We start from the raw sequence: 109,806 nt of genomic DNA on the forward strand, positions 1-109,806 counted from the left end.
GCACCCTGATTCTAGTTTGTGAGCTAGGCAGGCTACTGCCTGGGAAGGTCTCCCACTCAGAAGTATGAGATGGGGAGGGGGGCGGGGGTAGATTGACCTCAGGTCTCCCCACTGGAATCCCGAGGTAGGGGGAGCAGGTGAATCTATCAAATAGCGCCCAGGGAGCCATACAAGCTAGTGCCAAATGTTGCATATTCAAGTCCAGCAATTTTAAGATTTTTTGTTTGAAGTCTATCCCAAACCATTCAGACTTAATACCTAAGCTTAAGATTTCAGAGTTAATGCCTAAACTTTACCTCAAACACTTTGAAATTTGGAACAACCTCGAAATTTGAAATTTTGAGAAACATGGATGAATGTCTAAATCTGACGTAAGACTATGAGAGACTGTTGTGTTCATATATGCCGTCATGTAAGTACAGCCCTACTGACAACAATAAGAAAGATACAGAGGCCTAACAGTTACAAATTGCAGACAATTTCTGACTACTCAGGGTGTTCCTTCCCAAGATAAAATGATGACAAACTATTTAAAGGTGCAAAATTGGATATCCCTCAGAAAGGAGAGGGGAAAATAACAGTAGTTGTGATTCTGAGAACGGATGCTCGGTCTTGGAGAAAGTGTTCCATCTCACATTTAGGCCAGGGCCAAGTTGAAACTCAATCACTCTCTGGAATGGGAGAAGTTTCACAGAAAGAAAAGAAGGAGAAAAGGGGGTGAAAAGTTTCGGTGTACTGAATCAAGTGTACTGTCGGCGTTTTTGTGCAGACCTGTGAACAAAGATGAACCTATGTGACATAGTAAAAAAACATATACACGTATACATTTCTTGTGCTCTAATTAGTTTTGCCTTATGACATTCCACCAAAAAAAGCTACATTCAGTAGATTGAATGTGATAAACATGTCCATAAACATACAGTACTGAACACCATCACATGGTTCAGTTTTTTCTCACAGACACACTTTATTCTGTTCCTAATGCGGTAGCTGCATCATGTTGGCATTGACCTGTGGTCAACTTAGTGTTTTGTGATTGATTTTCTATTTTGCTTTTCTGTCACACAATGGCTGTTAAAGTATACTGCCGTTCACGGTCGAATCATGTGCAATTCACCCACATTTTGACCTTATCTTTGTAGGTCGACCGGAGCGCACTGTTTCTATACAGAATGCATTGCTCAATGAAAGGCTTTCAGTATCTGACGTGATATTGAAGAGTATTTACAACCAACTAAAAGGGATTTTGTTGCCTTCATTCAGTAGCCAATTCAATAACTCTGATTTTTACTTCAAGCATTAGATGCCCATTCTGGTCTGTCTATAAACCCCTTTCACTTTACTCATATTATAAACAAAATAAAAATCATTACTTTAAATACATAATTTAGCCTGTGATTGATTTAACAGGTTTTTCAGAATGTATTTTCTAGGCTTTGCCTTTTGAAGATGAACTCATGAACATCAAATAGAAATGCCACTAAATGATGCATAACTTAAACCTCAAGTCTTTTTGCAAGCGTCTGTCCTCACTGTGGCATTTGGCCTAATCAAATATTCATATTTTGTTCCAAAAATAAAAACAGGATCCATTACAAAACTCCGAAGATTAAAGGTTCGGCATCTCAAGTCCTGGGACAAAAATATGTTGGAACAGTTTGTCGTCTAAATATCTTAGTTGCTTAGGCTCGACAACATTACACGGATACACGTCATTGAAACACTGTGCTCCGTCTTAAGTGAAGTCAGTAGCTGCGTTCATTCCTCATTCTGATATGACACAGGACCATGCGTTTACCCTGACCGTGTGACCTCACTAGGAAATACAATCGGAACCCTAGTTCTATCCTAGTACACAAGAGGATGACACCGGTTTAGATTTCTAGCACTTTGAACCTAACTTACACTGACTGCATACAGGGTGGTTCAACAAAGGACACACTAAGAGGTTTGATTTAAAGTGCTTAAGCATATTTACCATTTAAAAATGCACAACTGCTTTATTATTCTGTCAATTACACAGCTGCCTCATTTTGTCTTCTGATGTCTTTCTATTTATACACCGGCACATTAGAGACAGGCTTATCCTCCTCGGGTCCTCGCTGTAGTATAGCTTGTAATCCAATTGGTATGTGTGTGTGTCTTAGCTTCTGCTCACTTTTCCTATTTCTGCAATACAGGATAAGTCCCTGTATGGGGACATGCTCCCATAATAGGTTTAAGATGACTTCCTTAGATTTGAATCAGATCAAGTGACCATATTCATCCATTTCATCTGTTTCAAAGAAGACAAGAACATGATAGTAAGGTTAGCAAGAAGCACCTTTGGTGAAACGTATATAAGTACTTCACCTCTGAACATCTTTGTCCTTCAGTTTAGGTTGTCTTCAGAGAACAGTATTTTAGAATCAAGTTATAAACAGAAGAGCGGCACTAATCAGATAACTGATTGTGTTGTAGCTACATCCCTCCGGCTACATCCCTCCGGCTACATCCCTCCGGCTACATCCCTCTGGCGAGGCCTCATCTGAAATAGCATTATCATTTAGTAACTCTTTAAAGTATCCAGTTCATAACTTTTCCTGCTTTGCATTGTCTGAAATAATGGAAATTGATAGAGGCTCAGGAGTTTTGCATCTTGACTATGTTGACAATCTTATGACAAAGCCAAAGCATTCTTAGAGTACACGTGCTGTCAATTTGTTAAACTTTTTTTTTTATGGCTCTGCCAATGGGATTGAACTCTGTTATTAGTATAAAAGAGTTTAGGCAGAGAGCATATTTTATTGAAAGATTTCTGGCAGTGAGACATTATTGGCTTTGAAAGGTTGGGCCAGCTGCATTTACACTTGTCTTCAACTCAAGGTCATGTTTAAGCAGCATGTTAATAAGGCTTTTATCTGAGGCTCGTCAACAGAGCAGAGAGAAATCACTGTATGTGTCCCAAATGGCAATTGAGCTGGTAACCCTATGGGCCCTGGTCAAAAGTAGTGCACTATATAGGGAATAGGGTGCCATTTGGGATGCAGCCTCTCTACCAACCCAGTCTAACGTAAGAGCACAACATTCAGCAACTTGACTATTGGTAAAAGGTGTTATTAAGTCATGGCCATGTTTAATTGGTCCTTGTAACGGTCTTTTATAAGGAATACCATTTGGCTTTTCAAGATTTTCTCTGACCATGAGTCTACTACAGCAGAAACGCTGATAAGAGGCATTTTGTCAAATGGAGCTCTTACCTCTTCTCTGCATAGAAGTGTTTGTATGGCTTCATGTGTGTGTGTACACACGTGTGCTCTCACACATCTGTGTGTGTGTGTGTGTGTGTGTGTGTGTGTGTGTGTTTCCTGCGATATATCCTCCGGTTGATTCCAGAGAGGCTGCTGAGATGGAAGTGTGGACAGAGTCAGTACCCATCTCTAACATGTGGGGGGGCAGTAGCTCCGTCCGCAGTACTGTGTGTGTGCTTTGGCATTGGTGCATTTTTTAATATGCAGCTCCCCTACAATATATAACCCAAAGAACCTTGGACTGCTCTGAAGTAGATGTGATTTGCTCCCTTCAACTGGTGTAATATAATCACTTATGTGAGAGATGCTACAGATATCCATCTCAGCTCTTAAGGTGATTTCGCAGTGAACGTAAAACATTCGCAAATCTCAGTTATTGATCTCTCTCTCCATGACAGAATATTTTGCTAGTGTTTTATAAAAGGGAAAACGGTTTGTAAAGGCACTAGGTTTTAGAGCCCGGTTGGTTGGTTCATCAAACTTCTAACACAGTCTAATATTGTCAGTTAATAGGAAGCCCTCTCTGTGACCGATCATTTTAGTGTTAAAGTTTCAGCGTCATTTGTAACCCAAGGTAGACTATATCACTTTTTTAAAAATGTTTTATTTAACCATTATTTAACTAGGCAAGTCAGTTAAGAATAAACTCTTATTTACAATGACGGCCTACCGGGGAACAGAACCCCTTGTTCAGGGGCAGAACGACAGATTTTTACCTTGTCAGCTCGGGGATTCGATCGAGCAACCTTTCGGTTACTGGCCCAACGCTCTAACCACTAGGCTACCTGCCGCCCATCACATGCAAGGGCTCGTTTTACAGTGTGCATGAGGGAAGAGGCCTAATACATTTCTTACATGTTTTTCCCATCCAATTACCAGTGACAAAGGTTACGTCCCAAATGGCACCCTATTCCCAGACAAAGTGTCACAGGATTTTATCGATGCCACTGCACACAGCGCAGAGGAGTTATCCCGTTCTCCACAGGACAGAGAGCAATTGTAATATGCCACTGGTCAATTGGAGTTAAGTGGTTTAGCGAAAGGCAAACTGCACGCTACATGGGTAGGGGTGTGTGTTTGGGAGGGAGAGAGACAAGTTTACTGTGTCCGCATTTGGTTCTACAGTATCCACAGCATCTTTCTCCTGTTGTGGTCTAGGAACCCAAATCACAACCAATGTGGACTATAATATGTATCCCTTGTTTAGACAGAGAAGAAGAAGAGTCTAAATCAAACTGTATTGGTCACATACACATGATTAGCAGATGTTATTGTGGGTGTAGCAAAATGCTTGTGCTTCTAGTTCCGACAGTGCAGCAATATCTAACAAGTAATAGCTAACAATTTCACAACAAATACCTAATAGACACAAATCTAAGTAAAGGAATTAAGAATATACAAATAAATGGGTGAGCAATGTCAGAGCGTAGACTTAGATACCCTAGATAGTGTAGAATACAGTATATACGTATGAGAAGAGTAATGCAAGATATGTAAACATTATTAAAGTGACTAGTGTTTCATTTATTAAAGTGACCAATGATTTCAAGTTTGTGATTGTAGGCAGCAGCCTCTCTGTGCTAGTGATGGCTGTTTAACAGTCTGATGGCCTTGAGATGGAGACTGAAAAACAGGTTCTGTCCAAGCTTCGCTGTACCTGTACTGACCTCACCTTCTGGATGATAGCGGAGTGAACAGGCAGTGGATCGGGTGGTTGTCCTTGATCTTTTTGGCCTTCCCGTGACATTGGGTGCTGTAGGTGTCCTGGAGGGCAGGTAGTTTGCCCCCGGTGATGTGCTGTGCAGACCGCACCACCCTCTGGAGAGCCCTGTGGTTGCGGGCGATGCAGTTGCCATACCAGACAGTGATGCAGCCTGACAGGATGCTCTCAATTGTGTATCTGTAAAAGTGTGTGAGGGTTTTAGGTGACAAGCCAAATTTCTTCAGCCTCCTGAAGTTGAAGACGCGCTGTTGCGCCTTCTTCACCACACTGTCTGTGTGGGTGGACCATTTCAGTTTGTCAGTGATATGTCCCCCGAGGAACTTAACTTTCCACCTTCTCCGCTGCTGTCCCTTCGATGTGGATGAGGGAGTGCTCCCTCAGGTGTTTCCTGAAGTCCATGATTATCTCCTTTGTTTTTTGATGTTGTGTAAGGTTATTTTCCTGACACCACACTCCGAGACCTCACCTCTTCCCCGTAGGCCTTCTCGTCATTGTTGCTAATCAAGCCTACTACTGTTGTGTCATTTGCAAACTTGATGATTGAGTTGGAGGCATGCATGGCCACGCAGTCATGGGTGAACAGGGAGTACAGGAGGAGGCTGAGCACGCACCCTTGTGGGGCCCCAGTGTTGAGGATCAGCGATGTGGAGATATTTCCTACCTTCACCAGCTACGGGCGGCCCATCAGGAAGTCCAGGACCCAATTGCACATGGCGGTGTTCAGACCCAGGGCCTCGAGCTTCATGATGAGCTTGGAGGGTACTACGGTGTTGAATGCTGAGCTATAGTCAATGAACAGCATTCTTACATAGGTATTCCTCTTGTCCAGATGGGATAGGGCAGTGTGCAGTGTGATGGCGATTGCATAGTCTGTGGACCTATTGGGGCGATAAGCAAATGGAAGTGGGTCTAGGGTGACAGGTAAGGTGGAGTCGATATGATCCTTGACTAGTCTCTCAAAGCACTTCATGATGACAGAAGTCAGTTCTACGGGGTAATAGTCATTTGGTTGAGTTACCTTTGCTTTCTTGGGTACAGGAACAATGGTGGCCCTTTTGAAGCATGTGGGGACAGCAGACTGGGATAGGGAGAGATGTAATATGTCCGTAAACACACAAGCCAGCTAGTCTGCACATGCTATGAGGACGCGGCTAGGGATGCTGTCTGGGCCGGCAACCTTGCGAGGGTTAACACGTTTAACTGTCTTACTAATGTCGGCAATGGAGAAGGAGAGCCCACAGTCCTTGGTAGCTGACCGCGTCGGTGGCACTGTGTTATCCTCAAAGCGAGCAGAGAATACGCTTAACTTGTCCGTAAGCAAGAAGTCGGTGTGCACGACGTGGATGGTTTTCCTTTTGTAGTCCTTGATTGTCTGTAGACCCTGTCACATACAGTACGTCTTGTGTCTGAGCCGTTGAATTGCAACTCCACTTTGTCTCTATACTGATATTTTGCTTGTTTGATTGCTTAGCGGAGGGAATGACTACTCTGTTTGTATTTTGCCATATTCCGAGTCACATTGCCATGGTTAAATGTGATGGTTTGCACTTTCAGTTTTGCACGAATGCTGCCATCTATCCACAGTTTTTGGTTAGGGTAGGTCTTAATAGTCACAGTGGGTGCAACATTTCCTATACACTTCTTGATGAAATCACTAACTGTGTCAGTGTAGACGTCAATATTATTCTCGGAAGCTACCTGGAACATATCACATTCAGTGTGATCAAAACAATCTTGAAGCGTCGATTCCGAATTGGTCAGACCAGCGTTGAATAGTCCTTAGCACGGGTACCTCCTGTTTGAGTTTCTGCCTATAGGAAGGGAGGAGCAAAATGGAGTTGTGGTCAGATTTGCTGAAAGGAGGCTGGGGGAGGGCCTTGTATGCATCCCGGAAGTTGGAATAGCAATGGTTGAGTGTTTTTCCAGCGAGAGTACTACAGTCAATATGCTGATAGAAGTTAGGTAGGCTTTTCCTTAAATTTGCTTTGTTAAAATCCCAAGTTCCTTGAGGGCCGTCGTGGTATCGTCTTGAGTTTGTTACAATCCCTGATGTCTCTCTGGAAAGAAACCCTTGCCCTGATCTCGTCAACTTTGTTATCCAGGGACTGAACATTAGCAAGTAATATACTCGAAAGTGGTGGGTGGTGCGCGTGCCCCCTCTGTCTGACTAGAAGACCACTACAAATTCCTCTTCTACGCTGGTATTGTTTTGGGTTGGCCTCTGGAATCAGTTCAATTGCCCTGGTGGTGCGAACAAAGGTTTCGCTTCGGGGAAGTCGGATTCCTGGTCATAATGCTGGTAGTGCTGGTGAGTTACTGTCGCTCTGATATCCAATAGTTCTTCCCGGCTGTATGTAATAACACATAACATTTTCTGGGCTTACAATGTAAGAAATAATACATAAAAAATGAAATACTGCAAAGTTTCCTAAGAACTAGAAGCGAGGCAGCCCTCTGTTGTCGCCATCTTGAACCATCTATGGTGAGCAGAGAAAGGTTACTGTATATCCCTTGTTTAGATGGAGAAGAAGAAGAGTCTATAGCGAGCAGAGAAAGGTAATTCTACATACTGTACTCTTTATATTTTGTGGTCTTAATGTTAAAACCCGTGTTTAGTGAGGATGAGCAGAAGAAGAGGAGTCTATGTACTCTCCTACATTCACTTCCTCGTTGTGATCAAGCCCCTATTACATGCGTCTTGATTGGATGTTTGTTCTCATAAGTATCAGCTTCTCAGTAGTTGGATAGGTGTAATGAACACGAGGGGAGACAGAGAGTTGGTTTGAAGCGCAGGGCGCAGCAGGTGTTTATTGCAAGGGACCACAGGAGGAGGCAGGTAGCTGGGTCCAGGGACAGGCAGAAGGTCATACACAGGGGGTCCGAAATGGCAAAAGTATAGGCAGGGAAAAGGCTAGTAACGTAGTCCGGGAGATCAGGCAATAGGTAGATAACAGGAAATCCGATAGGCTAAAGTACAGACAGGGAATAGGCAAAAGGAATCGTTAGTGAGGCAGGCAAAAACTATCATCCACGGGAGGAGAAAGTGAGCTGCAATTCAGGGGATCTAGGTGTTTGAGGGTGTGATTTGGAAGCAGATGTTACAATAGGGTTGTTTAAATGAGGCAGGCAGCTCTAAATATGCAGCCTCTCTACCTCTGAGGAGGCCTCGTCCTCCCTACCTGCATGGCTGCAAATGGTGGACTGGGGAACTGACTATACTACCACAGCACCTTCAGATATCTTATAGTATTATGCTATACAGTTGTAAAGTGTACTTCATTAGTAACACCTTATCTAATGATTTAATGCTACCCTTTTCTCCCTGTCTCTGTTTCTGACTCTGACTCTAACTCTGACTCTAACTCTAACTCTAACTCTAACCCTGACTCTGTCTCTGTCTCTGTCTCTGTCTCTCTCTCTCTCTCTCTCTCTCTCTCTCTCTCTCTCTCTCTCTCTCTCTCTCTCTCTCTTTCACAAACAAACAAACAAACGCACACACACACACACACACACACACACACACACACACACACACACACACACACACACACACACACACACACACACACACACACACACACACACACACACGCACACACGCACGCACGCACGCACGCACGCACGCACGCACGCACACGCACGCACACGCACACACACACTTATGAGTGCTGCATGATGAATTTGTTTTAGAAATAACCATTTATAATCCTGATAAATAGAATGGAAAATAAACATTAATTTGAATGTTTAATTTTCTCGTGGAAAGGTCTGGTGCAATTGCATCAGATTAATATTTGACCAAGCAGTGTTTTGATCTCAATCTATCCCGCTTCCATTAGAATATAATTACGTCTGTGTATGGTGATTAAAACATCACTTGATTTACAAAACATATGGTAATTAGAGACAGGATACATTTGAAAAATAGACACCTCTCTCTGTACAATCTAACTGTAACAACAAAAATGGTAACTCAACCTAGGGTTGCTAAATGTTTTAAATGTGTCTAAGTTCTACGGTTGAAAATGATCTTTCCTCTAAAGAATTTATCTTCCAATTCTACGGTAATATTTTATCATCATAGGCCTGATCCACGTATGTGTCCCAAATGGCAGCCTTTTCCCAATGAAGTGCACTACTTTTGACCAGATCCTCATATGGGCCCTGGACAAAAGCAGTGCACTATCAAGGGAATAGGACGCCATTTGAGAGGCAACCAATGTCTGCAGAATCCCTGGAAGGCTGGATTGATTGTGTATCGTCTGACGGTGATATTTAGAAAACATTGTCAGCTCTTTCGCAATGCATCTCCAATCCCGTCCGGCACGCTGCTTTGTTCTATCTCCCTTTTCATCTGCCTGAACTCTTAAAATGCACTTTTCTGTCTGTCTCTCTGTCTGTCTAGAGGAACGCACCAGTGTGTGTGTACGTGGGTGTATGTGGCGAGCGAGACCCACCAATGTGTGTGTGTGTGTGTAATGGCGAATGAGTCCCATCAGTGTGTGTGTGTGTGTGTGTGTGTGTGTGTGTGTGTGTGTGTGTGTGTGTGTGTGTGTGTGTGTGTGTGTGTGTGTGTGTGTGTGTGTGTGTGTGTGTGCCCACCATTAAAACACCGCAGTCAGGGCTGAATGTGTCCCGAAGAAGAAAAGGTCAAATCCCTGGAGCGTTTAGCCTCAGGCAGCCCTCATGCTCTCTCACATTTTTTAATCATTGATCACATCTTGATCATGAAAAGGAAAAGCTGCAGGGATGTGTCTCCGCCTGCGTGCCAAACGGCCTCCTATTCCCTGTATAGTGCACTGCTTTTGACCAGCGCCCAAAGGGCTCTTGTCAAAAGCAGTGCAATATATAGGGAATAGGGTTTCATTTGCGATGCAGACTTGGTAACGCTGACATGCTACAATTGTGATGGATGACCCAGCTAGACATAACTGTATTTCAAATTTCTAGTTTTTGTTGTCAGGTGCAAAAAGTACAGTGAATGTCTTTCTTGCAAGCTCTTTGCCAAAAATGCAGTAATCACTATCAGTAGTACTATAAAACGCTATTTTAAATGCATCAGATGACAGGCATAATTATTAACAACATTTTGTGTGGTAAACATGACAAAAGGAATTCATGTTTTTTTCTTTAGGATTATTTACCATGGTGAAATACCACTTCCATTCTTGTTACTGTATGCCTATAAACTACACTTCTAACTCCACATAAGTAAAGAATATCTTTCCTGTGCAGTTGGATTCGTTTCAGAGACATCAGATACCTAACAGAATAACAAAAATATCACCTGCTGATCCTAAACTCAGCAAAAAAAGAAACGTCCACTCACTGTCAACTGCGTTTATTTTCAGCAAACTTAACATGTGCAAATATTTGTATGAACATAACAAGATTCAACAACGGAGACATAAACTGAACAAGTTCCACAGACATGTGACTAACAGAAATGGAATAATGTGTCCCTGAACAAAGGTGGGGTCTAAATCAAAAGTAACAGTCAGTGTCTGGTGTGGCCACCAGCTGCATTAAGTACTGCAGTGCATCTCCTCCTCATGGACTGCACCAGATTTGCCAGTTCTTGCTGTGACATGTTTCCCCACTCTTCCACCAAGGCACCTGCAAGTTTCTGGACATTTCTTGGGGGAATGGCCCTAGCCCTCAGCCTCCGATCCAACAGGTCTCAGACGTGCTTAATGGGATTGAGATCCGGGCTCTTCGCTGGCCATGGCAGAACACTGACATTCCTGTCTCGCAGGAAATCACGCACAGAACGAGCAGTATGGCTGGTGGCATTGTCATGCTGGAGGGTCATGTCAGGATGAGCCTGCAGGAAGGGTACCGCATGAGGAAGGAGGATGTCTTCCTTGTAACGATCACAGCATCGAGATTGCCTGCAATGAGAACAAGCTCAGTACGATGATGCTGTGACACACTGCCCCAGACCATGACGGACTCTCCACCTCCAAATCGATCCCGCTCCAGAGTACAGGCCTCGGTGTAATGCTCATTCCTTCAACGATAAACGTGAATCCGACCATCACCCCTGGTGAGACAAAACTGAGGTTCATCAGTGAAGAGCACTTTTTGCCTGTCTTGCCTGGTCCAGCGATGGTGGGTTTGTGCCCATAGGCGACGTTGTTGCTGGTGATGTCTGGTGAGGACCTGCCTTACAACAGGCCTACAAGCCCTCGGTCCAGCCTCTCTCAGCCTATTGCGGACAGTCTGAGCACTGATGGAGGGATTGTGCGTTCCTTGTGTAACTCGTGCAGTTGTTGTTGCCATCCTGTACCTGTCCCACAGGTGTGATGTTCAGCTGTACCGATCCTGTGCAGGTGTTGTTACACGTAGTCTGCCACTGCGAGGACGATCAGCTGTCCGTCCTGTCTCCCTGTAGCACTGTCTTAGGCATCTCACAGTAGACCCTTTACAATGATCTGTGAACTTATTTGGATTTTTACAAATTATCTTTGAAAGACAGGGTTCAAAAGACAGGTTTCTTTTTTTGCTGAAATTATCTTGGAGGAAGAACTGTCTGCATATAGAACATAATAGAATAAAGCCATTAAATATACTGTATCCTTATCCTTATCCATATCCTTAATAATAATCTAATCAGTGATTTCGAGTCGTAGGCCAACCCCACCGATACTATTTCTACCTATCAGCCAACAGCCCATTACTGTAACTACAGGAATGTTTCTAACAACATCATGGGATTCTATTGGACTCAGGAGCTAAATCAATGATTTTGTAACAACAGCTTTGCCAATGCCACATCAGGCTCCTGTATTTCAAATCTCCAGTATTGTCACACTCTCTCTCCCTCTCTCCCTCTCTCTCCCTCTCTCTTCCTCTCTCTCTCTCACCTCCTCTCCCCATGCTGATTTTAATTTCCTTTAGATTGGTCTGGCCTATAGGGAGGAAGTGTGAACCACCATGATATAAAATAGCTCTGCAGCTCTAATGAAGGAATGGACAGTTAAAGGCTCTGTCTTTGAGATGGCTGGCATTTCGGTTGATTGTCTTTCCACCTCCTCTTTCCAACCAAAAGTAATTTCTCTGAGCCATTACCCCTTCCTCTCCCTTATGTCTTGGTGGAATGGTAGACTTGATGTCTGGGGCTGCATCCCACAAATGGAGCCCTATTTCCTTCATAGTGCACTACCTCTGACATTTGGGACTCTGTTTGGGCCTGGCAGTGTAGTGTAGTGTAGTGTGGAGCTTAATCTGCTGGATGTGAGACATTAACTCTCGCAGCATCCCTCGGGACTAGAGCTCCTCTCCCCTGACCAACGAAGTGAACCCAGTGGCACTGCCCGCTGCCCACCAACCAACGCTACACACACGCTCCATCAACCACCCCAGGGCAATGTTTGTGTATGTGTATGTGTGTGTGTGTGTGTGTGTGTGTGTGTGTGTGTGTGTGTGTGTGTGTGTGTGTGTGTGTGTGTGTGTGTGTGTGTGTGTGTGTGTGTGTGTGTGTGTGTGTTTGCATATACCTGCATACGGGTGTGGGTTAAAGTGCTCTCCTGACGTGGTGTGTGTTTGGATGGGAGGTAGGTCGGGAGGTAGGCAGGGAGGGATTCCTCTGTTAAACCATGGACATATACTTCCCGTTACGGAGGGCGATTGCAGCCGACAGCTGCCTGCAGCTATGTGTTAACAGAGTGAAGGAAGAAAAAGGAGAGAAAAATGGACTTTGGAGTTTTGCACTAAGAGGTGGCATGGCCTTGGGTTGAGAACTGGAGAACTCCAAGTCAGACCATGAAAGAAGTAACAATAGATGGACTTCATCCCATTGATTCTTCTGTATCCAATTGGCAGCATCGGCAAGTCCTCACTCCCTTCGTTTTCTCTACAGGACAAAGACGGCATCGATGATGATGATGGCATTTCCCTGTGTTTTGATATGTCTCTCTCTCTCTCTCTCTCTCTCTCTCTCTCTCCCTCTCTCTCTTTCTCTCCCTCTCTCTTTCTCTCTCCATCTCTCTGTCTCCCTGTCTCTCCCTCTCTCTCTCCTCTCCCCCCTTCTCTCTCAGTCTCTCTCTCCATCTTTCTGTCTCTCTGTCTCCCTCTCTCTCCCTCTCGCTCTCCTCTCCCCCCTTCTCTCTCAGTCTCTCTCTCTCTCTCTCGCTCTCTCTCTCAGTTAAATATTTGATCAGTCATTACAGCCTGATGTTGGGGCTGTTTTGCTATGGGGCTTACTAGACCATTTTCTACACCTGATCTGTAGGAAAGCCTTCAGGTGGAAAAGAGAAGCGTTCACATGGAATTCAAATGACAGCATATTTCCTCCATAATGCAGGCTCATAGAGGTCTGGTCAAAAGTATTGCACTTTATAGTGGAAAGGGTGCCATTTGGGACGTACAAAGAGTCTGCTACACCTTTCATGCAAGACAGACAAATGAGTGATAGCATGGACTTTAGAGGTACCCCGACTAACCTTGACTGACTGTTTTGAGTTCCGTTCTGATGGTTTATTAACTCTATTTCGTTCATGACAATGACAACCAATTTATTTGGAGTTAATTTCTCTATTTGTTATCACTCCTCTCTATTTGCCTGTGGCCCCGAATTGACTGTCAGAATGAAAATAAACAGAGGCACTGAACTGTCCGTGGTGCTAAAAAGAGGAAGTGGGTTTGGTTTGTAGTGAACACAGCTACTAAAGGTGGCAACACATTGGTTGCGTCCCAAATGACACCCTATTCACTATATAGAGCACTACTTATGACCAGAGCCCTGGTCAAAAGTAGTGCATATGTAGGGAATAGAGTGCCATTTGGGACGCAGACTGAGTGATGAATGTTGAACTACTGAGGCTAAAACCGGGTAGGTTTATTGGTGGGTTTGACCTTCGGGTCGAAGCATTGCTTTCAATTAAACTTTCAATTAAACATATTTCTTTCATAGGTTGTAATATCCCTCATGTATACAGTGGTGTTTTTGGACATTTAGAGCCTAAACTAAAACAAAATAGCTTTATATGCTTAGAGAATATCAGAATTCCTGTCATACATGAGTCTTCTTATGCAGGGGGGAGTTTTGGCACAGCCTAAGAAACCATGGAATAATGTTCAAGTTATCAGTTTCCCTTGGCGGCAAAGAAATCAAAATGTCATGAGAGGCTTTTGTAAGGTTCCGTATTTCTTTTCTTAGTCAACCTTGTGTTCTGTTTCGTTGTGTTCTGGAACGTAGCCTTGCCTTTAATTTTTGTTCATTGTTTTCACCTGTGTTAGTTACTCACCTGGTCTCATCAGCTCCTTGTTTAGTTCAGTTCATTCTGTTTGTGCCTTTGTGAGGTATTGTTCCTTTTGACTCTACTAAGTCTTTTCCTATCTCGTTTGTGAGAACCAGTTATAGCCTTCAGTCCTAGTTTGATTCACCTGCCTGTTTGCCTACCTGTGTATGACCATTGCCTGCATGTGACCACGATACCTGCCTTCTGTGAAGGTGAAATAAACACCTGCCGCGCTCTGTGTGTAATCTACACATTTTTCTCCCTGAGTATTCATTACAGCTTTGGAGGCATGTAGTCCTTCATTCTAGGCAGCTGTCTTCAGTCCCCCCTGCTTATGCCCCCACTGCTTCCCATGATGACAGCATGATGTGGCAATAATATCCAATGACCTTTCACATTATATTTGTGCCTTCCACACCCCCACCAACACACCACCTCACTACCCCATATCATTGCTCTGCACAGCAATAAAAAAATCTATGCTTCATGGATCATGTATAGGCTACTAATCACAATGGTAATGTTAAGTTGGATGTTTTATTCACTGGCTGTGACTTTAAGCCCTGTATTAATGAACCTGATTCATGCAAACCAATTATTTTCAATATACTGTGTAAATGTGTATGTCCCAAATGGTGCCCTATTCCCTATATAGTGCACTACCTTTGACCACGGCTCATAGGGCTCCTTAGGGAATACGGTGCCATTTAGGAAGTATCCTACATAAATAAAGGTTCTTAAATGGTTCTTCCTCAGTTCTTAAGGCTCCTTGGAGAATTCTTGCCCGATAAAGAACCTTTGAGTTAAGTGTGGGGTTCTTGATGGGGCATCTACGGTTCTTAAGAATTCTAAAAGGTTCTTGAAATGTATGGAAGTCTGCGATTTTTCATAGCACACAGCAAATTGGCCAGTGTTAACTAGTGTTGATTTTCCAGCGTAACCTTTCTAGTATTGATTCAGGAGTTAAATTCAATCTGTAAAGAGATAAATGAACAATCAGTGGTGTAAAAGAACCCCAGGAACCCCAGTGTTGGTGTTAATAACCAGTGTTGAACCAAAACCACTCCCATCATTATCATATTTCCCAGCATACTCTATAGCAGGTTGATGTTAAGATGTTTCAGGTACTCTCGCATCTTAGTCTTCCCAACCCTTTGCAGTCATTCTAAATGCAGGTTGCAGGCAATTTTTTTCCTCCAAATGTTGGATATCCCCACTTTGGCTGGATTCCAATACAAATTACATATCAATTTGCAAGCCAGCATAATGTGATTTGCAGGCAGGGCCTGTGTCACGACTCCCGCCGAAGTCGGCTCCTCTCCTTGTTCGGGCGGCGTTCGGCGGTAGACGTCACCGGTCTTCTAGCCATCGCCGCTCCACCTTTCATTTTCCATTTGTTTTGTCTTGTTTTTCCGCACACCTGTTTTACATCCCCTCATCACTCTACGTGTATATTATCCTCTGTTCCCCCCCCCCATGTCTGTGTGTGTAATTGTTCGTTACGTGTCATGTGTGACGCTTCATGCTGGTTTTTCGCCGGGTCTTGTTTGGAACTCGTGGTATTGTATGCTGTACATTATTTGTGTGACGAGTGCGCTATTCGCTTTTGCCTTTGGCGGGAGTGTCGTTACGCAGTTGCGTCCGACTGTTTTCCTTCTGCCAAATAAAGTGTGCCTGTTCACTCATCTCTGCTCTGCTGCACCTGACTTCAGTTAACCAGTTGCCCACACTGTTGACAGCCTGATTAATGCAGGGGCTTACCGGGGCTGAAGCCCTTGGGCCCAGGCCTGTGGGGGGCCCAAGAGCAGCAAAAAAGAAAAAGGAAGTATATACAGTATACAAAACAAAACATTAGGATTACCTGCTCTTTCCATGACATAGATTGACCAGGTAAATCCAGGTGAAAGCCATGATCCCTTATTGATTACACTTGTTAAATCCACGTAAATCAGTGTAAATGAAGGGGAGGAGACCGGTTTAAGCCTTGAGACAATTGAGACATGGATTGTGTATGTGTGCCATTCAGCGAGTGAATGGGCAAGAAAAAAGATTTAAGGGCCTTTAAACAGGGTATGGTAGTAGGTCCCAGGTGCACCGGTTAGTGTGTCTAGAACTGCAATGCTGCTGGGTTTTTCACGCTCAACAGTATCCATGTCTATCAAGAATGGTCCACCAACCAAAGGACATCCAGCCAACTTGACAGATCTGTGGGAAACATTGCAGTCAACATGGGCCAGCATCCCTGTGGAACGACACCTTGTAGAGTCCATGCCCCGATGAATTGAGGCTGTTCCGAGGGCAAAAAAGGGCCTAGGAGCCAACCACTCCCATGCTCAGGAGCTCGCTCTCAATGAGCGTAGACAGCCTGCTCCTGCCACTCTGCTAATCATCAGATGGGGGGAGAAGAGGAGGTAGGGGGACCAGGTGGGTAACGTGGGGGGCCCTGCCTTGATTGGATAACTGATTAATACAACAATTTAAATAAACTGTATAATAAATAAATGTGACTGGTCAATAATGTGAGTCATGTGTCATTTATAATCCAATCAGAAAGCTGTTATCAAATATGGCATATAACATGTACGGGCTGTAACATGGTTACAAAAATATTGCTGGCTAGCCTGCCTACTGAAAATGGTGGGAAAAAGTGAACATGTCCTGAGTGGAGCACAGAAAATACAATTACTGAAAATAAAACAACAGCAGGAGCAAGAATTTAAACGGAAAATACCCAAACTGACTGGTTATTTTTATGCGTAACACAAAGATACAAAGTACAAGGACAACTAAAGACCTGCAATCGCGCATACGAGAGATCAACGCATTGATAGAGTGGGTGCCTTGTGCAGCATATATTCTGAATTTGGTTGAGGTAAAAACTGTGAACTGCTGCCTTGGGACAAATGAATTTTTCACGTTTGTGCAGTCAGCATTTAACTTTTGCTCCAATACACTTGGCGATGGCAAACTGTTACGTCAGGTTTACAACCAAATGAATACAGTCGAATTGAAACCCTCAAATCTCAATTATGCCAATGTTAGTCAGTCTCTTCTATTTTCACGCTCAAGGAAATATCTTTTGAGGACGAAAATCAAACTCTGGCCAATCATAATAAGGCTCTAACACTTTATACCCGATGGATAAACTTGAGATTGCTTTTCTCTGTAACTTGTGGAAAACAATACTCCAACATTTTCAGAATGGAAGCACTTTAGGCAGTCCAACTGGACCTGTCTAACGCTGTTCGTTTGCTGGCCTCCTTGAAAGATTTTATGGCTGGGCTCCGGGCTCAGTTTGATAGCTTTGAGGCAAAAGGAAAGGGCATGTCACCAAAGCGTTGAGTTGTCTGAGGCAGAGCCTGACTGTCGTTTATCATTGGAAGGTCAGCAGAAATCTGCCATCGGTGTGTTCACTGTTGTGATTGACACGCTTATTGCCGAGTTGAATAGGAGGTATGAGTCATACAAAGAGCTAAGCAACTCCTCTGCACTCAACCTTCAGAGGAAATAGCAATCTGACTTGCAACTTGATTTTTCAGGTGAAATCGTCCAGTTTAAAGAATTTATAAGTGAGAAAAACACATCTGCAACGGCACTGATTCACGTGTTAAGAGAAGAATCTACAAGCAGTGTTTCCCAATGTTGACATTGCCGTGCAAATATTCTTGACTTTACCTGTAACCAATGCACCAGAGAAAGGGTCCTTTTCAAAGCTGGCTCTTGTCAAACACAGACTGAGATCAACGATGGGACAGGAAAGACTGAACCATTTGACTCTTATGGCTCTGGGCACTTGATTTCAAGGAAATACTGTATATACTGTATCAGTCAAAAGTTTGGACACACCTACTCATTCCAGGATTTTTCTTTATGTGTAAAATTTTCTACATTGTAGAATAATAGTGATGACATCAAAACTTTGAAATAACACATATGGAATTATGTAGTAACCAAAAAATTGTTAAACAAATCAAAATGTATTTTATTTGTGAGATTCTTCAAAGTAGCCACCCTTTGCCTTGATGACAGCTTAGTCACCTGGAATGCTAACTATTAGTATCACATAAATCAGGTAAATATGTCATTTTTCTATCACAAAAGATATGAAAAACAATTAGCTCTTATAGCTTCTCAAATCACATCCCTCTCTTAACAAAAACACTTTCATCATTTTCCATATTACATGCACAACGCATAGTATGGCAACTTCAGATATGTAGTGGGTATACTTTCCAAGTTACAGTATTTTCTTTATATCATTTTTAATGACATAACAAAATAACTAACAAAATGACTTTAGTGTTCTATAGATGGCCTCTGACCATTCCCCACGTTCCATGTTAGAAATATTGTTCCAGTAGTTGCTTTGAACGTTTTAGAGTTTCAGCGGGAAAAATGTATGTTGAGACAAAGCACATTCCTTTGGTGAATTTGGAGAGGGAGAGCCTGGATCTTCTCCCTTGATTTACAACAGGACGTGAGTTGTTAATCCCCACTAGTTCTTTCCTTCCCCCTCTAAGGGTGAAAGGGGGTCTGATTGAAGTTATTCATTGCACACCTGATCTGACCTATTTTAATTCTCATGCACAGTAATCACAATGGCTACCACAGCGTTTTGCAGCGATATGCCAACCCATCTGATTTGCGCTCAGTGTGATTCTCATTTGTTTTTCAACATGACAATGACCCAACACACCTCCAGGCTGTGTAAGAGCTATTTGACCAAGAAGGAGAGTGATGGAGTGCTGCATCAGATGACCTGGCCTCCACAATCATTCGACTTCAGACAAATTGATGAGTTGGACTACTGAGTGAAGGAAAAGCAGCCAACAAATGCTCAGCATATGTGGGAACTCCAACACTGTTGGAAAAGCATTTCAGGTGAAGCTGGTTGAGAGAATGCCAAGAGTGTGCAAATCTGTCATCAAGGCAAAGGGTGGCTACTTTGAAGAATCTCAAATATAAAATACATTTTGATCCCTGAAAGGGACAACGAATCCAGTTGTTTGTGTCGTTCATTTCGGGAAAGTACAGTGGTTCCTCCTTTAAAAGTTGCGAGCTTACGCCGCGGGACTTAGAGGTACCCAGCATCACGGCTTCGTTGCTCCAGACCACCACAAGGGGAAGTTAGAGCACTCATTATCCATTTGGGTCCCAAGGTTTTTTTATGACCAATCATATCGAGTGGATCCAATGACGAATTTGACGCAAGCCACCCGTCCCTGGTGACTTTCTTCAGCAAAGATGGCTGACAAAATATAGTGGTGGAAGCAAATGTAAGTAATTTTAACGTCATAACGAGTTAAGCAAAAAATATACAATTGAGAGAAATATGTTAGTTAATGTAGAGACAAACAATTGTGCATATTCTTTTGTCATAAAGTTAATTTACGAAAATCGCTATTTAGCAAGTTAGCTGACTAGCTAACATTATCCAACGCTAGCTAGCTGGTGTTATGACATGAGTATGACATTGTAATTCATGATGTTTAATGTTTTAGGGATTCCTGATAAAACCAGCAAACCAGGCTGTCGTCTTATGAAACAGTGGATGTAAAGAATCTAGCTAGCTAAAGCATTTACTGCAAATTGAATGCACAATTGTGTAAGCTAGCCTTGCCGTGCAATGCAGCTGAAGTAACATAGCTAGCTAACTATTTACTTGCTTATTGTGTAGTGGAGGATAAAAATAACTGTATGCCTATGGATGTGTAGCTAGCTACAGCATGTAGCTGATCTGTGTATGGACCATAAAACATTAGGTTCTGAACTAATATTCATACCAATCTATGAACCTCAGCTATCATAGTTGTATCAACTTCAAGTCTGAATGGCATTAACCTGATGAGGACAGAGGGCGCTGTTTTCACTTTGGGGGAAAAACGTGCCCAATTTAAACGGCCTTGTACTCAATTATTGCTTGTACAATATGCATATTATTATTACTATTGGATAGAAAACACTCTCTAGTTTCTAAAACCGTTTGAATTTTATCTGTGAGTAAAACAGAACTCATTTGGCAGCACACTTTCTGACCAGGAAGTGGAAAGTCTGAAAATGATGCTCCGTTCAAGGGCCTGCCTATAAATGGGCATGATACGTATGAGTATACACCTTCCCCTAGATGTCAAGAGGAAGTGAGAGAAGAAATGACGTGCTTATCTTGGTCTGAGGTGGAATTAATCCTCTTGGCACGACGAGTCATCCATTTCCTGTTTTCTGGAAAGCGCGAAGATGGACCTGGAATTGCCTTCTGAAAACTGTCGTTCTGAAAACTGACTACTATCTCCGGCTTTGATTTTATTTGATACATGTCACAATATCATCGTAAACTATGTTTTTTCAATATAGTTTTATTAGATTATTGAAATTTTTTCGGGACGTTAGGCGTGTTGCGTTGTCTGTGTGTGTTGACGATGGAAAGCTTCGCGCCACTTGGCCAGTGTGCTTGCTAATTCAAGAGGGGAAAACGATGTTCTAAATCCAAACAACGACTGTTCTGGACAAAGGACCCCTTGTCCAACATTCTGATGGAAGATCACCAAAAGTAGGACCCATTTTGTGATGCTATTTCATATATCTGTTGAACTGTGTACTAGTAGTTTTGCGCCCAGGTTTTGGCCACTCTCTTGCTATAACATAAGCCTTATGTCGTAATGAAGATATTTTTTGAATTCTAACACTGCGATTGCATTAAGAACTAGTGTATCTATCATTTCCTATACAACATGTATTTTTTGTAATGTTTATGAATAGCTATTTGGTCAGAATAGGTGAGAGTCTAATAGAAATATCCGCACATTCTGGGAAAAAGAAGCTACGTTAGCATAATGGATAACCACTGATTTCAGCTCTAAATATGCACATTTTCGAACAAAACATAAGTGTATGTATAACCTGATGTTATAGGACTGTCATCTGAGGAAGGTTTATGAAGGTTAGTGAAAATTAATATATCTTGCTGGTTTATTCGCTAACGCTAACGTGCCTATTGCTATCGCTAACGTGCCTTGATGAATGAATGTGGTTGTGTGGTAGGCTATTGTAGTAAGCTAATATAATGCTATATTGTGTTTTCGCTGTAAAACACTTGAAAAATCTGAAATATTGGCTGGATTCACAAGATGCTTGTCTTTCATTTGCTGTACACGATGCATTTTTCAGAAATGTTTTATGATGAGTATTTAGGTATTCCACGTTGGTCTCTATAATTACTCTGGCTGCTTCGGTGCTATTTTTGACGGTAGCTGTGATGGTAGCTGCAATGTAAAACTGATTTATACCTCAAATATGCAAATTTTTCGACCAAAACATAGATTTATTGTATAACATGTTATAAGACTGTCATCTGATGAAGCTGTTTCTTGGTTAGTTTGGTTGGTTCTTGGTTAGTTAGGTTGGCTTTGTGCATGCTACCTGTGCTGTGAAAAATGTCTGTCCTTCTTTGTATTTGGTGGTGAGCTAACATAAATATACATGCTATTTTCGCTGTAAAACATTTTAAAAATCGGACATGTTGGCTGGATTCACAAGATGTGTACCTTTCATTTGCTGTATTGGACTTGTTAATGTGTGAAAGTTAAATATTTCAAAAAAATATATTTTGAATTTCGCGCTCTGCCTTTTCAGTGGAATGTGGGAGGAGTTCCACTGGCGGAACGCCAGAGCGGTAAAGGTTAATGAAGCCTATGAATAGAGTAGAATATAATAACTTTATTGTGCCAAGGATGCAAGTTCTACATACATGTACTGTAGTTGTTACCACGCATGAGATCCCCACATTGTAGCCTGTACATTGAATAAATTCTCTGATCATGTACTCTTCCTTGGCAAATAAAGGTGTGGTTCAGGTATGAACCTCTGTGAGACATTCTTTTTCAGTCATATCCAATACCAGGTGTATCAAACTCCATTCTTTGAATGATGCTGTGTCTGCATGTATGTATTACAAATTATACACTTCAACAGTGTTCACCACTCCTGCCCCTGGGACATCAATGATTACATGTTGAAACTATGCAATAGACGAGAAACATGATTTAAGTAAAGTCTGATTTGCAGTTCATATATACAGAAAAAAAACGATGCATATCTAACTCCTTTCATCTGCATTAATCTGAGGATACAGAATAGTATTTCAATGAGATACTTAATTTCAACCATTGGAGAATGTGAAACGCTTTAATTAATGAAAGAAGTTCATTATCAAGGTGTCATAAATACATAATACATGCATTATAATTATGATAATTGTAATATTATATTATAAATACAAGTTCAATCTATACTTCAATGCACATATGGTGTGCATTATAAAACGAGGAAGAAAGATGAGGTGTCGAGAGAGGTGTAGAAGACAGAAAGGGAAAGAGGTAAGAACAGAGACAGACAGCATATGATTAATGAATTACAGTGCTACCCTAATATTCCCTCAGTTCATCACAATTACAGTGTTCTAGCGGTGTCTCCTAACCATCCTTGGGCCCTCAGTTGGCCCGAAGGTTATCTTCAGAGCGGGTGAGGTGGCGATGACGGGACTGGCTTCCTCTCTCACATCAAAACATACCTATAGGCGAGAGACAGATGGATAGAGAGAACATGATTAAGCCTTGTTTTTTGTATTCTAACACGGTCAGTCATCATAATCATCAGGAGGTGAAATGCAAAACTGACCTTGGATCATTAACTCTGGGACTACTACATCTCTATCTGTATTTCAATGTAAAGCATCTCTTTAATAATACTTCATGTTTACCTGACCAAGTGACCTCACACCTATGATCATGCTGTGCCCTCTGTGTCAGCCAGTTCAGATGCGGGAGGGGTTCACCAACACAGCTGATATAACCTAGAGGATTTAGGGAGAAGGAGGAGAGGGATGAAGTGAAGAAGAGAGACTGGTATTGTGTGTGTGTGTGGTCTCACCTGGTGTCCACCGTAAGTGGCTACAGAGTACTTTATGCTGAAAAACAGACAGACGGGGACAAACGATAGAAGATCGTGTCATTATGTCATTATTAGACAAAAATACCACTTGATGACTTGATCATTTGAATCAGCTGTGTAGTGCTAAGGCAAAAACAAAAATGTGCACAGATGTTTGGAGCATTCCGATATGCCACAGCTGGTGAGGTGTCAGGTTCGCCTCTGTACTTAAAGGGTGATTATTCCAACTCTCTGTGAAATGCTGCAGATCTGCCCGCAGACGAGGTAGGAACACATATCCCCACACAGAAGAGGTGGATAGAATTTGACAGGTCAAGGTATCCTTCTTCCTCCAAACTGTGCAGCAAGTTGTAGTACTGACATGTCACAGCACTCCAAACATCTCTCCATAAGCGTTCCACTCTAACAGAGAGAAATAAAGGGTTTTGTGGGTGGGGGACCTAGTCTCTGTGGTCCTGTGGTCTTCCTCCATGAATAGTGAACACTGAGGTGGGTCCGAGGTTATAGAAATGCAAGTTGTGTGTGCCTCTGTGAGTGGTTACAGACTGCATGTGACGCAGACACCTATCGGAGTGTACCTGAAACATTTAAATATAGAGGGCTATGTGTCTCACCACTTAGTTATTGCAAGGCTAACCCCCAGGGAAATCATGACTAGCAGCAACAGATAGTCCAGTGAAAATACCTGAGTGTTAATGTGGTGTAAACCTGAAAATTAGCAGCTGACATCTGAAGGGTTTTTTAATTAATGCATGTGAGACAGGTTCCATGTACAACAAGACAGGCAGAGATGAAGAGAGAAAAAGAACACAGAACAGTTTAATTACCTCTGGTTATGAGCACTTTTGCCAGCAATGCTTTATTCCACGGCCTGTTCCTCAGACAGTGAACATCTGGCAAGATCTACATTTTCGACCCCTTGATCAGCTCGCACTCTGAAAGTAAAGAAAATAGCTTTTTTTGTAGATATGAAAACAATAGCTGAGATACGACCGTTCAATCTAAAGCAGCAGATGTCATTTTCAGAATACGTCAATAGAGCACAGAAAGCTCAACACCAGACTGGTATTGTGGTTGTTCATTAGGTGATGGGAAATATGCAATATGTATCCAAAATAATATGTTTACCTTCCTTGAAAATCCATCTATACCGCCAAAGATGACAATGTTGTATCTTGAAAAAAAGCATTTCAATTAAAAGGGAAATGTTTAACCCATTAACCTGCTTCATTATTTATGTATTACCAGTTGGTGAAAAACTCAAATTCATCTTAGTACCTTATCAATTTATGATTTGTGTCAATGTGGACGAGAGACAGGGAAGCAGGAACATGGTATTTTTGCCGAGCAAGGCAACGAAGCTGGATCATTCTGACAATGATACCTGCACCATCTACACGCTGCAAAGACTCCCTAACTCTTCGCCATTGTACATGATGGCCCATTGCTATTATACTTAATTTGACCACTCTAAAGCCCGCATGGGGCATCCTTGCCTTAATGGCGCTGAATGTCTTGTCTAACTCTTCATGTGATATATCAGAGAAGCATTCCATGACAGACATGATGTGTTATTTCATCCTTCTGTAAAAAAAAAAGCTACCCGTTACACTGTCATGAAATATGATTTTATATCGACTATGAAACAAATAGGACATGGCCTGCTTATGAGTTGCCATGAAAGAAAGTTAGATTAATTCAACTGAAAATGGCAAGAACAGGCGTTCGTAGCTAAATGCTTTTGGTTAGCTTGAGAAAAATAATTGCATGATTTATCATTCTACAGTATGTACAGTTGAAGTCGGAAGTTTACATACACCTTAGCCAAATACATTTAAACGTTTTTCACAATTCCTGACATTTGATCCTAGTAAAAATACCCTGTCTTAGGTCATTTAGGATCACAACTTTATTTTAAGAATGTGAAATGTCAGAAATGTCAGCCTTCCACAAACAAATCCTATATCGACATAACCTGAAAAGCCACTCAGCAAGTAAGAAGCCACTGCTCTAAAACCGCCATAAAAAAAGCCAGACTATGGTTTGCAACTGCACATGATGACAAAGATCGTACTTTTTGGAGAAATGTCCTCTGGTCTGATGAAACAAAACTAGAAATGTTTGGCTATAATGACCATCGTTATGTTTGGAGGAAAAATGGGGAAGCTTGCAAGCCGAAGAACACCATCCCAACCGTGAAGCACGGGGGTGGCAGCATCATGTTGTGGGGGGTTGCTTTGCTGCAGGAGGGACTGGTGCACTTCACAAAATAGATGGCATGTGAAAATTATGTGGATATATTGAAGCAACATCTCAAGACATCAGTCAGGAAGTTAAAGCTTGGTCGCAAATGGGTCTTCCAAATGGACAATGACCCCAAGCATACTTCCAAAGTTGTGGCAAAATGGCTTAAGGACGACAAAGTCAAGGTAATGGAGTAGCCATCACAAAGCCCTTACCTCAATCCTATAGAAAATGTGTGGGCAGAACTGAAAAAGTGTGTGCAAGCAAGGAGGCCTACAAACCTGACTCAGTTACACCAGCTCTGTCAGGAGGAATGGGCCAAAATTCACCCAACTTATTGTGGGAAGATTGTGGAAGGCTACCTGAAACGTTTGACCCAAATTAAACAATTTAAAGGCAATGCTACGAAATACTAATTGAGTGTATGTAAACTTCTGACCCACTGGGAATGTGATGAAAGAAATAAAAGCTGAAATAAATAATTCTCTCTACTATTATTCGGACATTTCACATTCTTAAAATAAAGTGGTGATCCTAACTGACCTAAGACAGGGAATTCTTACTAGGACAAAATGTCAGGAATTGTGAAAAACTGAGTTTAACCTGTTAGGCTGGCTGGCCCGACATCGGCACACTTATGACAACATCCAGCTCAATTGCAGGGCGCGAAATTCAAAATCTATTTTTTTTAAATATTTAACTTTCACACATTAACAAGTCCAATACAGCATTTGAAAGATAAACATCTTGTGAATCCAGCCAACGTGTCCGATTTTTAAAATGTTTTACAGCAAAAACACCACGTATATTTATGTTAGTTCACCACCAAATACAAAAGAGGACAGACATTTTTCACAGCACAGGTAGCATGCACAAAGCCAACCTAACTAACCAAGATCCAACCAAACAAACCTAGAAACAACTTCCTCAGATGACAGTCCTATAACATGTTACACAATAAATCTATGTTTTGTTCGAAAAATGTGCATATTTGAGCTATAAATCAGTTTTACATTGATGCTACCATCATAGCTACAGTCAGAAATAGCACGGGAGTAGCCAGAGTAAATACAGACACCAACGTCAACTACCTAGTTACTCATCATAAAACATTTCAGAAAAATACATGGTGTATAGCAAAATGAAAGACAAAGATCTTGTGAATACAGACAATATTTCCGATTTTTTAAGTGTTTTACAGCGAAAACACAATATATCGTTATATTAGCTTACTGCAATAGCTAACACACAACAGCATTGATTCCAAGTAATCGGTAGCGATAGCACAGTTCGACATATATATGAAATAGCATCCCAAATTGGGTCCTTATCTTTGTTGATCTTCCATCAGAATGTTGTAAAGGGGTCCATTGTCCAGAACCGTCTTTGTTTGGATCCAGAACGAACTATTTCCCTCTTGAATTAGCAAGCACACTGGCCGTGCGGCGCTAACCTCTCCTTCTTGAACAAATTCTTCCAACGCATCACGTCTAAAGTCCCGAATAAATTTCAATAATATAATTAAACTATATTGAAAAAACATACTTTAGGATGATATTGTGACATGTATCAAATAAAATCGAAGCCGGAGATCATATTCACCTATAACGACGGTTTTTCAGGAGGCAATTCCAGGTCCAACTTCGCGCCTTAGAAAAAAGGAATTTCGGCGGACCTCTCACTCCAAGAGGATGTTTTCAATCCCAGAACGAGATATTCAAGTCATTCCTGCTCTCACCTCCGCATGACACCCAAGGGAAGGTGTATGACGTGTTTCTATAGTCCCAAGTGACATGCCCTTTTATAGACAAGCTCTTGAAAAAAGACCTCGCTTTTGGAAATCTCACTTCCGGATAGGAAATGGGCTGCAGAAAGAGTTCTGGTTCACTTAGAGAAATAATTCAAACGGTTTAAGAAACTAGAGAGTGTTTTCTATCCAATAGTAATGATAATATGCATATTGTACGAGCAAGAATTGAGTAGGAGGCCGTTTGAAATGGCCACCTCTTTCCAGGTTACTCAATACTGCCCCTTGCAGCCATAAGAAGTTAAATGTATTTGGCTAAGGTCTATGTAAACGTCAGACTTCAACTGTACGTAATATAGTAGAATGTTATGAACCGACACTAAATTGTAGTTGTTAACTACCAGCTATGTAAAATTTGGACTGAAGAACGCCCAGTGCTGCTTACCTGATATGCCATCATCACACAGTCCTTCTTCGTAGGTGTCTGCTATGACTTTGTGTCGGGAATAAGTTGTTTTCAAAACAATTATTATTGATAATAAAAAAGTTTTGCTCTCTACAAAAAGACACAAATGCATCTCCATAGCATATAACAATTTGCCTGTGAGTAACAAGACCGTTATACCAACTTGCTCTGCAGAATTCTTGACGCACAACCCAAGTTGTTGCCATATCCTGCCAGCACACCCACAAGCGAGCCACTCAGGCGCAGAATGACAGGTGGAAGAGGGCGAGGAACGAGATGTGAGTAACAACAAATTGTTGCAAGTTGGGGAGGGGGGCTAATAGCTGAACAATAGACTATTCAACCTTTACTAAAGAATAGTCTAATAGCCGAGCTAGGTGTGAACCCCCCCCTATCACAGACCAAGGGGTAGCTTGCTACTCAATGTAATAAAGTAATGACTTTTCAAGTAAGTTACCTTACACGTTATGTTGGCTGACAATTTGTTAGCTACGCTGTCCTTACGAACCACATAACATATCATTTACAGCAGCATGTACCGGTATGTTAGCTAGCTACCTAACGTTAGTAGTTATACATCAAATTTGCCAGTATATTAACTATAGGCTATCTAACTACCCAACATTTATTGACTTGATTATTCCCGTCATTCTTAGCTTAGCTAAATGGAATAGTCATTGTGTGTTGTCAATGGACATACGGTGGCTTTCGTAAATTCGCTCTGGCTATCTACACCGATTTCAGAGCACTCTCGTCTGAGTGTACCAGAGCGTCGGCAAAAAAAGCATAATTCAATGTTTCCAGCAACACAGTTAGTCCCCAACGCTCTGGTTAAGATGAAAACTGCCTAAACAGCTCTGCTAGGGTGAGTAAAATGGTCAGAGTGGTCTTATTTCTGTATGGAAGTAGCTAGCAAGCTAGCCAACCTTAGCTTGGGTGCTTGACTGCCGTTGTAAGACCAGAATGCTCAAATCAACCCTACTCCTCGACCCGAACGTCCTGTGTGCGCTCCCAGAGCAAAACGGTCTAAATTTACAAACTGACAATCTGACAACGCTCTGAATATATGAGCGCAGGCACTCCAGATTGAATTTAAGAACACACCCAAAATTGAAAAATGTCAAACTAGTCATTTGTTATGCTAGCAAGAGGTTGCATACAGTAGCAACAGCATCAACTTCTTGTAAAGAAAGCAAAGAGCTAGTACCTCAACTGAAAGTTTGGTTACACTACAATTAGGGTGTGGAAATGTTATGCCCCTTAGATATTCATTTAGAATGTTCCATTCCACTTATGGTGTAGCCTACTCCCGACCGTCACGTCACACATCACATGTACAGCGCCATATCTGGACACACCTACTCATTCCAGGAGTTTTCTTAAAACTTCTCACGAGTCACAAACCCGGATCCGGGATCCCCCCATCAAAAAAGCTGACTAGCATAGCCTAGCCTAACGCGACAGGGATATCATATAATATAATTTTCATGAAATCACAAGTCCAAGACACCAAATGAAAGATAAACATCTTGTGAATCCAGCCATCATTTCCGATTTTTAAAATGTTTTATAGCGAAAACACATTATGTATTTCTATTAGCTAACCACAATAGCAAAAGACTCAACCGCATATTTTCACAATTTTTTTACCGCATACGTAGCTATCACAAATTCGACCAAATAAAGATATAATTAGTCACTAACCAAGAAACAACTTCATCAGATGACAGTCTTATAACATGTTATACAATAAATCTATGTTTTGTTCGAAAAATGTGCATATTTCAGGTATAAATCATAGTTTTACATTGTAGCTACAATCACAAATATCACCAAAGCAGCTAGAATAACTACAGAGAGCAACGTGAAATACCTAAATACTCATCATAAAACATTTATGAAAAATACATGACGAACAGCAAATGAAAGACAAACATCTTGTGAATCCAGCCAATATTTCAGATTTTTTAAGTGTTTTACACAATATAGCATTATATTAGCTTACTACAATAGCCAACCACACAACCGCATTCATTCACCGCAGAGGTAGCGATAGCGAAAAAAACAGCAAAAGATATACATTTATTCACTAACTTTGACAAACTTCATCAGATGACAGTCCTATAACATCATATTACACAATACATATATGGTTTGTTCGAAAATGTGCATATTTAGCGGTACAAATCGTGGTTTTACAATGTGAATACGTCGTCAAAATGCACAAAATTGTCCGGAGAAATCTTGGAGAGTCACCTAATCTAATCAAATAACTCATCATAAACTTTACTAAAAAATACATGTTGTACAGCAAATGAAAGATACACTAGTTCTTAATGCAACCGCTATGTTAGATTTTTTTAAATAACTTTAGTATGACATACAGCTTACGTTATAGCGAGACAGCACCCAAAATAAGGGCGGAAAATATGACTAAACATTTTCAACAGAAATACGAAATAACATCATAAATGGTTCCTACTTTTGATGAGCTTCCATCAGAATGTTGTACAAGTTGTCCTTTGTCCAGAATAATCCTTGTTTGGTTAGCAACAAAAGCTAGCCATGTGGCGCAAACGTGCCCAACGTCGCATAACGCAAAGAAAAGAAAATTCCGAAAATGGCAATAAACGTTCAATAAACTGATATAACTTGGTTTAACCTGTTTGGCGTGCAAGCCCGACGTCGGTACACTTATGACAACAGCCACTTCAAGTGCAGGGCACGAAATTCAAAAGATTTCTTTTTTTTTATATTTAACTTTTACACATTAACAAGTCCAATACAGCATATGAAAGGTACACATCTCGTGAATCCAGCCAACATGTCCGATTTTTAAAATGTTTTACAGGGAAGACAAAATATGTAAATCTATTAGCTAACCACGTTAGCAAAAGACTCCACATTTATTACTCCATCAGTTTTTGACTCCATCAGTAGCTATCACAAATTCGGCCAAATAAAGATATAAATAGCCGATAACCAAGAAACAACCTCAGCCGATGACAGTTTGATAACATGTTTATTGTATAGCACATGTTTTTTTAGAAAAATTTGCATATTTCAGGTATAAATCATAGTTTACATTGCAGCTACATTCAGAAATTGCACCGAAAGCAGCCATAATATTTACAGACACCAACGTCAAATACCTAATTACTCATCATAAAACATTTCTGAAAAATACATAGTGTACAGCAAATGAAAGACAGGCATCTTGTGATGCCAGACAATATTTCCGATTTATTAAGTGTTTTACAGCGAAAACAAAATGTAGCGTTATATTAGCTTAGCACATAGCCAGAAACACTTGGGCGCCGGCGACTACGACAGATATATGAAATAACATCATAAATTGGGTCTTACTTTTGCTGATCTTTCATCAGAATGTTGAACAAGGTGTCCTTTGTCCAGATGAGTCGTTGTTTGGATTCAGAATGGCAACTTTCTCTCTCCATTTAGCAATCGCGCTAGCCGGGTTGCACGGATCTCTCCATGTAAACAAACGGAAGAGAACGGAACACGGCAAAACTCCCAAAAATATTCAATAATCTGATGAAACTATATTGAAAAAACATACTTTACGATGATATGGTGACATGTATCAAATAAAATCAAAGCCGGAAATAATAGCCGGAAATAATAATCGCCTATAACGTCAGCAAAACAAAAGGCAACCCCACTGTCCAAATCGCGTTCTTCAGAGTACCGGAAATGGGGTACACGTCATTCCAAGAGGATTTATTCCATCCCAGATCGAGATAATCACCTCATTTCTTCTCTCACAGCCTTCTTGACACCCAGAGGAAGGTGTATGACGTGCATGTATACTAATAGCTCTTGTGCCCATTTATAGGCAGGAAGAGGAAGAGAGCATCGATTTCAGACTTTGAACTTCCGGGTCGGTTTTAGAAACTAGAGAGTGTTTTCTATCCAATAGTAATAATAATATGCATATTGTACGAGCAAGAATTGAGTACGAGGCCGTTTGAAATGGACACATTTTATCAGGCTACTCAATACTGCCCCTTGCAGCCATAAGAAGTGAAAATAACTACTTTATGATGTTTTTATCACATATATCAAATAAAATCAGAGCCGGAGATATCTAACGTCTATACGAAAGCTTTTCAGAACGCAATCTGGGGTCCCTTCTCGCGCCTTCCAAGGCAATGAAAATTCCAGACACGTCATTCCAAAAGCTCTTGTTCGGCCTCAGATCAAGCTAGACACCCCCATTCCACCTCTCACTGCCTGTTGACATCTAGTGGAAGGTGTATGCAGTGCATGTAGAGCCATAGATTTCAGGCAAATTAATAGGAAGGCCCTGGAACAGAGCCTCGATTTCAGATTTTTCACTTCCTGACAGGAAGTTTGCTGCAAAATGAGTTCTGTTTTACTCACAGATATAATTCAAACGGTTTTAGAAACTAGAGAGGGTTTTCTATCCAATAGTAATAATAATATGCATATTGTACGAGCAAGAATTGAGTACGAGGCAGTTTAATTTGGGCACGATTTTTTACAAAGTGAAAATAGCGCCCCCCTATTGACAAAAGTTTTTTTTACTATTTTCGACATTGTAGAATAATAGTGAAGACATCACAACTATGAAATAACACATATGGAATCAGTTAAAAACAAATTCCGTGTGCCCTCCCCGTCTCTAGTAATGCCAATATGGAAGACTATCGAACACTTCTCAAAGATGCCAGAGTGGTGGTCAAATTAGCACTAACTTGCATTAACAGAATAAATGGCTGAGAATTCAATTACGTGCCACAGAACGCTGAGGCAGCCCACAAGGTGTGCCGCAGTATGACGCAAGGGGAAAAGGGGAAAGGGGAAAGCACTGTACCTGCATTATTGCGCACCCAGCTCACTCAGGTGCTTCGCTACATCACATTTGACATTGTCCGTAAGCTTGAGTTCATTTGAACACAAAAAAATCATACAATGATGGAAAGACCTCTGTGTTGTCCTTGTTAATGCAGACAGAAAAGAGCTCCAACTTCTTAGTCATAGCCTCAATTTTGTCAGCTGTAAAAGGAAATAAGCAAACAGGAAACCACTCACCCAGAGGCGGCATTCCTAGTGGCCGGAGACTTTAATGCAGGGAAACTTGAATCAGTTCTACCAAATTTCCATCAACATGTTAAATGTGTAACCAGAGGGGAAAAAATTCTAGATCACTTGTACTCCACACACAGAGATGCGTATCAAGCTCTCCCTCGCCATCCATTTGGTAAATCCGACCACAACTCTATCCTCCTGATTCCTGCTTACAAGCAAAAATTAAAGCAGGAAGCACCAGTGACTCGGTCTATAAAAAAGTGGTCAGATGAAGCAGATGCTAAACTTCAGGACTGTTTTGCTATCACAGAATGGAATATCTTCCAGGATTCTTCCGATGGCATTGAAGAGTACACCACATCAGTCACTGGCTTTATCAATAAGTGCATCGAGGACGTTGTCTCCACAGTGACTGTACGTACATACCTCAACCAGAAGCCATGGATTACAGGAAACATTCGCACTGAGCTAAAGGGTAGAGCTGCCGCTTTCAAGGTGCGGGACTCTAACCCGGAAGCTTACAAGAAATCCTGCTATGCCCTGCGACGAACCATCAAACAGGCAAAGCGTCAATACAGGGCTAAGATTGAATCATACTACACCGGCTACCACGCTCGTCTTATGTGGCAGGGCTTGCAAACTATTACAGACTACAAAGGGAAGCCCAGGCGTGAGCTGCCCAGTGACACGAGCCTACCAGACGAGCTAAATCACTTCTATGCTCGCTCCGAGGCAAGCAACACTGAGGCATGCATGAGAGCATCAGCTGTTCCGGACGACTGTGTGATCACACTCTTCGTAGCCGACGTGAGTAAGACCTTTAAACGGGTCAACATAGACAAGGCTTCGGGGCCAGACGGATTACCAGGATGTGTGCTCCGGGCATGTGCTGACCAACTGGCAGGTGTCTTCACTGACAATTTCAACAAGTCCCTGATTAAGTCTGTAATACCAACATGTTTCAAGCAGACCACCATAGTCCCTGTGCCCAAGAACACAAAGGCAACTATATTCCCTCTCAGGAAACTAAAAAGATTTGGCATGGGTCCTGAGATCCTGAAAAGGTTCTACAGCTGCAACATCGAGAGCATCCTGACTGGTTGCATCACTCCCTGGTATGGCAATTGCTCGGCCTCTGACCACTGGGGCTAAGCTGCCTGCCATCCAGGACCTCTACACCAGGCGGTGTCAGAGGAAGGCCCTAAAAATAGTCAAAGACCCCAGCCACCCCAGTCATAGACTGTTCTCTCTACTACCGCATGGCAAGTGGTACCGGAGTGCAAAGTCTAGGACAAAAAGGCTTCTCAACAGTTTTTACACCCAAGCCATGACTCCTGAACCAATCAAATGGCTACCCGGACTATTTGCATTGTGTGCCCTCCCCCAACCCCTCTTTTTACGCTGCTGCTACTCTCTGTTTATCATATATGCATAGTCACTTTAACCATATCTACATGTACATACTACCTCAATCAGCCTGACTTACCGGTGTCTGTATGTGGCCTCGCTACTTTTATAGCATCGCTACTGTATATAGCCTGTCTTTTAACTATTGTTTTATTTCTTTACCTACCTATTGTTCACCTAATACCTATTTTGCACTATTGGTTAGAGCCTGTAAGTAAGCATTTCACTGTACGGTCTACACCTGTTGTGTTCAGAGCACGTGACAAATAAAATTTGATTTGATTTGAATTTTGTCCCCCACATTGAATATAGTTGCGGAGAGTCCCTGTAAACCTAGATTCAGATCATTCAGGCGAGAAAACACATCACCCAGATAGGCCAGTCGTGTGAGAAACTTGTCATCATGCAAGCGGTCAGACAAGTTTCAATTTAAAAAAAACGTGTTAATACTTTGCCCCTTGATAACCAGCGCACTTCTGTATGTTGTAAAAGCGTTACATGGTCGCTGCCCGTATAATGCAGAAAATACACGAGAGTTCAGGGGCCATGCTTTAACAAAGTTAACCAGTTTCACTATAGTGTTAAAAATGTCTTTCAAGCTGTCAGGCATTCCCTTGGTAGCAAGAGCCTCTCGGTGAATGCTGCAGTGTACCCAAGTGGCATCGGGAGCAACTGCTTGCACGCGCGTTACCACTCCAACATGAGCAGCTGCTATGTTTGGCTACATACGGACCGTTAGTGGAATTCCCGTGAGAGAGTAACGCTTAATGTGATTGGGTGTTAATTATTTAATTAGTCTACCTGTATTTGACATTGTGTTGTTATTTTGCTGAACACTAGATGGTTGAATTTCATTTTTGGCAGTGAAACGAGGCTACTCAGGCGAGAAAAAAACCTCACCCAAATGTATCGCCCCATGGGAAAATATAAATGGACTCTGTTTGAAAATGTTTAATTTTTATATATATATATATATATATTTTTTTTTTATATATATATTTTTTTATTTATATATATATATATATATATATATATATATATATATATATATATATATATATATATATATATATGAGAATCACATTTTTCAGTTTGGGAATAGCTGTCTTAAAGAATTGAATGGCAACATACTCACTTTGGATCTCACTTGGGGAAGGCCAAAGAAATAAAATTAATTTATGCAGCAACCATTTCTCTGTCACTAGCAAACACAGTCATGGGTGGTACTGTTAACTCTAAAATTCACTCGAAAGGCACCCTGGGAAATATGCAAATACGGCTTAAAACCCTACAGCAGGTCTATACATTTCCCTTTCTGGATGGCCAAAACATTTCTGTTTTACAATTTATGTCTGGTTCTTCAAAGAACCATCACATTTATGGTTCTTCAGAGACCCTAAAATAGTTCCCCATATGGCATCGCTCTCAAGAACCTATTCGGTTCCAACTTGGACCTTTTTTTTAAGAGTGTATGTACATTTTCTGACGCTCTGCCAACAGTAGAGTTCAACTTGAGAGTAAAGCAGTTGTAATAATTTCATTTATTTAGATTGTTGTGGTTTGGACTGCATGACATTCTTTGTAAAGGAAAAGTGAGAGACTGTTGGGAGGACATATTCACACATGCCTGTGATAGTGTCGTGATATCTTGTAGCAGGAGCTGCAGTCTCAATAAGCTCTCTCTCTCACTCTCTCTCTCTCTCTCTCTCTATCTTTCTCTCAGTCTCTATCTGTCTCTCTCTCTGTCACACTCTCTCTCCCCCCCAATCTCACTCACTCTTTATCGCTGTGCTTTAGGGTTTATTCATCTTCATTAGAAGAGAACAACTTAACAGTGGAAGCCTGTAAGTGCTGTTATTGTGAAGGGGAAATGTTTAGGAGCAACAACGGCTCAGCCGCGAAGTGGTAGGCCACAAAAGCTCACAGAACGGGCCCACCGATTGCTGAAGCGCATAAAAATAGTCTGTCCTCGGTCGCAACATTCACTACCAAGTTCCAAACTGCCTCTGGAGCAACGTCAGCACAAGAACTGTTCATCAGGTGGTTCATGAAATGGGTTTCCATGGCCGAAGAGTGGTAGTGGTGTAAAGCTCGACGCCATTGGACTCTGGAGCAATGGAAATGCGTTCTCTGGAGTGACAAATCACGCTTCACCCTCTGGCAGTCTGACGGACCAATCGCTTCCTGCCCCAATGCATAGCTTCCAACTTTGTGGCAACAGTTTGGGGAAGGCCCTTTCCTGTTTCAGCAGATCGGTGTGAAAGATCTTGACTGGCCTGCACAGAGCCCTGACCTCAACCCCATCGAACAACTTTAGGATGAATTGGATGGCAACTGCGAGCCAGGCCTAATCGCCCAACATCAGTGCCCGACGTCACTAATGCTCATGGCTGAATGGAAGCAGGTCCAACATCTAGCAGCATTGGGGGGGACCAAATCCATATTAATGCCCATGATTTTAGACTATCAGGTGTCCACATACTTTTGGTCATGTAGTGTGTGTGTGTGTGTGTAGAAGAAAGACACATAATATACATTTAGTGAATGTCTTGAGTGTATACAGTGAATGGATAGTCCAGTTATGTAATGTTTTATAGTGCATCTGTGTCCAAGCTGTTAATTGGACTGGCTGGATTTGCTCTCCATACAGCACTCATCATTATCTCCGTTACACAAACAGATAGCATGAGGGTTCTGCACAATCTTTTCATCTATATTTGGATAGGCTCCCCTGACATTAACAGGCATCTATTTAAATGGAGCTTTTGATTATATTTTTAAAACCATCCCTTTAAATCCAGGAATATATTGAACATTTAAACACAACATATGTTCCTCAACAAATGTTGCATGAAACGTTTGAAAGGCTTCTGAAAGACATAGGGTGATTTGAGGAAATGATATGCACTACGCTCTTCATATTTGCTTGTTTCTAACCTAGGATACTGATCTCTGCTAGAAATTGAGGTTTTAGCCTAGCTGAAGGCATGTATATTCTTAGGTACTAAAATCAAATCTAGGAATTAGGTAGTGCTGGGAATGAACGAAGCATGGGTTTCACAGAAATATTAGATTTAGAAAAGGCATGCATATTTCATGTACAGTCCATCAGCAGGATATCAATCTCGGCTACATGACATGCACAGTTGGGAATATTGAATCCTGAAGTTGCATTTCTCATCTCACCAATGTATCATGGGCCTTGTGTTTGTTTAGTAACTATTTTGGAGTCCACATAGAATTGTATTTGTGGTTCTGGAGACCAAAAAAACACCATGAATAATTGGGTGGATATATTTTACTGTGATATGGTGCCTTGCCCCTTTCTCCCTCAATCGCTCTCGTTTTCTCTCTCTAGCTCTCTCTGTCTGTCTCTCACACTGACTGAACAGATGACATATTCACACAGGCTGAGATAGTGATATTATTGAGCAGGACCTGCAGTCTCACTAATATCTCTATTTCTCTTCCTCTCTCTCTCTCTATCTGTTGAAGTCGGAAGTTTACATACACTTAGGTTGGAGTCATTAAAACTCGTTTTTCAACCACTCCACAAATTTCTTGTTAACAAACTATAGTTTTGGGTGAGTCCTGTATCGACGTAACCTAAAAGGCTGCTCAGCAAGGAAGAAAACACTGCAAATGCACATTTGCACTACCTGAGCCACTTGTGTGTGTTGTAGACTCCGTCTCATGCTACCACTAGAGTGAGAGCACCGCCAGCATTCAAAAGTGACCAAAACATCAGCCAGGAAGCATAGGAACTGAGAAGTGGTCTGTGGTCACCACCTGCAGAATCACTCCTGTTTTGGGGGGTGTCTTGCTAATTGCCTATAATTTCCACCTTTTGTCTATTCCATTTGCACAACAGCATGTGAAATTTATTGTCAATCAGTGTTGCTTCCTAAGTGGACAGTTTGATTTCACAGAAGTGTGATTGACTTGGAGTTACATTGTGTTATTTAAGTGTTCCCTTTATTTTTTTGAGCAGTGTATGTATGTATGTATGTATGTATGTATGTATATATGTATGTATGTATGTATGTATGTATCTAGGTATGTATGTAGGTATGTATGTAGGTACGTATGTACGTATACAGACCATGTTGTGCAGCATACCAAGCCCTGGGCCTTCTGTCAGAGTGACTTCAGTCAGGTCTCGTCCGAGAGCACTCCAGAGCTGCATGCCATGCCATTGTCAGCGGCACCATGTAATCCCTGTTCAGTCATGTTCAACACAATGCTCATCGCACAATCACAAACATGGAGGCTCTGACAGAAATATCTCAAGTAGGAGAGTGAGAGACAGGATGGGAATACAGATAAAACTACAGTAAAGCAAAGTCTCAAAGAAACCCTGCACAAAGTGAAAGCATTTTCTTTGTATTACGCAATACTTATACTTTATGGACATATTTACTGCCACAATACTTCACTTAGCAGATGCTTTTATCCAAAGCGATTTACATTACAGCAAGTGCCTACATTTCTTTCATCATTTGGAATAGAAATGTTCTACTCTCAGTGTTTGTGTGTGTGTGTAGGCCTATGTGATAAATGTGGGAATTGAACCCACAACCTTTGTGTTGTAAGCACCATACTCTTACTCTAGCATCTGAGTCCCACAGGACCACTTCAGTTCAGTGTTATGTTTGTTGTAGTATTAATGCCTTCAGCTATCCGAGTCAGAACTCTGGCATTAAGACACACTGGCCTCTCCAAGGGCAGTATGTCATCAAATTACCTCAGATGTCAGTCAAAGCTGAAGGGCAGACTGTCTCCCTGCATTAATATAAACAAATGATTTCATGCATAATACCACCAATAATTTAAAAAAAACATCTTAATATAATTTGAAAATGACTTCAATTTTTTCCTGTATATTAGTATTTTCTGTATGTATATTTTTGTTTTTTTCAACAAACACATTTCTTCTCTGGCAATCTTTTAGTTTTAGTTCAGACAATACTGTTAATCTAGTATTGGGAAGTGGCTCGCTATTGCTTGATTCTTAATCTCAGCCGTTGAGTCTGGGGTCCTTTGAGGACACTATGGTCTCTATTTTCAGTTGGCGTTAAAGCAGTGCTGTTGTCAAACACACTCTAGTTTGCAATTTAAAAACAAATAAAAAAATAGGCGCTCTTTAAAAAAAAAAATTGAACCCTTGCACCAGAGTTGGGAATTTACCTGTTTAACATCAGCTCGCTTGCACTAAGGTGGGAGGTGTGGAAATATTTATGGGGAGTCCTTAAAAATGTGCGCCAAATTGCTAATTTCAGGCCGCGCAACTGGAGATATTTAGGTAACACTTTACTTGAAAACCAGCATCATAACACATTATGATATTTTTTATTTTTTATTTATTATTATTATTTTTTTTTCACCTTTATTTAACCAGGTAGGCTAGTTGAGAACAAGTTCTCATTTGCAACTGCGACCTGGCCAAGATAAAGCGTAGCAGTGTGAACAGACAACAACACAGAGTTACACATGGAGTAAACAATAAACAAGTCAATAACATGGTAGAAAAAAAGAGTGCAAAAGGCATGAGGTAGGCAATAAATCGAATAATTACAATTTAGCAGATTAACACTGGAGTGATAAATCATCAGATGATCATGTGCAAGAAGAGATACTGGTGTGCAAAAGAGCAGAAAATTAAATAAATAAAAGCAGTATGGGGGTGAGGTAGGTAAATTGGGTGGGTAGTTTACAGATGGACTATGTACAGCTGCAGCGATCGGTTAGCTGCTCGGATAGCAGATTTTTAAAGTTGTTGGTCATAACCATGTCATAATATGTCATGACAGCTGAAATAACGTGCCATGACCTTTCATAATATGGTAACAACACTGTCATGACCCATATATTTATACCTATTCTGACATATACTGCGTTATTTTATGGCTGGTTATGACACCTATATAAGAGTGTCAGAACTCACATTTATTCAAATGTTTTTTTTTCTTTCCAAGAAGTTTCCATTCATTTGAAAGTTTGTTTCTTAAGTGCTTTGTTGTTGTAATTAATTCCTGACCGTCATGTTTTTTTTTATCATACAGTATTTTAAAAATGAATTGCAGAAACACACTGACACTCTCATGAAGCATTATGACCATCCTGTGTCACTTTACTTGTACTAGGAAAATGCACTTTATGACACTGTCAAGAAGCATTATGACCATCATAATAATATAAGCCAGATAGGCCTATCACGTACATGACCTTCTGTCAGTCATCAGCCAAAAAGAGGATGTCTTTTCCTGCTCCTGAAATCTGCTCAGAGCATTGGGGTAGATGCATGTCTGACATCAATGTGTGAGCAATTACGATCATAATTTAACGGTGTCAATTTCAGAAACTGTTATATAACATAAACATACCGTTGACAAGTAGACTGAGGTGTAATGGAATGTTTTGCCTTGTGTGGTAGGTTTTTGTGGGTCTTAACACTCTTATGTAGGTGTCATAGCCATAAGATAATACATTATGCAGTATGTAACAACAGGTCTAAATATATGTGTCATGGCAGTGTTATGCCCATGTTATGACATACTGCATTATGACATGGTTATGACCATGTCATAACGTGTTTCGACGCTGGGTGTCAAGTAAAGTTTTACCGATATTTAAGACCAACCAAAATCTGGTCAAAATCAGATTTTACCAGCGTAGGCGAACATTAGCCTAATCAGTAGCCTATCCTCAATGTTTTACTAGAAACATCATCTTTGGGAGCAGCACATCAGTCAACAGACATGACCTTATAGTCATTTTTTAACATTATTTTTGTCCAACTTTATGAGCGCTCCCCATTGAATGAAAAATGTAAGTGACTGTAGGAAGCCTGATTAGAAACATGAAGTTGCTATAAAGACTGTTTATTGTTATCTTCCACATTCTTCTTTTGGACCTTAAGGTCAAATCGCAGGAATTCCGATGGCTGTCCAGTGTGGGATCCGCTGTTTGTTTGTTTACCTCAACAATTCTTCACGTGTCAAAGTCACTACATGGCCTTATTAACGGTGAGGTAGGCAAAACATTTTTTTAACGTTTGATAGAAAACATCCATGGCTCAGACATGCAATGCCATTTTGAAATGCGAATGCAATTGGGCTAATTCCACGTTGAAGCCAATTACTTTTTTAATGTAAACCACAGGATAGGCTACATGTTTGTTATAACTAGGAATTTTATAGGGGGACTGTGTAGACTACTGTTTAAAGATAAACATCCATGACCTCCTGTGGAATTTGAGTTTATGACAACTAAACATCAGACACCGTAAATACACATATTTAAGCAACTACATAATTAGCTTCGGAGCAGGTTTTTATTGGCCAGTGAGTGGTCAAGCCCTCATCACACCTCCAACGAATTAATTCATAGAAAGCCTGCCTCTTTATGCTAACGCCAGCTGGTGTGCCAAATAATTCCCATTGTGAAAATAGCAACAGTATTTATGACACTTCCCTTGACCTATGCCGTTACCACCAGTGCTAGGATTTACCATTGAGTTAGGTTTGTTAGTAGAGTCCTATATTTGATTCCTTTATTCAATGTAATCCCTTAAATATATTCCAAATATATGTAAACAGTTTGTTTAATATGGCTATATCTGTCAGCAGAGACGTACTAGGGGTTCCAGGCTGAGGCTTAATTGAGCTAGCTAATTCTTCCCCCTCTGATGTAAACATTGTCCCTTCCTTTCTAACACCCTTATTTGTGCATCACAACAAGGCGGCTTGCATAAAACAAAGAGATAAGAATCCACACTGATAACGAACGACCAATAACATGCATAATCAATCTGTTTTACCCAGCATTACAAGTAGGTGCCTAGTACCCGCAGACCAGCCCAGCCGAGCCCAGACTTCACTTTATGATACCGGAATAATTAGTGGTGTGAGATAAGGCTGGAGGAATCTATCATCATACCCCTCGGCACTGGGATTTCCAGGTAGTAATGGGAAAATGGATGCTCCTCTGCTCTAGGAAGACGATCCATCATTTAACATGCTAACTAGGCAAGCGATTTTAACATGGAGATAATACAGGTGCATCTTTATCACATGGCCTCTGAGACTTCAGTGTGGTAGTATGGGGTTTCGTCTCTCATTATCTCTGGCCTGAGGTATAGTGAACTTGTTCCTTTTTGAGAAAGTAGTAGTAGTATGCGCAGTGGCGTGCATTCGTGGATGCTACGGGAAGCCAGGCTTCCCCAAGAAATTGACCAGGAAAAAAAGAAAAACAGGCTGAATGTATCTCACCGGTTAAAGCATCCGAACAAACAAAACAGCACCCCTCTGTCTCAGTATGTGTAGTGTATCGTTGAGGCTGTCTGGTCAGAAAGAGTATGACATTGTTGTCACCCGTAGCATTGAATGCAAGGGAAGCCAGTAAGCATTTGGCCTCCATAAAACAAATATAAAATAATAGCCAATCAGCATTGAGCTAAACTGAGTGAGCCTGTTCCTCTGTGGGAAAGCAGTAGTAGTATATGTCCCCCAATAAATGGTTGAACACCTCAGAGTTAGGCGACTGTTAGTCAACTTGATTCACATGCAGAGGTGAAATTGAAAGATGTTTTGGTGGGTAATAGTTGAATGCGCATGCTTGAGTCCTACGCACCCTGGGCTTTTTTCTACCAGTGGTTTTAACAAAATATAGATTACCTGTAGATATGGAATCACCTTTTTGTGCTTCTGCATAGAACACACACAAAAAAGGAATTGGTCCATCACCTGTGTATCTGATGTGCATCCCACAAGTCTCTCAAGACATCAGTCAACTACTATTTGTTTTTATTACTGACGAATCATTAGATCTGAATGAAATGGGCAAACCTTGAGAGCTGAACATTACAAACACATTGGTGTCATTCAGCGATACTAGGGAGAGAACAAGAGAAAGAGGTGACCCTTACTCTTTTACCAGATAGTATTCCAAGGACATTGGTTATATTTTGAGTACTGTAGCTATTCACTTAGTGCTATTCAGTTTCATTCTTCCTGGCTTGTGATTTCAGAAGCACCTATAGATAGCCTACTAATACTTCAGTCTGGACCAAGTATCCCAAAAAGTCTGCCTGCGTCTATGGTAAAGATACCCTGCATCTCTTTCTTTCTCCATGTTACTCTCCTAAGGACAGAGAGAGCAGCACAGCTGGTACCACACAGTTGGCAACCTGAGCTATATTCTGTAAAGCTTCTGTACTATATAAAGAAAGTGACAGGGCCTTTGTAAGTCTACCCTTCCCCAATAACTTCCTCGTCTTAAAATCATGCCTCGAGAGAAGTGGTGTGAAAGGTGAACAAAGCCTTTCCAAAATCCTCAGTCCTTGCCAAACATCGTCACTCAAAGAAGGTTCCTGCTGTGCCGTTCTATCCTTCCCCTATTTCTATCCATTTGTATTCCAAGTGCTGACTTGATTTAGGCCTACTACCTACCAACATTGACAGCAGAACAATGCATGCAATCTAAATGACCATGTCATGGCCCTTAAATGAGTCTCGAGAGTAGCTCTTGAATCATAAACAGGGGTTTACGAATCCCTACATCAAATACCAATGTTATCAATTATTCATTCCAAGATCTAGAAACATTACTCACTTTGCTCTGATGTAAAATGCCTTCTTAATCTTCAGATCATCGGGTCAAACTGAACAAATATTTCTCTTAAACAACTTGACATTTGATATTTTTGAACAGAAATGTTCCTCAAAGCAATAACTTGTTGATGACATGTCTTCCCTATTGGTTCCTCTTGAATATACAGATGTGTAAAGAAACTTATCAGTACACACTAGCAGAGTCTACACCAGTTTTTGATTTTGTTAACTACCAACTCCAGTGATAACTGTCGATCAGTAAAGTGTTGATTTATGTATGTAGCTTCTCATTTCTACTCTAGTCACCTACCTAACAAGCAGCACAATTTGCAGACCCAGTCAAGTCAGTGGTAAGTGTTGAGCCATAATGTGTTGGTGCAGTTTCTATTTTCTACACTAGTTTCGCTCATTTATTAGCTACCTATAGTACCAAACTGCACAACCTCATGACTGCCTAGTGATAACTGTCTTAAGTTAAATTCACACACTAAGGTACGGAGCGTACCGCTGTGTTGCAATGTCGTTTTTCATCACGAAAGGGGCGGCTACTAAAGGGGCGGCTCCGACCTTCAATGTACTTTTGTACTACCTGAATATTGAGAAGTAACTCATCATTTCTTTTTTTTATTGAATTTTATTGATTTATTTTGTATAAATCTGATTACTTCACATGGAGATGTGGAAAGCTAAAAAGGATAGCTAGCTTGCTATGTTTTTAGCCAGGCTAAAGCCAGATAGCCAGGCTGCCAGCTAGCTTCTACTAGCAAGGGAAGGTGACTCTTCCTTGCTTCGTTTCCATTGAGTCCAGAAGTCTTAACAGAATCCTATTGCCTGCCTGTCCACTCATGAGGGACAGTTGAGAAGCAATCTCGCCTCAGAGTGGAGGACATTGTTCTGCCGCTACATTCAATTTACACCAGTTTCATCCTAATGCAATAAACCCCAGAGCCAGTTCCAGCAGATTAGTGATAAACTGCTATAGCAGGAGGACAAAGATCTCAAGCCTTTGTCAGACAACATTGATTGATTGGACGCAGTCAGGTACATGGAGACAAGATGTAGGCTAGTTAATTAGCTCTTTGCTTCTGTTTCTAAGTTACTGGGAGGACATTTTCAACACACACACACATGACAGTCGGGCGCACACAACACCATGCGTCAGTGTGTGCAGCATCTATCTGTCTATGTCTCATGGAAAGGAGAAAACGATGGTTACCACCATCCTAACCTGTCCCCTGAAGGCTTGTCTGGCTAAATGATCAAACGGTTTGTCTCTGATAGAGTGACCTCAAGTTTGACTGTGTCACTGCGAGACAAGGCCGTTACATTGAATGAACAGTCCAATGTCACCCTGTGAAACGGCACTTCTCAGCAGAAAGTGAATTCGAAGGTAAGATGATGGAATCATATGAGTCATATCATGGGTAACCTTGTACAAGACACCATGAGAAAATGCACGACTTTATAAGGTATAGCCTAACTCTTGTAGGTCAGAAAGTTATTACATCAGGTGATTTTTAATATATATATTTTTTAATATATATATATTTTTTTAGAAAACACATCAGGTGAGACAGTCTGTGATTTATATTCCACAAATGCAAAAATGATGACTCATGCTATTAAATGAGAATCCTCACTCCTCCAGAAGGATTGCAGTCAAACTTTACAGACAGGCACTTCTTTTAATTTGGTATCTGATTGGCATTGGGAGTTGTATTTGTACCGGAAAAGTTCCCAAGCCAATCAAGGATCAAACAATTTTTCAACAATTTGGTCGTCGGGCGGCAAATGCTGCTCTCACTATCTATCTAATTAAAACCCAGAATGTACTGTATGGACACATCGTAGACCGGCCGACTCCGTAGGGAGATGAAACTTTGCAGTTGACCAGATGTGTCTGCTTCTTTCATCTTTCTTTACATCCTCCTCAGTGAGCGATGCCACATCTCTCAACGCATGACTACCCAATCTGAGGCACATTGCCCCCATCGAAAAGGAAAGAGAGAGAGAGAATGAGAAAGAGAGTTAAAAAAACAGAAAGAACACATGCTTTGCAGAAATTAGTGTGTAAACAACTATAAAAGCCAAACTTGAGCTTCGTTTTAATTGCATCCGTTTCGTCTTCGCGCTTCAAACGGCAAGCTATTGGTGGTTGCTGCTTTGATCTACCTCTCTGTCTCCCTCACCTCGTCTCGCTGGAGCAAGGAGGCTTCGACTTGGCTCCCCTGTCTGTTTAGGGATGAAAAAGCAAAAGCTGGATCTTGTTATTTGCATGATGATTAACCGGGGCCAACCGGGGCCATCAAATTCACAGTGATTTTTTTCTTTCAATACAATACTCTTGCTTATAACTATTTGTGTTAACCTTGGCTACCTGTTGAGGACAGAGGGCGCTGTTTCACTTTGGGGGAAAATCGTGCCCAATTTAAACGGCCTCGTACTCAATTCTTGCTCGTACAATATGCATATTATTATTACTATTGGATAGAAAACACTCTCTAGTTTCTAAAACCGTTTGAATTATATCTGTGAGTAAAACAGAACTCCTTTTGCAGCAAACTTCCTGACAGGAAGTGGAAAATCTGAAATCGATGCACTGTTCTAGGGCCTGCCTATTAAAGTCCTTGATATTTAAAAGTTTAGATGCACTTCATACGTCTTCCACTAGATGTCGACAGGCAGTGAGAGAAGAAATGGAGTGTGTAACTTGATCTGGTGTCGAATAATAGCTCTCGGCATGACGTGTCACCAGTTTCCTGTTTTCTGGAGAGCGCGAGAAGGGACCTGGATTTGTCTTCTGATAAGCTGTCGTTATGGATGACTAACATCTCCGGCTTTGATTTTATTTGATACATGTGACAATATCATCGTAAAGTATGTTTTTTCAATATAGTTTAATCAGATTATTGAAATTTTTTCGGGAGTTTTGCCGTGTTCCGTTCTCTGAGTTTGTTGACGATGGAGAGATTCGCGCCACTTGGCAAGTGCGCTTGCTAAATCGAGAGGGAAAAAGGTCGTTCTAAATCCAAACAACGATTGTTCCCGACAAAGGACCCCTTGTACAACATTCTGATGAAAGATCATCAAAAGTAGGACCCATTTTATGATGCTATTTCATATATCTGTCGAACATGTTGTACTAGTCGTTTGCGCCCAGATTTTGGGTACTCTCTCGCTATACCTAAGCTGGATGTCGTAATGAAGTTATTTTTAGAATTCTAACACGGCGATTGCATTAAGAACTAGTGTATCTATCATTTCCTATACAACATGTATTTTTTAGTTATGTTTATGAATAGTTATTTGGTCAGAATATGTGTGTCAGATAAAGTGTCAGAAAAATATCTGGACGTTGTGGGAAAAATATGCTACGTTAGCACAATGTATAACCACTGATTTCAGCTCTAAATATGCACATTTTCGAACAAAACATAAGTGTATGTATAACCTGATAGGACTATAGGACTGTCATCTGATGAAGCTTATCAAGGTTAGTCAAAAATTATATATCTTGCTGGTTTATTCGCTATCGCTAACGTGCCTATTGCTATCGCTAACGTGCCTTGATGAATGAATGCGGTAGTGTGTTAGGCTATTGTAGTAAGCTAATATAATGCTATATTGTGTTTTCGCTGTAAAACACTTAAAAAATCTGAAATATTGGCTGGATTCACAAGATGTTTGTCTTTAATTTGCTGTACACCATCGATTTTTCAGAATGTTTTATGATGAGTATTTAGGTATTTGACGTTGGTGTCTGTAATTACTCTGGCTGCTTCGGTTCTATTTCTGACGGTAGCTGTGATTGTAGCTGCAATGTTATACTGATTTATACCTCAAATATGCAGATTTTTCGAACAAAACATAGATTTATTGTATAACATGTTATAAGACTGTCATCTGATGAAGTTGTTTCTTGGTTAGTTTGGTTGGTTCTTGGTTAATTAGCTTTGGCTTTGTGCATGCTTCCTGTGCTGTGAAAAATGTCTGTCCTTTTTTGTATTTGGTGGTGAGCTAACATAAATATATGTGGTGTTTTCGCTGTAAAACATTTTAAAAATCGGACATGTTGACTGGATTCACAAGATGTGTATCTTTCATTTGCTGTATTGGACTTGTTAATGTGTGAAAGTTAAATATTTCAAAAAAATATATTTTGAATTTCGCGCTCTGCCTTTTCAGTGGAATGTGGGAGGAGTTCCGCTAGCGGAACGCCAGAGCCAGACAGGTTAATGATGAACAGGGCCTCAAGTTTGCCATCAAACATCCACATTCCAGTGATTTCTTTCAATACACTACTTTACATAACCAGCTCACTGGTCACCATAGCAACACCCACCCGTAGCACGCTTCAGCAGGTATATTTCACCGGTCATCCCCAAAGCCAACTCCTCCTTTGGCCGCCGTTCCTTCCAGTTCTCTGCTGCCAATGACTGCAACAATATGCCAAAATCACTGAAGCTGGAGACTTATATCTCCCTCACTAACATTAAGAATCAGCTGTCAGAGCAGCTTACCGATCATTGCACCTGTACACAGCCCATCTGTAAATTTTCCACCCAACTACCTCATCCCCATATTGTTATTTATTTTTTGCTCCTTTGCACACCAGTATCTCTACTTGCACATCATCTTCTGCACATCTATCACTCCAGTGTTAATGCTAAATTGTAATTATTTCACCACTATGTCCTATTTCTTGCCTTACCTCCCTAATCTTAATAGATTTGCACACACTGTATATATATTTTTTGTTTGTGTTGCACTGCTTTGCTTTATCTTGGCCAGGTCGTAGTTGTAATTGAGAACTTGTTCTCAACTGGCCTACCTGCTTAAATAAAGGTGAAATAAAAACATTTGTGTTCTCTCCCACTTAACCTTGGCTATTGATGATATACAAAGCACCTGTTATTCAAACAACAATACAAGTCATTTTGTAAACTCCACAGATTAATTTAATTTAGGCTTGTAAAGCGGCATCCTCGACGTTATAACCTAACTATACATATGAAGAGATGGTCCAACTGTTAAATAAATGCAGTATCTTGTCATTAATTCAGGGTACTATCTACATTGTTTCTTGTCTAGTCTCTCGTCACAGCCTTAACATTAGCTAATTTGGTTCTGGGCATCCCACGATTATTTCCAATCAAATTCAAACCTTCTCCCATCCCCATTGGGAGTTGGTAAGCTTGTCAAACATGGGCAGTAGCCTAAGCTTAGTTTGCTACATGAGGCAGAAACACAGGTGTTATGCTGTGAGGGTCCAGGAAGTTCATCAACATTTAACGACTGTACAAATCAATAAAACCCTCAGCTCTGTGAAGCAGTTCACACACACCCATAGAAAGGGCTACCTGAACAGTTTCAGGGCGTGCTTTTAATTTCACTTAAGATACAATTAACGGGTAGGATAGAGAGGTAAGGCGGTGGAGCACCACATGTGCTTTGTTTGACATCAAGCACCACCAGGGGGGAGATAAAACACAGGAGACAGCAGAAGGCATGCTGGGTGAAGAAGCCATGGGCTGGCATCATCACCTTACCGACTGAAGGGAGGCGACACTTATGAATCCCTTCTTATTAAATAGTAGCATTATCTACCTTCTGATAGTGAATCTGGAAGAAAATATACTAAAACGATAATATTTCTATAAATATAACCAGTTTATAACCACAACTCAATCCATAATCTACCTCAAACCTCGAAAGAGAAGATTTGCAGTCCAATCTGAGACTTGTAATAATAATTAATATATATAGACACCGCTCAAAAAAATAAAGGGAACACTAAAATAACACATCCTAGATCTGAATGAATGAAATATTCTTATTAAATACTTTTTTCTTTACAGGCTTCCACGTGCCTGTATGACCTCCCAACAATGCCTGGGCATGCTCCTGATGAGGTGGCGGATGGTCTCCTGAGGGATCTCCTCAGGAGATCCTGGACCTGGACTAAAGCATCCGCCAACTCCTGGACAGTCTGTGGTGCAACGTGGAGTTGTTGGATGGAGCGAGACATGATGTTCCAGATGTGCTCAATTGGATTCAGGTCTTGGGAACGGGCGGGCCAGTCCATAGCATCAATGCCTTCCTCTTGCAGGAACTGCTGACACACTCCAGCCACATGAGCATTGTCTTGCATTAGGAGGAACACAGGGCCAACCGCACCAGCATATGGTCTCACAAGGGGTCTGAGGATCTCATCTCGGTACCTAATGGCAGTCAGGCTACCTCTGGCAAGCACATGGAGGGCTGTGCGGCCCCCCCAAAGAAATGCCACCCCACACCATGACTGACCCACCGCCAAACCGGTCATGCTGGAGGATGTTGCAGGCAGCAGAACGTTCTCCACGGCGTCTCCAGACTCTGTCACGTCGGTCACATGTGCTCGGTGTGAACCTGCTTTCATCTGTGAAGAGCACAGGGCGCCAGTGGCGAATTTGCCAATCTTGGTGTTCTCTGGCAAATGCCAAACGTCCTGCACGGTGTTGGGCTGAAAGCACAACCCCCACCTGTGAACGTCGGGCCCTCATACCACCCTCATGGAGTCTGTTTCTGATCGTTTGAGCAGACACATGCACATTTGTGGCCTGCTGGAGGTCATTTTGCAGGGCTCTGGCAGTGCTCCTCCTGCTCCTCCTTGCACAAAGGCGGAGGTAGCGGTCCTGCTGCTGGGTTGTTGCCCTCCTACGGCCTCCTCCACGTCTCCTGATGTACTGGCCTGTCTCCTGGTAGCGCCTCCATGCTCTGGACACTACGCTGACAGACACAGCAAACCTTCTTGCCACAGCTCGCATTGATGTGCCATCCTGGATGAGCTGCACTACCTGAGCCACTTGTGTGGGTTGTAGACTCCGTCTCATGCTACCACTAGAGTGAAAGTGAAAGCACCAAAAGCATTCAAAAGTGACCAAAACATCAGCCAGGAAGCATAGGAACTGAGAAGTGGTCTGTGGTCACCACCTGCAGAACCACTCCTTTATTGGGGGTGTCTTGCTAATTGCCTATAATTTCCACCTGTTGTTTATTCCACTTGCACAACAGCATGTGACATTTATTGTCAATCAGTGTTGCTTCCTAAGTGGACAGTTTGATTGACTTGGAGTTACATTGTGTTGTTTAAGTGTTTATTTTTTTGAGCAGTGTATATTCAGTACCAGTAAAAAGTTTGGACACACGTACTAATTTCTTGGTTTTTCCTAATTTTTTCCTATTTTCTACATTGTAGAATAATAGTGAATACATCAAAACTATGAAATAACACATATGGAATCATGTAGTAACCAAAAAAGTGTTAAACAAATCAAAATATATTTTATATTTGAGATTCTTCAAAGTAACCACCCTCTGCCTTGATGACAGCTTTGCACACTCTTGGCATTACCCTCAACCAGCTTCATGAGGTAGTCACCTGGAATGCATTTCAATTAACAGGTGTGCCTTGTTAATTTGTGGAATTTCTTTCCTTAATGCGTTTGAGCCAATCAGTTGTGTTGTGACAAATTTGGGTTGGCATAGGTCAGTAGGAGTAAAAGATAGCTAGCGTTTCCATTCCGGAGCAAGCACCAATTAGCCTGAAGCTATCCCTGCTAGGGCTCCTGGGCTACCACCGAAGCCCACTCCTGGGCTACAATATCCGGGATGAATATCTACTAACTGCTAGCTTGCTAGCCCCGGTCTGCTAACTGCTTGCTAGCTATCCCGGTCTGCTAACTGCTAACTTGCTAGCCCCGGTCTGCTAACTGCTCGCTTGCTAGCCCCGGTCTGCTAACTGCTAGCTTGTTAGCCCCGGCCTACTAACTGCTAGCTTGTTAGCACCGGCCTGCTAACTGTCTGAATCGCCATGTCCCCAGCCAGCCCAACCACTCACTGGACCCATATGTTCATTTGGCTACGCATGCCTCTCTCTAATATCAATATGTCTCGTCCATTACCAACCTGGTTAGTAATTACTGTCTTATTTCACTGTAGAGCCTCTAGCCCTGCACAATATGCCTTAACCAACCATGTTGTTCCATCTCCTACATATGCAATGACATCACCTGGTTTAAACGTCTTTAGAGACTATGTATCTCTCATCATTATTCAATGCCTAGGTTTACCTCCAATGTACTCACATCCTACCTTACCTTTGTCTGTACACTATGCCTTGAATCTATGCTATCGTTCCCAGAAACCTGATCCTTTTACTCTCTGTTCCCGAATGTGCTAGACGGCCAGTTCGTATAGCCTTTAGCCGTACCCTTATCCTACTTCTCCTCGGTTCCTCTGGTGATGTAGAGGTTAATCTAGGTCCTGCTGTAACGTCCTGACCAGAGTTCTTATGTGTTTTGCTTGTTTAGTGTTGGTCAGGACGTGAGCTGGGTGGGAATTCCATGTTGTGTGTCTAGTTCGTCTGTTTCTATGTTCAGCCTAATATGGTTCTCAATCAGAGACAGCAGTCAATCGTTGTCCCTGATTGAGAATCATATATAGGTGGCTTGTTTTGTTTTGGGGATTGTGGGTGGTTGTTTCCTGTCTCTGTGTTTGTGTTCTGCACCAGATAGAACTGTCTCGTTTTTTTTCACGTTTGTTGTTTTGTATTGTTGTAAGTGTTCACAGTTCGTTATATTAAACATGTTGAACACTAACTGCGCTGCATTTTGGTCCTCTCCTTCATCACAGGAAGAAGGCCGTTACACCTGCAGTGTCTAGCTCCACTCCCACTCCCCAGGTGCTCTCATTTGTTGACTTCTGTAACCGCAAAAGTCTTGGTTTCATGCATGTTAACATTAGAAGCCTACTCCCTAAGTTTGTTTTTACTCACTGCTTTAGCATACTCTGCCAACCCGGATGTCTTAGCCGTGTCTGAATTCTGGCTTAGGAAAACCACCAAAACCCTGAAATCTCCATCTCTAACTATAATTTTTTCTGCCAAGATAGAACTGCCAAAGGGGGCGGTGTTGTAATCTACTGCAAAGATAGCCTGCAGAGTTTTGTCTTACTATCCAGGTCTGTACCCAAACAATTCGAGCTTCTACTTCAAAAAATTCACCTTTCCAGAAACAAGTCTCTAACTGTTGCCGCTTGCTATAGACCACCCTCTGCCCCCAGCTGTGCCCTCGACACCATATGTGAATTGATTGCCCCCATCTATCTTCTGAGCTCGTGCTACTAGGTGACCTAAACTGGGACATGCTTAACACCCCGGTCATCCTACAATCTAAGCTTGATGCCCTCAATCGCACACAAATTATCAATGAACCTACCAGGTACAACCCCAAAACTGTAAACACGGGCACCCTCATAGATATCATCCTAACTAACTCGCTCTCCAAATACACCTCTGCTGTTTTCAATCAAGATCTCAGCGATCACTGCCTCATTGCCTGCATCCGTAATGGGTCTGCGACCAAACGACCACCCCTCATCACTGTCAAACGCTCCCTAAAACACTTCTGCGAGCAGGCCTTTCTAATTGACCTGGCAGGGGTATCCTGGAATGACATTGACCTCATCCCGTCATTAGAGGATGCCTGGTTATTCTTTTAAAAGTGCCTTCCTCACCATCTTAAATAAACATGCCCCATTCAAAAAATGTAGAACTAGGAATAGATATAGTCCTTGGTTCACTCCAGACCTGTCTGCCCTTGACCAGCACAAAAACATCCTGTGGCGTTCAGCATTAGCATCGAATAGCCCTTGTGATATGCAACTTTTCAGGGAAGTTAGGAACAAATATACACAGGCAGTTAAGAAAGCTAAGGCTAGCTTTTTCAAACAGAAATTTGCATCCTGTAGTACAAACTATAAGAAGTTCTGGGACACTGTAAAGTCCATGGAGAATAAGAGCACCTCCTCCCAGCTGCCCACTGCTCTGAGGCTTGTAAACACTGTTACCACCGATAAATCCACTATAATTGAGAATTTCAATAAGCATTTCTCTACGGCTGGCCATGCTTTCCAACTGGCTACCCCTACCCCGGTCAACTGCCCGGCACCCTCCACAGCAACCCGCCAAAGCCCCCATCATTTCTCCTTCACCCAAATCCAGATAGCTGATATTCTGAAAGAGCTGCAAAATCTGGACCCCTACAAATCAGCCGGGTTAGACAATCTGGACCCTCTCTTTCTAAAATTATCTGCCGAAATTGTTGCATCCCCTATTACTAGCCTGTTCAACCTCTCTTTCGTATCGTCTGAGATTCCCAAAGATTGGAAAGCTGCCGCGGTCATCCTCCTCTTCAAAGGGGGTGACACTCTTGACCCAAACTACTACAGACCTATATCTATCCTACCCTGTCCTCGAAAGCCAAGTTAACTAACAGACTACCGACTATTTCGAATCCCACCGTACCTTCTCTGCTATGCAATCTGGTTTCAGAGCTGGTAATCGGTGCACCTCAGCCACACTCAAGGTCCTAAACAACATCATAACCGTCATCGATAAGAGACATTACTGTGCAGCCATAATCATCGACCTGGCCAAGGCTTTTGACTCTGTCAATTCACCACATTCTTATTGGCAGACTCGACAGCCTTGGTTTCTCAAATGATTGCCTCGCCTGGTTTACCAACTACTTCTCTGATAGAGTTCAGTGTGTCAAATCGGAGGGCCTGTTGTCCGGACCTCTGGCAGTCTCTATGGGGGTACCACAGGGTTCAATTCTCGGGCCGACTCTCTTGACATCAATGATGTCGCTCTTGCTGCTGGTGATTCTCTGATCCACCCCTATGCCGACGACACCATTCTGTATACTTCTGGCCCCTCTTTGGACACTGTGTTAAGCACCAGCTGTCAGATCAGCTCACAGATCACTGCACCTGTGCATAGCCCATCTGTAAACAGCCCATCTTATCTACCTCATCCCAATACTGTATTTATTTATTTATCTTGCTGTGTTGCATCCCAGTATCTCTACTTGCACATTCATCTTCTGCACATCTACCCTTCCAGTGTTTAATTGCTATATTGTAATTACTTCGCCACCGTGGCCTATTTATTGCCTTAACTCCCTTATCTTACCTCATTTGCACTCACTGTATATAGACTTTTTTGGTTTCTTTTTTCTACTGTATTATTGACTGTATGTTTTGTTTATTCCATGTGTTACTCTGTGTTGTTGTATGTGTCGAATTGCTTTGCTTTATCTTGGCCAGGTTGCAGTTGCAAATGAGAACTTGTTCTCAACTAGCCTACCTGGTAAAATAAAATAATAAATAAATAAATGTGCTGACCAACTGGTAGGTGTCTTCACTGACATTTTCAACATGTCCCTGAATGAGTCTGCAATACCAACATGTTTCAAGCAGACCACCATACTCCCTGTGCCCAAGAACACGAAGGCAACCTGCCCAAATAACTACAGACCCATAGCACTCATGTCCATAGCCATGAAGTGTTTTGAAAGACTGGTAATGGCTCACATCAACACCATTATCCGAGAAACCCTAGACCTACTCCAATTTGCATGCCGCCCAAACAGATCCACAGATGATGCAATCTCTATTGCACTCCATACTGCCCTTTCCCACCTGGACAAAAGGAACACCTACAGTTGAAGTCGGAAGTTTACATACACCTTAGCCAAATACATCTAAACTCAGTTGTTCACAATTCCTGACATTTAATCCTAGAAAAAAATTATTGTCTTAGGTCAGTTAGGATCACCACTTTATTTTAAGTTAAATGTCAGAATAATAGTAGAGAGAAGGATTTATTTCAGCTTTTATTCCTTTCATCACATTCCCAGTGGGTTAGAAGAGAACACTCAGTAGTATTTGGTAGCATTGACTTTAAATTGTTTAATTTGGGTCAAACGTTTCGGGTAGCCTTCCACAAGCTTCGCACAAAAGGTTGGGTGAATTTTGGCCTATTCCTCCTGACAGAGCTGGTGTAACAGAGTCAGGTTTGTAGGCCTCCTTGCTCGCACACGCTTTTTCAGTTCTGCCCAAAAATTTGCTATGGGATTTGAGGTAAGGGCTTTGTGATGGCCACTCCAATACCTTGACTTTGTTGCCCTTAAGCCATTTTTCCACAACTTTGGAAGTATGCTTGGGGTTATTGTCCATTTGGAAGACCCATTTGCGACCAAGCTTTAACTTCCTGACTAATGTCTTGAGATGTTGCTTCAATATATCCACATAATTCTCCTACCTCATGATGTAATTTGTTTTGTGAGGTGCACCAGTCCCTCCTGCAGCAAAGCTCCCCCACAACATGATGCTGCCACCCCCGTGCTTCACGGTTGAGATGGTGTTCTTCGGCTTGCAAGCATCCCCCTTTTACCTCCAAATATAACGATGGTCAAAATGGCCAAATAGTTATATTTTTGTTTCATCAGACCAGAGGACGTTTCTCCAAGTACAATCTTTGTCCCCATGTGCAGTTGCAAACCGTAGTCTGGCTTTTTTTATGGTGGTTTTGGAGCAGTGGCTTCTTCCTTGCTGAGCGGCCTTTCAGGTTATGTCGATATAGGACTCGTTTTACTGTGGATATAGATACTTTTGTACCTGTTTTCTGCAGCATCCTTACAAGGTCCTTTGCTGTTGTTCTGGGATTGATTTGCACTTTTCTCACCAAAGTACGTTCATCTCTAAGAGACAGAATGCGTCTCCTTCCTGAGGGGTATGACTGCTGCGTAGTCCTATGGTGTATATACTTCCGTATTATTTTTTGTACAGATGAACGTGGTACCTTCAGGCGTTTGGAAATTTCTCCCGAGGATGAACCAGACTTGTGGAGGTCTACAATTTTTTTTGAGATCTTAGCTGATTTCTTTTGATTTTCCCATGATGTCAATCAAAGAGTCACTGAGTTTGAAGGTAGGCCTTGAAATACATCCACAGGTACACCTCCAATTGACTCAGATGATGTCAATTAGCCTATCAGAAGCTTCTAAAGACATGACATCCATTTTCTGGAATTTTCCAAGTTATATAAAGGCACAGTCAACCTAGTGTATGTAAACTTCTGATCCACTGGAATTGTGATACAGTGAATTATAAGTGAAATAATCTGTAAAAAATTGTTGGCAAAATTACTTGTGTCATGCACAAAGTAGATGTCCTAACTGACTTGCCAAAACTATAGTTTGTTAACAAGACATTTGTGGAGTGGTTGAAAAATGAGTTTAATTGACTTCAACCTAAGTGCATGTAAACCTTTGACTTCAACTGTATGTGAGAATGCTAATCATTTACTACAGCTCAGCATTCAACACCATAGTATCCTCAAAGCTCATCGCTAAGCTAAGAATCCTGGGGCTAAACACCTCCCTCTGCAACTGGATCCTGGACTTCCTGATGGGCCTCCCCCAGGTGATGAGGGTAGGTAGCAACACATCTGCCACGCTGATCCTCAACACTGGAGCCCCCCAGGGGTGCGTGCTCAGTTCCCTCCTGTATTCCCCGTAAACCCACGACTGCATAGCCAGGCACGACTCCAACACCATCATTAAGTTTGCAGATGACACAACATTGGTAGGCCTGATCACTGACAACGACGAGACTGCCTACAGGGATGCGGTCACAGACCTGGCCTTGTGGTGCCAGAATAACAACCTATCCCTCAACGTAACCAAGACTAAGGAGATGATTGTGAAGTACAGGAAAAGAAGGACCAAGAACACGCCCATTCTCATCGACGGGGCTTTAGTGGAGCAGGTTGAGAGCTTCAAGTTCCTTGGTGTCCACATCACCAACAAACTAGAATGGTCCAAATACACCAAGAAAGTCGTGAAGAGGGCACGACAAAACCTATTCCCCCTCAGGAAACTAAAAAGATTTGGCATGGGTCCTCAGATCCTCAAAGGGTTCTGCACCTGCAATATCGAGAGCATCCTGACTGGTTGCATCACTGCCTGGTACGGCAATTGCTCGGCCTTCTGACCGCAAGGCACTAATGAGGGTAATACGTATGGCCCAGCACATCACTGGGGCTAAGCTGCCTGCCATCCAGAACTTCTACACCAGGCGATGTCAGAGGAAGGGCCTAAAAGTTGTCATAGACCCCAGTCACCCCAGTCATAGACTGTTTTCTCTACTACTGCATGGCAAGCGATACCGGAGTGCGAAGTCTAGGACAAAAATAATTCTCAACTGTTTTTACCCCCAAGCCATAAGATTCCAGAACAGGTAATCAAATGGCTACCCGGACTATTTGCATTGTGTTCCCCCCCTCCCCCCTCCCCCAACCCCTCTTTGTCACAATAACTATACATTCATGTACATACTACCTCAGTTGGCCCGACATACCAGTGCCCCTGCACATATGCTAACCGGGCTTTCTGCATTGTGGCCCGCCACCCGTTACATACCACCCGCCAACCCCTCTTTTACGCTACTGCTTCTCTCTGTTTATCATAAATGCATAGTCACTTTAACCATATCTACATGTACATACTACCTCAATCAGCCCAACTAACTGGTGCCTGTATGTAGCCTCGTTACTGTATATAGCCTCTCTACTGTTTTTTTAACTGTCCTTTTTCTGTTGTTTTATTTCTTTACTTACCTATTGTTCACCTAATACCTTTTTTGCACTGTTGCTTAGAGCCTGTAAGTAAGCTTTTCACTGTAAGGTCTACACCTGATGTATTCGGTGCATGTGACAAATACACTTTGTTTTGATTTGTTCAGAGGAGACCGTGTGAATCAAGCCTTCATGGTCGAATTGCTGCAAAGAAACCGCTACTAAAGGACACCAATAAGAAGAAGACGCTTGGGCCAAGAAACACGAGCAATGGAGATTAGACCAGTGGAAATCTGTCCTTTGGTCTGATGAGTCCAAATGTTATATTTTGGTTCCAACCCCCGTGTCTTTGTGAGACGCAGAGTAGGTGAACAGATGATATCCGCATGTGTGGTTCCCACCGTGAAGCACGGAGGAGGAGGCGTGATGGTGTGGGGTTGCTTTTCTGGTGACACTGTCTGTGATTTATCTTGAATTCAAGGCACACTTAACCGACATTGGCTACCATAGCATTCTGCAGTGATACGCCATCCATCTGGTTTGCACTTAGTCCCACTATCATTTGTTTTTCAACAGTGCAATGACCCCAAACACACCTCCAGGCTGTGTAAGAGCTATTTGACGAAGAAGGAGAGTGATGGAGTGCTGCATTAGATGACCTGGCCTCCAGAATCACCCGACCTCAACCCAATTGAGATGGTTTTGGTTGAGTTGGTCTGCAGAGTGAAGGAAAAGAAGTCAACAAGTGCTCAGCATATATGGGAACAACCACTAGACTGTTGGAAAAGCATTCCAGGTGACTACCTTATGAAGCTTGTTGAGAGAATGCCAAGAGTGTGCAAAGCTGTCGTCAAGACAAACGGTGGCTACTTTGAAGAATCTAAAATCTAAAATACATTTTGATTTGTTTTAACACTTTTTTGGTTACTACATGTTTCCATATGTGTTATTTCATCATTTTGATGTTTTCACTATTATTCTACAATGTAGAAAATTAAGAAAAACCCTTGAATGAGTAGATGTGTCCAATTTAGAATGGTAATGTATATATATTTTTTGGGGCCAGGTTTCAGAGCGTTTCATTTGTACTTCACCCCATCTACCCCCAAAGTTTAGAAGCCACCTAGGTGACATCGGTGTCCATTTTGTTCTAGAATTCTCCCCATGTACAGTATATTGTTTAAACCATCTGTGCTACTTTTTTTTTAAACGTGAAAGTACAGAATGCTAAATTAGTTACAGGATTCTCCAGTTAACATTTTGATGATAATCAGGTCAAGCTCATCAAAATTATAAAAATACACAAAATAATTAAGAAAGTATAAAAGTATTTTACTGAGACAAACTTCCTTGCTTTTCAAAACATGATTGTTAATATTTCTCTCTTCTATTTGAATTAATGAACATGTCTTGGGGTGGCAGGTTGCCTAGTGGTTAGAGTGTTGGGCCAGTAACCAAAAGGTTGCTAGATCAAATCCCTGAGCTGGCAAGGTAAAAATCTGCCAGTTAAGGCAGCTAATCTACTGTTTCTAGGCCGTCACTGTAAATACGAAATTTGTTCATAACTGACTTGCCTAGTTAAATAAAGGTTAAATAAAATAATAATAATAATAATTGGAAGCTAGTCTGGAACTGTCTGACCTTCAACACATTCTGCAAGAGAGAAAAAGCTGCCAGAACGCTAAGTAATTAAAAGTGAGGCCTTTAATGAATAAAAATACGAATTAATTGAGCTGTGTCAAGGAATGGTGCATACACTCTGGGTTGAATTAGAGAGGGGTGGCTGGTGTAGTGTTATGGATTAATGGTAGTTGTAAACGGTACAGAGAAACACATAGGTCTACAATAATGTCATTCAGTGGAGGGGCTGACAGTGTCGATTTGAACCACATTGTGATGGTGTCAGATTTGTAATGTTAACCCAACTGTTGTCAGACGTTCACAGTTTAGCCTATCCATGTGGCACAGCACTTTGTTCCAGGAATACTACAGTAAGTGTGAAATGTTACACATGTTGGGAGACCCCCCCCCCCCCCCAAAGAAAATGTAATGACACAACCTTACATAAACAAATAACCTTCAATTCATGATGTTTTGATCTCTTATCAAAATGAAAAGAACCCTAGTGGTTATGAGCGTTGAGCCAGTAACCGAAAAGACTGTGGTTTTAATACCCGAGACGATCTGGTGAAAAATCTGTTGATGTGCTCTTGAGCAAAGCACTTAAAGCGTTTTATAGCAATTTATATCCGTTTAGTGCGATTTTGGGACATTTATTTCTGAAACGCTGTGAATTGCTGGGCACGCTTCCAGTTCATCCCGAACGCAGTTGGCATTTCCACATGGCAAGAGGACAGCTTTCCACCAAAAGACGATTACTCCCAAGAAAGGATCCTTTGCCCAAGATACTGATGGAAGAACAGCTCAAAGTAGGACATTTTTATTATGATAAATCGTGTTTCTGTCAAAATGTTAGTGGCTTAGGACGCCATGTTTTTTGACGTAGCTTCGCTTGGCGCAAATTGTATTGAAAAGTAAGGATAAATTAAAAAATGTAATTCCGCGATTGTATTAAGAATTAAATTGTCTATCAATCCCTGTCCACCCTATATTTTTTAGTCACGTTTATGAGTATTTATGTATAAGAGTAGATCACTGTCTAAGTGGCGCACGGACATTTTCGCACCAGCTTGGCTACATTTCACATTGTCTAACCATGATTTTGGTGGCTAAATATAAACATTTTCGATCAAACTCTATATGGATTGTGTAATATGATGTTACAGGAGTGTCATCTGAAGAATTCTGAGAAGGTTAGTGAAAAAATTAATATATTTTGGCGATGTTGACTTTTATCGCTCACTTTGGCTAGAATCAATGCTGGGCTGCTATGTGCTATGTGCTATGCTAATATAACGATTTATTGTGTTTTCGCTGTAAGACACTTAGAAAATCTGAAATATTGTCTGTATTCACAGGATCTGTGTCTTTCGATTAGTGTATGCTGTGTATTTTTACGAAATGTTTGATGATTAGTAAGTAGGTAAACACGTTGCTCAATGTAGTTTTTCTAGTCCATTTGTGACGGTGGGTGCAATTGTAACCTATGCCATCTACCTGAAATATGCACTTTTTTCTAACAAAACCTATCCCATACCATAAATATGTTATCAGACTGTCATCTGAGTTTTTTTCTTGGTTAGGGGCTATAAATATCTTAGTTTAGCCGAATTGGTGATAGCTACTGGTGTTGGTGGACAAATAAAAGATGGTGGATTATGCTAATGTGTTTTTAGGTAATAGATGTACATCTTTACATATTGTGTCTTCCCTGTAAAACATTTAAAAAATCGGACATGTTGGCTGGATTCACAAGATCTGTGTCTTTCATTAGCTGTATTGGACTTTAATGTGTGAAAGTTAAATATTTTAAAAAAATATTTTTTTTGAATTTCGCGGCTCTGCCTTTTCAGTGGGGGGGGGGGGGGGGGGAGTGCCGCTAGCGGCACCCTCATCCTAGACAGGTTAACCCTAATTGCTCTCTGGATAAAAGTGTCTGCTAAATGTAAAAAAAGGAGAATGTGGAAGGCTTAATTTGGGGTGTAAAACTCACCAGAGCGAGTCTTACTCAAATACATAAAAAAAAAAAATGTTGAGCAGAAAGCTTCACTTGAGATTTCCTACAGGTTAAAACAGCAGGGCCCAGTCAGTAAATGGTTGAGTCACAATTCCCTATTTCCAGTAGTGCACTGAGTTTGACCAGGGCCCATGCTTCCTGAATGAAACCCTATCCCCTACATGGTGCACTACTTCTGACCATAGCTGTCCCAAATGGCACTCTATTCTCTAGATAGTGGCATTTGGGACATATCCAATGTGATGGAGAGAGAGAGAGAGAAAATACAATTCTGAGAGTTGTGACATTCTGGAACGCATAGAGTGAGGGGATTCAAGCTGTGCATAAACGGCTGTTTATCAGTAGGAAGTGGTGAGGCATAGCTGGGGAGAACATGGAGGTCCTGGTAAGGTGTTACCCCCCCCCTCTCTTTTCAAGGAACTTAAATTATTTTTCATTAATCAGGTTTTTTGGGGGGTGGGTTGGGGGATTCTGATTGGGTTGCTAGCTAAAGGAATAATACTTTTGTGGCAAAATGTAAGGAGTGGTTTGTTTATGGGTTACTGGCTTTCTATACTCAAAATGTCATTTATGACTGCATGTGTATGAATTGTATGTATATTGTATGTATATATCCCCTCACTCACCCACCTACTATATATGTGTGGTACAGTATATCCTACAATCCAAATCCCTCCCTACATTGTTGACGCCATCGGAATGTAAACTATGTAACAGCTAGTTCAAGGCACCCCCAGATATCACCGCTTTCCACCCCGTGACGTCTTCATGTGATCTAATCACAGCAGTGTGCCTTGGATCTAACTGTGTCTACCTCCATTACCTGTGTGATGGCATCACACCAGGGTGCTACTGCAGCTCGCGCCACATCAAGAGACACTGTCACGTGCTCCTCTCAAAGGCTAAGCATAGGGGCCTGACACTACTGTACTGGTACTATATCTTTTTGTGTGTGTGTGTGTGTAACAATATATGTGTGTTACCGGATTAAACACAATACGCCAAGGGTCACCAAGATGGCTGGTATATGTTACCCATAGATGAACCATTTGTGTTATTAGCACTACATAATACATTCTCTTTGAGATACCCATAGAAAGTGCAAAAAAGCCCCTTTGGCCATGTTGTATAATTAGCATGGCTATGCTTAGATGGTGATGGTGGTTAACACGCGTGTCACAATGTGACAATTAACAGCAAGGAAAGTGTACGGAACGCCATAAAATAGTTGGGATTCACACCTACGTTGCAGATCACACCTGCTATCATCTGTTCACGCAATATGTCGACATTATATACAGTAACATTTGAACAGGAAAAAACACACCCAGTTGAATTAGCTGCTATTTACTTGAAAGAGAGAGAGAGAAAACGTAACAGTATCTTCTACGCGTTAAACAAATGTAGCTATTCCATCCATGGTAGTATTCTTCATGCTGTGTTGTCTGTGCTTTGGCTCGCCCCGTATGTATATTGTGAAGTGTGTGCTGGTGGTGCTGAGTGGTTGAGAGAGCGTCACAGAACATTACAAGCCCATCACAGGCTCACCACGCCTCATTAGAGTGCAACTAGCTGTACACTCCAGACCCAAGACACACACACACACACACACACACACACACACACACACACACACACACACACACACACACACACACACACACACACACACACACACACACACACACACACACACACACACACACACACACACACACACACACACACACACACACACACACCAGGGGTTGTTAGGTTGCTACATATCAGTACTTACCTCTCACTGACGGATGCAGCAGTGTTCTGGGACACAATGGCTACCATGTATCACCCAGTTGCACAATGTAGAGATAATACCCACATAGCTTTTGCAATTCTCTATTTTTCTCTTTTTATTTTCTTCATGACCATAAAATATGCTGAGTGTTCCAGCACAAAACGGCTAATAGGATCTTAATTTGATGACACTGTTGTTGAAGGAAATTTCCTGCACAGCATGAAATGCAAACTTGTAGTGTATTCAAGGTTTAAAAAGGCTTTTAAAGTTTGCAATTTCCACTTTAACATTTTAAACTTGATTTGCCCACTAAAAATATATCAACCCCCACAAAAATGTCCATTAATTATAATTCACATAATAATTTACATTTACTGAAGTTGCAGGATTATTTTCCTGCTGTAAGAAACTGGTCAAATTAAGATCCCACATCTGTAATACCCAGGTGGGTGTACATTGGTGGTGGAAGGGGGGAATTGTAAATATGTAATGAAAATGACTTATTATTATTCCTTGTAGCTTTGCAATGCTCTCTCTAGCCATCTTCCTATAGGTGACCTACAGTTACCTTTGAAGAGCAAATCCAATTAGCCTATGCAAGATACTTTTTTCGCTTGTGTAGCTCATGGGGTTGTGTGAAACTTACTCCTCAGACTGAAGTGTCCGCACTTGTGCCAGTGAATAGCTAGCTTTCACGTGGCGCCGACATGTAAGACGCTTCAGGAGGGTGGTCACGTGTGCTAACAGGGCAAAGGTCCAGAGTTCCCGCAAGGTATGGGCTCAATCAGGAGGACCTGGTTCTCATTAAGCAAGCCGCGTGACGTCCTTTACAGTGGTGACTTGGATCTGGGGTCGCTGTTGAGTAAGTTTGAGGGGTGAATGTAGCACATGTGCATGTGTAGAACTTACTCCTCAGCCTGAAGTGTCCCCACTTGTACCAGTGAATAGCTAGCTTTATTGCGTGGCATGACATCTTTTACACTTGGTTTGGCCCAGATGTCCACTGTGTGTTTGTAGTGTCACCACTGAGGCCCAGAGAGCATCTCTTACGGTTAGACAGAGGGAACTAGGGAACTCTACTATAGCCCTGAAACGAAACGCCAGGCGGTGCATATTGATGCTGCTTGCCTAGAACAACACAACACAGAAACCCCATCTGCACTAACAATGTAATTAAACGGTCCTGACAGCCTAGTGTGTGTGTAGTGTGCTTGTGTAGTGTGTGTGTGTGTGTAGTGTGGGGCAGCTGCATTCATATGGTAGAGAACAGAACAGATCACAAAAGGCTGAGGGGTGAGGGTGAGGAGGAGATATGAAGAGAGATATGATATGAAGCTATGCACCGTGGTATGAGGGGTGAGGAGGAGATATGAAGCTATGCACCGTGGTATGAGGGGTGAGGAGGAGATATGAAGCTATGCACCGTGGTATGAGAGGCGAGGAGGAGACATGAAGCTATGCACTGTGGTATGAGGGGTGAGGAGGAGATATGAAGCTATGCACCGTAGTATGAGGGGTGAGGAGGAGATATGAAGCTATGCACCGTGGTATGAGGAGTGAGGAGGAGATATGAGCTATGCACCGTGGTATGAGAGGCGAGGAGGGGATATGAAGATATGCACCGTGGTACGAGGGGTGAGAAGGAGATATGAAGCTATGCACTGTGGTATAAAAGGCGAGGAGGAGATATGAAGCTATGCACCCTGGTATGAGGGGTGAGGTGGAGATATGAAGCTATGCGCCGTGGTATGAGGGGTGAGGAGGAGATATGAAGAAATGCACTGTGGTATGAGGGGTGAGGAGGAGATATGAAGCTATGCACCGTGGTATGAGGGGTAGAGGAGATATGAAGCTATGCACCGTGGTATGAGGGGTAGAGGAGATATGAAGCTATGCACTGTGGTATGAGGGGTAGAGGAGATATGAAGCTATGCACCGTGGTATGAGGGGTAGAGGAGATATGAAGCTATGCACCGTGGTATGAGGGGTAGAGGAGATATGAAGCTATGCACTGTGGTATGAGGGGTAGAGGAGATATGAAGCTATGCACCGTGGTATGAGGGGTAGAGGAGATATGAAGCTATGCACTGTGGTATGAGAGGCGATGAAGCTATGCACCGTGGTATGAGACGCGAGGAGGAGATATGAAGCTATGCACCATGGTATGAGAGGCGAGGAGGAGATATGAAGCTATGCACCGTGGTATGATAGGCGAGGTGGAGATATGAAGCTATGCACCGTGGTATGAGAGGCGAGGAGGAGATATGAAGCTATGCACCGTGGTATGAGAGGCGAGGAGGAGATGTGAATCTATGCACCGTGGTATGAGAGGCGAGGAGGAGATATGAAGCTATGCACCGTGGTATGAGAGGCGAGGTGGAGATATGAAGCTATGCACCGTGGTATGAGAGGCGAGGAGGAGATATGAAGCTATGCACTGTGGTATGAGAGGTGAGGAGGAGATATGAAGCTATGCACCGTGGTATAAGAGGCGAGGAGGAGATATGAAGCTATGCACCGTGGTATGAGAGGCGAGGAGGAGATATGAAGCTATGCACCGTGGTATGAGAGGCGAGGAGGAGATATGAAGCTATGCACCATGGTACGAGGGGTGAGAAGGAGATACAACAGTACAGAAAGGCCTAAAAAAAACGTACATTTTTGAAAACTAAAAAAAAATGTACACTCAAGCACGGACATGTTATAGTAACAAAATGGAGAGAGAAGGAGATGGAGGGAGATGGAGAGAGTGAGCGAGAGAGAGAAAACGAGAAAGATAAAGCGAGAGGGAGAGAGACTCGAGTGTATGAATGATTGTTGTGATTTGGTCAAATAGAGAGTGTAGTTTTAGGTCAAGCCAAAGAAGGAGGTGGCCCACAGTAATAGCACCCCCACCCTAAACACATACTGTAAATGCCCCCTGTCTTTGTGTGTGTGTCTGTCTGTAATCTCAGACAACTGCCCTTTCTGTTACTGCCTTGCTGAGCAGGGAAATTGTATTTTCCAGCTGACCTTATCTCCTTCGACAGAGCTTTCAGTCCACTGCAGTCAGTTATACTGTAGGGTTACATCTCAAATGGCACCCTATTCCCTATATAGTTCACTACTACTTATGACAGGGCCCACAGGGCTCTGGTCAAAAGTAGTGCACTATATAGGGAATAGGGTGTCATTGAGGACACACCCCTTAGAGATGATGCTGACAGAGACGGACTATATTGTTATACATCTATGAGGTACTGTAGAGAGAAATAGTAGCACGGGATTGGAATCCCTGTTTTTAATCAGGTGTTATTTAATTATTCAATCATTCCATCTGTGGTATCAGATCACAGTACTCGCCGCACTTGCCAGTATGTGGTCAGTGAGGAGGACTCCCTCTGAAGAGGTGTTGCATGCTTTAAACTGTACTATAATGTCCTATGTGGTTTTTACCGTTCAAATGTCCTATTTGGCAAATAGTGGACTGTTAAGTAGGCCTGAAGCAGATCAAATAGCATAACTTTTTGGGGAATTGTTGACATACAGTAAGTATACTGTACTAAATGTGTACTACATTTACACGTTTCCTTTTCACCCTTCTTTATTTGCTTTAATAAATGAGCATGGCATTCAGTGTTGTTTCTATGAGACGGCAGTGTAGTGCTCTGGTTGTGTTTCAAGTAGGCCTACTAGGCTTTCAACAAGGGTGACGGAAGACGATCAAGTGGAGTGGAGCTTTTTAGAAACACAGCAGCTTGAATCTGCCAATCACACTCTAGTCTATAACATAAGAGAAACGTACTGGTAGTTAAGAGGAATCAACAGAAGGAGGATCTCAATGCCCCACTGTGTCAGTCCACTGCCAATTCACCGTCTCAACACACACGCACACGCGCATGCACACACACACACAGAACCATTAGAGAGTAAGACATCCACGAGTCATTTCAGAAAAACGTGTGTGTGTGTGTGTGTGTGTGTGTGTGTGTGTGTGTGTGTGTGTGTGTGTGTGTGTGTGTGTGTGTGTGTGTGTGTCTGTGTGTGTGTGTGTGTGTGTGTGTGTGTGTTTAGGTTGTGTACGGTGGCTTGCATGAATGTTGCTCTTGGCCTTTCTTCGCCGAGCTCTTTCATACTGGATTTCAAGTTGATCATGTTCTACATTTCAAATGTGTCATTCGTATTAATGTTGGCGCTCTCTCAAAGGAAGAGCCCACTGGTGTTATCCCTGCACTGCAGGAATTCATTAGCATTGCATAGAGAGTGGGTGCTGGCACACTCCAGCACATCCATGCAAATGGGAATGGATAGCTAATGTATTGTGGCAAGCAAGGATGTTTGTTTGTTTGTTCGATGCTGTGGATTTCTGAGATGAAGAAAAACACATTTCAGAAACTGCAAACATGTTTGTAGCTGTTGTTGTTGCAATCCCCATGTTTGGATATACTATACAGTAGAAAAGCCTCAGGGATTTGCTCGCAATGTACATGTATAGAAAACATGAAGTGCGTTTTATGTTTTGTGTTTGACTTGTATAGCTTCAGTGCGTTATGGATGTTGGTCATTTCATGCAGGATCTATTTTCGTGGAATAGGCTATGTAATAACAGCCCGCGATCAACTCCAAGTCGGGTCATAAACCTAATTTGCCTTGCATTGTCATTGATCGCTTCACAAATCACCTAAGCGCCCACTGTGTCCCACTGTTTCCTAGTCTGACCATATTTGGTTCAAGCAGGCTGAAAAGGAGCCCATCATTTTCAGGATCGTTATGAGACTGCCCCAGGGCCTCGGAGGAGACCTCACGCAGTCACACCGAGCATATTGTTTCATGATAGAAATGTGATGTTTTACGTCCCAAATGACACACTATTCCCTTTACGGTGCACTAGTTTTGATCAGGCCCCCTGGTCAAAAGTAATGCACTTTGTAGGGAATAAGGTGCCATTTGAGAGGCAGTCATGCTCTCTCTTTCTCTATCTGGGTCAGGGTTGGATGCGCAGTTTGCTGCCATTCGCTAGTGATCATGAGCCAATAAGGCCGATGACAGTGAGATCTTCCAGCTAGAGAGCACATCATATGAGGTGTGAATAAAAACCTTTCCACCTGGACATGCAAGAGCTGCTGGGGCCGTGCTTGGACATGCAAGGAAGGAACTGCCGGCAGGATTTTTGGCCTTTAATTGTCCATGGTTGTTGAGCTAAGACAGTGATCGTGTTAAATTGCTGAGAAAGTTATAGCTGTGAATTCTCAGGGTGAAATTTTGGACATGCTCTGCTTGATCCAAATAAACAATGAGAGAATAAATATACAGTTCATTAGAGTCACCAGCCTCAGAAATTGCAGGCCAAATAAATGCTTCACAGAGTTCAAATAACAGACACATCTCAACCTCAACTGTTCAGAGGAGACTGTGTGAATCAGGCCTTCATGGTCGAATTACTGCAAAGAAACCACTACTAAAGGTGACCGATAATAAGAAGAGACTTGCTTGGGCCAAGAAACACGAGCAATGGACATTAAACCGGTGGAAATTTGTCCTTTTGTAAGGGCCGACGCTGGAGAAGAGAAGCAGGTACGGGGAGTTGAACATCTAATGTGGAACAGAAATTGAAGAGTACAGGAAAAGTGTCAGATAACAAAAAAGACAAACAAACGTTAATCCTGAAGTGGGGAACAGAGCTTGGCAACAGACAGATACAGGGGAAGTAATGACAGGTGAATGAGTCCAGGTGAGTCCAATAATTGCTAATGCGCATGATGGGGGGGAAGGCAGGTGTGCGTAATTATGGTGGCAGGAGTGCGTAATGCTGGCTCCAGGTCATCTACAAGTCTCTGCTAGGAAAAGCCCCGCCTTATCTCAGCTCACTGGTCACCATAGCAGCACCCACACGTAGCACAGGCTCCAGCAGGTATATCTCACTGGTCACCCCCAAAGCCAATTCTTCTATTGGCCGCCTCTCCTTCCAGTTCTCTGCTGCCAATGACTGGAACGAACTGCAAAAATCTCTGAAGCTGGAGACTCTACCTCCCTCACTAGCTTTAAGCACCAGCTGTCAGAGCAGCTCACAGATCACTGCACCTGTACATAGCTCATCTGTAATTACCTCATCCCCATACTGTATTTATTTGTTTATCTTGCTCCTTTGTACCCCAGTATCTCTACTTGCACATTCATCTTCTCTACATCCTACCATTCCAGTGTTTAATTGCTATATTTTAATTACTTCGCCACCATGGCCTATTTATTGCCTTACCTCCCTTATCCTACCTCATTTGCACATGCTGTATATAGATTTTTCTGCTGTATTTTTGATTGTATGTTTGTTTATTCCATGTGTAACTCTGTTGTTGTATGTGTCGCACTGCTTTGCTTTATCTTGGCCAGGTCGCAGTTGTAAATGAGAACTTGTTCTCAACTAGCCTACCTGGTTAAATAAAGGTGAAATAAAATTAAAATAAATAAAAACTGCTGGGAAGCCTGGCACCCGAAGTGATGGGTAGCGTGAGCAGGCGTGACACCTTTGGTCTGAGGATTCCAAATGTTTTTTTTGTTAAGACGTAGAGTAGGTGAACGGATGATCTCCATGTGTGGTTCCACCGTAAAGCATGGAGGTGTGATGGTGTTGTGGTGCTTTGCTGGTGACACTGTCTGTGATTTATTTAGAATTCAAGGCACACTGAGCCAGCATGGCTACCAGGCATTCTGCAGCGATACGCCATCCCATCTGATTTGCGCTTACTGGGACTATCATTTATTTTTCAACATGACAAAGACCCAACACACCTCCAAGTTGTGTAAGGGCTATTTAACCAAGAAGGAGAGTGATGGAGTGCTGCATCAGATGACCTGGCATTCACAACCACACGACCTCAACCCAATTGAGATGGTTTGGGGTGAGTTGGTCCGCATAGTAAAGGAAAGCAGCCAATAAGTCCTCAGAATATGTGGGAACTCCTTCAAGAAAAGCATTCCAGGTGAAGCTGGTTGAGAGAATGCCAAGAGTTGTGCAAAGCTGTCATCAAGGCAAAAGATGGCTACTTTGAAGAATCTAAAATACAAAATATAAACCCTTGAATGATTAGGTGTGTCCAAACTTTTGACTGGTACTGTAAGTGTTCAGACCTTTTACTCAGTGCTTTGTTGAAGCACCTTTGGCAGCGATTACAGCCTCGAGACTCCCTGGGTATGACGCTACAAGTTTGACACACCTGTATTTGTGGAGTTTCTCGCATTCTTCTCTGCATATCCTCTCAAGCTCTGTCAGGTTGGACGGAGAGCGTCGCTGCACAGCTACTTTCAGGTCTCTCCAGAGATGTTCGATCGGGTTCAGTCTGGGCTCTGGCTGGGCCACTCAAGGGCATTCAGAAACTTGTCCCGAAGCCACTCCTGTGTTGTCTGGACTGTGCGCTTAGGGTTGTTGTCCTGTTGGAAGGTGAACCTTTGCCCCAGTCTGAGGTCCTGAGTGCTCTGGAGCAGATTTTCATCAAGGATCTCTCTGTACCTTGCACCGTTCATCTTTCCCTTGATCCTGACATGTCTGCCAGTCCCTGCCGCTGAAGAACATCCCCACAGCATGATGCTGCTCCACCATGCTTAACCGTAGGGATGGTGCCAGGTTTCCTCCATACATCACGCTTGGCATTTCAGGCCAAAGAGTTCAATCTTGGTTTCATTAGACCGGAGAATCTTGTTTCTTATTGTCTGAGAGTCCAAGCGGGCTGTCATGTGCATTTTACTGAGGAGTGACTTCCGTCTGGCCACTCTACCATAAAGGCCTTGTGCAGTGCTGAAGAGATGGTTGACCTGGAAGTTTCTCCCATCTCCACAGAGGAACTCTGGAGCTCTGTCAGAGTGACCATCGGGTTCTTGGTCACCTCCCTGACCCAAAGGCTTTCTTCCCTGATTGCTCAGTTTGGCCAGGTGGCCAGCTCTAGGAAGAATCTTGGTTGTTCCAAACTTCTTCCATTTAAGAATGATGGCGGCCACTGTGTTCTTGGGGACCTTCAATGCTGCCTAGATTTTCTTTGGTACCCTTCCCCCAGATCTGTGCCTCGACACAATCCTGTCTCGGAGCTCTACAGACAACTCCTTCGACCTCAGGGCTTGGTTTTTGCACTGACATACACTGTCAACTGTGGGACCTTATATAGACAGATGTGTGCCTTTCCAAGTCATGCCCAATCAATTGAATTTTCCACAGGTGGACTCCAAGTTTTTATTTTCACTTTGTCATTATGGGCTATTGCGTGTAGATTGATTCGTTTTTATTTGGATTTAATACATTTTAGAATAAGGCTGTAACGTAAACAAAATGTAGAAAAAGCCAAGGGGTCTGAATAATTTCCGCAGTGTATATATCCATTTTTGAATAGAGTAATTGAATGGAGATCATATAAACATGTCACTGATTTTAGTGATCCTCAATAATTGAAATCTCCCTCCACATGAATATATTATAAGACAAGGAGTGTGTAGTGTGTATACCACTCTGCCAGTAATCAAGACTTTGCCTCTTTGAACCACTAACTGCAATGAGAGAAAGTCCTCTTCTGAAGTCACGTCAGCGAGGAAACATGAACACGTTCGCCTCTTAGCGCTTCACAAGGACAAGGTCTCTTTAACAAGTGTGTTGGCAGTCAGACTGGTAATGACTTAGGGGGCCCAGGAAACCTCTTTGATAAGTGACTTTAGCCACTGCTGCTGCAGCCTCTAAATTCATGTTTGGAACACTTCTCTAATATGTCTGTAATGTTATTATCTGGAGATCACATTATGTTGTCCTCATAAACTCTCCTTGGCACACAGAGAAGCATGAACATCCTGCCACCTCACCTCTCTGGTAAAATGACAGAGAGGTGTCATCTGTCTCACTGTCATCTGGCTCTATCTGCCCCTCACTTAATATTTGGCAGAGAAATATTGTTTAAATTTTACAATATTTAAGTCACTGAAATAATATTGAACCACATGTTATAATCCTTATAATACAGCATTACAAGGGTTTGTACATGCTTATAACACTTAATAAAGCATTATACCTGCTGGCTTTAAATAATGTTCTACCTCATATTGCTTTGACCTCAAGACTGGCAAATTATGGTCGCATGACAACTCTCTAAGAAGCCTGATATTAAAACTTAATATAGATAAGGATACACAGAGAGAATAAAACATCAGAAAGAATACATTCTTGTGTTGTGTTAGAAAGCAATCACATCAACTGTCCCTGCAAACACAACTCAGCATAACTGAATCCGGCCACAATGTCATAACGCCATATGCTCTGTACTCTCAGTAAACGACTTGCGGTGTAATTTTGAGCATGAGCATTTGAGTAGGTTACAATCTCCTCTGTCATTCCCTACTCAGCTGAATTCATGCTTTAGGAGAGTTGTTGGTTTGGCAGCCCCTCTCTCTGGGGCACCACTGCTCAATGGGCTGTTATTGTACTGCACTATCATCCTGCACCAGGCATATAAGCAGATTGACTCCCTGACACTTTTTTCCCCCCATACCCCTTATTTGTAGTGTTTTTTAACATTTTCTTTCTTCCAGGTTTTGCCTTCATTCACTACTGTCACAATTGCAGTAGGTTGCAAAAGTTGCTGAATAGTAGAATGGTATATGAATGAATAATTTTGTCAATAATCAAGAAGGAGGTGGTTTTGTTCGATTGAGAAAGTCTCCATAATGCATTTCTATACAAGTGTGCATCCTCAATCCTCAGCCAGCAGACCTCCACCTCCTCCTCCTTCTGAATCACATTAGAAAGCAATACATCACCAGACAACTAATTCAGTTGTGAGCTCTCTGACCCCAGCTAAATATGAATGTATTTGTCCTGCTTCTAAACTAAACTATTTCCCGACCTTCTTTGTATGTTCTTTGTATATCCTTTGTGTATCTAAAAAAAAATACAGATACCCTTCTTTCCATGAGTAAATCCATTCGCACATGCACTCGCACACCACTCTACACTCTTAGAAAAAAAGGTGCTATCTAGAACCTTAAAGGGTTTTCTGACTTTCCTCATAGGATAACCCTTTGAAGAACCCTTTTTGGTTCCAGGTAGAACCCTATTGGGTTCCATGTAGAACCCATTCGGTTCTGCATTGAACCCAAAAGAGTTCTACCTAAAAATAGTTATCCTATGGGGACAGCCGAGGGGAACCTTTTGGAACCTTTTTACTAAGAGTGTACAATACACCGGTCCTTCCCAAACTTTTTCATTCATGCCCCACTTTCATCATTGTGGAACATCCCCACCCCACATTTTTCCTTACAATTGTATACATTTTGCAATGGGGTGGAGATCAATTGTTGCAGTTTTGTAGCAAATTACCTGCGTCATTCAAATATTACAACAAAATCAATGGGCTGAAAACCCTAGCTAAAGAATGTTAGCGGACATGAGCTATTTGACCAGCTAGACATTTCTGGGGCTATCCAAGGTCCGCAATGACTGACATGACAAGAGGAAAACTGCTGATTCACTACCCAGTTTCCATTGTTATAATAGAATGCAATAGAATTGTACGTACATACCCAAACCAGAAGCCATGGATTACAGGCAACATCCGCACTGAGCTAAAAGGGTAGAGCTGCTGCTTTCAAGGAGCAGGACTCTAACCCGGAAGCTTATAAGAAATCCCGCTTTACCCTCCGACGAACCATCAAACAGGCAATGTGTCAATACAGGACTAAGATCGAATCGTACTACACCAGCTCCGACGCTCGTCGGATGTGGCAGGGCTTGCAAACTATTACAGACTACAAAGGGAAGCATAGCAGAGAGCTGCCTAGTGACATGAGCCTACCAGACGAGCTAAATCTCTTCGAGGCAAATTACACTTAAACATGCATGAGAGCATCAGCTGTTCCGGACGACTGTGTGATCACACTCTCTGCAGCCGATGTGAGTAAGACCTTTAAACAGGTCAACATTCACAAAGCCGCAGGGCCAGGCGGATTACCAGGCAGTGTACTCCAAGCATGCGGAAAGTGGAAAGTGTCTTGACATTTTCAACCTCTTCCTGTCTGAGTCTGTAATACCAACATGTTTCAAGCAGACCACCATAGTCCCTGTGCCCAAGAACACTAAGGTAACCTGCCTAAATGACAACCGACCTGTAGCACTCACGTCTGTAGCCATGAAGTGCTTTGAAAGGCTGGTCATGGCTCAATTCAGCACGATTATCTCAGAAATCCTAGACCCACTCCAATTTGCATACCGCCCCAAAAGATCCACAGATGATGCTATCTCTATTGCACTCCACACTGCCATTTCACACCTTGACAAAAGGAACACGTATGTGAGAATGCTATTCATTGACTACAGCTCAGCGTTCAACACCTCCCTCTGCAACTGGATCCTTGACTTCCTGATGGGTCGCCCCCAGGTGGTAAGGGTAGGTAACAGCGTATCCGCTACGCTGATCCTCAACACGGGGGCCCCTCAGGGGTGCGTGCTCAGTTCCCTCCTGTACTCCCTATTAACTCATGACTGCACAGCCAGGCACAACTCCAACACCATCATTAAGTTTGCCGATGACACAACAGTGGTAGGCCTGATCATCACAACGACGAGACAGCCTATAGGGAGGAGGTCAGAGACCTGGCCGTGTCGTGCAAGCACAACAACCTCTCCCTCAACGTGATCAAGACAAATGAGATGATTGTGGAGTACAGGAAAAGGAGGACCGATCACGCCCCCATTCTCATCGACGGGGCTGTAGTGAAGCAGGTTGAAAGCTTCAAGTTCCCTGGCATCCACATCACCAACAAATTAACATGGTCCAAGCACACTAAAACAGTCGTGAAGAGGGCACAACATAACCTATTCCCCCTCAGGGGACTGAAAAGATTTGACATGGGTCCTCAGATCCTCAAACGGTTCAACAGCTGCACCAACGAGAGCATCCTGACAGGTTGCATCACTGCCTGGTCTGGCAACAGCTCAGCCTCCGACCGCAAGGCACTAAAGAGGGTAGTGCGTACGGCCCAGTAAATCACTGGGGCCAAGCTTCCTGCCATCCAGGACCTCTATACCAGGCGGTGTCAGAGGAAGGCCCTAAAAATTGTCAAAGACTCCAGCCACCCTCTTCATAGGCTGTTCTCTCTTCTACTTCGTGGATTACCAAGTCTAGGTCCAAGAATCCTCTAAACCGCTTCTACCCCCAAGCCATAAGACTCCTGAACATCTAATGAAATGGCTACCAGACTATTTGCACAGCCCCCGCCCCTCCTTTACGCTGCTGCTACTCTGTTATTATCTAGGCATAACTCTACCTACTCTACCTAATAACTCTACCTACATGTACAGTTGAAGTCAGAAGTTTACATACACCTTAGCTAAAAACATTTAAACTCAGTTTTTCACAATTTCTGACATTTAATCATAGTAAAAATTCCGTCTTAGGTCAGTTAGGATCACCACTTTATTTAAAGGCTATGCTAGGTAAAGCGCCGCCTTATCTCAGTTCACTGGTCACGGAGGCAACACCCACCCGTAGCACGCGCTCCTGCAGGTGTATCTCACTGATCATCCCTAAAGCCAAAACCTCATTTGGCCGCCTTTCCTTCCAGTTCTTTGCTGCCTGCGACTGGAACGAATTGCAAAAATCTCTGAAGTTGGAGACTTTTATCTCCCTCAACAACTTTAAACATCTGCTATCTGAGCAGCTAACCGATCGCTGCAGCTGTACATAGTCCATCTGTAAACTACCCACCCAATTTACCTACCTCATCCCCATACTGTTTTTATTTATGTACTTTTCTGCTCTTTTGCACACCAGTATCTCTTCTTGCACATGATCATATGATGATTTATCACCCCAGTGTTAATCTGCTAAATTGTAATTATTCGCTCCTATGGCGTATTTATTGCCTACCTCCTCATGCCTTTTGCACACATTGTATATAGATTCTCTTTTTTTCTTGTTTATTGTTTACTCCATGTGTAACTCTGTGTTGTTGTCTGTTCCCACTGCTATGCTTTATCTTGGCCAGGTCGCAGTTGCAAATGAGAACTTGTTCTCAACTAGCCTACCTGGTTAAATAAAGGTGAAATAAAAAAAGAAAAAAAAAGAATGTGAAATGTCAGAATAATAGTAGAGAGAATGATTTATTTCAGCTTTTATTTCTTTCATCACATTCCCAGTGGGTCAGAAGTTTACATACACTCAATTAGTATTTCGTAGCATTGCCTTTAAATTGTTTAACTTGGGTCAAACATTTCGGGTAGCCTTCCACAAGCTTCGCACAATAGGTTGGGTGAATTTTGAATATAGATACTTTTGTACCTGTTTCCTCCAGCATCTTCACACGGTCCTTTGCTGTTGTTCTGGGATTGATTTGCACTTTTCGCACCAAAGTACATTCATCTCTAGGAGACAGAACGCGTCTCCTTCCTGAGCGGTATGATGACTGCGTGGTTCCATGGTGTTTATTATTGCGTACTATTGTTTGTACAGATGAACGTGGTACCTTCAGGCGTTTGGAAAATGCTCCCAAGGATGAACCAGAGTTGTTGAGGTCTGCAATTATTGTTGTTGTTGAGGTCTTGGCTGATTTCTTTTGATTTTCTCATGATGGCAAGCAAAGAGGCACTGAGTTTGAAGGTAGGCCTTGAAATTTATCCACAGGTAGTCCTCCCATTGACTAAAATGATGTCAGAAGCTTCTGAAGCCATGACATTATTTTCTGGAATTTTCCAAGCTGTTTTAGGCACACTCAACTTAGTGTATGTACACTTTTGACCCACTGGAATTGTGATACAGTGAATTATAAGTGAAAATAATCTGTCTGTAAACAATTGCTGGAAAAAGTTACTTGTGTCATGCCCAAAGTAGATGTCCTAACCGACTTGCCAAAACTATAGTTTGTTAACAAGAAATTTGTGGAGTGGTTGAAAAACGAGTTTTAATGACTCCAACCTAAGTGTATGTAAACTTCCGGCTTCAACTGTACATATTACCTCATTAACCTCGACTAACCGGTGCCCCCACGCATTGACCTGTACTGGTGCCCCCTGTATATAGTTTCACTATTGTTGTTTTACTGCTTTCTTAAATTATTTGTTACTTTTATATGTATTTTTTTTAGGTATTTTTCTTAAAACTGCATTGTTGGTTAAGGGCTTGTAAGTAAGCGTTTTAATGTAAGATCTACACCTGTTGTATTTGGCGTATGTCACAAAAACAATTTGATTTGATTTGACATTGAACCTAGTTGGTTAGCTTTAGCTGTCTGCAGATATATGAATGCTGGCAAGCTATGATAATCACTTTGTATTGTTAGAAGTATGGGTTGGGATTATTGCCACATTCAAAACAGCTGGGAACTGGGAACTCGGAAATGTCCAATTCTGACAAAAAAAGGAAATTTGCTCTGACAGGGAAAAATAGAAAACGGTCTTCCAACTTGGAATTCCAACTCGGGAATTCGGGACTCTTTTTAGAGCCCCGACTTTCCGAACTGAAGATCACTGATGTCATGATTTGACCTCATATTTTCCCAAGTTCCCAGTTGCCTTGAAAGCACCTTTATGTAATTTGTTTAGTTAGCTAGATAGATAGCTAGCTAGATACATGTCTAAACAAAAGACTCCACTTTGCCAGATGATTACATGATCCATGAAATTAGCTAGGTGTGTCTGGGGGTGATTACGGTCATCTATTGTATTTCATGAACATGTGTATATGTTTAGACAGTAGTGACCCATCCACTTATCTGGGGGGTGGTTATAGCATATCTTTCACATGACCCATCAATTTACACAAGTGTGTCTGCGTAAGAGTCATCTAATAATTGTAAAATGTTTATATAATATGTATCTGTATGCAAATATGCAAATAAGTATTTCACTGTACTGTTTACACCTTCTGTATCCTGTGCATGTGACAAATAAACGTAGATTTGATTTGATATAGTGTGCGTTTACCAGAGATGGTAATGTGAAGAACAACATGACCTGCACCAAAGTCAGATTAGGATATAGGTCTAGATAAAGCGTATTTTTGCTTCTACTTTCACCCCTTTTAGTCTTGAAATCTTTGGTTGTTTACTACACTAGCTCACTCTGTTTAGCAAATGGCCTCACATGTGAATCCTTGAAGAGATGGGTGGGGCTAAGGCTTAAGAGGGTGTGAACGATGCTGAATGGGTGTTGACAAAGAACAGGGCTCCAGCCGGTGTACCAAAACATTCAAGGGCCATTTTCTTAATAGTGGGGTAACAAGTTGATCAACTTTCAAAGCAGAATAACTTTTGCATTGTTCCTCAACTGCAGTGTAGTATATACAATGTTCAAGCTATGAATCTCTACTTTTATCCAATGTAAAAAAGATCACAATTTCAAATTTTGCTGCTGGTCACATATAACAACAGATTAAATAAATTAAGTAAAGTACGAGGCGGGAGAAAGGGGAACAATGGGTGAGTTGATGAGCGAGTGGGAACGTACAGTATAATGCATAATTATGTAATTACCAATTGTGATTAATGAACTGGGCAGGCCATTTTATTATATTAGTATATTCTAATTATAATCTCAAAAGGGTATGTACCCTATATCAGTCCTCCAAATCCAAGCAATCTTATCAGTCTTCTCTGGCCTATTTGTAGTACACAGTGAGAGCGTGCGTAATTTACAATGGCAAGAAGACTAATGGATGATCATGCTGCGTTAGCGCTGCTACAAGATCTGAATGAAAACGACTCAGATGGCGGGGAAGAATTTAATCATAACATCTCTGATAATTCTTCTTCTAATTCTGAGCCTCAGCCTCAACCTACACCTATGAGGCCTAAGCACAAAAAAGCCAGAATGGTACGCACTGAGCAGGTGCCCGCGCCACCAACACATGAAACGCTGAGACAGGAGAAAGGAAGGGAAGGCACCGTTTTGGAAAATATCCACATCGGGCAGCATGTGGATAGGAGATGAGGCTTGTGGAACCTTACGTGGGCAAGGGGAGAAATGTCACCGTGGACCATTTCTTTACTTCACTGGCGTTGCCGAACAAGTTGCTTGCAATTAAAACAAGCCAGGTCGGCACCATGAACAAAGTAAGATGGGAGCTCCCTCCCTCTGTGCAAAATAAGCCACCTGCACAGCCGTTGTGCTCCACAGTGGTGCTGAAGAATGACAAGACAACTCTCACACTATACTAACGCAAGGCAAGAAAGAACGTTTCTGTGATGAGCACCATGCATTCGTCAGTTGCCATCAACGGGGACACAAAGAGAAAACCGGATATGCATTACAACCAAAGGTATGCCAATATGACATAATATGCATCGTCATATATTGATAAACTTATGCAATGTGTTATGCTCTTCTGTTTAACGGGTGTTTCTCTTATGGGAAGATTAATCCTGACGTTTTCTACTCTATTCTGTTCCATAGGTCGGTGTGGATGTTTTGGATCAGATGGCACGGCTGTACTCTGTGACAGGAGGCACCAGCCACTGGCCTGCTGCTGTGTTCTACAACATGCGTGACTTGTTGTTTGAGCAGTGCAGTTAAAAACGTGCTTTCAGTTCCACACTATGAGGTTGGATTAATACTGTGAAATTGTGAAAATTATAATAATGCCCTTTTTAGTGTAAGAGCTGTTTGAAAAGACTGCCTGAAATGTAAGCCTCTTTTGGTCGAATGGAGTTTTGACCTGCCTGGTGACATCTCCAGGCAATAAATAAGTTAATAGACCAATAACAAAGACAATTACAAATGTCTTTGCAAATAACAGCTAGTTTTCTGTTTTCCCCTCCCCACTCAGACCACTCCCAGAGAGTCCTTGCAAAATTATTGCTGTAGAAATTGCTCTCTGCTTTTTGAATTGAAAACAATCACATTAAAGTACTTAATACCCAGAAATGATTTGATATTGAGATCAAAATGGCTGCATTGGACCTTTTTTAATTATTTTATTTTTTTACAAATGTGTTTGTTTATCTCCTGTTTCTGTAGCATGATGCAGCTTAATGTACAAGTACATTGGACAATAAGCTTATATGCACATACTATCTAGTTATACTATATTCAGGCCATCATAACATGCAGTTTTCCTCCGAGTAGACTTTTCGTATATGTCAAAACTGAGAGGCATCAGTTTGTTCCTCCCTGGTTAAGGTAACAACACTGACATGTTGACAGCTTTGACGTGTGAGAATGGAGTGGTCCTGACTCCTGTGTAACATGGGTTACAGCAGAAATGTCATGTGACGATGATGGAGTTGCCATCCCCTGGTGTCCATCAAGCTTTGTCTACCGTTTAGACTCATGGTCTGCATCCCAAATGGCACCCTATTCCCTATTTAGTGTACTACTTTTGACCAGGGCACTATATAAGGGAAAAGGTGCCATTTGGGACACATACCTGTGTCACAGACAACATAAAGGCACATACCTGTGTCACAGACAACAATAAAGGCATATACCTGTGTCACAGACAACAATAAAGGCATATACCTGTGTCACAGACAACAATAAAGGCACATACCTGTGTCACAGACAACAATAAAGGCACATACCTGTGTCACAGACAACATAAAGGCACATACCTGTGTCACAGACAACATAAAGGCACATACCTGTGTCACAGACAACAATAAAGGCACATACCTGTGTCACAGACAACAATAAAGGCACATACCTGTGTCACAGACAACAATAAAGGCACATACCTGTGTCACAGACAACAATAAAGGCACATACCTGTGTCACAGACAACAATAAAGGCACATACCTGTGTCACAGACAACAATAAAGGCACATACCTGTGTCACAGACAACATAAAGGCACATACCTGTGTCACAGACAACATAAAGGCACATACCTGTGTCACAGACAACAATAAAGGCACATACCTGTGTCACAGACAACAATAAAGGCACATACCTGTGTCACAGACAACAATAAAGGCACATACCTGTGTCACAGACAACAATAAAGGCACATACCTGTGTCACAGACAACAATAAAGGCACATACCTGTGTCACAGACAACAATAAAGGCATGACAGAAGCCCCTTCGAGCACATACTGTACATACATGATACTGTAAATAGAATTCTATATTTTGTAGCCAAGTCACCAATTAACATTAGCTTGATCTCCCTTCGAGCACATACTGTACATACATGATACTGTAAATATAATTCTATATTTTGTAGCCAAGTCACCAATTAACATTGGACTGTAGGCTGCATGTTGCCCACATGCAAAGTGATAAAGCTTGCAGAAGAGCCTGAAAAAAGCATCTAAATAGCTTTGTAATACATGTAGCAATTATAAAAGATGTTCATGCCTACATGGTCGACTGCCAGCAGTTATAGGCGTAACACCGTCAGAGAAAACATCGCAGCGAACAAGACGCCATGTGAAAACCATTAAAACGTAAGCAGCTATTAATCATTTATATCAAAGCAGACACTGACCAGAGAAGCTGAATAATTCCACGTCTTCATTTATTCTGAGGTGTCTTGCTAAGGGCTGTCTTTCTATTTTTGTGAGTCATTTACACACGCTGGTAACAGCAGGCTACTGGATCAAACAGCAGTAAGTTCTGATTTCAGCTCGCGTTTGAACACCTGACAAATGGAATGCGACCAACAGGTTTATAAATAGACATGCTTTTATTTCATTGATCAAAACAGGAACAAAACAGATTAGTTTTCAACGCCCCAAAGCTATGTGTTGTCATAGAAAAGTAGGTACACCCCGCTGTACTGTTGCAAAAAACATTCAATAGGTTAAACATCTGAAAATACAAATTAGATCTCAAATGAAAGCCTTAAGCATTCACCCAGAATCAAACAACAGGAGAGATGAATGACACCCAGAGACTTTCCGTCATTTAAAATGGCCACAGTTCTTAAAATGGTTATCGTCTAACAAAATGTTCAATTCAACACATTATGTGCTATATTATATTGTTAACTTCAGCAGAAAGGCAGTACAAACAAAATCCCAAACTGTGGAGGGGCCTGATATAAACCTCTTCTATCAGTCAGGCTTTTGTTAGGGTTAGCATTATTAGCAGTTGACTTTGATCCTGATACAAGTTTCCTTCCTAGTCAATAACATCCTCTGAATTCCAATGGACTGTTCTTTATTTGTTCATACCACTAATGCCACTGCAGAGATTACACAAGGCTGCCTGTCCAAAGTAGATTTTCTCTGAAATGTTTGAACTGAACTCATCATACGCAAACCCAGCCAGAGTCAAATAGAGAGAGAAAGAGAGAGATGGAGAGAGAGTAGCGGTGGTGAATGTGATGCTAGCTAGCTGCCAATGCAACTCTGTCAGCCTACTGCTTAAAAACGGGCTTACCACTCCTGTCCATATGTCACATCAAAGCGTTGGTAGGGGTACGTGGGATGCTTTACTTTCAGAGACCGACGGGTAACCTGTAATCTCTCAGAGTAAACAGCATTTGGCTGGCCCAGGCCCTGCACAGCATTTTGATCACACTCCGCTGTCAGAGAACACCTGTGGACGACTATCGAAAGATAAGACTTGTCAGACATGGTGAGGGGATGGGAGGATGGGACTGCACCCTGAATACCAATAGCTGGTGGGACAAATAACCGTCTGAAGGTAATTCTATTCCAAGGTCCCTTTGGCGACAGCATGCGGCTGAGAAATCGTAATTAGTTCAGATAATGTTGGGTGATTAAATCAAACGTGGCACCAGGTACTCTTTGTAGAAAATAGGGTGTATAATGGAAAGACTATACAGGGATTTCTGCTTTAAATCCATATGTCCATACGGAGATGTTTCCGGTGCACAATGACGTTAAAACACAGTAGCTCAATGGTCTTCTGTTTTTATTACATCTTCAGACATCAACGATCAATGGGGATCATTTGTTACCAAGGTAACGCATTGGTGAAATCATTATTTTATAGAGAGCATAAAGGTGAACTGATGCGTTCTGTTTGAAGGTGGATGGGAAAGATCCCCTGAGCTACTATTACTAATAAAATGAATTGCCCATGAAATGTGGCCACATGGATATCTTTAATGGGTATATTAGCACATAAAGATAACCAATGGTTTTAATCAAAATCAATATGCATGAGCTTGTGTTATAGCCTAAACCCTCACATCATAAATCATGTACATTGATGTAGGTTGGTCATTATAGACAAATGAAAATCACATCATTTCCAGTGATGGGTTATAACTGTTTAATACTGATTTAAACTATATATATATTTCAACGCTATCACGCTATCACAACCCAGTGTCCTTTATTTACTGGTTCCAGGAAACTGCTCTCCCTTTTCCCTTATTCACAGGATGTCCTCTGTTTCTATGTAAATTCCCAGATACTTTCTGCTCTCGTTACTGATAGTGGTAATGAGAAGCAGGGAAAAGCCTGTACTTGTCACTGTTGGCTGGAGTGTGGTGATAAATAGTCCCAATTAGCCATAACCTTCACTGAGTGACCCTGGCTTTACCCAGAAATCTGTTTCATTTGTTTGGAACAAGCCCATGTGTTGACGCGTTGGACGCCGTAGAAAATAGAGTGGGCGCAACAATTTTCCCCAACCATTACCAGCCGCACTTTTTCCCTGAAAAAGGCCATTTACTTTGGTCATCGCTAAACTGACATTTTTGTTCCTGCATTTTGTTTATAACTTTCCCAGTAAAATACCCTGAAAACAGATTTTTATTTAGAGTGTTATTAAGTTTGACTTGACCTAGTGTTACAAGGATTTCTCAAGCACTAATCTGTAAACATGTGACTTCTGTCTACTTGGTTAAGCACTCAATACTATGGATAAGGAGAGCACTTTTAAAAACAGTTCTACAACTTGTTTCCGGTTAAAGTGTGCTTATCGCTAATTTTAATTACGGTTCATTATTATAATCACCCCATTTATTATGATACTTATAATTAGATGTGCATATGAGTATTCAAGAGGACTCCAAGCCTTGATTATGGCTGGCTGCAGTGTATCCTGTTGTTTCCTATTAGCGTGATAACTTATTTCTGTCATTAGAATCTATGATTTGAATATTTAGCTTGGTAAGAGACTTACCAATGCTTACCAAACTGTTCCAAGGTTTATGTTTATTTCAATCCCATAGCAATGCAGCAGGATTCTCTGACAAATTAAAGTGTAAAAAGTGAGCAATAATGATTCAGTGGAAAAGGAAAAGTTGTGATGTTTCTTTTTTATTTTTGATTGGGAGAATTTATTCAATATTAACCTGCAGTTTCAATGAAATAGCCTGATTAATGACAGGGGGAAGGAGGTATACACTCAGTGTACAAAACATTAGGAACAGCTTCCTAATATTGAGTTGCACCCCCTTTTGCCCTCAGAACAGCCTCAATTTGTCAGGGCATGGACTCTACAAGGTGTTGAAAGCGTTCCACAGGGATGCTGGCCCATGTTGACTCCAATTCTTCCCACAGTTGTGTCAAGTTGGCTGGATGTCCTTTGGGTGGTGGTCCATTCTTGATAGACACGGGAAACTGTTGTGTAAAAAACCCGCCAGCGTTGCTATAAGGGCACAAGGCGAGACCCAGATGCAGACACGGGAGGCAGATGGTTTGAGTCTTTGATATTTATTAATAATCCAAAAGCGGCAGGCAAGAGAATGGTTTTGGACAGGCAAAAGGTCAAAACCAGTTCAGAGTCCAGGAGGTACAGTGTGGCAGGCAGGCTCGAGGTCAGGGCAGGCAGAATGGTCAGGCAGGCAGGTACAGAGTCCAGAAAACAGGCAAGGGTCAAAATCGAAAGGACTAGCAGAAGAGAATAGAAAAGGCAGGAGCACGGAAAAAACACACTGGTTGACTTGGAACATACAAGAAGAATTAGCATCGACAGACAGAAAACACAGGTTTAAATACCTAGGGGTTAATGGGGAAGATGGGTGACACCTGGAGGAGGGTGGAGAAAATCACAAAGACAGGTAAAACAGATCAGGGTGTGACAGTTGCAGTTCTTGACACACTCCAACTGGTTCACCTGGCACCTACTACCATACCCTGTTCAAAGACACTTCAATATTTTGTCTTGCCCATTCACCCTCTGAATGGCACACATACACAATGCCACGTCTGCTCCCGCTTGAGGGCGCCACGCTTGAGGGCGCCAGGCTGCCCTGCATCACACACTCCTATCATCCATTACGTACACCTGCCTTCCCTCGTCACGCGCATCAGCGATATTGGACTCACCTGGACTCACTCATCACCTGTTACTACCTCCCATATATTTGTCTGTTCCCCACCTCTGTTCCCCGCTCCAGCATGTATCGGCTTTTGGTTGTGTTACCTGTTCGCTGACGCTGTTCCTGTCTCGATCCATGTTCGTGCTTTATTAAATGTTTCACTCCCCGTACCTGCTTCGTCTCTCCAGCGTCATTCCACGTGACACACAACACAACCATTGTCTGAAGGCTTAAAAATCCGTCTTTGACCTGTCTCCTCCCCGTCATCTACACTGATTATCCACATGTGTAGATAATGTAGTGTAATGGTACATTTTTGTACCTAATCTTTTCAATATAAAGGTACAATCATTGGAGGCATGGCTTAGTGGGGGAGTGGCCTTCAGTTCTTTTTGTCCACCCGTGAGTGGAAGTGTTGTACCAGTTTAAGTGGTCTATTGTTATGTTAATTGTGAGCATGTCCACTGCCGGTTCTGAAGTCTTAATAATGGCTTACATAAAAGCATGTGACAATAAAGAGCTGTGATGCATATTGTAGTGACCTTCACCCAACACTGAGCAACCTGGTCAAGAGGTACAGACCTCTTGGTGTAATGGTTAAAGGGTTCGCATCCTGGTCGGGGCTACCCCCTGAATTCGTTACATTGGTGTCAGAAGTGGCGTGTACATGTGAGGGACTTGGTATAGAGAAAGGGTACGTTTTCGCCACTTAAAAGGAACAAACGGCTTTGTCAATGTATTGGTACCCGAAAAAGGCAAAACATCTTTTGGCTCTTTTAAGGTTCCAACTGCAAGGATACCTATAAGTAATGGTACAATGAACTACCTTATAGGGTACCACTACGGTAACACGTGTTTGTTATAGGGTAAGGTGTGATGTTATAGGGTACAATTCACTACCTTTTCTATTGAGAGTGCATTATGATCTTAGTAAGATCTGACTGTACAGAGACACTGGGAAATGGGTATTAAGTTATCCCATACTTTATTACTGTAACGTCGCCCAAGTAGATACCCCTCTGTCTTGACTACAGATGGGGAGACTCTAGGAGCGTATGGTTAGCTGTTCCACCTCAGTTAGGGAGCAGGAGAGCAGCTGTCGGGGGATTGGCCGCCGACCCTGTAGCTGTGAGCAGAGCAGACATCAAGGAAACCCTCCCTAATTGACTGCCTTCTGATCCCTGGGAGACTAGAAGATAGAGGATGAATACATCATTTCTCCAGATGGATTCCCTCCGTCTTTAAATAAAACACACATTTTACAGTAAACCATTTTTAAGCCGTTACAGTAACCAATTTTCAAGCATTACAGTAATAATTTTTCAATCATATCATCTCCCAATCCAGAGTGATTGTGAGAGGGAAGGGGGTCGTTAAACTCTGAAGGAACCATAATATTCAGATGTGAAGCCCCGTCGTTCAACAGATTCAGCATCTTACAACAGCAGTTTCCCAATGTTTCCTATTTCCCCAAAACAGCTGCCTAAACGCTTCTTAAAACCTGAAGGAGCAAATTAAGAATCCCCAGTTATTCCTTACTGGTAAGAGGGCATCACTAGAGGGCACACATTGTGTGTGTGGGGGAGATCCCCCAGTCTATATGACTCTTCTGTAGGGCACCCTGCTGAACACACCAACAGCAGACTGGGCCGGGGGCTCGTCCTGCCCTCCTAATAAGAGATTCCGTCTGCTTAGGGCCATGCCTCATATGGCTGCTTGGGGCCAGGCCTCATATGGCTGCTTGGGGCCAGGCCTCATATGGCTGCTAGGGCCAGGACTCATATGGCTGCTAGGGCCAGGCCTCATATGGCTGCTAGGGCCAGGACTCATATGGCTGCTAGGGCCAGGACTCATATGGCTGCTAAGGCCAGCTGCTAGGGCTAGGTCCCATATGGCTGCTAGGGCCAGGTCTCATATGGCAGCTAGGGCCAGGTCTCATATGGCTGCCAAGGCCAGGCCTCATATGGCTGCTAGGGCCAGGCCTCATATGGCTGCTAGGGCCAGGCCTCATATGGCTGCTAGGGCCACACCTCATATGGCTGCTAGGGCCACGCCTCATATGGCAGCTAGGGCCAGGCCTCATATGGCTGCTAAGGCCAGGCCTCATATGGCTGCTAGGGCCAGGCCTCATATGGCTGCTAGGATCAGGCCTCACATGGCTGCTAGGGCCACGCCTCATATGGCTGCTAGTGCCAGGCCTCACATGGCTGCTAGGGCTAGGTCTCATATGGCTGCCAGGGCCAGGCCTCACATGGCTGCTAGGTCTAGGCCTCCTCTAATTCCAGAGGCCTACCCAAAAAAACATCGCCCCAGAAGAGGTAGACGGAGCGGCCTCCTGGTCAGACTTCGAAGACTTCAGGAAACTGCAGAGGGAGCACCCCCCTATCCACATCAACGGGACAGTAATGGAGAAGGTGGAAAGTTTTAAGTTCCTCGGCGTACACATCACAGACAAACTGAAATGGTCCACCCATACAGACAGCATGGTGAAGATGGCGCAATAGCGCCTCTTCAACCTCAGGAGGCTGAAGAAATTTGGCTTGTCACCTAAAACCCTGACAAACTTTTACAGATGCACAATTGAGAGCATCCTGTCGGGCTGTATCACTGCCTGGTACGGCAACTGCACCGCCCTCAACCACAAGGCTCTCCAGAGGGGGGTGTGGTCTGCACAACGCATCACCAGGGGCAAACTACCTGCCCACCAGGACACCTACAGCACCCGATGTAACAGGAAGGCCAAAAAGATCATCAAGGACAACAACCACCCGAGCCACTGCCTGTTCATCCCGCTACCATCCAGAAGGCGAGGTTAGTACAGGTGCATCAAAGCTGGGACCAAGAGATTGAAAAACAGCTTATATCTCAAGTCCATCAGACTGTTAAACAGCAATCAGTAATTCAGAGTTTGCTGCCTACATACAGACTCAACTCACTGGCCACTTTAATAAATGGATCACTAGTCACTATAAATAATGCCACTTTAGTAATGTTTACATATCTTACATTACTCATCTCATATGTATATACTGTATCTTATACCATCTACTGCATCTTGCCTATGCCGCTCGGCGATCGCTCATCCGTATATTTATATGTACATATTCTTATTCCATCCCTTTAGATTTGTGTGTTTTAGGTAGTTGTTGGGGAATTGCTGGATTACTTGTTAGATATTACTGCACTGTCGGAACTAGAAGCACAAGAATTTCGCTACACTCACATTAACATCTGCTAACCATGTGTATGTGACCAATAAAATTTGATTTGGATTTGATTTGAGCCTTGAGCATCTGGAGTTGCAATCGCTTGACATGCAAACTGAATAGGGAACTGTGCTTAGAAAAATCAAATGATGTTTCTTTCATTTTAAAAGCTGATTTGCTTCGTTCATTCAAAACCAATAATAACCTTGAATAAGTATCCATACCATAACAAATGCATGATACAGTAGATGATTGGAGTACACAGTACAGTATGTACCAAATTTTTATTTATTTATTTTACCGTTATTTTACCAGGTAAGTTGACTGAGAACACGTTCTCATTTGCAGCAACGACCTGGGGAATAGTTACAGGGGAAGGAGGGGGATGAATGAGCCAATTGTAAACTGGGGATTATTAGGTGACCATGATGGTTTGAGGGCCAGATTGGGAATTTGGGGAATTTATGTACTGTATTAAGTTATTACAGAGTTGTTTCTGGATGAATAGTTTCAATAGTGGTAAAAGATGAACAGGTTCAATAGAGATAAACATGTTCAATAGAGGTAGACAATGAACAGGTTCAATAGAGATAAACATGTTCAATAGAGATGAACAGGTTCTATAGAGGTAGATGATGAACAGGTTTATGTGAGAGATAAACATGTTCAATAGAGATGAACAGGATCAATAGAGATGAACAGGTTCATTAGAGGTAACAGATGAACAGGTTCAATAGGCATGGACAGGTTTAATTGAGATTAACGGGTTCAGTAGAGGTAAAAGATGAGCAGGTTCAATAGAGATGAACAGGTTCAATAGAGATTAACGGGTTCAGTAGAGGTAAAAGATGAGCGGGTTCAATAGAGATGAACAGGTTCAATAGAGATGAACAGGTTCAATAGAGATGAACAGGTTCAATAGAGATGCACAGGTTCATTAGAGATGAACAGGTTCAATAGAGATGAACAGGTTCATTAGAGATGAACAGGTTCAATAGAGATGAACAGGTTCAATAGAGATGAACAGGTTCAATAGAGATGAACAGGTTCATTAGAGATGAACAGGTTCATTAGAGATGAACAGGTTCAATAGAGATGAACAGGTTCATTAGAGATGAACAGGTTCATTAGAGATGAACAGGTTCAATAGAGATGAACAGGTTCAATAGAGATGAACAGGTTCATTAGAGATGAACAGGTTCATTAGAGATGAACAGGTTCAATAGAGATGAACAGGTTCATTAGAGATGAACAGGTTCATTAGAGATGAACAGGTTCATTAGAGATGAACAGGTTCATTAGAGATTAACGGGTTCAGTAGAGATTAACGGGTTCAGTAGAGGTAAAAGATGAACAGGTTCAATAGAGATGAACAGGTTCAAAAGAGATAAAGCAGCATAGAGGTCAAGCCTCTCTGGAGGCACTAGAAAGAGAGAGGTGATGTTGACATTTAGCAAATTGAGAGGAGCTACTCGTCCGCACAGGGAGCCCAAGATGAAATGAGTGACAGGGAGCCCTCACAGAAGCCAGATAAGTGAGAAGGTGTCTGTTCAACGTCAGAATTGGGGACATTTTCTCCTTTTTCCTCCTTTTATCTCCTCCTCACTGTATTTTATGTGATACTGAGGGGAATATCAAGTGATATTCAGTTGAACGGAACTCACATGACGTGTTAGATTTTTAGATTTTTACCAATAATTTCACAAGCTAGTTATCCTAAATCGATAATGTATTCTACATATAATCAGTATGTCACAATGTGCCCAATCTTCTCTCTTGTTTCAGGTTTCTAAAAGAGAATCTCCTCGCCTGGTTGCCCCTTTTAATCTGGACCAAGGTCTGATGAGTGATGAAGCCATTCTGATTTAAGTAGCTTCTCCTTATGAGCCAGCAGGCCCTGGCAGAGGCCTGGCTAGAGGATGCATCAGATGTGGTAGAGGCAGAGAGAGGTTACCTGATGCAAAATAAGAAGGGTATACAGCACAGCATGACCATGGATGCTCTAGAGAATTAGTCACCTGGACTGACGCATCATTTTATACCTCCCTATTGCATAGTGATAACACTTTGGTTTCTTAAAGATCCATTGACCCAAGTGCTAAGTTGTTGGTACCGGGGAGTAACCACTTGTGTTGAATTGTTAGAGGTTAGTACCAGAATGTGTCCATTGTTACCACAAAATGTTAAAAGTTGAATTAACACCTTGTACATTCCAGGTAATTAACAGCTCAAACCGGGCTGTAACAAAAAGCTGTCACTTCCACTGTACAGTATGTTGTAACTGTCGAGCTGACAGGGTGAGAGTTCAGCAGACTTCATCACAAAACATCCACAGTAGACAACAATGCATCATTTAGTTGAGCGCATACCTCTAATGTTTTTCTAAACTGCTCTCAGCGGGAGATGCATTCGGTAGCAGGCCAAATGATTGATTCCTGATTGGCTCGTTCATCCCCCCTCCTCCTCCCTTAACTCTTCCCTAGGTCGTTGCTGTAAAACAGAATATGTTTCTATCAACTTACCTGGTAAAATAAGGGTAAATAAATACATTCACCTGCTGGGTAGATCAATAGTGCATGTAATAATGCAATAATGCACGTACAGTACTATAGAGACTAGGTTGTCAATGTTCATTGTTCACGCTGAGCATAAACCCTCCCATGCAGTCTTGTAGACAGAGAGGATGTATGGTTGTTATTCAGTTTGTCACAACAGTACGACCCTATCTATTAATCACGGTGTTTCGGTTTCTGACCAGGTGGAGAATATACTTCTGCATCCCAAAATGGCACATTATTCCCTACATAGTGCACTACAAAAGTAGTGCCCTGTATAGGAAATAGGGAGCCAATTTGGGACACAGCCGTTTTGATCCGTGTGTGGTTGTTACCCCTGGATTAAGATATTTGGGCCCGACATGTTTTATTATTTTCAGGTTAAACTTCCCACAGGTTGTAAAGTAAAATACATCCCTGTTTTGTTTTGATGGGATAAAGGCAATCTCATTTCTGCTTCGGTGTGAACGGATGCTTTTGTAAAAGTTTGATATTTTCCCTCCTTTTTCCTTTCTTTCTCTATAAGTTCGGTCATATGTTGCTTCATCTCTTTCTGTGAAAGCATCGTTGTCTAGCTGAAATGTTGTTGTTGGACCATCAAACAGACCAATTTCAGCATTATTACTGGCCTTTCTGTCTCAGTTGACGCCACGTCAGAAAAACAGCAGACTGCTCCGGTGCTGATGGTAAAGTAGTTTCAACTAGTCGTTACTGAAAAACAGCTTGTTTGAAGGAGACACACACACACACACACACACACACACACACACACACACACACACACACACACACACACACACACACACACACACACACACACACACACACACACACACACACACACACACACACACACACACACACACACACACACACACACACACACACACACAAACATCCATTCATTGTACTTTTAAAAGTTCCCCCTCCACTTAAGCCACCCCTCAGCACACTCTCTTCTTTTACATCACAGTTCAAGCACCTCCTTCAGCCCAGGCAAACCAATCAAAAAACAATAGGCCTGCCCTTACTCGGCAGAAGAGTACATGCTGATCAGTCCAGAAGGATCACTGCACCCCCTGTATGCATGTCTCTTATGTTACCCATAGAGAGCTGACTCATGAATAGGACTCATGAAACTCATGGATACAGTATGTGTCTGAACCGGTTCCATGTCATGTTGCCATGGCAGATAATGATATGCAGTTGTTCTATCTAGATTCCAAATAATGATGTCCCATCTCAGCGAAAGCTGTTTTATCTTTATGTTTTTGTAACCCTTGACTGGATTATCAGGGTTTACTGTATCTCTATGAAATTGTCTTATTAGTCCCCTGCTGAGCTTATCTAAACAACTGCAAGTGGGAATGAAAAAAGACAATATTAGTTTATAAAGGACCTAAGAGAAGTTATCAATTTCATCTTATATCTGTTTCCCCATGTGTATGAATCAATCCCATTTTTCACTGTCATCTTTTCCCCCTTACTCTGCTGTTACCGTGGCGTCCCGCCAGGCTCTCCTAAGACAAATTCCTCACCAGCCATTCAGTTTGTAATTATCAACGCCAGGGACTCCCCTGATGATATATTGTCATTATTCTAGCAGGGGGGGATCACATTCAAATCTGGATAATGGCTGTCATTTTCAGGTTCGGCGCAGAGAAACTTAGCATACAGATTGATTCTCAGCTGTCCGTTGGGTTGGGAGTTGGAGTCAATCAGGAAATTAAACAACGGTAGCTGTGGTGGTGGTGTGTGTGTGTGCGTGTATGTGTGTGTGTGTGTGTGTGTGTTGTGAGTCATGTGTTCAGTGTAGTAGAAGGATCTCCTCTAGAAGAGAAGAGAGGAACCCTGAGTCTCTTTCTCACTCTAATCCAGTTCCCACTGGACTCATTATTACACCAGAGATAGGATGGAAGAAATACTCTGAAGGAACAGAGTAAAATAAGCTCTTACACACTGTACTTAAGCTCCCATTAGAGACCACTGAGAGAGAAAAGGAGAAACCTAATGTTTGGTATAAAGAATAGATATTTTGTATATTTTCAACAATGCATACAGAGAAAAAGAACTGTCCTGTGTTTCTCCATTTGGGCCCTCAATTATAAAAATATACTGTAATGATTTAATAATCAGTCATTTTTATCACGTTCAAAGTCAAATCCAAGAACGACTGTTATGATAGGATCATATCTAGACAAAGGCTTTGTCAAAATGACAAGAACAACCGCACTCTCACCAACAACACAACATGTCAATAGGACGTTTCTGAATGAATCTCAGGTGCTAGATATTTGGTGTGACTATGATGCATGCCCTTCGTGACCTCAGCCCTGCTACCTCTGACCAAGCTGTCGTGGATGAGGGATGATATCCCTACATCGACACTGTACATATGCACATCCACAGATTGTACTCAGTGTTTACATCTGATGTCTCTGAGTCTGAGTCGGGAGGAAACATCAACCTTATGGTGCTTGATCACTGGCTATGCAGCCACTCACTCACAGCGTCTCAAATGGAACCCTATTCCCTATATAGTGCACTACTTTTGACTAGGGCCCATATGGTCTTCCTTCCTCTGTCCACAATGTGTTGTGTGGTACGATAATTTATGCATTGCATTATGAGTGGGTACTTGTGCTGACACTAACCTGTCTCAGATGTCAATCTTTATTCGAAAGGAGAGTTGAGGATGGAGTGCCAGCTCAGCTGTAGAACTAGAATTACTAGAACGTGAATGGTGGAATTCTAGTTCTGTGGTTCCAGTGTCAGCCAAGGTGACTACATGGGAGAGGTATAGCAGTAGCAATTTATCCCTCACATTGAATCCCATGGAGCTTGACTTTTGTTTGCGTTCAAGCCTTCATCTCAATGGGGATGCTGAAAAAAAGGGGAGACAAATTAGAGAGGTTTTAATGAGTATGCAGTCATCATCTCACCCACGCTGATTTGCGACGCCAACCCATATATGCTCTGTTGTTGCCCTTTTCATGACTTCTTGGTGCACCAAATTCATCACTTTGGAACTAAGCAATTTAGGGGACTACGTAATATCGCGGCGCATTTTTCATTTCAATTTCCTCCCCCTCGTTTAATGATAAAAAAAACAAATAGTTTTATTTCTCACACTAAATTGACTGTTTCATTTGCAGGATTCTGGTTCTCTCTCCTCTCGCTCCTCTCCTCAGCTCATCTGTTGGCAAATGATAATGTGCCTATGAAAATGTGTCATTTTCTATTTATAGAAAATGGCTGCGCGCCAGGCTAATAACTTCCGTCTGACATTTCTGAGAGAACCGAGATTGTCAATTTACTGCTCACAGAGCCGTACACTAGGCTGGCCCTCCTCTGTGTCTCATTGAGCATGCTGCTCGGCTCATTGTTATACTAAGGACAGGGTGAAGAGAAGCTGCAACTGAAGCCAGTGCACTGTGCTGTGAAACCAAAATCATAGAAATAGAATCACTAGAGTGGCCATATAACCTACCACCATTGACTTGAATAGAGACTCCCATTCTAGCTATTTTATTTTTGTGCCCATTACTAGACAACGTTCTAAGAACACAGGGCATGATGCTAACGGCACTCATTATCTACACAGAGAGCAGCCATTTTCTGACAAGGTGTCAAAGCAAAAGGAGATCAATTGTTAGAAAAACTGCTTGGATTGTGGTCTGATAATCATGTTTTATGAATGGATAAACAAATGTATCAGGCATACAATTAACATGTCTCAGGCATACAATTAAACCACAAGACAAATGTAGAAACATAAATGTGCTCATCATGAACATCATGCATATATCAGTTGATAACGAAGGGAAGCCAACACCGTGGAGCAATGGAGGGATTTTGTCCAAAAAAAACAACAACATAATAATCAATCTGAGCTGACTTTGTTTTCCTCGTTAACAACAAACACCTTCAAAAACAAATACACAATGGGCAAAAACTGGTTGAATCAATACTGTTTCTTGATTGGATTAGAAAAAAGTCAACAACGTAAGAGAAATTCCTTTTTTTTTCATCCACATTTTTACCGAAATCAAATGCCATTCTTGAGTTGATTTCATGTTGAATTCGACGTTGATTGACAACTCAATCAAATGTAAATCAAAACTGGATATTGAACTGACGTCTGTTCCCAAAATAGGCTAGACAGACAATACAACACATTACTTTCTTATAATGACCAAAATCCCAATGCCTACAGACAGTTCTTCACCTTCAAAGAGAAAGCTGCTCCATCCTGTTGCTGATCAGCAATCACAGTCTGAGGCTGAGGCATGTGAGTGAGTCTCAAAAGCCAATCAATATTTGAGATCTGGAGTAAGAGGTATAAACAGCGGTGCTCTCCCTCACTCCACTGCCTGGTCATCTGCTCCTGTCCGGTTATGGATGGATGACTCCTTTGTTGGCATCTGGATCCGCCTGTGAAATGATGAGCCTTGTGATGGGAGAACCATTTACCTTTTTGATGTAGATAAAGTGACTGGATGATAGATCCAGATTGCCACAGCATGGTCTCTGAAAAAGTATGATTGATTAAGAAGAAAAGCAAGGAAATAGGAAAACAACTTTAAAGTTCTAAATTAAATATGGCAATTTTTTTATATTACAGATATCTGGTTACTATTTCAGCTAACCTTTGTTATTGTGCTCTTAAGTTACAATAAATGACTGAATACCAGATTGGTCCTACAAGCCAACTCCCCTATATCTGACTTCATGGTAGGCTTCAGTAGAGAAATTCATTCTCAACACACGGAAACTACACATTTTTTCCCTTTCTAAATGCATAAATGATTATGACGGTGTGTGATATTACTGCAGCACCAGTCATTTCAGTCATTTGCTACTTGGTCTGATTAAATGAACTCATTTCACGGTCCACCGGGCAGTCGAAATCCCCCAATAAGGGAAAATTGTCACTTGCCCGGCCCCTCGGATGGACAGCCTGGCTGAGCCGAGAGATCAGGGAATTTACAAAAATGTGAAAATCATGCCCCCATAAAGAGCTGCCATGGCACAGTTCACATTAGTGCTGAAGATATTTCAATATCAGCATGCCAGGGAGTTCAGACACTGGAAAATAGATGGACATCTATGGGATCTCCTCACTCCCCAAACAAATTAGCACGGCAGTTCCTGTCAATGTTGCCAATCTACAAGGAAGATTGGCATAAGGGTATCTTCATGAACTCATGCCCTCCTGGGTGACAATATTTAACATTCAATCTATTGCATCGATTTTCCATGGTGATGTCCACAGTCTGTCGGATCATAACTCAGACAACTGATCTACGTTTCAAGCAGACCACTATTGTCCCTGTGCCCAAGGAGGCGATTACCACCCCATAGCACTCACGTCGGTAGCCATGAAGTGCTTTGAAAGGCTGGTCATGGCTCACATCAACACACCATCATCCCGGAAATGCTAGACACACTTCAATTCTCATACCGCCCAAACAGATCCACAGATGCCCTTTCCCACCTGGACAAAAGGACCACCTATGTGAGAATGCTGTTCATTGACTACAGCTCAGCGTTCAACACCATAGTGCCCACAAAGCTCATCAGTAAGCTAAGGACCCTGGGACTAAACACCTCTCTTTGCAACTGGATCTTGGACTTCCTGACGGGCCGCCCCCAGGTGGTAAGGGAAGGCAACAACACATCTGCCACGCTGATCCTCAACACTGAGGCTCTTCAGGGGTGTGTGCTTAGTCCCCTCCTGTACTCCCTGTTCACCCACGACTGCATGGCCAAAAACGACTCCAACATCCTCAATAAGTTTGCTGACGACACAACTGTGCTAGGCCTGATCACCGACAACGATGAAACAGCCTATAGGGAAATCAGAGACCTGGCAGTGTGGTGCCAGGACAACAACCTCTCCCTCATTGTGAGCAAGACAAAGGAGCTGATCATGGACTACAGGAAAAGGCGAGCCGAACAGGCCGCCATTAACATTGAATGGGCTGTAGTGGAGTGGCTGGCGAGTTTCAGGGCCATTTGGCATGGGTTCCCAGGTACTTGAGAAGTTCTACAGCTGCACCATTGGGAAAATCCTGACCGGTTGCATCACTGCCTGGTATGGCAACTGCTCGGCATCTGACCGTAGGGCGCTGCAGAGGGTGGTGTGCATCACTGGGGCCAAGTTTCCTGCCATCCAGGACCTATATACTGGGCGGTGTCAGAAGGCCTGTCAAGGACTCCAGTCACCCAAGTCATAGACTGTTCTCTCTGCTACCGCACGGCAAGCGGTATCGGAGCGCCAAGTCTAGGACCAAGGGGCTCCTTGGCAGCTTCTACCCCCAAGCCATAAGACTGCTGAACAATTAATTATATGGCCACCCGGACTATTTACATTGCCTCCCCCCCCTTTGCTTTTACACTGCTGCTTCTCGCCGTTTGTTGTCTGTGCATGGTCACTTCGCTTCTACCTGCATGTAATATTGCCTCGACTGGCTTGTGACCCCGTGCATTGGCTCAATGCCGGTACCCCCTGTATATAGCCTCGTTATTGTTGTTTAATTGTGTTACTTTTGCATGTATTTATTTATTTTTAACTTGGTTTATCTGGTAAATATTTTCTTAACTCTATTTCTTGAACTGCATTGTTGGTTAAGGGCTTGTAAATAAGCACTTCACGGTAAGTTCTACACCTGTTGTATTCGGCGCCTGTGGCAAATACAATTGTATTTTCTTGTGAGCTATTTTCAATGAGAATGTGTTTGCCTTACAGACAGCGTTTGTCTGGAAGAGGAGTCATCTAGCAGGTTGCACTTCACTTCTACTGATGTTAGAAGATGTGCTGTCTACTAAACTGTGCTCGTCAACTTACACTGTTTGGACTTGTGTCTGTGTGCCTGCGATGTGTGCATGTGTCTGTGTGCATTTCCAGTAGTTGTTGCTGGTGGGTGAGATATGGATGAGAGGAAGAGAGGACTACAGTCCCCGTAGGGGACAGAGTGCTACAACAGGTGCTGTGGACAGCAGAGAGCTGAAAAGACAAGGCACCATGTTGATTAGTCACTTTCAATAACGACCAACCATTCATTCTCACTCACCGTCCACGACAACCAGAATACCCAGTAGGGAAAAATGAACTCACACAAAACCAAAACAGAACTTTATGTGAAGTTGTCCAACAGTTGACGTAAAAGCAATGCTCAAATGTCTTACAAAATATCCCAGTAATGTCGGTCACTCCGGCAAACACCAAAGCATTGTTTTAATTTGATCTACTAACTGGACAGGCAGAGAGTGTAAAGGAAAGTGGCAGAGGAAACAAGTGGAGGAGAAAGTTCACTAAAAAGAGAGGGAAAAGAGGAACGCTTGTGATTTGAGTTCAAGGTGTCAGCTACCTCCCGGGGCTGCTGTTGCTTCAGCTGGTATAGTATATCACATGTTGAGTTACCAGCTAAAAATATCCCTTATTAAAACACCTCATATTTGAGTAAACAACACATTAGACACGCTTCTCGCTGAGACATATTGACATATTGAAAACATCTGGATATGAGAATATATAGAATAAGGATAAACTGGAAATAAACCCAGTATAGAGTTTCATTATGCCTGGAGGCGTCCAATCAGCCAATAGCTGACAGGAAGGGTGACAGCCATGAGCGATATCACTCACATTTTCTTCCGTCAACGGAACGATCATTATCACCTAAAGGAGTGGGTGGGAAGTCGTGAAGAGGGTGAGGGACATTATCAGAACATTGTCCACGGGCGACAACATTGCAGACGGCTGCCAGTCTGAGTCCTCAAATCAGGGAAAATGCATGTTTTTAGACAAATAATCAATTTACACAAAAATAGTGTTGCATTCACAACAAAAAATGATCTTAACCCTCCGGCTGTGTTCCGGTCCAATTGGACCGATTTACACGTTTTCTCTCTGAAAAATGTAGTTCATTTAATCTGATTGTCATGTGAGCACACAAAATACATTTGGATGATTTTCATTAAATGTTTGTACACCTGTGGTTTCCCGGTCAAAAATGACCGGTCATTAGAAATGAATGGGTGAGACCACAAATAGTGTATCAAATGGAGTTCAGGCGCATTCTCATTCATCAGATGGACACACTTCCTCTCCCAGACACCCACATGCATATGTGTTTAAACACACACACACACACACACCTCACTCCCCTTCTTGGCTTCCATGGCAACCCCCACGATAGAATAGACCTTAATAGAATCTTTCCCCCACAGGAACCACACCTTTTGGCAATATCACAAACAATCGCAACATTGTTTCAATAATATATAGAACTTTTCTCGCAGCTCTGGTATATAAAGCTTTTTGGGGGCCTTGCTCACAATTCATTCTGTGGCAGCACAATGACCGAACGATATACTGTATGCGAGACTCTTGATCATATCTTTGATCATGACACTGGTGAGGAGGAGAGTCCTTGTTAAACTTTGACACTAAGTAGTCTGTGATAAATAGCACAACATATTTCATCCGAGCATTTGTTATAGTCAAAATAATCCATACATTATGCTTTTTTTTAACTCAAAAAACGAGTTGTATGAGCTCAGGTCAATGAGGCCTACAGGCCATAAATAGAAAATAGAAGTTCAAAACTTGTAATGTTCACAAGAACCTAAGTTGATAAAAAAGATCCAACACAACATAAGGTGATAATATATGTATTATTATGGATTAATGATCAGCTATAACGGTGTGGTCATTTTGGACCGGGAACACAGAATGAATTCACATGAAACGTACACAACAGGAGGGTTAATCAAATCAAATCAAATGTTATTTGGCACATGCTTCGTAAACAACAGGTGTAGACATACAGTGAAATGCTTACTTACAATGCAGAGTTTAAGATAGAGAGGAAATGTGGTCATTTTCAGCAGATGTAGAAATTGTTTTGAAGTCTGTGAATGGACTCTACCATGATTACGGATTTTCCTGAATGAATCGTGGATAATGTTGAGTGAGAAAGTCACAGAAGCACAAATGTCATATCCCCTCCAAAAATGCTAACTTCCCCTGTTAATGTAATGGTGAGAGGCTAGCATGTCTTGGGGGTATGATATTTGTGTGTCTAACTTTCTCATCATTATTCACAATTCATTCAGGACTATCCATAATCATAGTAGCATCCACATTACCGTAGAAGTGTTTAGAAACGTATTATATTCTTATGTACAATAAAAGTGACTCCAAAATGACAAACATGATTTACCATTCATTTCTACTGTGCACAAAATAATGTGAAACACAACCAAAACAAACAGCAAATGCATCCAACAAGTTTGTAGAGTCACAAGCTTGATGTAATGATTGCGTGCTTGGAATATGGGACCAAATACTACACCTTTGACTACTTTAATACACATAGAAGTGAATTTGTCCCAATACTTTTGGTCCCTTAAAATGGGGGGACTTTGTACAAAAAGTGCTGTAACAGTTCACCCGATATAGATGATAAGGCCCTCAAATTAAAGCTGACAGTCTGCACTTTAACCTCATACTGTAGTATTTGTATCATTCCAAATCCAAAGTGCTGGAGTACAGAGCCAAAACTACAAAAAATGTGTCACTGTCCCAATACTTTTGGCCCACTGCATAATAAGCTGGGTATTAGAGAATTAATTAAGTCATTGAGATGAAATAAACAACAATTCTGACAGGGACTGAAAAAAAAAATTGTATAATATTAAATAAATGATTATGTATTTATTCATTTATTTTTCCTTTCCAAGAAAAACTTTCAACAATATATTCACTGTGCTCCTCTTTGCACACAACTGCTCACAACCAATTTGAGAGGATGAAGCCTTTTAAAGCTGGGTGAATGGCAATCTGGAGTGGATTTGACCTATAATCATATTCAAAATCCTCAAGACAGAAGGCAAAGTGGATGAAGTCATTATTGAATTTCCAACAGAGGCAGGCGTATATTCTTGTTCTTTAAAAAAAATTAGGGACATCATTTGTTGAAACACAAACATGGCCTTGCCTCGCCTTAATGCACTACTGTTAAAGGACACAAGACCGGGGCTTGAAGGAACAGCACATTTCCAAGACACTTTTGGGAACAAAGCGTTATCCTCTCCTCTGCATTACCTGGATAACACAGTATAGTGTGTAAGCATTCTTCACTGGGATGGCAGAAACCCCCACAGCCCACGCAAGGCGGGGGAGGGGGCCTAGCGGCTCTGGGGGCCCATGCGCCCGTCATCTCACACCTACAGTGCCTTCATTATTGTGGAATCACTACAATGTTGTTGATCCATCCTCAGTGTTCTACCATCACAGCCATTGAACTCTGTAGCTGTTTTAAAATCACCAATGGCCTCATGGTGACATCGCTAAACAGTTTCTTTCCTGTCCTGCAGCTCAGTTCAGAAGAACTACTGTATCTTTGATGAGTCTGGGTGGTTTAATACATCATGCAAAATTATTAACTTATACTGAGTTCATTTCCGGTTTATCCTTATTCTATATATTCTCATATCCAAATCTCTGAACATGTTTCAATGTGTCAGTATGTCTGAGCGAGTAGTGTGATTAATGTGCTGTTCACTCAGATATGAGTTGCTTTAATAAGGGTATTTTTAGCAGGTAAGTCAGTTGAAACAACATCACGGATATACTACACAAGTTGAAGCAACAGCAGCCCCTGGAGATAGCTGACACCTTGAACTCAAACTTGGCAGAGAGATTAGAGGAGGAGTAGAGTGCGACAGAGGAAGAGACAGAGCCCCATCCCAGTAGTGATAAGACCGGAGAAGAGAGGAAAAGAGAGCCACAGCTCCATCCCTATCCACTCCCTCTCCCTCTCCTCTCTCTGTTGTGATGGGTGAGGTTGATGGTGAGGAGGGAAACTGGATCAGCACAGCAGCAAGGCTGGGTTATCCTCCCCAAAGCCTCACGGGCTACGAATTTATTAGAAGGTCCCCATTATTACCAGAGGGGTACACACACATACACACACACACACACACACACACACACACACACACAATTAATGTACACCCCCCCACCCCCCATTAACATGCACTATATAATATAGCACTATTTACTCTAGCCTATATTATGTGGTTGATTTGAGTTTCTCTTTCCCTATCGTCAGCTGTTTTGTGAATCTGGCATCATTATGGAAGCCCATTTAGGAACATATTTCCATGGAAATGCATAACTGTAACACTCTCTCCAGTTACAGAAGGACATCTATTAGTCTTAATGAGGAATCTGTCTAGAGTGTAATGGCTGATGCACATCTGAATGGGATAAATCATTGGCAGCGATTACAGCTTTGAGTCTTTTTGGGGAAGTCTCTAAGAGCTTTACATATCTGGATTGTACAATATTTGCCCACTATTCTTTTTTAAATTCTTCAAATTCTGTCAAGTTGGTTGTTGGTTGTTGATCCTGGCTAGAAAGACAGTACATGTTCAAGTTTTGCCATAGAATTTGCAATGCCAATTTAAGTCAAACTGTAACTAGGCCACTCAGGAACATTCAATGTTATCTTGGTAAGCAATTCCAGTGTATATTTGGCCTTGTGTTTTAGGTTATTGTCCTCCTGAAAGATGAATGAATCTCCCAGTGTCTGTTGGGAAGAAGACTGAACCAGGTTTACCTCTGGAATTTTGCCTGTGCTTAGCTTATTCCTTTTCTTTTTATCCCCCAAAATTATATAAAATTATATTATATATATATCATATAACAACCACTAGGCCACTAGTGGTGGACTTGTAACCGAAAGGTTGCAAGATCAAATCCCTGAGCTGACAAGGTAAAAATCTGTCGTTCTGTCCCTGACCACTGTTCCTAGGCCGTCATTGAAAATAAGATTTTGTTCTGAACTGACTTGCCTAGTTAAATAAAGGTAAAATGAAACTTTTTAAATCACCATTGGCCTCATGGTGAAATCCATCCTCTCCGGCAACTGAGTTAGGAAGGACGCCTGTATCTTTGTAGTGACTTGGTGTATCGATACATCATCCAAAGCCTATTTAATAACTTCACCATGCTCGAAGGGATATTCCGCATCTGCTTTTTTCTAAACACATTTTCCAATTGGTGCCGTTCTTTACATTAAAAAATCTCCCTGGTCTTTGTGGTTGAATCTGTTCACTACTGAATCTGTTCACTAGTATAAATTCACTACTGAATTGAGGGACTTAACAGATAATTGTATGTGTGGGGTACAGAGATGGGGTGATCATGTTAATCACTATTATTGAACGCAGAATGAGTCCATGCAACTTATTATGTGATTTGTTAAGTACATTTTTACTCGTTAACTTATTTACGCTTACCTTAATCTAACAAAGAGGTTGAATACTTACTGACTCAAGACATTTCAGCTTTTCATGTTATAGAAATGTTTATTCATTTATTTTATTTAACCAGGTAGGCAAGTTGAGAACAAGTTCTCATTTACAATTGCGACCTGGCCAAGATAAAGCAAAGCAGTTCGACACATACAAAAACACAGAGTTACACATGGAGTAAAACAAACATACAGTCAATAATACAGTAGAAAAATAAGTCTATATACAATGTGAGCAAATGAGGTGAGATAAGGGAGGTGAAGGCAAAAAAAGGCCATGGTGGCAAAGTAAATACAATATAGCAAGTAAAACACTGGAATGGTAGATTTGCAGTGGTAGAATGTGCAAAGTAGAGATAGAAATAATGGGGTGCAAAGGAGCAAAATAAATAAATAAATACAGTAGGGAAAGAGGTAGTTGTTTGGGCTAAATTATAGATTGGCTATGTACAGGTGCAGTAATCTGTGAGCTGCTCTGACAGCTGGTGCTTAAAGCTAGTGAGGGAGAAAAGTGTTTCCAGTTTCAGAGATTTTTGTAGTTCGTTCCAGTCACTGGCAGCAGAGAACTGGAAGGAGAGGCGGCCAAATGTCAAAAAATGTAGACAAACAAAATTCCACTTTGACATTATGGGGTACTGTGTGTAGATCAATGCCAGGGTTGTGGGTTCCATTCCCCGCTCCACCCATACGTAAAATGTATTTTGTTTTTAACCTTTTATTTAACTAGGCAAGTCAATTGACAACGGATTCTTATTGTGACGCAAAATCAATCAATCAGAATTTAATCAACTTTAAATTCAGGCTGTAACACAACAAAATGTGGAAAGTCAAGGGGTGTGAATACTTTCTGAAGGCACTGTATGCCAAAGTGTATGTGTTTTGAAGTATAAATCATTTTGACAGTAATCCTCCTTTTTATTTTCAACATGTAGCAAGCAAAGTGTTTGTGTTGTCCAATTTACATGGGTAGTAGGTGACTCAGGCAGACAATATAGTTTTCATGCATCTAATTAGCCTATTTCTCGACTGCGTTGGCGGCAGCCTGCCTCGGCCTCTTCAGCTAATTGGCTATCAAATTTAAAAAAGCTGGGTGAATCAGGTCATACAGGAGAGTGAGTGCGTGCCTCAAGATGGATAAACAAAAGGCAAGACCAAGCGGTGAAAAAGAACACCGCAAAAAAAGCTTTTTCGGATGAAGCTTGTGCCAAATTACCGAAGATAACAACTTTAGCTAAACTACCACCTCGTCCTCGACTGACGAAACACCATCGCAGGTGGAAGCTATAGGCCTACTTATGCAGCAGCCAGCACTAGCAGTCCTGACAGAGGCCTCACTTCCCAGGCCCAGCAATGACAGTGGCCTTGCTCATCCTCTTCTTACTCCCAATCAAGAAAAGTGACAGTTCTTCTAGTCTAGTGAGAGTGCCGGTCCTCCTCTCCCAGAGACCTAGCTGCGCTCACTAGAGAAACCCCCCTTCTGTGAACACTGGTAAGCCTACGAGTGATGAGAAGGATCGCCCTGACAGCGTGGAATCCAATGTGTTCCAATGTGTAATATAAATAGTCTACCAGCTAAATACTGTATATAGCCAAACATATGCTAGTAGACTGCATTGTCTGTGTAATAAAACAATCCAGAATAAGCTATTGTTTTGACGGTGGGCTGACTGTATCATTTGGCATTAGTAGACTGGTTTTACGCATCAGAAACTTTCTACAGTCCCAGTCGATATTAGATAGAACGTCACGGCCCCGCCCGCCTGTGTGGAAGACAACCTGAGGTTACCATGGTTACCCCATTCACTCACCGCAAATACAACACCTTTTTCAAATGCAATTATCTTGTGCTCTGCTTGTTTTAGTCAATTACAAAACTACATTTAAGAAAAGTACAACACGTCTAAAGAGTTCTCTGACCGGAACATTAAGCTAGCCAAGACCAACAACACAAACAAACAGACGATACAGCTTCAAGTAGTGAGTGAAGTTACAAACAGACTATACTTAACAAGTTAAATGGTTTACCTGTGATTAAATGTGTTCCACACACATAGCTACTTGTAGCCTGCTTGGACAACGGGTCCCCACATTTCCCACTCTACCACACCACGTAGCATGTAGACACAGGGCTCTTCTCGCAGCCCCTATTTCCCCATGTGTGCTCATTGCGAACCGTAGGTTCGGATTTTTGTCCTGGTTACATGTACATTGTACAACACAGCAACTTTTCGGTATATTTTGTTATTTATCTATAACAAAAAATATACTACGACGTTGTCTCTTTTACAATGGGGGTCAATAGGAAATAATATCCCCCCCCCCCCAATTTGTGTGCATGGTCGAGGGGAATTCCTTATTATTACGTGAATATTGACTCGGCGTATCCAAGCTTTGAGAGAGTGCGAGGATGGCTAAGGGAGGCTATAGGCCTACAGGACAATTGTATTTTAATAATATATGCCACTTAGCAGACACTTTATCCACGTTTATCCTGCATGCATACATTTTATGTATTGGTGGTCCTGGAAATTCATTGCTAATTCGTTTGCTGTTGCATCGAAAGTTCATTTTACAATCTGCCGTGTTTGAATTTACCACTGTAATTACTGAACAAGTAAATACCTTTTTTCCACCAGCCAGCATTCTTAATAGCAGCATTGCGACACCGTAGGTCTATAGCCTCATGAAACGTAAACGTTAGGCTTAGCTTGAGAAATGACGACCAAATAAAAATAAACATGAATCCATTAAAGCAAAGCTATTTAGTCCAATGGTTGCATCTCAAAAGACACACTATTCCATACAAAGAACAATAGTTTTGACCAGGACCCAGTCCATAGCCCAGGGTTGAGATACACTTAATGATTTATCCCATTCAGATGTGCATCAGCCATTACACTCTAGCCAGATTCCTCATTAAGACTAATAGATGTCCTTCTGTAACTGGAGAGAGTGTTACAGTTATGCATTTCCATGGAAATATGTTCCTAAATGGCCTTCCATAATGATGCCAGATTCACAAAACAGCTGACGATAGGGAAAGGGAAACTCAAATCAACCACATAATATAGGCTAGAGTAAATAGTGCTATATTATCAACTACTTGCTAAATGACTAAGGCCACAGCAACAAATCAATAGTACTTTATCTACATGCTCATACTAGAAAAAATATCAAGACAATAATATATTAGGAGTTCATATTTAGTGCAATAAATACACGTTTCCTGCGCTTCCTCCAGAGTATTAAAATCACACACACATTTGGCGTAATTCCTTCTTCAGCGTGTTATTCATTGTTGTCATAAACATGATCATTATTACTAGACGTGAGCTGCCTCCAAAATGGCACTCTATTTCCTATATAATGTAGTGTCCTACTTTTGACCAGAGCCATTAGACAGCTCCTAGTTGAGCAAATCTCGAGTGGCCCTCAAATGGCACGACCACAACCAGGTACCCTGGCAGGAACACAGGGTGTCATGTGAGGGTTCCCACTTCCCCGCAGTGTGTGTGTATTTGGGTGGGAATATCAAATCAAATCAAACTTTATTTGTCACGTGCCGAATACAACAAGTGTAGACCTTACCGTGAAATGTTTACTTACAAGCCCTTAACCAACAGTGCAGTTCAAGAAGAGTTAAGAAAATATTGACCAAATAAACTAAGGTAAAAGATTATAAAATGTAACACAATAAAATAACAATAATGAGGCTATATACAAGGGGTACCGGTACTGAGTCACTGTGCGGGGATACAGGTTAGTTGAGGTAATTTGTACATTAATATAATTTTTTTGTGTGTGTGTGTGTGTGTGTGTGTGTGTACCCCTCTGGTAATAATGGGCCTTCTAATAAGCTCGTAGTCCGTGAGGCTTTGGGGAGGATAACCCAGCCTTGCTGCTGTGCTGATCCCATTTCTCTCCTCACCATCAACCTCACCCATCACAACAGAGAGAGGAGAGGGAGAGGGAGTGGGTCATATAAACCAACCCTGTCCCAGAGGGGCTCTGTGCATCACTGCTGGGATAGAGATGGAGCTGTGGCTCTCTTTTCCTCTCTTCTCCAGTCTTATCACTACTGGGATGGGGCTCTGTCTCTTCCCCTGTCGCACTCTACTCCTCATCCAACCTCCTCTAATCTCTCTGCCAAACAGACATGTCCTGTGATGTTTTGTGGAGTATGAGGTCTTGTTTGCATCCCAAATGGCATACTACTGTATTCCCTACATAGCTGTACACAGCCCATCTGTAAACAGCTCATCCAACCAACTACCTACCTCATCCCCATATGTGTTTTTGTTTCTCTGCTCTTTCGCACACCAGTATTTCTACTTGCACATCCTCATCTGCACATATATCACTCCAGTGTAAATTGCTAAATTGTAATTACTTTGCCGCTATTGGCCTATTTATTGCCTTACTTCCTTACTTCATTTGCACACACTCTATACAGATTTTTCTATTGTGTTACTGACTCTACGTTTGTTGATCCCATGTGTAACACTGTGTTGTTGTTTTTGTCGGACTGCTTTGCTTTTTCTTGGCCAGGTCGCAGTTGTAAATGAGAACTTGTTCTCAACTGGCCTACCTGGTTAAATAAAGGTTAAATAAAAAAATAGAAGTGCACTACTCAGGTCAAAAGTGTAACGTCTGCTCCTGCTCCTCCCCAGCTCGCTTGAGGGCGCCAGTCTGCCCTGAATCATGCACTCCTATTATCCATTGCCTTCCTTCGTCACGTGAATCAGGAATTCTGGACTCACCTGGACTCACTCATCACCTGTTATTACCTCCCCTTTATTTGTCAGTTCCCCAGCTCTCTTCCCCGCTTCTGCATTGATTGTTTTTTGTGTTTGTTTTCTTGTATGCTGACGCTGTTCCTGTCTCGTTCCATGTCCGTTCTTTATTAAATGTTTCACTCCCCGTACCTGCTTCGTCTCTCCAGCGTCAACTCATGTGACAAAAAGTAGTGCACTATATAGGGAATAGGGTTGCATCTGGGACGCAGGCATTATAAGGGATGGGAGAAATAGTCCCTAAATGTACTAGATATTTACCTCATACAAAACTTGCTCATACCTAAACACAAACATTTCCTTACAGCCTGAGGGGCAAAGGAAGCTACATCTACTCAGAGGTTTCTAAAGTTAGCTTCCCATTCTAGTTTAGGCTTCATCCATACCACGACGGTGGATATTGCTCGTCCACCTGCGGCTAACTCTAGCGGGGTTGTAACTGCGCGATGCATGTCGTATGTGGCTAGTTGAAACCTGAACTCTTCATTATGACAATGCTGAAACGTCAATCCATGGGCAAGTCAGTGGCACATTTTCAGATGTGCCAAAATCAAAATGAGGAAAAGTTATCTTGTAAATTCAGCTGTCTTGATCTTTGCTCGGCTTTGCTATGATTACCAATGCACAAGCATACTTTTTCCCACACTTAGCAATAAAATATTTGTATTAAGTTATGCAAAAGTTTTACTTTGCGTGAAGTCTCAAAAGAATTTGTCATTACTAAATATGTAATGTGATAGGTATTTTGACATGACTATTTTTTAACACACAACAACATTTGACTAATAGTATATTTGATGAATAATATATTCAAATGAAGTGGATGATGACTTTCTTTGCTAGCGGGAGGGAATCTGTTTTCATTGGTCCTCAACTCTCGGCTCAGACACTTAATTCAATGATAAATAGAGTTAGCACAGAGTTAGCCTGCCCCGGAGCAAGTTAGATTAGATCTGAAGGATTCGTTGCCATAGAAATTAACCTGGCTAAAAGGTGAGCCACTTTCGTGTTACTGGTTATCCCAGCTTGAACTCAGAGTTTACCAAAGTTACCTCGCTAACTCCTCAAACTACATTTGTAGTATAGGGCTCTGGTCTCTCGCCAGCTTTATAACAATAG

At 42.0% G+C, this 109,806-nt stretch overlaps 1 long non-coding RNA gene across 3 annotated transcripts; it reads right to left on the reverse strand.

Annotated features, from left to right (window-relative positions):
* Nucleotides 1-22,408: 22,408 nt before the first annotated feature.
* Nucleotides 22,409-82,189, reverse strand: LOC129840567 (uncharacterized). Of its 3 annotated transcripts, none has more exons than XR_008757216.1 (4): nt 82,049-82,189; nt 24,029-24,136; nt 23,011-23,103; nt 22,409-22,821 (listed from the first exon to the last, which is right to left on the reverse strand). It is a non-coding gene; the product is annotated as an uncharacterized LOC129840567 (long non-coding RNA). The 3 variants fall into 3 exon arrangements; XR_008757217.1 differs by having other exon boundaries at nt 23,031-23,603; XR_008757215.1 differs by having other exon boundaries at nt 23,011-23,603.
* Between the last annotated feature and the right edge of the window lie 27,617 nt (nt 82,190-109,806).

The sequence above is a fragment of the Salvelinus fontinalis genome, chromosome 41 (assembly GCF_029448725.1).
Source record: "Salvelinus fontinalis isolate EN_2023a chromosome 41, ASM2944872v1, whole genome shotgun sequence".
NCBI classification, from domain to species: Eukaryota; Metazoa; Chordata; class Actinopteri; order Salmoniformes; family Salmonidae; genus Salvelinus; species Salvelinus fontinalis.